Genomic DNA, 144,179 nt, shown 5'->3' on the forward strand with positions numbered 1-144,179 from the left:
TTTTACTGTTCCTGTCATTTTTACTTTTTGTGTAAACCTTCCAACATTAGATGTATATAAAACTAGATTGATGAGCTATTTAGATAAGTCCATAAAATAGAGATAAATACTAGTATATATCAATCATAGCTTTTCCTTTAGATAATGTGATATTTATACGCAAAATAATGTCTGCCTATATTCAATTTACAATTGTCGTATTCAAGACACTAAGCTACTACTTTGACAAACATAACTTGAATAAACTACGCAGCAATAATATAAATATTTAGTAAGCAAAATTTTAGCTATGTTGTGTAACCATAACGTTTTTAATTTCCGGTAAGAACGATTAACATAGTATCTTGTTGTGAAAAGTGGGTTATTTTCAGTAAGTTTGCGTCGAGTTTAAATGCTAGTCAGTAGATAATATTACAAAACGCACCATGTCAAATGCATTATTGTTCTCAAAATTTGAGTAGGTAAATTAGATTGTATTTCTCTCTCTGTAAACATGTTCTCTAGAACAATATGGGGTTTATGCAAATCCTTTTACACGAATGTATTTATTACAGAACACACGCATCATAAACAATTTGAATTAGTTATTAACAAAGTAATGTCAAATCCGTTCCTAAACAGTTGCAAAGGTTTGAATTTGGAAACATTTTCTGGATTGCCAGAAAAATAAAAACTCTAATTATGACAAGTAAAGTTTTCTTTTAAAGATCTGATATTCATGATATTAATTACTTTGTACAGTAATAAAAACTACCTATATATAAACGTCTTATGTAATTACTTTTTTATCTAGCACATTGTTCAAGACAATAAGATATGTGACGTCATCAGATTATATATCACACACTAGCTATCACAGTAATTCATTTGCGAAATTCCAACCATTTTTTTTTCCTGAAACGCGTATATTATTTTGTCTCCATCTTTGATGTATTTCCCAGACAAACTAATATTACCTGCGATGTAATGATATATACCTCACTAAAGATTTTACAGAAATTAATGTACTATAAACAAGACATATACATGATTGCGTGAAATAAGATAAGAATGTTTAATATATCCGCAAATGTTGATATCATAAAGCAGACACATATCATAGAAGTCAAAGAAGGCATGATATTCTAGGTTATACGCATAATCTTTTTGATTTAACCGCGTTTTCATTTGTGTGTTCCTTTCTTCTTGAAGGCAAAATTGAAACACAAAAAAAAGACAGAGCTTATATGTTTACAAGATTTAATTGTTTAATTAATTTATAAACATTTTTAAGGTACTCAAATTAATATGTTGTTGAAATTAGAATTTAAGTCGTTATCATAATTATATTTTTGATCATCAATTGAAATAAAATGAAATAAATAATAAGCATAAATGCAAACTTGTGTGTATTATTCTTGAAATTCTAAATATTGTCTATGTATGGCATTGGTTTATGCAAGCGTCTCACAGAGCTGAATCAAATTGGCCTGAATTGATAAGTTTTGTAATTGATTTTCCATACAACTGGAATTTTCTTCTTCACGGAAGTTGCATTTCTCATTTATAAAATCCTGTTTTATATGCATTCCTTTTCTTTGTAATCCTGGTCATTTTACAGAATCATTAAAACTTTAAGGTCTAAAATCTTTAAATCTTATTTTCAGGAGAATCAGTTGATTACATGGATTGTCCTTAAGATCATCGTCATTGTAATCCTTATAATATATCATCATCATCATCATCATCATCATCATATATCGTGTTTGATTATTCTAAACAACGACATTCTGAATAAATAAAAAAAGGAATTGTTTTCATAATATTGACCAAGTCTATGCAATTCATTTTTACAGCTACTTGTATGGCGTATTTTCATTAAACATATGCATGTTCTGTTAATTGCAAAGCAAAATTCTTTTTAGAGCTATACGTATCATGTCTTGCAATATAAAAAAAATGATTTAAATCTACACATTTGGTGTAAATATAATTTCATAAAAAAGTAACTGAAAATATGAAGAACTTTTATCCAATTATCTCCAGTTTGTAAAAGCATATTTTAAGCGTATTTAGCCCATCTATGACGGAGTGGACGACACCGAATGCAATTTGTATTAATATGCAATTTTCTTTACCTTATACTCGTAGCACGTTATGTATTCAATCACGGTATTGATTAGGACACACGACACTATTATATCTTTTATGTAATCTTGAGGTACATTTATAAATTACAATTAAAGCGATTTTATAAAAAATAAGATTTGAGGTAAATACTGATGCGTTACATAAATACTTTCTCAAGACATTATCGTTATTTTCACTTAGTTCAACAGCATAATTATGCTATAAATCTTATAAAAAGGAAAAGCATAGCTGAATTGGGTTTAGAAAAAAATGATACTGATATAATGATATTGTAATTGCCAAATTGCATATTATGCGCATATGCATATTTAATCTATTGTTTTACCTTTGTTAGGCTTCTGTATCGTTATTTATAAATAGATATTCTAACAGATCAGTTTCTACATTTTATTTATACTAAGGTTTCTAACAAATTCACAACAAAAATTAAAATTTACATAAACCATGTAAGTGGGGTATCGAGCAAAGTATAGATGTTGTAAAATATGCAAGGCATTTTCATCTATAATATTTTGCTTGTATAGAACATGAATACAAATCGAATAACATGCGTTGGCCACGTGCAATTGGTGCAATAGTTGTGGCCACTTGAAGACATTCATATATTCCATGGTTAACGTATGTTATCTTAATACCGCTTTCCGATTATAAATAAATTTTATAAAATATACAGGATAACTTGTTCTGATGATCACAAAGAGAATGGTAAAAAAATGGCTTCACTGGGACAATATTTCATGTAGGTTATTTTATATAATGAAAAAATTATCCGTTTTTTTGAACGATGTATCATATAAATATTTATTGGAATGTACTCTAAGATGAACGCAGTTATCGGAGCTGATGTCATTTTAATGGTTACATCGGCCAATGTGTATACAAATCTTAATAAAACACTTTTAATTTTAAGATATTGTATTACCTTCGGGAAATATTTGCAACTTTTCACATCTAACGTTTGTTAAAATGTATTGCTCGACAAGTCCCAAACGGAAATTTGTCAGATGTTTGTTTGACATTAAAGGTCTTAGAAATAGAGATGTGATTATCGTTGCATCTAAAGTAAGGCTGCACCTGTCAATGTTTTAATCCTGATGTATTATTTAAACCTTTACATAACTTTTCTGAGCAAAAAATAAATAAGAGCTTGTAAGTTTAGATTTTTGCATACTCAGCTTCTTTGTATTGAAGCAGTTAAGGAATATTTTTTGCAGCTCTTTCCAATTCGTAACGTAAACGGTACCGTAGAGAAAGAATAGGTACGAGTCTCTTTGGATATTTTAAACGTCAATGATTTAATGTGATATTATCTTTTGGCAAAACATAATATTAACAGACGTCAATAAGAAAAATATAAAACTAGATTTAATGGTCATTATGAACATCAAAAAGGGATTCAATAATTAAAATGAACATGCAGTTTTCGTTTAGTTATGAGTATTTACTCATGGTAGCGTTGAAAAGTAACAAATATAAGTTATGATAAGAGGTACGTTAACTTTATAAAATCTAAATTTCTAGACATGAAACATTTTAACATATGGGCATCTTAAACGTGTCATCAAAGGCAAGGGATATGAGAGGAATTTCTATGCAAGAAAAGGAGAGAGGAAAACATTTTCAAAGAAGTCCTCTGCCCAAGTATCACAAAAATGACGAGACACACAAAAACAAATTTAAAGATATTTTTTCAGATCGCAGTTAGAGTTACACCATTTATTTTCTTTGTCATATATCGGGTCTTGAATTTCTTTCAAATTTGCACGATAAATATTTTTGCAGAATATTTTACATCTTATCGGATATTAAATAATAGCTACATTGTGCAATAATTGAGCGCTGTAGGAAGCCTGTGATCACAAATTATCGTTCAAACCAAATTGCCAAGTATTACAAGAAAGAGAACAATCGTTGAATTTTATACCAAGTTATGAAATAATTTTGACAATATTGTGTCTATAATCCTGTTTTTAAGGAAACGTGAATGCCGAAACGATAAAATATTAAAGTCAAAATATGAAAATTAACACTGACTTAAGGACATAGCAATACCTATTTTATTACAAAAAGAATGATTACAACACTAACATACAAGTACATGTACCTGATATTTGGGCAGCGATTTAAGTGCCAATGATAGATAATTATCTCGTTTGGTCTCAGTTTGAATGATACGAACCTCAGCGTTAATAATATGTGAATTTAAAAATGTATGATTCTCAAAATACCTAGAACTCTAAAATATTTCAATTTCTTTTCTGAAATTTAGACTATTATCTTGCCTTTAATTTGTTCTTTTTGTATGTGTATAATTGTTATATTGATTCTCTGTTAAGTATTAAAAGTCTAATGATATAGCTTATCAATGTGTTTTTTTAAGTGAAAGTAAATAACTCGTCTGTTAAGATTGTAAGGATTCATTACAGTATATTTTTAAAGAATCAAATTCGGGAAACAAAGTGATCCCTCGGAAGCATTAAGTCATTTCTGTTTAACATTTTATGTGAATACAAGTGTCAATGTCTAATGTTCTTGAAAATACCCAATTCTATTCTTACGACCGTAGCATATCACTTTTATTTTTTCTTGTGAAAAAGCTTGATATATTTTTACTTTAATATTATAATACATTGAATTCTTTAAAGCCGATTATGCCTCTGTAACTATCTTTTTTTTTCTCAACAGCTTTTAAATTTTCATGTACTTTTATTGTATCTAAAACGTTACTCATTGGCCAGTAACCTGAACATTTTTTTTCTTCTGCTGCTTTAATAGAGTTATGGTGAATAAATATTTTGTATGGATGCAAAATACTATTTCTGTGCATTTTGCTATATGTACGAAAAGTGATTTCTCATTTATCGCTACTTTCTTATTAAGAATCTAATTTCTCTAAATCATAATTTAAGCATTACATAACTCATGTTTGCCTTTGCCTTTGAAGTAAAAAAATGATTATTTTTCTGAGACAGAACGTGCCTTTTAAAAAAGACACATTATACGAAACTGCATAAAAAATTGAAAGCAAGACAAAAATCTAAATTGAAGGAAACAAAATGAAACATTTGAAAGTCTTAGACTTTTTATTCAATATTCAAAGACTTATAATAATTTGCCGATTGGAAATAAAGTTCCAATAACGTTTAATGCTTGTTATTTTCGTGATGCCATATAAATAATGTTGCGTGCAATACTTTTTAAAACATGTCTGTACGTTGGTAGGTCATGCGCTTATGCTCTTTTTACTTATAAGCAAAACTATGATTGATAGTTTTCTTATAATCATCACAAAGCTGTGCCTCCTATGCCAAGTAATAAAAGTCGCTTCCTTCGCATTGTTTGCCTCTTGCCGACATTTGTTTATTACTGCAATGTGAGAAGCTATCCAGCTAGCGCATGGTAGCCCGGTGGTTCTACTTGTATACCCGCTTGTGCCTGAAACTTCCGGACAGAACTTTAATGACGCCGCGTTCCTGGGTATATGTGAAATATGTCCTGCTTTGTTTCTTGTCGATATACCAGTTGGTTGTTGGTGTTTTTTTTTTTTGTTTTTTGTTTTTTGGAGGGGGGGGGGGTGCTGTTTTTTGCCTAGACTTTGTTTTGATCTTGGTTCGGCAAATGTCTCCTTAACTAATTGATCTTTTCATCCATGTTTCTATCAACAGTAATGGTGAAAAGTGTTTGTATGACAAAAAAACAAAACAAATATATTTACAATATGGAGGTCCTTTGATTTTATAAAATATTTTGAGAATAGCATCTTCTATACATCAACTATGGAAACAGTAACGGAATAAAATGCATTATAATAATTATGCTGAATATATTTGTATAGATAAAAAATGACACTTGTACGCTATTGGATAGAAGTAGATTTGAATAAAGATTGTCATTTATATTTGTTTTTAATTTCATCTAAATACTACGATTCCAATTTTCTGAATACAGCATTTAATATATGTAGCTATTTATTTTATCAAAAACTACATATGTTGTATTTTTACATATTTGGTAATATTTCTTGGTTTTAAGGGAAATTAATAAACTAAAATAGCATATACCATTCATAGTTACAAAAGTTTATACAGCACTTTATCGACATTGCAGCTCAAGATATTGTGTTCTAATAAAGTGAAATATGTGTTTGAACTTCAAATGAGTATGCTATTACTCCCTTTGATACATTAAATGTCAGACCTAAAACTTTATTACTTGCAATTTGCTTTTTTGTTGATAAATCCCCTTGATGAAATCAGTGTGTTTCTAATTCTTAATGTCAATATTATTGGCATTACAAATCTAATTGAGGGTAAATCTCTTTTCTGATTTTTAAAGCATTTATATTATACGGTAGGATGCTTCTGTTTCATATGAAAACACAATGATAAGACACAAACATTGTGCGATCACAATGTACATACGTCAGTACATTGTTACGTACTCGCAGCTACATATCTACATATCATACTTACACAATATCTATAATCTTCACTTAAACTGTGGGAGATGTTGCAATGAATCTGTTCACATATTTATAGACTATCATTTCACCGTGTAACGTCAGTTAATATTTTAATGCAACGATTACTCATTAAAAAAATCATATCTTTATTTCTAAAAAAAATATGTTAAGACAGTGACCACAAGTCGGTAATTGCCAACAAAGTTTGTCTCCAAAACAAGCCATAACTATATATATTGTTCTATGTCATTTATTCAGCATCGAATCTAGTTAATGTTAAATCAGATTTTATACAAAACGTCAGTAACTCTAGTATTATGTAAATAACCACTTCTTGTCATGTTTAAGTTAAAGACAGTTATTCAAGAAAGAGAATGCGAAATCGGATAATTGTCTGAAATTTATGTAACCATCTTGCTGTCACTGTTTGTTTTTCATTTCAGATGCATTTATTCAGAACTATGAAACTGTGTCATGATAGCAATCTTACATAGGCTCTTGGTACTTACGTGTCTGTTTTTATCGATGATAAATGTGTATGGCATTGATAAGACACCGTTTAACTTTCGCTAAACAGTTCTAAATACAGAAAATTTTATTTACAGATAAATACAGTCAAAACTTTTCAGAATGTTTACATAATGAATCCATCTACAATACCTTTTTGTTACGAGCCAGGCGTAACGAGAAAGAAAATCCAGCAACAAACTTTTACAATAACAAATTTATTACAGAAAAATTATTAAAGAAAATTAAAAGAACAAATTATGTTTAAAATTCCTGAAGTCCAAATAAAAATGTAAATTTCAAATGTCTAGTCTGATCCTGGAATGATCCCTTTTTGAACAGCACAGTTAAATCCAAGTACAATCCAAGAACACTTTAGAATAAATTCCCACAATAAAATCCACAAGAATAATTTTAACTATTTTAAAATAATCCAAGCTCCAATAAATCACTTAATAATACTCCAAATATATTGATGACTTAAAAGGTAACTGATGACTTCAAAGATCACTGATGACTTAAAAGGTCACTGATGATTTAAAAGGTAATACAAAAGAAAAATGTCTCCTATATATATATCAAGCTAAGAAGTTTCTAGAATAGTCAGTAATCATAATCTAGCAACTTCAACAATAAAGATCATTCAAGAAATTTCTATCTAAATATAATGCATGAGTTTTCTACAACAGTTAAGAAAGTTCTAGTACATACATGTAGTTTATGTTCTCAAAATAGAACAATGATAATATTGGAAATACCAACTGGTCAGATATAAATTATATACATGTAATATGTTGCATACATAACACTTTAAATTAAAGTATTCAACATTCAGAAATTTGAATGGCATTAACAAGGTTAAGACTTCCTGCAAATAGGTTATATGTACGAAAATGGAAAACGAATACCAGTTGGAATCATAATTCTTATTCGGTAACACTTGCTTTGTCATTGACACAGTATATTTCTCGACAATTTCACAAAATGAGAGTTTTGAGGTAGGGTTCTATGATTTTTGCAATGACATGTAACCCGCACAAATATGATTTTTTACGTTTATAACTGAAATACTTAAATGCTATCCTAATTATGTAAAAACTTCCGAGTGCCAAATATTAGGTAATTCCTTCTTTGATTGGACATATCATAAGTGTATTTATTGCATCTGTGCACTCACTGTTTTTAGAATGACTATAAAATTTGTTTAGTGTGTATTTCGTACAATGTAATGGATTATTAACTCGGGCGGAAGTAGAAGCGAGCCGATACAAAATATATATCTTTTGTTTCTCTGATTTAAATTTCATTTCTGTAAAACATAGTATGTACGCCATCAGAATTAATTTTTGTCTCAATATAATGTTACATCCTCAACGAAAAGGTATTGAGGTGTCTTAAATATAGATCAGTTTTCACATTTAGCGCTGACATTGAAATGGACATACAAGGGAAAGAAACAGTATAATTTATACATGTTGAGCATTGTTAATTTTTATCTATTTTATTGCTAACAGTTTAAAGTACTTATTAATTAAAAACAAAACAGAAAAACACACATATGTTTGAAGTTCAATATGAAAAATGTTAAAAGTAATGATGAAATTGATATTGATACTGGTAATCATATTTGGAAGACGTGCATTTAGTATAGAACAGTTACTTCTATTTGTTTTACTTTATCATTGTTTTCAAAGCAGACTATATGTTTTACAAAAATATACTGTTACTCTATTATTTTCACGAATTGATTAGATATAGAAACGTTGACTAAAGTAACATTGTAATTAAATTGACTGTCTGTGCTTTGTCTACTATTACTGAACAATTCGGTTTACGATTACATAACTAGTCTTTGTAAAGCTTCTGAGGTATTGATCTGAGTTTCTCCAACTATTTCAAATCTTCCGGAACATTGATTGAAATGTTGTTGTTTTTTCTATGAAGCGTTTTGACTTGCTTATTTTAAAGTTCTGGTACATTTTATTTTAATTCATTGTGTATATTTATTCCAATTGCCACATACACTTCTTTAATAATTAAACTAGAATTGGTTGCAATCTTGTTATTTTTCCTTTACACTCGGTAGAGTTTATTGCAATTTGTAACAATTCTTTTAAATGCTTTGTAAACGTTTGTACAAATTACTACATTATAAAGCTTAGCTAAGTTGATTGTAATCACCACATTCTTTTGGAAACATTTCTTTCTTTATTAAAATTTTATTTCGATAAGGATTGAACAAGACTTTAGGCTCTGAAAGAAACGTTACATTCATTACAAATTGTTCACGAGGGCACGTAGTACTAATAAATTATTTACCTAATTAATGTTTGAGGAGCAGCACACCTCCACGTTGCTTCTTTAAATTATTTTCAATTAATAATCTATAAAAAAGATAAGAATATTTGCACTTGAATAATAAGAGTTACATGAGCTGAAGCCACTAAATAAATAATATCAACCAATCCTTGTTTAAAAATACCAAACTAAACATAAAAGCTATTAGCCCGTAAAAAGATAGGTCGCCTTTTGAGAAAATTTGACATTTAACAAAAATCAATTGTTGATTAGAATTGCTCGAGGTAAAATAAGACCAAAACGGTAAATTGCCAGATTTTTATCTGCTAATATTTTACAAAAATAACAGAGAAATTGGTCAATAAAATTCGATTGTGATATCAACAAGAAATTTAAATAATTTCAACTTTCGTTTAGCATATGTAATTGATAGCATTCGATTGTGAATCTAAAATTTAATGTGAAAGTTTTGGAATATTATTGTGATAAACGCTAATGAAAACGGAAATATTTGAGTATAAAAATGATATGAATAATTGTAAATCTTAAACTGAAATGGTGTTCGATTAAGCATAATCATGAACCACATCGTTATCACATATTGAAACAGTATGAATAATTCACAATAATAATTTCAAACATCTACAGTTGCGTTCCTTTGGCAGTGGGAATTAGGAATGATTGCAACATGCAATGAAAAGCTGTTTTTGTCCCTTATTCAAGGAAAAATTATTCGAAGACATATATAACAATATTATTCAGCCTAAAAACTGCTAAATTGAAGTACAATACATAAAACATACCAACGAAAATTTGGTGCAGAAACCAAAAAGTGAGTTATGGCGAGACATTTACCACGTAAGCAAAAAACTGATGTTGTGATTAGTGAAATTGTCGTTTCGGATATTTGTTGACTTAAAGAACGAGAATCAATGAACAAAATAAACAAAATAAAATTAAGCCAGAAAATCAGTGGTCAGTTAAGCTATTGAAGTTGAATTGAAGCGTAAAATGTCGACGTATACTAATATTAAAACAGAAATAATATGTTTTTATTAACCAATATTCAAGTCAGGTTCAGGTCTTTTTATATAATTACAACAGATAGAGTTGCCTTAGGCAAATTTTGTAATATTTCACTGGAAAAACGGATATGCACTTATGATCTATATATGAATAAGGGATTTGTAGTTTTAAATTTAAAAGCAGTTTGAACTCAACTTTGAAGACATTGTTTTTGTCGAATGTTATATAATTCTGTAAACAATCATATAAGGCTTGATATCCGACAAGTAAACAATCGATTGAATGTGCCGCCCTTCACATGCATTTCCATTCAAAATGTTATTTCATGCCATGAACATAGCCATTCTTATAAGCGTAATAAAAAATGTCAAACTATTCTGAATAATACGAATCGGACGTATTTTGCATAATTTAATATTACGGAGATATTTCCATGATAAAATCAACAAAATAATCAAAAACATTATGACAGTCACAAAGAATTGATAAAAACTACTAAATTGCAAAAAACAACTGTTTTATGAATATGCAAAATAAAATTGTTGTTATCGTGTAAAAGTCAAAATCGTGCAATGCTGTGATTCAATGAACAAACCATTGTATTACAGGTTTCAATAGTGCTCAAATTTTCAAAGCATGTGTGCATGCATAAAAGAAATGACATGATATTAAATGTAATTTTATTTATTAAAAAAAATACAACTGAGCTGGGGGGTTTTTCTACGTAAAGGAAAAGTTTCTGATTTTTACTGTTGGCTACATTTACTTAGATTCGAAGGAAATAAAGTTATGGACTAAATGCCTTACTGTTATTATAATATGTCACATACTTTCGTTAAAAGACGGATATACAAATACCTTTGCTGATTCAGAATTGTGGCAACCTTTATCAATATAAATATTCTAGCATGCTTTTGTTTTACTTAACAAAACCTCAAAAAATATAGGCCATTTCCACTTACACGTGTACCAAAAACGTACATAAGACATGGATTGGTGTTTATCTTTAGGGTATACATTTATTCGTGACTTAACATGTTCATTTATCTATAATTGTGCTGTCTCATGACAATATCAGACGTGAAACTGAAGACGAGACCAACGTTCACGGTTTGCAGCTTGGATAATTTTCAGAAGGAAGTCACGACGACGTTGCATCGAACATACAGAGGCGGAAAATGAAGCAAGGAAACGATCGATTAGACTTTAAAAAGTTATGGTAAGGGGTTGAGATAAACGGCAACATATTAGAAGGTGTATGATGTTGTTATAATCTAAACATAAAAATCAATTTCGAAATGAAGAATAAAAAAGTATCACACCTATTACTTCTCAAACAATATAAGAAGTGTACAAGTGTATTTTCAACCAAAAAGTAGTATAATGACATACAGTGCATTTAAAATTAAAAACAAAATAAACAAATCTTAATTGTAATGAAATATGAATGCCTACAATAAGCTACAAGACAAACCAAAATTGTGAGGCCTTTTTACACAAATAGCAGTTTCAAAGCCCATGGTTTCATAGCACCTAAGGATTTATCAGATGAAAAGGAACAAAGTGTCCTGAATGATGCCTTTGGTATGTAATAATGGAACATTTATTTATGACTCGACCGGGATTGAACAACGGTTTCTCGATCTGACACTTACTTTGCCGCAACAAAGGGCTAACCCAACAGTGAGTTAGAATAATATACATGTATGTATCAATTTATAAATAACCGCTACTTCGCTTCCTTTTTATTTTGACATATTTGCCAGCCATATTAATAAAATTATTTAACTAAACTAACCCTATTTATAAAGGTTTCCGAGCTGCGCCACCACACCATAAGCACCAATGTGATAGGAGAAAAAATGTTTAGGTCCCGTCTGGGATTCAACCCTTGTCTCTCATTTAACAGTCCGACACATTAACCATGTCGCTAAATAGCTAACCCAAGATTGAGACCGTTGCTATTTTGTCATTTTCTTACGAACCTACTCAGTAACTTGATCTGATGACAATGAGAATGTTCAAATGGACAATTCCTCTGATTTGAATGAGAAAGAGGTTGACTAGTAAGACAAATTAGAGCTGTCTGAACAGTGGACATTCAAGAAGTTGAAAGGTATAAGAATTGAACTGAAATAGAATATCTGGACCAAGTACAGAAAATTACAAGTATGTAAACAGAACATTAACGAATGTTTAGTTCACATGAAAGCTTTAATATTGAGTATATTAGACATGATATATATAAAGACGTTTTCTTTAAAGATCAAGATTATAAATGAGTCTTGAAAAACAGTCTGTTGTGTATATAGGTCCTATATTATCCAAATAAACAAAAATAAAACATGGTTTAAGTATACCTGTGTACCTAGTTGAATTGTTAGTGATTTGTTTAGTAGCAAAATTATCAGTCCAAAGTAAATACATAGCAAGTATATAATATGTCCGGCGGATTTCGGTGAAAAAACGATAAAATCCCATATTTTAACCGAAAGCTAAGGTAAATAAATAAATAAATAAATAAATAATAATGATTAATATTATTATTGTTATTATTGTATAAAATAAATAAATAAGATGTCCATTAATTCGGAAAGAATGTTCTTTAAATCATTTATTTACCCTGGTTTAGATATAATTATCATAATGTAAAATTGTCTTAGTATTATCAATAGCTTTGCTTGTGCTTATCCTTGGCTAGGAATAATGAGTTTAAGTATTGTATGTATGATAATAAACTCATTAATACGTTTTGTCGTGGACATTTAGTACCGTAAATATTCGCAATTATGCATACAAACGGTAAATGACATAATTGTCGTGCGTGCGATTTTTTTTTATCTTAAGTCTAAAAGGAGACGAAATTAAATATTCATGGTTCAACGATATCAGGAGGCTGACAATGAAGAAAATCTTACGCTTTAAACACCTAAAACACTTAAAGTTATTATATTCTTAAAAGGCTGGAATAATGATGCACTATTATATCCGTAAGTGAAAGGGAAATTAATGCCTTTTTAATTGTAACTAATGTTATTCTTTGTTTCACTTCATTTTATAATGTTTTTGAATGCAAATCCTCCTGAAAAAAGAAAAAACAACAACTTAATCGATGTTATTATTTTAAAGTCCAAGTGCCAACAGAAACTGAGGTTTTGATTTTACGTTGTTTGCTACTTGCTGCGGAAAGAAAAAAACAAAAGCTTACCTTATATATGTCACAGTGATGTATTGTTGTCGGTGAACTTATAACGCTTATTGTTAAAATACATGGGATTTTAAACATTTCACTTGCCTTAGGCGCAAAATTATTATATAAATCTTGTGCCAGTTATTTGACACTTTCTTGAAACATTTCTAGAACATTTTCTGATATTATGGAATTTAAAGGCTTTGTAAATGTATACATGTTCGGTTTAACATTGTCAAGGATTGTGGCGTTTTTGGTGAATTAAAAGTAACTGAATATTTTCCAACTTTTTTTTAACCTGAAATAAAATTTGATGGGCAATTGTTAAATCTCTTATTGTGTAACTGACATAACTAACTACATCAAAATTTGGTTATTCCACTAATATAAAAGGACAAAACAAAACTACAATGCATACAAGATATTTGTTTCAGATGTTATTATTGTTTTTCTTTCTTCCTTTTATAAACTAAATAAATGATATAGATATTAATCTTATTAATTACATGTATATGTAATGTGATATAATGACATAATATATATGATTTGTTTGTGATACAATGACATAATGTATATGATCTGTATGATTTATATGTTGCGATGTTTGTATATAATACTTGATTGATATATGAATTATGATTGAATTGTATTTGCAATGCATGTAAGGTATGATGGGGATGCCCTCGACCCCTTCAGGCCTATTACGAGGAAAATAAACGGGGTTACCCAGTTGGGGCCTCAAAAAAATAAAAAAATAAAAGAATTCAACTGAAGATTAGCACTCCTGATGGAGTAACCGTCTCATACGCTTGCGTTTAGCTGCGGCGTTACCTTTTATCATTTGGGCATCAGAATTGCTGTCACCGTTTCTTTTTATGTGAGAGCCGACTAAATGTTTTAACTCAAGCAGGAGAGGTGGGTTTGACCGCTTGTGTTTCTTTAAGTTTTACCTGATGTAATTCAAAAATCATCTTTCCTGTTTTGCCACCATATGTGTGCCGTGAAACAACAGAAATGTTGATAAATGTTGATGAAGGTTGATTTTTTTCAAACTTTTTTTCTAATGAGAAGCTTATATTTTTTTCCATAAAAATTATTTTATATTTCATTTTATAAATATATACTTAAAATACATTATTTGGTCATATTCATACAACTGCATTTGTAGACCTGTAATTACAATGTTTTTTTACGAATGTCAAAACAATTGAAACGCAAAGAAATACCGAAAAGAACATCAGAAACTGAATAATCCAAAAATTGAAATACATAGTACAAAGTACAACCCTATACCAACCTCAATCTTATTTCATGTATTTTTTTTTTTAATTCAAATCAAAGAATTATCAACTCAAATTATCGAATGTTTAACCTTCAATAACCCTTAATATAACAACTCTAATTTAACATGGCGGCTTCTCCCGCAAATCTACACCACGTGACCACAAGCAAGTAAAACCTGATATCCGATAAGCCGAGACAAAACGAATGAGCCAGTCAAAAATAAGGAACGTCCATGGAAGATGTTGATTAAAACTCACCATTACGAACTTAATTGACCCACCACGTCGGTTCAAATATTGGTTTAAAAACCCATCATGTTAATAAAATAAAAGCAGAAATGACAAAAAATTAAGACTTCAAATACATATCTGCTACAATTAAAAAGCGCCAAAAAGCATAACTAAAATTGTTGCCGATTCGGTTTGATTGAGTTTGATCATGGACAGAAATGGTGAGTACCGAACTCACCACTAACTTTGGAATTGAAAGAATGCTTATGATGTAAAATTTAAGTCTTTGAGGTCCGTATTTTATGTCCTAGTATGATCTTTATGATCACTTAATGAGCACAATACGTGTGTTGCAATACCAAAAATCCATTAATTATTAATTTTAAAATAACTAAAAAACGAGGTATAGGCCCAGGTAACATTCCTGCAGAATCACAAAAGACCTTAAATACAAAAGATTTGTTTATTTTCAAATGAATGCGTTAAGTACAACACCATTTAAAACTTAGGTGTACAAGCAAATCTTAACGTGTGAAGACTACTATTCTTGATTTGTACAACTTAATACTAGACTAACAGGATAAGAAATGTTCTATCTCATAATTCTTGTTGTAAAGATCTCCCATTTTGATACGTGACATATTTCCCTATTATCCCCTGATAATGTGTTTAACGAATGAAATTCATGAACATTTAGGGCTAAACATTGTAGTAAGATGGAGTAAAAAGGATGTTGAAAAACTCTTGGGGAGCCCCTAAGTTGTGGCATGTTCAAATCCCAAACTACTTAGAAAATAATTATAGACTATTTACTAAATGAGAACTTTCCATCATTACTCATGCAGAATTTTTTTCACCGTGAGATCAAAATACAGAACAGGCTTAATTGTGCTCAGTCTTTCCAGAACATTGCAATACCTTAATGCTCTCGCCATGCTTTTGCGCCCTACCTCTTAATCAATCATTACCAACAATTATATAACATTTATACATTTTTCAGTAATAATATTGAATAAATTCTGTGATGTATCCATTCAGAGAGAATTGCTTTTGAGGGAAACCTGTTGATTCATACAATATAGAATTACGGTCTGAATGCAAGTGTTGTATTGCTTTGAAAAGTGTACATCATATCTCTAATAATTGGTGTACAGCCAAATCCTTCCGTCTGATGAGGCCTTAGGCAGTTAATAAATTCCATCCCATAAATTTCAAATGTCTTCTGTCGACGATAATTGACTTGAACTTAATAGAAAATGTGTCAGTCTGATAAAACAAATGCAGAAAGTAGAGTGATATAAATGTATATAGGATTGTTATTTAACCTTTTGCAATAAGCGCTCAAAATTAGATAAGGAAAGACAGTAGTCCTTTATATTAAAACCATCTAATGCAATTCAAAAGTCACGATTATGTGTATAGGTCAATGAATATCCTAGTTGCTTATTTATATATGTAAAAATCCATTCGAACAATTGTAGCCTCAATAAAAACGTTACTAATCCCCTTAGAATATATGTTGTTGTGAAAAAAACAAATATGAACTTCCTGATGATTAAGTTCTTGGTCTGAAGAATGTTGAAAGATTTGCTTTATTGAGGTATTACATTTCATTTGCATGAAATAATAATAGAATATTGTGACTTTGCTAGGGAAAAAAATATGCAACAATAAAGCAACAAAGATAAGCTTAAAAAATTGTGTTCAACTGAAATGTGTCTTTGAACTAAAATGTGTTTGGTTTTTCTTTTAGATACATCAGATTTGGCTAGTTTAAGGATTAATCCCTCTCCCTTTTCACACAAAAATTCCTTGAAAGTTCTCTTTGGCCAAAATCATTCGCATTGTAGTACATATTTGACTAAAAGCACATCTTTCGTCTGACAATTACTGTTACGATATTTTTGATATAGCAATGGCAAGCCACTTTTTTCATTAGACAACGTTTCCCCGTACATTATTGTTCATTAGAAAATTAATACTTAATAAACAAACTTTTACATTACATTTTTTTTATATTCATATTCTAAATATCCAACCACTTGCGCTTAAATGTCAATTAAATGCTAGTTAAGCGTAAATATACCATTTTAGTCAAGCCATATGCTTTTCTAGAGGTATTTTTTTTTAAAGAAAAAGCTTTTTATTTACTGGAACGACGCGGTGATTGAACTGTGCTCTGGTGAATTCAATGTGGCTAACTGTCGTGATCCGGAGTAAAAACTACCAACACCACCACCACCACCAAATCTTTTTTTAAACTACTCTACCACAACAATGTCTTCCATGACGGTAAACCTTTCAGATGGCACAGAATAATGAAATATTGCGTCGTACTAGAACAACGGTTCTCACATTTTGTGATCGAAAGGATTATTGATAAATAATATTTATTATTTTTGTACCTAAATGAAGAGTCTATAAAACATTAGACGAGACAATAAATACTCTTAAAATACTATAGCTGATCAATTAATTTTATGAACCTAACATTTGACTTATCAAACAGAACGAGTACAGAACATTGCTAGAAATAGCAACAGCGGTTTGTGGCAATAAAACGTATTTGATGTGATCGCATACATAAAGTAACACTCATTTTTTTCTCCCATTATTTAATGCTTATTTAATTTTCTTATTATATGTATAATATATTAATACTGTAAAGGTATAACATACAGTGATTTAAAACTGTATTTCCCTAATTGCATTTTCACCAAGCACGATCACTAAAACCTTTTAACTATTTTATTTACTTGCACCTGCAACAATGTAGTATTATCACAGAATTTTGAAACAACATGACTGTGCTATTTTCACTTAATGATAAAATTTAAAGAAGCTGTCGAAAATATAGCGAAATGTTTCCTAAATTATGAATAAAACAGATATTCATTTGAATGTAGATTAAGCTTGCAACATATACATACGTAAAGGCGACGAAAATACTTCAAAGCATGCGACACGTCTGAACCAAGATTTTTATAAGACTCGATGAAATTGCTAAAACAAATTTAAAAGACAACTGATGAGGTAATCATAAATACAATGTTGCTGTTAAATGAAAATTTTAAACTTTAATATGATTTGCTTTTGCACAATAAGCAGGTTTGCTCTCTTTAAATTACACACAAAGCAATCTTCAATGACAAGAAGAATTTTATTTATGACCATTTTGATAATGAAGGTTCGGAAAATAAATTCAATTTTGTAGTACTGAATATAAAGCGGATGTTCAGCAGAAAAAAGTTTTAAGAATGATATTCGCGCTGGGAAGTAATGAATTATATTGATCGATGATTTTATTTCTCCGACATGTCAAGAGCGACGTTTTGTAAAATAAAAACAACAACATTAATTAATCTATTATCCGTTATAAAGAAAATTCATAGATCTTAAGTTAATACGCGAAAGATTCAAATTTCAGTGTGTAGTTTTTTTAAGTGATTGGTGCTTTTTGTGTTCAGGGGCGAAACTTCGTAAGAACGATTTCGAGAGTTGGAACTCAATGCATCCCCGAGAAATTATTTTTGATTTTGATTGTTAATGATGTGTGTTGGCTTGAATTCAATACAATAAATATGTTGGAGAGATAATTCTTAATTTCATGTAGACAAAAGTAAACTAAAGTAGACTCACTAGATATGCACGCTAATTAATTTATTCTACAAGGCGCTGTTCTGGTTCGTTTAAAATATTTGATGAATAAATTATAACTGTAAACAATCTCAAACTGACACTTTAAACCAAAAGTTAAAACGTTGTCCTGTTTTGTTTCATATTGGTACTGTCAGAATTTTTCATAAACCTGTGTGTCCCTGAAAATAAGTATAATTGTGGTTTAGTACAACCTTGCCTTGCCCTGTTAAAGCAAAAGTATCTGACTTCAAGACAATGCATTGTTTCTTACCAACACTTTTGAAACATGTATTTTAAGTCGGTTTCCACGATTAAAGTGAAATGTTATTCAACGTCGTTCCCTTATGTACAAACTACAAATTATTCAAGTATATACGTGTCTCACAGACAAATGAATCTGGTTCATTTAAAGATTACTTTGTAAAGACGACATCAATCAGTCTGGAATAACATAAGTAGCTATTTCGACGACACAGTTATCTATTACCACATTCATTGATAGGAATCAAATACGAATAAATTGTTATACTATTTACTTAAAATGGTCATTTAGTCCAGCAAAGTAAAGTTGTATTTGAAGCATTTTATTTTGCGTTATAATTCATTTTGGTCATTGATTTGAAATAAATATACTTTTGTTTTTGGACTAGGCTGATGGAGCAAGGAATGGAATGGCAAAGTGCCACGATTTGTCAATTAAATAGAACATTGGTAATTTAAAAGTTGTATTGTAATTCGCGCCAATATACAAATGTATTTCATTCAAACTGAATACAGTAACGATTTGACAGATTCCTAACTTCTTTATTGCAAGATGTTAAGACATAGATTGCCCAAGAAGATAATGTTATGAGTTTCCTTGCCGAAAAAAATATGTCAAACATATTTGATATTCCGTCAAACATTTTATGCCTTAAGTTCAACTCGTTTGACATTTATTCACTAGCTGAAAGACATGTATGTTATTCAAGATACACAGCTCCTTTTTGGTTCCAAAGTAAAATTAAAGGAAAGAAAGTCAGCACTTTATGTTTAAAAACACTAATTCTTTTTATCAATTTACGCATCATAAAATGCTAGACATTACTTTAGTTTCACAATCTCCCTCTCTCTCCTTGTGACACATATTAATAAAAGTGTATTTTAGTACAAGATTAAGATTAAATAAACTAAATACAAAAGTGTTTTTAGTACAAGATTAAGATTAAATAAACAAACTAAATATACAATATACTTGGAAGGAAAACATTTAGTACGCTGAATTGGTTATTTTAACATTATTGTATGTAAGTTAATGTCAACAAATACTACATCCATTTATGAAAAGTCTATGATACATTAAACACATTAAAAAAGGATGCTGTCTAAGACAATGTATTTTTTAATATCTTGATAATTTTGAGCCAGAAAAGATTAAACTATAAATTACATTCTGCACTTTTTCCTAACCTTCCTTGTTCATTTTACTTGGTTCAATGCTGTTCGTTCATGTGTATTGTTTCATTGGATAAAAAGATTTTAGGTTAACTTCCTTGAAGAACGAGATTATATTCTAGAAGTTATTTCATCCTCTCTCTAAAGATTGTACATTAATTTCCTGGAATACCTAGACATGAATGATTAGACATGAAATCAACTTTTCCATTTGAACTTTATAAAAAACCCATTATATTAAGCATTTTATTTTTGGAAACATCATTTATGAAATATATTCTTAAGATTTTGGTACACTGAGCATTAATAACTTTAAATACTTTAAGCACGTGGAAATACATTTCCTTTCAAAAGACAAGGGCTATTTAGTTTTAGGTTAATGCGCCATTTCTTCGAACGTCTGTTAAAAGTTGTTATTAAGAGTTACTAAGCATTGTCCGTGTTAATTATGTCATTAAAGGGAGATAAATAGTAAGGTCCTCCATGAATGACAATAAACTCAGATTATTCTCTCCTATAGCTAAATGGTTACAACTGATGCTAGCGCTAACGTCATCAGTGGTATACGTCATACATTTAGGAGCACGTGGACCAGTCTGTTTTTTTAAATGAACCAAAGTTGAAAGATACTTTTGGTTTTGTTTTTTCTGAACGTTTATTGATGTTTCTGAAATGCTTTTACATAACGTCGATTTAGCATTCAGAGTACCAGATAATTGATTACATCTATCGCTGACTTAATCATTGGTCTGAACTTTGTGGTGCCTTAGAAGTAGATACATACATTGGAACACTGAAACGTTAATGTTTCGAAAAGGAAGTCATGAATAATTTAAATTTTAAATTGTTGCTACTGAAGATAAACGTTTCATATGTCATTCAGAAGGAGCTCGTAAACATTAAGCTAAAACTGAGCTTAAAATACTTTGAAAACTTAACGATAATTCATTGACAGTTACGACACAATTTGCATTTCATCAGAATTTTTAATGCACAGTGATGTCATTAAGATTAATAATCTCTACAATTCACGGTCACAACATTTCTGTGACATTGCTCGGCGTAAGAAGGAAATAGAAGTGTGTAATAAATGTAAAATACATTTCAATTCTGATAATTGAGAAAATGGATTCTTTAAAGAACGCCCAAAAAATATTAAATTTAAAATGAAAATGCTACAAATTTGTATTTATTGAGCGTCTTCACGGACATAGTGGTTGGTGCCAGCCCAAAATCTCTCAGGCTTAAACAATGCCTTTGTCTTAACAATCACTCTGCCACTTTGTTTTATAAAATTAATTAAAGTGCGCTTCAATGAAACACATAAACTTTTTTTTTTGTAAACTACATCAACACATTTTAAAGGAAAACAAAGTTTTAAAGAATTTATGTATGAAAACGTTGCAAATGTTTTGTTTAGCTTTAAAAGAACAGTTTAAATAAACATTAATTACGTACAACAGACCAAAGTGCCATTTCAGCATAATCATAATCGCGCAATAAATCATTTATATTTACCGTATTATCACAATGTTTTCCTATGAAAAACATATCAAAAGCGCCCTGTATAACCATTTAAACTGTTTGTATCTTGAACATAACATCTTACCGTGCCATCTAATTATATTTTTATGTAAAGCTGTATAGTTCAGTATTTAGTTTTTCCGTCCAATGTTCAATGCCTTATCGAAAAATAAATAATAGCAAGCTGATGTACTTATGTGGCTATATTCCACGAAATTATATAAAAACAACATATCTCTTCCAATTTCAAAGAATTTTTGTTCATTTGCCATATCAATATATAATATTATGAATAAACTGACAGATTAAATGAGTTTTGAAACACTCGTGTAATCAAATCTTAAGTTCTTAGTTATTTTAGGTTAGTTCAATACTTTCTACTCAAACAAGGATATAAATTATAATGTATTGTAATTTTGCTTGGAAATAATGAAGAAAAAATAAATGAGCCGTGTCATGACAAAACCAACATAGTGGGTTTGCGACCAGCATGGATCCAGACCAGCCTGCGCATCCGCGCAGTCTGATCAGGATCCATGCTGTTCGCTAACAGTTTCTCTACTTGTAATAGGGTTTGTAAGCGAACAGCATGGATCCTGATCAGACTGCGTGGATGGGCAGGCTGGTCTGTATCCATGCTGGTGGCAAACGCACTATGTTGGTTTTGTTATGACACGGCTCAAATAATGTTAATTAAACCAAATTCTTAACCGGGGTTGCAAATGAAGGACATATATAAGCATTTAGGATTATTGAATATTTCGATTCAAAATTAAATGATGTTCCATAGTTTTTTATAAAGCATTGGGCACTTAAAGGAAAATAAATCGATTTGATTCAATCGTAATGGTATGGTGTTAATCAATGTCACACTTTTGTTGAGAACAACCAGTTGAATTATACTTTCTACACACCGATTCATCAAGCATGTAAAAATCCTTCATTAACAGTTTCATTAACATTAGGTCATTAAGTAGACCTCTAAATCAACTATTTCAATTTTATTAAGTTTGATTGTTAGAATTGTGGTCAGTAGTAAAATGAATGTGATTGACCATGTATAATTATGTGTTTTGCTAATAATTGATGCTGAAAATGAAAATGCCGCACGAGAAACATGTATAACTGTTTTGATTTTATTTTTTCATGCAATATGGAAGTCACCATTATGTGTACAAATTATAACGATTTTTTTTTAAACAAAAAGCGACATTTTGTAACAAAAGTATAATTATTATAATTTATAATACATGCATAGCCCTTCAGGTTTCAATATAAATCGTGTTTATTAAAATAGATATGTTGAGGAGATAATTTAAGATTTCAGGATTTCAGATGGACAAACATTTTTGTTCTGTCCTGGAAAAAAGTATTGGCCATAGTCTGCTAAATACATATCGAAGTATTGTCTTATGGAAACAACATCATGCATACTTAATACAACAAACGACATGCACGCTAATTCATTTTATCTACAAGATTCTGTTCTGTTTTTATATATAGAGGATATTTAAGTTTTTTTCTATAAATACTTGATTTATTTTCTTCGAGTGGTATGAAAATAAATAGTTCATGAGTGGCGGTAGCCACGAGTGAAATATGGTAATTTTCATGCCACAAGATGAAAATAAATCATGTAATTATAGAAAAAACTTGAATTTTCTGTTTATTATGTACATTTTTTCTCTTTTTTGCGATAAAATTTGAAAAACTTTCCCTTAAATTTTGTGTACTGGTAGAATTTAAAAGAAAGTAGTCCGGCAAGACACCAGTGAAAATACGGAAAATATGTTTCACTGCAGTGAAAAATAAATTTTTACATTGAAAATACGGAAAATGAAAATACGCATTTTATTTCATCAATATTTCTCAATATTTCATTTATAAGTATATAATAATAAAAATATTTAATGAATAAATTATAACTGAACAAATAATCTCAAATTGACAAACCAGAACAGTTTATAAACATACAAAATCAACAATGTCAAGGATACGTCTGTGGCATTAAGAAGACACACGTGGCGCATGTGTTTAAATGTCATAGATGCGCAATTAAATGGATTTAATTGTCAAAAAAAACTATAAAACAGAGGTTAAAAGAAACTGTATCAGAATTTAGTGTAAAACCTATGTAAATGCAGATCAACAAGTAATAAACATTTAAAGTATGCTGACGATTCTATGAAGTTATAAAAAGTTCAAATGCACCGGTATATGTATCAAAATCGATGTGTATCTGTGGTATCAGGTTTTACTTTTTAATCTCTAAGTAAATGATCAATCAATCATACAACAGCTCTTTGTGTAGTAGATTTTATCTTCGTTGCAATTTATATATCACCAGACGCCGTAATCCTATAGAAAACTCTATTGACTTCATCGATAAAAAGATCATGTAGAACATGGAATACTATTTACTTGAAATACAGTATTGTAACAAAGAGATCATATTTATTGTAGCATTTAAACTATTTGAAAAATATGCATTTCTTGACTCGTCATCTAAATAATTGTTCAAAAGCTTAGACATTCACATTGCGTCTTCGAATATCTGGAAAAAAGTGATCCCTCGTAAGCATAAAAACAGCAATTTACATAAAAATAGCAGACTCGGTTTTATTGAGTCTGTACATGTGGGATAATGGAAATGTGCAACGTCCCTCACTCCCCCTAGCATCGGCTTGAGCGGCACTCGAGTTACATATATTTTAGCTCAGAAAATCTGAGATATTTTGTCATGCATGTTATTTTGTCGAAATCAAAATGATCAAATATTTTTGCGTATGTATGACATATTCTCTTTGTCTGGTTCTCACGACGAGTTTAATAATTTCTTAGTTATGTCTCGACAGTTCATCTTTTTATCCTGCTTATCTGTACTTACCAGTATTTCCTTTAGTCTGTTGACAAATACTAATCTAAAATGATTTCTGAATCAGCACTGGCAGTCATATGATCATAGGACACGGCGATTGGTTGTCAAGGGGAAACAACATCTCGCCTGACGATAGAATCTGCGGCTTATTTATCCGATGCATTCTGAAAAGTAATAGTAAAAATGTGTTTTAGTTCATATTGTTGTATGCCTTTTTTTTCATAGACGTGTCTGTCTCGGACTATAAATAAGATAGTGGTTTAATAAGACCTTGCCTTAATACCTAAACATAATCTGGCTTCAATACAATCCGATATGTCTTACAAAAACTTTTCTTAACATATACAGTATTTAAAGTCGATGCTACATGTATCTTATATTACGTCGTTCCCTTATGTACAAAACACAAATTAATCAAGTATCTATGAGGCTCACAGACGAATGAATCTTGTTCATTTAAAGATTACTTTGTAAAGACGACATTAATCAGTCTTGAATAACATAAATATCTATATATACGCGACATATTAATTGTTTACCATATACATTGATGAAAATCAAATACGTATCTATGATGGAAATATTAGGTTTTTAGGTTAACTTCCTTAAGCAACGAGATTAAATTCTAGATGTCATTACACCCTCTTTCTAAAGATTATACAATAATTTCCTGGAAAGCTATGCATGAATGATTACACTTGAAATAAACTGTTCCATTTTTATCCATTTATACTATAAAAACCTTAAGTTTAATCTTTCCTATGAAATAAAGTCGCTAATTTTTTTCAAAATAATGATTTTTTTAATTAAGAAACAAATTCTGTATAAGAAAATAAGCCTTGATCAACCCTTAAAGAATCTTTTTTAAACCCATTTATTGATATTTATTATATAATTATTCAAACGTATTTGGTTTACATAGTTTTAATAACTTAAAACTACTTTCACTTAACCACATTGAAATACATTTGCTTTCAATGGAAAGAAGGAAATAGAAATGCGTAATATAAGTAAAATTAATTATAATTAAAATAATTGAGTTAATGGATTATTTAAAGAACACTTAACCCATTACCAGATTTACACACCTTTTAACGCCTTTAAAAAATGCCTTATTTAGGCCCAAACACTTGTTTTTGTTTGAGAATTGTCGCAAAGAAGTCTTTGGACTTTTGAAAGGCTACGAATGAGCTCAGGTTGTTTGATCATAAAGTATCGTGTAATCAACGCTGAAAAGCCTTTGACTATATCTCAATCAATTGAGAAGTTGCAGCACTTTGAAATCAATTTTAATAGAAAAAAATCAACGCAAACTAGTAATTTTCGGCAATTTTGAGATGTCCCTCGTTGCCATGGTAACAGGAAATCAAAAACTGAGCATGTTGTTACAAAGGCAGAGGTCCGGTCTACATTTGTGCCAAGTTTGATTAGTATTAAAGCAGTTCTTGTAGTTTTATAGCAATTTGAACTTGTAACGGGATACTTTTCAATGAAAACAGTCATTTTCACAAAACGCTCATGCAGAAATGGGTTAAAACAGCAACATCGAAAAATGCTGCAGATTCGGACTGGTTAACAGAAATTCGAATTGCAAGCTAGCGTCCAGGCCCAAAATCTCCGGCTTAATCACTGCCTTTGAAAGCCTTAATTTTTTATGTCTTTGAAATGTCATTCAGACATTTTTTTCTATATAATGATTTTTAGTGTGTTTCAATTAAAAAAACACATTGAATAATATTTTTGTAAACTACATCAAAGATATTTTAAGGAAATCAAAACTTAAAGCACTTTAGTTATGAAAAAAATACATTATGGTGAACAGTTTTTAAAAACATTTATTACGTATTAAAGGCCATTTCAGAAGAATCACGTATGCCTTTCATGTAAATTATTTATATATATTCAACGCGTAATCTCATTGTTCTGTTATTCACAAAAGCGTCATGAGTTCTAAGATTTAAGCTTTCTACTCAATCCAGGATGAAATTTATGTGTTGTCGCTTTGCTTGGAAATATGGAAGAAGAAATAGATATTGTTTATTAAAACAAATTCTTAGGCGGAGTTTCAAATGAAAGACGCATTTAATAATGTTTTACTTCAATGTATATTTCGATTCAAAATTAAATTATGCTTCATAGTACTAATAACACATTGAAAATTTAAAGACAGGAAGATCGGTTTGATTAAATCGTAATGGTCTGGTGTTAATCAATGTCACAGTTTTCCTTTAAATTGATAACCGACGGTTTAATTACAACTTCTATAAACCAATTCACCAGGCAGTATAACCATCAGAAGATTCTTGAATTGAACTTAAATCATTTGTGGCAATCTTGTTAAATTTCATAGAATTGCATGAAGTACATACAATAAGGAATTTCAAAGTACATGACGTGCTTTTGTTTTATAATAAATGCTCAAAATCAACATGAATCGCAATAACCTGCAAATTGAAAATCATGTTATGCAATTTGAATGTCACGAGTATGTGTACAGATCTAAAAGAAACTCATTTTTGCATAGTAATATATGTACAAAACTGCGTGAGTTTGTAGACTGGGTGAAAACGTCACAAACCATTACTGTAACAGTAAAATAATGCTGCGATAATCATATTTGAAATTTCTCGTGATTTCATTCCTGCTACCAAATGTTTTGCGAATTTTCCCTAGTACAGTAGAATCATTTCATATCATTCTGTTATTGCAGGGCCTAACGGAAAAAATAAAAAAATAATAAATACCTTGTATTTGCACGTAAACAAAAAGGATTCAATGATACAAGTGCAAGAGAGATATGTTGAAATCAAATAAAAGGTTATTTTGATTTTAAATTGCGTTTGATGTTTCTTTCTTTGATATATATTATTTCTTAAGTTTGAAGGTATATCCATTGCTTTTTGCCTATTTAAAAATTTTGAAAAGTTCGTTTCATCCAATGACATTGACAGTACGTCACCTTTTTAATTGTTTCCAGTATATATGAAGCAAACAGATAATTTAGTGTCATTTTTGGCTTGCTGTCAATGCACAAAGGTGATAATAATGATCTTTGAAAGTATATAATTTATCCTAGCATAGAGGGTGTAAGGTTCTGTGTAAATAAACAAAAATCACATTTGTTATGAAACTATCAATGGTAGTTTAGTTAATTTCAATAGTAAAAGCTACTTTAAAAGGCAACTGATGGAACATTATAAATGTACTTTTTCAGTTACGTGTTACTTTCAAATTAACAATGGATGCACTACTGTAAAAAGTGAGATTGCTTCATTTTTATCACACACAACGTAATTTAAACCACGAGAATGAATTTATGAGGATTTGGTAATGAAGAATTACAAAACAAAATCCAGTTTTGTAGTACTAAATACAAAGCGGATGCCTAACAGAAACATTTTACGATGCGATTCACGCTTGGAATTAATGAGTTTATATTGATTGATATTTCTTACGACAAAATTTCATGAAATACTTCTTGCAACAAAAAGGAGACAATTATAAAAATGCATTGCTCTTCAGTTTATGGAAAAAAACGGAAGAGTTAGAAGGTTTCCAATTCATGACAATATGTTTCGTTGCGCATGTGTTCAGGGGCAAAACATCCTTATGCTTAGAAAAGGCGATTTCTAGGAGATTTTGATGCATGTAGTCGTACAGAACGGACAACGTATCGCTGTTGATTGCCTTGACAGTTAACGTATATAGAAAACTTCATCACTGGACTGTTTTATGTACTTGTATATAATGATTCCAGAAGGTTCATTTCTAGGACGAGTCAAATTGGAAACTTTATACACACTTCATACAACCAATACATAAGCACGCTTTATTTATGTAATCAACCTGGGACTGTTTTATTCAAATGTATGGTTTTAAAACAAAATATCGAAATGACACTGTAGGACATAAATACTGATAAACAAATAAAACGTGAACATGTAAAATATCTTCTGTAACATGAGGAAAAAATGAATCCTAAGAAACCTGTATTTTTCAAATGTCAGAGGTAATATGTTTACTTACCAATAATTACCATTTTCTCCGAAATAAAATCGACTACCGATCTCAAATCATTTCTGAATCAACGGTGAGGGACAAATGACCATTACACTCACTGTTGTAGGTCAATTGTAACAAAGAAATAATGCCTCGCATGGGTATGGAACCGCCGGCTTCTGTTTCACAAAATATATAATGCGCTTATCTGGTAAAGTATGAAGACAGATGGTTTGCATCTAGCATAGTTTACACATACGCAAGTATCACAAGCTTAATAAGAATAAGAAGAATCTTTTAAAATAAAAAGGCGGCCGAAGTAAAACTGGTTTACTTGAATATGTTTGTTTTTAGCTTGGATAACAATGACATACTAATTTCTTTTAGGGTTAACAATCTTGAATAATGACGCATTTTATTTCAATAAGATGTTTGCGTTTCCAAACGCACTTGTCGTGTTTCTTTAAGTTAATTAATTTTCTAACACCAACATCTATGCAGTTTGTAGACAATTATTTTTATAAATACTTGATTAATTTGCAAAAATATTTGAAAATTATAAATTTTATATCAGTTGAACACATCAATAATCATATAATATATTAGAATCTTATTGAATCATAAACTTAGGGTAACTGATCGTTCTGATGTCATTCTCGTTATTTTGGGCAAAATTTAAAATTCAGATCTTGTGTAAAATAAACTCAGTAAGTTCTTTTCTTCCCTGTAAATTTTTACAGGAAATCGAATTGATTTTTGACCGGCTTTGTTATATTTTGGTTACTAATTGATGCAACCGTAATACAAACTAATTATAACTATGGTACTGCAAAATCAAATCTCTATGATATTTTAAATACAAACTATTTTTTAATAAGTCCCTTTGGTGGTGCTAAACAAGTCACTATGGTGATGCTAATTGCTTCCATTTGATAAAATTCAACAAGTTTTTATGATATTGTTAATGAAGTCTCTATTAAGGACAGATAACTGTAACAAAAATAAACCAAGAGTAACAATAACTAAACTGTCCTTACCTTTTAAGTTTTAAGTGTACTTAGGCCTACTTGTGAAGTTTTCTTTTTCTTTTATTCTTTATGCAATTGATGATATCTACAAATCATAAACATACAATAAGCTAGGTTTTATTTAGAAAACAAAACACTAACCCATTTACACGGTTATGATCTGTGAAATCTGATCCTTCTGTTTCCAGAATATTCTTAGAATGGTTTTTGACAAAATAACGATGATATCCTATGTCTGTCCACAATATCTGTAACGTTTCACTGATTAAAATTTTTAAATAATCCTTTGTTGCATGCTTAAATCGTCTGCATGTTCCAGTTTGACACATAATTATTTACATTGCAAGTACTTCCGTTGAAAACGGATGTTCACTTTTTGACTATTCAACAAAAATATATTTTATACACGAAAAGCACACCAGGGTGCGAACAACTAAATTTTACGGGTGTCAAAGTTCTCCAGAGAAGAAACTGATGTCCTGTCGGGGTTTAACTTCGAAAATAAGAATGAATCGAGAAAAAAATTTGCGGCCATTTTATTTCATTTTATTTAGAAAATAGACCACGTGACCAGATATTATACTGTTAAAAAATACTATTACCTATGTAACAGTACAAAATTCTTAGTCACGTGGTACACTTGCATTAACAGTAAAAATAACTCCCAGAGGCCTATGGGAAATTAGCATTACGAAAAAAGTGAGGGGTAATAAAATAAAATGCTACCTTTCATCATTTAAGATAGTTAGTCTGCCGGTTTGTTGTTGTTTTTTTTTTTTTTTTTTTTTTTTTTTTTTGCCCCGCCAGAATTTTGCCAATTCAACCCATTTTCTACACGCTTTAGAATAATAAAAATTATCTTCAATTTTTTAAATATTTCACAAATTTCAAAATGTTTGTGTTTATGGCAAACATGGGAAATAATTTTGTTACTTTACTATGGCTAATTTGCCATGTTAATTGTTCCGTGACAGACTTTTTTGAAATTAGAATGAAAAACATTTTGAATGATATGCTTACATATAAGTTTAGATGCAATTGTATTGTTTCATTGAAAACATTTTTTTTTGAAAATGTTGCCATATAAAGTAAAATAGTAATTAGAATTAATTAAAGAAAATCACAGAAAGCATGGCAAATGTTTTAACCTTGTCAATAGTCTCTGTCTGCTGTACTGGAGTAATTTTTTGCATCCTGGCATTTATGCATTCAGTATTATTGCTAGCTTATAACATCTATAATATGTCGTTACATTGTTTTTTTATTTCGCGGGTATTTTGAAAAGAATATATAGTTCGTTTTTTCTTACATAACGATGTCATTTTTTATTTTACAATCTTGTATTTAATCAATACATTCTAATCTTGCAAATGCCTATATAAAGTAATACAAATAATATAGACTTATTACTCTGAGCATATTAATACACTGATATTTTAACCAAAACAAAAATTATAAAGAAAATATAGAAGATCTAAGAGTCTTCTTAATTCGTTAGTCTGAAAATACACATTCTATGTTAACTCATTTACAAATATCATTCTTCCTAAGTCTATGATTAATTGTCACTGTTTAGAACATATCTTTACACTAACACATGATTAATTATGATGATAGTTCGCGAAACATATACTTTGTCCCGAAATTCATACATGACGCCAAGTCATCGCTGTTATATTGTTAATGTTATTCGAAACAGACGAGATTTAAATGATTTATTCAAATTAGATAAGTTATGGTTTCATCGTGTTTTACAACTACGAATAAGATGTACCTCTTTATTTGAAAGACTCATCTTTTTATTATCACTGATTTCCGGAATGCACGCTTACTTTTTCATACGCATTTTTGGGAAAAAACTGATAATTATGATATTCATATTTATAAATTATTGCTTTTTTCTCTATAAAAATGTTTTCTAGAACAGTCGGGCTCTTAATCTAATTATTTCATACAAGCGTAATTATTGCAGAACGCATACATCATAATTAATTTGAATCATTAAATAACAAAGTTATGTCAAATCCGTTCCTGTAAAGTTGCAAAGGTTTGAATTCTTGCTTGCCAGGCAAATATAAGCCTCTAATAATTGCAAGTTAAGTTTTCCTTTTAATATCTGATGCTTATGATATTGTATATTATAATAAAAGCTAGGCAACTCTTAATAAACGTCTTATGTAAATATCTTTTCTTGATCCTATATATCTTTCCAGGCATCACAAGAAGATATCTGACGTTGTCGAAATCATATATAGCACAAGAGATATAATTCATTTACCAAATACCAGACTATATTCTTTCCTTAAACGCGTATATTATTTTGTCTCCATCTTTGGTATATTTCCCAGACAAAATAAATATTATCTGCGATGTAATATAATATACCAAACCAAAGATTTTACAGAAATTCATTCAATTTACAGCAGACACAGATATGATTGCTTGAAATAAGATGAGAATATTTTAGATTTCCGAAAATGTTGATATCGCTTGGCAAAAACATTTCATAGTAATCTAAGAAGAAACCATGTTTTCATGTTTCTATGTTCCTTTGTCCTTGAAGGTAAAATTTAAAGGAAAAAAAAGCGAGACTAATACGTTTACAAGATTTAATTGTAAAATTAAATATTTTAAAGGTGCTCAAATTACAATGTTGAATTAAGAATTTAAGTCGTTATCATATATATTTGGTCAAATAAACTTAATAATAAGTATAAATAATCTCACGTATATCATAGATTTATGCAAGCGTCTCGAAAAGCTGAATCCAATTAGCCTGTCTTAATAAGTTTTTGTAATTGATTTTCCATACAACTGGAATTTTCAGTTTTACGGATAATTCATTTCTCATTTAATAAATCCTGTTTTATGTTCTTTCCTTTTCTTTGTAATCCTGATCTTATAACAAAATCATTGAAACTTTAATCTTATTTTCAGGAGAATGCAGTACATTACATGGATTATCCTTAAACATCATCGTCATTGTAATCATCATCATCATCACCATCATCTATCGAAATTAATGATTCTATTTAGCGACAGTCTGTATAAATGAAAAAAGAGGAATAGTTTTCATAATATTGACCAGTGCTAAAAAATCCATCTTTACAGCTACTTGTATGGCGTATTGCAATTTAAAATTCACCATAAAACATATGCATTCCGGTGTATTGCAAAACAAAATTCATCATATAAGATTTACGCGTATGATGTCTTGCAATATATAAAACATGATTTAAATCTACACATATGTTGTAAATATAATTTCCTAAAAAATAGTGACTAAAACACATATCTAAAGTTTGATTAGGCATATTTTAAGCGTAAATAGCTCATCTACGAATGCTTTGGAATGACTGATATATGACTGTTATAGCTTCTCTTAATAGATTGTTAACTGCTATATTACGCGCCGGCCTTTTCAAATGTGTAAAATTTGCATTGACGAAACATATTGACAGATGCTTTAAATGGTTGTTGATATATCATATTCGTCCCTTGATTATATTGAATAAAGTGACGATTAAAGAGATAGACCAGATGCTTCTAGGAATCCAAAATATTATCTAAGACGCGACAAATTTATTAAAGATTATATTATGTTGGGCACAGACGAGCGGACCGACACAAAATGCAAACTGTCTAAATATGCAATTGTCTTTACCTTAAACCACGTTATGTATTCCATCACGGCATTGTTTAGGAGTCAAGACATTGTAATATCTATTATTTCAATTAAAGCGAGTTTATAAAAATAAGAATGTAATTTGAAGTAACAATTGAAATAGTGATGCGTTTCGTAAATATTTTCTCAAAACAATATGTTATTTTCAGTTCAACAGCATAATTATTTTATACGAGGTATGGTCAAACAGTTCTTGGCCCGATATACTTCTAGTCACTACACTGATCACAAAACGTCGATCTTACAAAAAAAGGAATAGCTGAAAAAGATTAAGAAAATACTATCTATGTAATAATATTGTAATTGACTAATTGCATATTATGTGCCGTATTTCTAACTATTGTTTCTTCTTTGTGATGCTTCTGTGTAGTACTTATTTATAAATAGGTTTTCTAACAGCTCATGAATTGCAGTTTCTACATTTTATTTGTTTCTAACGTTTCTAACAACTTCACAAGAAAAATGAAAATATACAACACATACAATCGTGCAAGTAACATATCCACCGTGAATATCCAGTAACGCAGAAATTTAAAAATAACGCAAGATATTCGTGCAAAAGGTGTGAATTGTGCAATAAATGGAATGATTTCTAACGCGTCAGTAAACTGGCTAATGTATTATTTTAAGCTGTTATCTATTTTTGTCAGAGAAGTATTGTAAAGGTTTGAATAATGCATCAGGATAAAAGCATGGACAGGTGCAGCCTAACTTTTAAATGTTACGATAATCACATGAGATTTGTTTTCTATCCAATGACTTAAATGGAAAACTTACAAATTTCCGTTTCAGACTTGTTTTAATATCGAATAACACTTAAAGACAAAAGATGAATGTAAAAATGTCACATACTTCCCGAAGGTTATACAATATCTTACAACTAAAAGTCTTTTACTAAGATATTTATACACATAGGCCGATCTAGCTCCGCTAACTGCTTCCATCTTAGACTACATTCTAATAAATATTTATATGATACATCGTTCACAAGGACCGATGAAACTTGTCATTACGTGAAATAACGAACATGACATATTGTCTCAGTGCAGCCATTTTTACCATTACCTTTTGATAATCTGTTTATTTTAGAAAATTCATTTATAATCGGAAAGCGGTATTAAGATAATATACATATACCATGTAATATCCGAATGTCTTCAAGTGTGAACAACTATTAAACGGCACCAATTGCATGTGTTCAGCATTTTTATTCGATTTGAATTCATGTTTTATGCAAGCCAAATCTTAAAGATGAAAATGCCTCGTATATTTTACTAAATTTATCCTTCGCTCGATATGCTACTTGCATGATTTGATATGTTATAAATTTTCATTTTTCTTCTGAATTTGTTAAAAACGTCTAAAATAAATAAAATGTAGAAACTGGTCTGCTAAAAAAAATCTATTTACAAATAAAGAAGCTACACAAAGGTGAAAGAATAGTTAGATGAAATACAGCGCATAATATGCAATTTGTCAATTACAATGTTATTACATAGGATTTTGTTTTCTAAATCTAATTCAGCTATACTTTTTCATTTTGTTAGTTCTATAGCATAATTGAACGACCTGCGAATAACATTAATGTCTTGAGAAAAAAATACGAAATGCATCAATATTTCGATTTTACTTTTACTTACAATCTTATTTTTAATTGAGATAATATTTTTAAGTAAATCAAGATAACATATTGGATATATCTGTTTCTTGACCACTTAAAGAAAATAAATTGCATATTAAGACAGATTGGTGTCGGTCCGCTCCCCTTTTGCTTCATATTAAAAAATCTTTAGAAAATTAGTCGCGTCTTGGACACAATTTTGGAATTTAAGAAGCTATAACTTTAATCGTCACCTTTATTCAAGACAATCGAGGGACGAAATATGTTTTACATTGTGTATCAACAACCGTTTAAAGCATCTGTCAATATGTTTCGTCAATGTTTACGTTGTACAGTTGAAACAGTCGTAAATGCCGGCGCGTAATATAACAGTTATCAATCTACCAAGAATTAATTCTGAAGAAGCTTTTAAGGTCATATATCAGTCTTTCCCAAACTTTTACTTTTCATGAAATTATATTTACACCATACGTGTAGATTTCATTGATGTTTTTCAATTTTTAAGACATCAAGTACGTATAGCTCTAAAAAGAGAATTATGTTATGCAATATACCTGGCATGCATATGTTTAATGATGAATTGTAAATTGTAATACGCCATACAAGTAGCTTTAAAATAAATAATTTATTGCATTGGATAATGCATTTCTGAAGATTAGATTTTACACATTAAAGCTTTAAAATCAGAATTTCAAAGAAGAGGAAATAACATAAAACTGGATTAAATAAATGAAAAATATATCTTCCGTAAAATTGAAAATTCCAGTTGTATGGAAAATCAATAACAAAATTTTATCAAGACAGGCTAATTGGATCCAGCTCTGTGAGACGCTTGCATAAACCATTGTCATACATTAGGCAATATTTCGAATTTTAAGAACAATACACACAAGTTTGCATTTATGCAATTTCGTTTATTTCATTTATCTGATAATCAAAAAAAATATGATAACGACTTAAATTCTTAATTCAACAATATAATTTGAGTACCTTAAAATTGTTAAATTAAACAATTCAATCTTGTAAATTTTTAAAGTATTAGTTCTGTCTTTTTTTCTTTCAATTTTACCTTCAAGAAAAAAGGAACACACATGAAAATGCGGTTAGATCAAATAGATTATGTGTATGACCTAGAGTATCATTCCTTCTTTGACTTTTATGAAATTTCTACCCAACGTAATCTTCTTTTTTTTCTCTTTTTTTTTGAAATATTAAACATTCTCATCTTACTTACAGCAATCATTTCTGTGTCTGGTATAAGTTAAATTAAATTCTGTAAAATCTTTGGTGAGGCATATTATATTACATCGCAGATTCTATTATTTTGTCTAGGAAATACATCAAAGATAGATACAAATTAATAAAGGCGTTCAAGGAAAGAATGGTCTGGAATTTGGCTATAGCTATTGTGCGATATATAATTCCGATGACGTCACAGATCTTATTGTCTGATTACAATGCCTGGAAAAATATACCAGGTAAATAAAAGATATTGACATAAGATGTTTAAAAGTAGTTTTTATTACTGTACATAATATCATAAATATCATTTTTTTAAGGAACACTTTACTTGTCATTTATATTTTTTGGCAACCAAGAAAATGTTTTCCAATTTCAAACCTTTGCAACTGTGTAGGAACAGATTTGACATTACTTTGTTAATAACTAATTCAAATTGTTTTATGATGCATGTGTTTTGTAATAACTACGCTCGGGGAAAAGAATTTGCATGAAACCCCCGATTGTTCTAGAGAACATGTTTACAGAGAGAGTAAAAATACATTTTAATTTACCTACTCAATTTATGAGAACAATAAAGCATTGACATGGTGCGTTTTGTAAAATTTCCACTGACTAGCATTTAAACTCGACGCGAACTTACTGAAAATGAGCCACTTATCACAACTAAACACTATGTTAATCGTTCTTCCCGGAAATTAAAAACATGATGGTTCCACAACATGGCTACATTTTTGCTTTCTAAATATTTATATTATTAATGCGTAGTTCAATCAAGTTACATTTTGTCAAAATAATAGCTTAGTGTCTTGAATACGGCAACTGTATATTTAATAAAGGCAGACACTTGCGTATAAATAACACATCATCTAAAGGAAACGTTGTGATTGTTATATTTATCTTTATTTTATGGGCTTCTCCAAATAGCTCATCAATCTAGTTTTATGCATATCTTATGTTGGGAGTTTGACACAAAGTGATAATAACAGGAACGGCAACAGGATAAGCACATTCTTGAAAAATAGAGCGTCACTGTGATTATTGGAATGGAAATGACGAGAAAATAAAAGCCTTACAGAGCAATAAATAAAATGGAAATCTATACTTTCAGGACCCGTAATGAGTGTATTTAAGAATATAGATACATGTAAAGTCGCTTATGCATTTTATCGTTAGGTAGATTATGGATTTAAAATGAAAATATTTTTTTGCTTTTAAGAAATTATTATTCGTTAAATAAACACTTAAATGGTTCGTGTAAGCTTTTATTGTGATACATATTTTTATTTCACACATTATAATATGTATCAAATGAAACTTCCAGCGTTTGCACCACATTTATATTGAATTAACGATATTATGATATATAATAACTTTTTGACAGAAAAAAATGAAACTTGGATGTCAAACATATATTTACAAGTCAAATGACATTGTAAATCAAAATAAAAGATTTCGCAAATATATTTCGGACATAAATTCGACAATTTCTTACAAAATCTCACCATATTATGCCTTAACGTTTGAAGTATTCTGGCATGGGCTTAATGGATATTATTTTGAAAAAAATGGTTACTAAAAATTTACATTCAAGAATGATGGTTAATGTTATTATCCAACAAAAAAGTTCTTGTTGCAGCATTTTGTGAAATTTGAAAATTCAACAAATTTTCTGAAGATTAATTAGAGTGGAATAAGCTATTGAAATAATCATTTCATTCCTAAATCAACAAATAAACAGATGTTTCAGAATAAGGAACCAGTAAAAACTTTAAGGCCGTATTCAACTGTTGTTTTTTGTTGTGGATTTTTTGTGTTACTTTAATCTTAAACCTGATTAAGGTTTTTATTGTACACTTTCTTTGAAATAATAGTATCAAAATGTATAAAACAGTTTCTGTCTTGATGAATCTATTCAAAGACTTGATAACAAATTGTACTTTTATCAAACAAACTATGCTGATCAATCAAAGTTACGCAGTCTCAAAGGAACACACTAAGTTGGGCACTGAACAGGAACCAGACAAATCATTGAGCAAGGAGGATGAGGGGATCAAATGCAGATCAGGCATCGTGGCGGAGCAGGCTTCGTGGAATCGTAATGATGAAGAAAGACACCAAGAAAGATTAAATACCGTATTATAGCCACAAAAAATAACACACGTATTATATTTCTTTTCTGTTAAGTTTACTAAAATTATCAAGCTTGATCTTGATACGAAGCACTAGCTAATAACGCGGTTTTATAAATCATTTAAAATGTAATAAATACTCTCACAACGACAATCGACAATGAATTCAATAAGATAACTATATTTTGTCGATGATAGATTAAAGGAAACATATTTTTTCTTGACTGAAATATTTTGGTCAAAATGTACTTTCTCCTAAGTGAAATGATGCTTAAGCTATCCAACGTCTAGAATATGAAGAAAAGAAAGAACTTCAGGTTACTGGTTGGCTAGACATTAAGGTTTGTGTGTTTTTGTATGGTCAGCTTTATTTCATAACACTTTAAATAATTATTTTTTATCTAATATTTAGTTGTTGTTGTTGTTGTTTTGGTTGTTTATATTATAAGCTATCAGTGTATTTACATATTCATCAGAGTAATAAGTCTGTATTATTTGTTTAAATTTATTTAGACATTTGCAACATTAGACATTACAGAATGTATTGATATAATAGAAGATCGTTAATTTAAAGTGACAGGGTAATGTAAGAAGAAACGAACTATATATTATATTCTCAATATCTGCAAAATAAAAAATATATATATATATTTATATGTTACAAAATATTTTAAGCTAGCTATGATACTGAATACATAAATGCAAATAGCTTTTCCAGTGCAGTAGCGAAAGACTCTTGACAATGTTAAAACAATTGGTATACTTTCTGTGTTTTTCTTTTATCTATTTTAATTACTATTCTACTTTTAATGGCAACATTTACAAAAATTGAAAAAAAAACAATGGCACCTAACGTATGTACAAATATATCATTCAATACGTTATTTCATTTTAAAAAAGGTTTGCAATGAAAAATTAAACATTACAAATTTGCCATAGCAAAGTAACGAAAATATTTCCCATGTTTGCCATAAACTAATAAATTTTGAAATTTGCTAAATATTTATACAATTCAAAATAGTTTTCGTTATTCTAAAGCGCGTTAAAATATGGGTTGAATTTGTCAAAAATTTGGCGCGGCAAATAGAAATAAGACTAACTAAAATGATAAAGACAGCATTTACTCATTTCAATGTTTGATATTTTTGTAAACTTCTGCCAAAAATGATGTTTGTTTAAACTTCAACCATAAAAGTCAAAAAGATTAAAAATGTCACACATTAAAACAATCACAATATATTAAAGAGGACATAATACATTTACTAAATTATAATAAAAATTAATGTCTTGTTAATGCTATAAAATTATGATTTGTTTTACCAATTTATTTACGTTTTAGCTTTGTTTAATACAAATCATCATTGTATATTAATAATATCCTTATGTGGATTTATTCAATAAAAAGGATCCCTATTTATTAAGATAATGATGATTGGTTGTCGTCACATAGGAAGTAATCGTTATACTATGATAAAGCATTAACCCTAACATATTGGCATGTACTTTTAATAAATACAAATGGAATAAGGCAACCGGAAACACAAAGAGAATAATTAGGGCAATTTTGCAGATAGATGGTGTTTTTCTTTGTGTGATAAGGTTTTTAAAGAGCGATTTTCAGTCAATAACCTTAATTACACTGTTGTTTACTTGTATTTGGTCTAAATTGTATATTTCTAGTTATAGTCATGGGGATTTGTTTCGTATCATCATTGTAACATGTCCCTTATAGGGACATCTTTAACAGTATCATTAAAACTTGTTTACCATGATCAAAGGGACGTGATTTGCAACACCACAGTCACTGTTTATCATTACATTAGTGACTTGTTGAGCATCATAGGGACTCATTCAGCGTTATCATAGAGACTGTTTTAGCAATTTCAATGTCAAAGACTTGAAAAGCGTTATAATAAGGATATAGTTTGCATTCTGTTATGAAGATAATTAGTTTGCATTATCATAGGGACGCATAAGGGTGGGTCAATATGAAATGCAATATGAAGTACATTCTTTCTTATTTGGCTCGTGATTTTTGGGTTTGTGTAAACTATTTTATACTTCAAAGCGTTTGTGTTGAAATAATACCAAAACATCTTAAAACACAAGTAGCTGCAGCTAAAATATGGCTAGTAAATGCTCAGTTAGAAACTCTAGCATAACCAAGAAAATCTGGTATAAATGTATATAATGATATTTGATATTTATGGCAACTGTTTCGAGGTGGATGCATATAATTTGCACAAATCAATGAAAGGTTGAATGTAAGTCTAGTTAAAACGCCATCAAGCTTATCATTAAAAAAGGATCCCAGATTTTCACTTACCCAGATAGCCCATATCGTAGGTAAACTCATTTGTTTCTTCAGAACCACTTACAAGTTAAGCTAAAGACTGCCAAATGGATACCTTATGGCTTAACATCTTGCTAGAAGAAGGATCGAGTTAAATCCGCTCAGAAATTACCGAAAATATTTCCTCAATATGACAGTCGCCATTTTTATAATGTTGCGACTGGTGATGAAAGCTGGTTTTACTATTGCACGCTAGTTTGCAAGTGTAACAATAATATTTCGGCCACCAAAAATGTTCGTTGAACGTGCATTGTCAATCGATTGATCATGACAAGTGTCTTAGAAAGAAAACAAGTGACAATATCCACCATATTCACAAGACTTCTCTCCCCTGTTGATCTTTTTGTTCATCATGGGTCGGCCATTTGTCAGTTATTAAAAGGTATACAAAAGGAGTACTACGTTGAAGGATTTAAAATTGAATTAAACTTCTGTAACTTAATAATACTGTGAGGGGTTATTTCGTAGGGTTGAAACAGGAAAAAATGTAACACATTTGCTCTTTTCTTAAATTTATTGTTCATATTGCCGATCCTTATTAATACTTCCTGATCTCTTGTACTTCGATAATCGTCGATATTTCTTGTATAAGTACTTCGCAGGCATGTGTAACTTGCATCAACGTATAAAACTGGCAAGCAACCTTTATGCCAAAATATTGCTGATGCGCCAATTTTGATGCATTAATATCTGCTTAAGCTCTCGGGCTTATGAAATTCCTTGACCTGCGGGCTTGGTCTATAAATGCCTCCTCATGTAAAAGTTATCTTTGAGTTTCGTTTGTCCATTTCAAGCCTGATTGTATATCATTTTCATAAAAATAATCATGTATAGCTGTTGATATAACCAGTACAAATCGCAAATAGATTAAGAGTAACAGGGCAAAACAAAATTACGACTGATTTCAATTTTTAAGTAAACATAGGTTATGGTTTGCTGAAAGACAGAGATGATATCTATTAAATGAATCATAATGCTAACCCGGGGACAAACAAAAATGAGGAAAGAAAATTTAGATAGAGAGTAAAAAGTGTCCAAAAACACATCTTGTTTGTGCATCCATATCGTGAGTTTATTCTTTAGGATTTTGAAGTGAGGAGGGAAAAATATAACGTAAACAAGTCAAATTGCTTCTTAGTTAAAATAAGTCAATCAAAAGCAAAACCTTTAAATGTGTGTTTATGATAAATGTTGTAACATACGACACATCGAACCGAATTGTTTAGCTAGGATTGTAATCATGATCGATATTTACACCTGAAAATAAGTTAGGCACAACCCGGAAATTAAGACTGGTTCTGTTTGAAAGAACTGTCATGAGATGACGACTTAACTGAGCTAAGAAATAGTAATCTGAGAAGTAGCGATACCAATTAAGTAATAATAAACAAGTAAATTTATGAGTTTAGATTTTTCTTAACCAAATTATTGATACTTAAGCAAATGTTTTGTTTTTTACCAAAAATGTAAGTGTTTGTAATTATGGTGTTGGAGCGTTTACAAAAGATTTACTGGTGAAAATTTTTGATAAATGTTGACAATTACGTAACTTGAAATCACATTGAGTAGCAAAATTTTTAAAAACATGTATAACCGCCACGTGACCGGATGATAGCCTGAACCTTCCTCCTCGTACTACTAGTAACTTAAAAGCGTCTTATGCGATTTGTATGTAAATTTTGCCAGACTGCAGAGCTTTTTCGAGTTGTTGCATGTTGACTACAGATGGTTCGCACCATTGCCCAAATAAAATTAAACGTTTTAGTTGTGGTCATGTCAAAACTGAGACAAAATGCAGGTGTGCTTAACTTATGCCCAGGTTTATACATTTAAAAGTGGTACCATTTATGCTTATGTAATATAGAGAGAAATAAAGAATCGAATCCCTAAATAACGCTCAAAACGACAAAATTGATAATGTTGCAGATTCGGTTTGATTGAGTCTGTTAATGGAGGTAATGGAAAGTGCAAGTTACCGTCCACGCCCTCAACACCGGCTTAAGCAGTATTCAACATTTAACATGAACTGTTATAGTTTGGAATTTTGAAACATCCACAGATGTGTTCATATGGCGGTTATCATGGAACCTTCAACGTGACACGTTAGTTCCATTCCATAAACACGGCATATAGTCCTAAGGAAAAATCATACGTGTGCTCGAAACGATAAACAATGGGCGGAACTAAATAGAATGGATTTTTTGAAAAGGGATCAGAGGTTATGAAGTCTGCATATCACAGATAATACATCAAAATACAAATTTAGAAAGCAGGCCATATATCATAGCAGTGATTCACACTATTCAAGTGGAGGATTCCATGAACCATCCAATAAGAAATAGCCGAAAAGAAAGAACTTAAATACCACAAACACAACAATATTGTCGTGATGAACGATCTTTAAGGATCGGAAATATAACATCCCCATTTGGATGTACGGGACGACTTTTTACAGCCTCCACGCAACACACATCATTGGATATGCTTCCTTAAGTACATCTAATTGGTTTTGATAAACAGATTACTAGTATTGAACTAAAAATAAAAACAGTCTGATTATAGATATTGAGATTACTTTTGTTTAATGACTCGTTCTTTTCAATGTGTTGGAATTATTTAAATCATGATCCAATTCATCAAAATTCATTCAGTAAACTTGACAATCATGAAGAAAGGGATTGACATACGATTTGTTATTAGAATTGAAACATTGTATTGACATTCGCGACAAATATGTCCATTTAACAAAGTACGTTATGGTATACAATTTACTACTAATTTTAGATATAGAAGCAAAATTCAAATTCAATTCCAAAATAACTAAAATAAGTTGAATTAAATTAATTATTTGTGATGAGATTGAAATAAAAAAAGATGTACTTTTTGTCTAAATTACTTGCCTTTACAATCAATAAAACATAGACCATAATTAAGTTCATACTGAAGTAATTGGCTTTCTGTAGAGAGCTGCCATAAAAATGAACTCGTTGATTAAGGAAACGGTTCGTTTGGTACATCCAACCACCTCTGTAGTGTGTTATACGGTACGGTTTGTAAAACTGTAGCTATTAAATTTAAAAATACCAATTTTAGGCCAAAATAGAGAACAACAATAGTAATTATGTCAATATATTACATTTATCTTAATTCTGTCGATATATTACATTTATCTTGCATCAGGCCAAACAAAAATAAAATTTGCTAAGAAAAATTTGCTCAAAACATGAAAAGATAATATCCAGCGCTGAAATCAAAACATTTTCTTTCCCTTTTTTGGGGGGATTCAGATAATATATCTAAAATGTTTGCTTAGTGTTAGTGTGACAACTTATGCGCTGACTTACAACTGAACTTAAATGAATTCATATACAGCAAGTATATTCATATACTCTTCTTTTTGTATCTCAAGTGACTTCCAATTACTCCGAAAAACAAAAAAGCGTTAACAATTTATAATCACCAACTAAATTATAGATATTATAAATTTTGATATAATTTAAAACAAAAGCAATGAAGAGAGAAGATAAAGCATGCACCACAATTTTCGTGGTCATAAAAACAGTATTCGAAACCCTTGACTGGCTTTACTATAGTTCGTCTTTTATTTTACAACTTATTTTTACCACAATGGTTTTTTATTGACGAATAGTATTCACAAGAATGAACCCGTTCCCCCATTGATCACTGTGAAATTGATTGCTATATTAAAAGTGTTATGGCTTACTCAACCGCTATTTTAGACTTGATTTTACGGACGTGTCGTATTTGCAGTACCTCAGTGGTATTGTATATTTTAAGCAGTTGCATGTAAAGATGTGCAAAATATAACAAGACAATAAAATGACAATATTCATAATACATATGTATCGGTTCAGAACGTTTTACTATATGTAGGAGAAGATGTGTAAGCGGTCGTATATTTCAGTCTGTAGAGACGTTATTACTTTGGTCGGGGGTTCCTGTCTCGGTCAGACAGGTGAACATATTTTTACCCTGTGACACATACGTTAATCTTTGAATATCATTAAAGATCCTGTAACACATTTTCTATGGTTTTATATAATATCATAAATGTAATGCTCTATATTAAACTAATTAACACTATTAATTTCAAGCATGAAAAAAAATCTAAGATTTATAAATCGTAAGAAAAAGTAATTTTCAGTTCTGATGTGTTAGTTTCGTTTTGAAAATTCAAAAATCACTATAATCGTTCTTTAAAATTATTACCTGACGAAAACAACTACAGATTAGTTTATAGTTTCAAAGTAAGCATCAATGTATGTTTTCGGTAATTATGTCATTTGTTACAAGTCGACTTCTTGAACATTCCAAAGCAATCAAACCATCGATCAATACATTTCATTGATTCATAGCGTGAATCACACCATACAAGCAATTTGTTACGCATTTTTTTACATGCATGCTCTCAAATTGAATAGAATTTTCAAACCTTCAACATAAAATCATCATAAACAAGTTTTTTTTTCGCCGATGAACATTTCTTTATTTGATTGTACAGTGCAAGTCTGATTTTTGCAGTAGTAAATCCAAAATTATTTTTTTACGCAAGATCATTTACCTTCAAAACTTGCTTTACCAATGGCACACCATAGATCTACATAGGAATGTCATTTAAATTACCTTCATATTTTTAGACTTAATTGCATTAACATCGATGCTTGAAATCGCTATCTTACCATCTTTTGTTAAACATGAGACACATGCAATATATGAAGTTAATCTCTCGCCTCCATGAATTATTTGCGAGCTAAAAATTACGCCTTTCTTCTGTAATGAAAGAAGTTTCAAATTCATACAATGCCATAAGAAAATAATGCTTTACTAAATGATTATTTCTGTTAGATTTTTTGGAACTTTAATCAGTATGTGATACGCAAGAAAAACTATAATGTGCAAGTTTCCCAAACCTTAGTCAGTGTTTGATATGCAAGAAAAATATAAAACAATAGTTGTAACACAAATAAGTATACCCGGCTATATAGTTTAGAGTAACGTTAACGTTCTTTGAAAATGAAAATTATCATTTGTTCAGAAATATATTGTTAACCGCTAGCTATCCTCTGTTAGTACCCCATTAATATGCTCCTGAATTTCATTCATTATGCAGAAAATAATTTTGACAAATGACTAACAATTAAATTCATAAAATGATACAGTCAACTATCGTTATCTCGACATCGCTTTTCTCTATATATATCTCGGTAAAACTTTGAAAGTCCCGATTTATTTTCTTTCTTTATCTATATTGAAAAACATATTTGTTGATCTCGATATTTTTATTTCGATATTTTCAGTATCTCGAAGTAAAATTTCAGCCCCGACAGTAATTTTCACGCTATTATCCGTTCTTTATCTCCACTAATTACGTATTTTTCGTCTCTCCCCCGCAGATGTGTGAAAAACACAAACCAGACGATAACCACTTAATAGCATGTGTCATTATAATGATTATGTTTGTAACAAGACGAGCCTTGTTTATAAAGGTTTACCTAATTAACATATTGATTGACTTATGTCCAAAATGAGAGATTATTCCGCAATTTACTAAATGAGTGAATCTTCCGCTATTTATAAAATATTCGAACACTGTTACAGTATTAAATGTATGGTGACTTAAGATATGAATGAAAAAGTGTTCCGTAAAGAAACATAATTGTTGCAATATTGTTTAACAACATCCAAAAAATATCGAACAGCGGTAGAACTATCTCGAGAATGGTCCAATAACCAACCCGGGAGGATATCTGGATTGACCACGCTGAAAACGTGTTCACTATAGTGGTGTATTGCTGAGTAAACCTCACTATGTGTTTTTATCACAGACTCCCGTATTTCCGCTTGTAAACATCCGCTAATTTACATTTGTTAAATATCGACTTTTTAGGCTCAAGAAAACAAGACATGGAGATATCATACTTTTAATTTATTTGACTTAAGGTGTGACTTTGTAAATATCAGTTACTGCATTGTTCAAACCTTATACGTTTATCTCGACATTTTGTTATCTCGGTATTTTTGGACGGTCCCGATGACTTCGAGATAACGCGAGTCGACTGTAGTTTTATTTCCCTCAGCCTGTTTAAAAAGAATTATATTGACCAAATTTCTCTGTAACTTTTGATACTTCGTCAGTGATACAGCTGCAAATAACGATCATTGTGTTCATTGACTTTTGCAAACATTTCAAAGAAATAAAGATTTCAATTACTATTCATAACATGCATTTTAAGAAAAGAAAAAGAAAACAACAAAATTTATACTTTTTGGTAAATGGATAAAATGTATGATACCTCATTGTATTGTAATGTGCTGTATTATGTAATATATTATTATATCATATTTTTATAATGATAGTATATTTTTTATTATTATATCATTTTATATATAGGGGAAGACATCAAAGGCGTTTTAATGTAAACTTAAAACTGATATAATAGGTTTTGGTTTTGTTTTGCTTATAAATAAATTCTTTAAAATACTTATATGACATTAGTCTGATATTTGTAAAAAAAACAAGGTAAAACAAAACATCATATATGAGTATCATATGTTTGTACAAGCTAGAATTTCAGATAGACTAAGAAGGCAAAACATCGGCTTAAGGTCACCTTCGTTCCATAATCAATGCGTCTGTTTGTTCTTGTTAGAATAAAAAAGCAGTGGTTAATAAAAAATGTCGAAAGATCATATGAATGACGAAAGATCAAAGCAGATTGTGCTTTTAATAAGACACGTTGTGGCAATGATATTGGCATTTTAAATACGCCACAACTTGATTATAAAGTATTATGCTCCTGTATAGACGACAAATTGCAAGCGATTAAATTCCAAAATTGACATTTGCATTAAAAATCAAATGCAGAAACATACATATATCTAATGATCAACCACAACTTTTTTTATTTGAACATAATCTTTTGAACTTAGCTCTGTTTCGCTGAACTTACTCGCATTACTTTTTGTACACATGCAAATACATATTCAGCTTTATCCTTAAAACTTAGCCTCTACAAACATGATATGATAATGGCCCAAGTGAACCCATTGAAAGCATACGATTTCTAAATACAGGGTACATCATATGCCTAAAGGATTGATCATACATATCATGCAATGAAGTTTGGATCGGATTATCCGTCCCGAGGCTTATGGCTTATAGGCCAGATACGTATCAGATATGTTTTATTGCATATTTTCTCAAAACAAATCATATTTTAAATGGTTATCGTCAATAAATATATTTAATCGTTGAAAACAATGTCAGTAGCATTTTCACAGTAACGTATGAATTTACTACTTCATTTAAAACAGGTAAATGACAAATCCTAGGCACATAATTTCATTCAAAACTGCACTAAATAACGTCAGGTAAACGGAGTTCATTTATATAATGCGCTAAAAATGACAAATCATTATATTTCATGCGACTCATGATTGCAAACACATGCCAAATGAAATTTCCTGCATTTGTTAAGCTTACGAAATCACCAGTCTGCAAGAATTACATTTAATTCAGATGATAACTTTACTTATACAGTTTTGTATACATGTGTATATGTATACCATAGATGTACATATAAAATACTGTTGGTTGTATTGGGGATATTTTGTTTGTTTGGGTGTTTTTGTTGTTATTTTTTTAATGGGTGATATATACATGTACTACAATTCCGTCTTCCACTTTATGCAAGTGTTTAGATCTTAACTCATCAGACTGACAAAATTCATTCAAGTCCTTCATCTTGTGCAAATTGGAAAATTATTACAAATTGGATTCCTTCACTGTCACATTAATTGATATATACAAAGAATAATTCCACCGTTCTTTTAAATTTGAAACATGCGTGGATGTGTTCTTTTGAAATTGTGACATTGATTAAATCAACATGTTTATAATCTAATAAAATCAGATTACTTTGCCCTTCCCTTTTGCCTACCGTGGAACTTTTAAAATTGAAATGTTCAATTGAATACAGTTAGAGACTCAGCCGCATTCCACTTTACTTCATATAGACGTGTTTTGATGGCTTTTCGACCCCTCCCCCTTTTGTGAGGCCTCATCAGTGAAAAATTATCCTATTTAGGCCCCAAACACTGTTTTTCGTTTAGAAAATGTTAATAAAAAAGTGATCACTTTTCCGGTGCCATTCTCTATCAAAAAGGTACATCAGGGGGTTGCCAGAAGGGGGATGTGCCCCTTTTTGTTTGGAAGGTTTGAAGGGGTGGTAGTCCCCCTCATTGTCAAGAAAATTTTGGATTTGTGAGAGGCTAAAATGACCCCAGGTCGATCATAAGGTAATGTGTTAACAACGCTGAAAAGCCTTTGACTCTATCTCAATCCATTAAGAAGTTGCAGCACTTTGAAATCAATGTTTGCTAAACAAAAATCAACGCAAAATAGTATATAGTAGATATATATTTTCAAATACCAATATTCGATATTCCAGGTTATTGAACATTAAATGTTGTTAAAATACATCGAAATGCTTAGTGATTAAGTGAGCAAGCAGGCATTTTAGTTTGTTCAACTGACTGTCCAAAATAGTAAAATAATTCAAACCTTTCATACAGCTGTATACATATAGGCAGATAAGCAATAACATGTTAACAAAAAAGTAAGACGTTGTGATACGTGTGAAATACTAAATACTTACCTGCAAACGACATCAATAGCAAAATTGAAACCAAAGTTTCATATGTGAAAATATTCAAACAAATTTAGTCTCTAAGTCAGCAGTAAAACACAAAAAGGAACATTAGATTGCTGCCAAAATCACGAAATTTCCCGATAGCAAAAATAACCTGACATACGGTATGTGAATGATAACTAAAAAATAAATCCTTGAATATGAATAAGACATTTTAAAAAGTTTAAATAATGAATTGTTTGAATAGGCATTCAAACAAAATGTTCAAAACAATGCAATTAATGTAATTAAAGGATACACACTTAAATATATTTTTTTAAACCTTAAAAGCTTGAATTATTTAATTTTCCGTATCACATTGAACTTTGAAATTTTAAACTTCTTGCAGCAATGGAAAAGCTAAAAAAGAAACTTTAATTCACAGAATTAAGTAAAACAAGTCAAAAGGAAAAAAAATTCTCTTGCGATCATAGAATGTCTTCTCGTAGGAAATGGATGAAGAATCGTAAGAAGGAAAATTATGTCATTAATTCAATAAAACCTTGGTGTTCAAGGAAGTTTATTTAAAATTGTTATGTCGTCCAATGATTACATTGACATAAATAAGTAACAAGAAACTAACATTTAAATGACAAAAACTAACATTTTAATGAAGGATTAACTAGATCAAGGAAGGTTTTGAAAGGCATGCTTATGTATTTATATTGCAAAAACGATATCATAGAGAATCTGTAAAAATAAAGTCATCTTTTTGTAATTATGTCACTAAATTAGTCCAATTCTTTAATATTGTATCGTGAGTACAACCTTAAGTACAAAGATATTTCAAAATTCAAATTCAAACAATGAATCAAGTGTGTGTGTTTATTTGTTCGTGTAGTATACATATTATATAATTAAACCTCGGAGTTTCGCAAGTCTTATATAAAATGTAAACTGATAGAAATCTGTAATTCATATTGATATTAGGATACGACTTTACTTGACAATTTACATAAACATATATTACATAAATGAATAACGTCTTTTTATGAGAAATATGAAGTACATTCACTTAGGCACCTTGTCAATTTGAGCTTTCTGTGCAGTGAAGCTTCATTGAAATTGTTATAGATTTGTCATAAGAACGTTACCGGCTATCAAACTGTAAAAGATAAAATGACAGTTAAACATCTTGCAGGGGAAATTATACGACTTTTTTGACATATATACTAATCTCTGAATTATTTCTCAAGCAATAAATAATAAAAAAGGAAACTATTTTGTGTCTAAAATGTAAATATTTTGATATATTGTCAGTAAGACAAGGTAGACTAAATGTCGAATTTTAATGAGGCTTATCAATAATGTAAAATTATTGCTCTTGTTCCGTTCATATACTTCTTATAAATATAAGTCGTATTGACCAATGCAAGGCTTGCGTTCGGATGAATAATATCAATATCGCCATTTATCTTCAGAGACAGCTTTCTGAAAAAGAAAATACATCTCAGATTTCTCTGAGACAATTGTTCCGAAGGCACTTTTTGATATATTCACGACAATAATTGATATAAGTCAACAACTGATTCATTAAAGAGCCACTAGACAAACACGACAACATCAGAAAATGAAATGAAACAAAAAGGTCACTGTTTTACTTAGTCTGCTAAGTCTAAAAAGGCATTATTTAAGGTAACACTTATTCAGGTGTTCCTGGTTTGTTCTTCTGGTGAGACTCTCTGTCAATTGATATCAAATGTTAAGTCTAATGGTCATTTCTCTCTAACCCACTGATGATTTAAATATTTTATGGTATTACAGGTCGGTTAATTGCAAAAAAAATGATTATAACTTGTAAGTTATCAAGGAAACTTGGTTATATGGATTAGCTGCCGAGACAGCAAAAAACAAACAAACATTAATAAAACGAACTGGAAATCAAAACAATCCATAGACACATTAGCAGCTAGTTAAGCTGAATTAAACATTTAAGCAAGGATATGGTGTTTAAAGATCAATTTGTATAAACAACGTGTTCTAACAGCAGTGCAACTAGTTTAAACACTTTCTTAGCATTCCACGAAAATCGGTGAATAAAATACAAGTTACGAAGTGTGTGTGCCTTAAATGAAAATATTCTACCAATAAAGCAAAACTGGTTACAATATAATAAGTTCACATAGCTATAAATGAAGAAAATCGTACTCTCCTGCTATGTTTACAAAAACAAATATTAAAGGTATGTAAAGTCAAAAATGACGTTATTTTGAGTCGTTTATAATTAACTTGCATCATAATCGGAAATGCCTTTATATAATATTGCGGTTTCAAAACGTGGTCCATGAATTCACATCCAATATAAAGAAGAGTAAATCTTCCTTTTTTGAAGGGAACATGGAGATCTATTTTTATCCTCCTCAAATGTTAACATGACATGGAAAGCTGTTCCTCATGTATATATCCTCCTCAACACAATTTACATAATGATTTTCAACTGCCACATGGCACTTGACACCTGTTGTGATGTTTAAAAATACGGAGAAAGAGTGATCCCCCGAAAGTATTTATCACAAAAAGTTATCACAGTAAGTTTAATTATTTGTATGGTGTCTACGAACATTAATTATAGCCTAACAGCGTCTATAACACATATCTCTGCTGTATATCAGCCTATTGATATTCGTCATACGTGTTAAAATCAATAAATCCCATGCCTATAACATAAACACATTTAACTATACATTTGTATTTTGGTTAAAATGCTATGCACCTGCTCACCTTGGTAAGGGTGTCCTCGGAGAAACAGTGGCCCTTATCAAATTTAAAGTACTACATATTAGATACTGAAGAAATCATTAAAATGTCATTTTAATTTTTCGTTGGCTAGGTTTTTAAGAATGATTGTAACAAAATTCAAAATTTGTGAAAATATCAACATATTCTTGTTATTACATGTATTTAAAAGATATATATTGAGAAGTAAAAAATAATATCAGATGATTGTTTTTAAACTAGGTTGTTTTTAAACTAGGTAATAATTAAATTTATGTGATCAATAAATAAATCAAGATGTTGATTGGTGTCACGTTTGGCAGCTTTTCTGGAAGAAAAATGTTGCACTTTTATGTATGTATCCAATTGTCATAAAGGGAAGGTTTAATTGCACTAATGGAAATTACTTATGACATTAAACAAAATTAAACTTTTATAACCTTTGCAGTTATAGCTGCGTTGCATGATTAATTAAAAGATATATAGAACAGTGAATATCATTATTAAGAATATTGATACCGTCAACTTTAGATGTTTAGATGTATTGGTTGTAGATGATAACTGTTTTATGTGTCCTGTCTCATTTTAATTTATTTGTTAAGCTTATTGTCTGCTTAACTATTCAAAATTGATGTTTTTTTTATTGTTTACTCTCCAACTATCATTATCGTTTAAAGAGCGGTAATAATTCGCATGATTATCATATAATTATGTGATTTACCATATAATAATAAAAATATGTAAAAGGCTAAAACACTTAATTCATGTTATTCAGTATTTTTGTTTCACATCATAAATTAATATCAATCAAAGACGGGCGATTTCAGGGGAAAACTTGTAATAAGGCGTACAGCTCATTTGATTAGAAATATCGCTACAGGGAAAATGATGGAAAAGAAACATTTTATGTATCACAATATTTAATGTAAACTGTAAGGTACTGACTTATGCACCTGTATCACGTTTTAAAAGAATCAAAAGTTTAGAATAACATGAATTAGTAATAAAATGTCTGCAGATGTCCGTGTACGTTGGTAGTGATTGATCCTCTAATTTTGCATCATGGTGCTATTCTTTGAATGTAATCCGCGCTTGAAGAAGAATTTATCTTGACAATTGCCATACTAATTCGACTAAATAAATCAATGGAAACTTGTTTTAGATTGTTTTCTCCCAGGACATTAACGGCGGATAAACATCTTGTAAATGTCTTTATATAACTTGTTTATGCTAAAGAATAATTATGATAAATGGATTTTTGTTAAATGTCAAATTTTCCCAAAAGGCGATCTGTCTTTTCAAGTCCTAAAAGCTTTAAAAGTTTTGAAAGACTTAAATATTTATACAAGTGTCGATCTAACCATTATAAAAAACCAGCAGTCTTTAGAATCATCTAACACTCAAACTGATATCTTAAATTGAAGGCCTTTCTGATCAATCTGAAAGTATTATTCACAGATGCTAAAAGAATGAAGACGTAATACAAGGTTGTACACATTTGTTTCCTAACAACCCACTCCAGATGCGAAAATATGACTTTACTCCAAACTATACTGGACCGTTATGATATATTTTTAGCTGCTTTCAAAATTGTTTTTACGGCGCACAACACAACATGACATATAGCAAATATATTTATAAATTGCAAACATATACATCAGAAATGAATTACCAACACTAAAACTATCTATAACATATATTGAAAGACTCATAATGATGAGGTTTTGTAACAAGTGTTCGCAAACATGTATACACTAAAAATAAATCACCATAACTAAATAAACGTTAAACAAGAGGGTCATGATGGCCCTGAGGTCGCTCACCTGTATTTAAGCCCACGGAGCGAGGCTAGTTTAAACCCCAGGGCTTTTATTTGAACAAACTTAGAAGACACTCATTAGGAGATGTTTCAATATGTTAAGTTTTTACTACACACATATAATGAAAAACAATGACCCCCCCTTTGGCAGGGCCAATTTTAACCCAAGGGCTTTTATTTGAACAAACTTGGTAGACACATCACAAAAAGATGTTTCCTGCAATCTAACCTCTAGCTCATTGGGTTTTTTAAAAGAAGATTTTTAAGTTTTTACTATACACATATAGTTTAAAACAATGACACCTCTGGGGCGGGGCCAGTTTTAGCCCCAGGGCTGTTATTTGAACAAACTTTGTAGACACTTACTAGAAGATGTTTCATACTTAATATCTAAACTCTAGCTATTTGGGTTTTTTCAAAGAAATTTTTTAAGTTTATGCCATACACATATAAGGAAAATCAATGACCCCCAGGGCGGGGCCAATTTTGACCCCAGGGCTTTTATTTGAACAAACTTTGTAGACACTCACTAGACGATGTTTCATGCTTAATATCTAAACTCTAGCTATTTGGGTTTTTCAAAGAAGATTTTTTAAGTTTTTGCTATACACATATAAGGAAAATTAATGACCCCCGGGGCCGGGCCAATTTTGACCCCAGGGCTTTTACTTGAACAAACTTTGTAGACACCCATTAGCACATGTTTCATGCTAAATATCTTAGCTCTAGCTCTTTGGTTCTTTAAAAGAAGATTTTTAAGTTTTTACTATATGCATATAGGGAAAATCAATGAACCCCTGGGGCGGGGCCAATTTTGACCCCAGGGCTTTTATTTGAACAAAATTGGTAGACACTTATTAGAAGATGTTTCATGCTAAATATCTTAGCTCTAGCTCTATGGGTTCTTTAAAAGAAGATTTTTTAAGTTTTTACTATATGCATATAGGGAAAATCAATGACCCCCTGGGGGGGCCAATTTTGACCCCAGGGCTTTTATTTGAACAAACTTGGTAGACACTTATTAGAAGATGTTTCATGCCAAATATCTTAGCTCTAGCTCTATGGGTTCGTTAAAAGAAGATTTTTTAAGTTTTTACTATATGCATATAGGGAAAATCAATGACCCCCGGGATGGGGCCAATTTTGACCCCAGGGCTTTATTTGAACAAACTTTGTAGACATCCATTAGAACATGTTTCATGCTAAATATCTTAGCTTTAGCTCTTTGGGTTCTTTAAAAGAAGATTTTTTAAGTTTTTACTATATGCATATAGGGAAAATCAATGACCCCCTGGGGCCGGGCCAATTTTGACACCAGGCCTTTTATTTGAACAAACTTGGCAGACACTTATTAGAAGATGTTTCATGCTAAATATCTTAGCTCTAGCTCTATTGGTTCTTTAAAAGAATATTTTTTAAGTTTTTACTATATGCATATAGGGAAAATCAACATTTGACCCTCTGGGGCGGGGCCAATTTTGACCCCAGGGCTTTTATTTGAACAAACTTGGTAGACACTTGCCAGATGATATTTCATGCTAAATATCTTAGCTCTAGCTCCATGGGTTCTTTAAAAGAAGAATTTTTAAGTTTTTACTATATGTATATAGGGAAAATCAATGACCCCCTCGGGCCGGGCCAATTTTGACCCCAGGGCTTTTATTTGAACAAACTTGGTAAACACTTACTAGAAGATGTTTCATGCCAAATATCTAAGCTCTATCTCTTTGGGTTTTTTAAAAGAAAATTTTAAAGTTTTTTTCTTTCGGTTGCCATGGCAACCAGAGTTCTGCATGGAATTAAATTCTTTGAACAATTTTTAAAGGTGACCACCAAAGGAACATTCCTGTGAAGTTTGGATGAAATTGGCTTAGTGGTTTATGAGGAGATGTCATTTAAAGTAAAAGTTTACGGACGGACGGACGACGGACGGACGACGGACGGACGCCGGACGAAAAGCGATCACAAAAGCTCACACTGTCACTTTGTGACAGGTGAGCTAAAAATGAATCATCACAATAAAAGTGTATCATGGTATGTCTTCATTTTATCAAAATGATCATGACAACTAACGGTTTCAAAATATTGAGAGAAAAAAATCAATATATTGAGTTATAATGTATTTTTAAAAGATTATCTTTGCATTTACATTTTCATCTTTAAGAATTGGATTTATAAAATATACAAAACGCATTCAATTGTATTACACAGTTAACTTCTATAGAAATGGTATACCATGTGATGTTATTTGTGTAAAGGTGAGACATTATGAAACAATACTGCAGTAAGGTTAGACATTATGAAACAATATTGATCATAAGGGGGGAAAGTAGTTTAAGTGGCGAGAGCCAAACATTACCTTATTATGACATACTATTATTAGCTTCTATCAACTATGAAACATGTTTTCAGCTTTCTACACAGTAATAGAAACCATAATATTTGACAAAATAAAAAAACCTACAATGTAACAATCAATGTATTAAAAAGTCGACATATTAGAAACAAACATGAAATACTAAATGAGCATGCCGGATAAATTACAACAAAATATAAACAATTGCTGTCCATTGTGTACTTTTCGAAATAAACGGTATGTATTGTTCAAATGTAATTCTTTTTTTATTTCAAAGAAGTGTAATTTATACATCTACTTGCACATTGTCGATTCTTTTGAATTCCAAAATCATTTGAGACAAAATGATTATGTTCGTTAAGAAAATATTGAGCTTAAGGATGATGAAAGACAAGTTTGGAACATTGATACTATTGTTGGAAACGCATGTAATTGTCAATTTTAATTTGACTTTATTGTCAAATCACATATTGTATTATCTAGCTTTCTTTCATAAAAGGATTTCAGAGAGAGACACGAAATATTCAATGTTTGGATGATAATTTGGCAAGACGATTTTAGAATCTAAATCAATTAGTTAAAAGTACATTTGCTCTACATTATTTCCACTGTTCGTTAATCAAAATGACTTAAAGGGAACAGCCTCTAAATGATAGCATAAATCTAAAATAGATATCTAATTTGGTTAAGTACACATTTCTTTTAAAAAACTATATAAAGTTTTCGTTTAATAATTTACGTACTGAAAACCTTCTCAGATAATAGTTCAATTACATAGTAGATAATGTTTTTTGTCATTTGCATTTATTTTGTGTAAACACAATTTACAAATCTGTTTAAAAATTATCCAAATATCAACATACTAGGGCAAATTTTCTATAGATGTCGTTATGTCAGATATAATTGTGCTAATCCTTATAAATATATCAATTAAATATCAATCTTAAGTTTGATAGTTACGCTCCCATATTGTATGTTTATAATGGTAAAAGAATCCCATAAGAGAGCCCAAAACAGCATAATTGTAAAAAGTGCAGGTTCCGTTTGTATGATTGAAGCTTCTCGTAGACGGTAGTCCTAAATGCGACCCCCTTGCACCGGTATTTTGACAGAATTCCACATTTAAACATGAAATGGCGGGATTTGGAATTGAAAAATATCCGCAGATGTTATATAAAGTCACTTTGTACCTCAGAATATTATTTTCTTTCTGTATATATGTTATACATGTGATTATAAGTTTTGAAATACATGATGAAAAACATCATTTGCTTAAATATCAACAATTTGTGAAGTTATTACAATATATACTACAACAAAGTGGCATACAAAATACTACACTAGTTTATTCGTATTAAAACCCAAAAAATGTATGTGGCTTAATAAAAAGACAACAACAAGACAGCTACGAACAAGATTTCAAAAATAACATCTAGGGCAAATTTTTTTATTCGACAGTCCCTGTTGTGAAACATACCGTTGTTAATTTAAATGTTTTACACTATCAAAGTCATCTGAAACCCGAAAAATAATTCAAGAGCCACCTTTTAAATGTTCACAGTGTGTCAGTAAACGGTGTGAATGGTGAAAAGTGATCATATTTATATAAATGTATATAGTATGTGTATAAAGGAACGACGATCGAATGACAAGATTACAATACAGCGTACATGATATATTCTGTGGTGTCCTTCTCCATTTTTGAAACTTAGTAAGTCAACAACATTTTGGACTAAATTTGTTCCACAATTTTATTGAATGATATAGTGTCTATAACTTTAAAACCTAACAATTACTACAATCGCGGTTTAATCCATTATCCTCTGAGTATTTTAAAAATATTTTTATATGTTTCGTCACTGTTTAAATTGTGCGGGTTAAACTGCCCTTGTGATGGGTGTAGTGCATGAATAATCCTTCATCTTTAAGATCAAATGTTGTTGTTTTTTTTTCATATAAATTTCTTGCTTTCTAAAGTTATGTAGTGTAAATTTTTTCATGATGGCTCTATATATATATATAATTATGATGATGATGCGGTGGCGGTGGTGGTAAAGATAATGATAATTTAACTGACGGTGATATTATTATTACCATTATTATTATAAAACATACAAATACATATAATATATGGGTATTATGATAATAATGCATCCAGATAAGATCAGACCTAAGCTTTTAAACTTTAATTGAAATTTAAACTGTAATTATTGTTAAGGAATCAAGATTTTGAAGAACAGCAAAGTTGAAAAAAAGGATTTGATAAATAAGAAATAATTATATGTTCCGTAAAATTGAAAGTTTCAGTGAGTGAGGGAACATCTCAAATTTATATCTTCGTCAAGAATACATACAATAAAGGAATATACACCGTTGAAACATATCTTGATATAATTAAATCAATTTACTTATAATTAACTTATAATTTTGAAACATAATAAATATTATACATGTATATAAGGCTTTATCAAACTATGAGGAAGAAACAAATATGATTTTAACGACTTTAAAGGATCAATTGAATTATTTTGTGAAACTGATTTTATTTAAACTATATTTAACATAACGAAATAACATTTATATAGGGTAATTTCATGTTTTTGAAAGTAAACCATGTATGCTTATAATATAAGATTGAACACGATCATCAAAAAACTTCATTGGTGACAGTAAAACATATTAATGTCACTTCTGGGAAATTATTGAGCCTTGTTTGAAAAGAAGTCATTTACTTGTGGCTTATTTATCCCGTTCAATTTCCATCCACATGGACTGAACATATTTGTTAATGTTTCTAAAGTGTTTATCGAACACTATTGCCTTTGTTAATATGTGGTGATTGACGGTAGCTTATATATACCAATAAAGTCGATGAACAGGAATAATTTTTTTATTATGTTTTGTGCAAATCTAAACATTTTAACGGAAATGGAATTATATGTGTGCAAACTGAATCATACTGTACACGATAAATAATTGTATATGTTTATTAGCAATTTCCATCATCTGGGAAATACGGATATGTATGACGATAGAGATGCTTATGGAAAATATCAATTATCAAAATAAAACCAAAGAAAAACACGTGTGTAGATTATAATAGTTCAATGTATAAGCTAGCATAACAATTATCTATTTTATTTGATGTTTCAATGTTAATTTAATAACTGCAGACATTATTATATTTTAAAATATTAAGAATTTCTAATTAATAATCTATGAACTATTGTCTGTGAATTATTGTGAAGTTATTTGTTTAGTATATAATGCCGAAAGCATAACAGATAATGATGGGATGTCGTCTGGAAAATATATCGTATATTGCCGCAAGATAGTTTATGTTGTTTATGACAAAAATATCCCGGTATCGGGGGTTAACAAATGTCTGTGATATATATATATATCTTTCATAAATCATTCGGATATTGTCACATATTTAATAATAATGTCTGGAACATATGTCAGAAAAAGAAAAGATTAGATAAGTTGTTCAATTAGAAGTACATAATACTTCAGAGAAAAACGATGCATGTAACAGTAATTAAACACAAAACACACGCGTCCTCGCACACACACACATACAGACACACACAGAGACATATAAGATATCCTTATAGAGGCCAACATTATTTCAAGCATTTACACAGAGATTCTAACCTCTAAGTCTGAATGGATGCTAACTTGGGGAATTTAAGCAGATACAAATCTGATTCAGTGGTGTGAAACAAATGTTTCAATTTTTGGACCACATCTAAATTGTGGACATAAATATGATATAACGCAAGCTTCAGTATGCTCATATACGTCCACCATTTTTCCTAAATGAGACAGGCTACAAAATATTAAAATTTTGTTGGATCAAGAGAATTTGTTCTGCCATTTGTATCCTTATTTTATTACATAATTTTATAACTCAAAATGTAAACTGATTTCTCACAATCGCCAGACACAAATGTTTCTGCAATGCAGCAATTGAAAGCTCCGCGCAAAAATAATGCGCTCATTACAGATACCTTACCAAATCATTTCTACGCACATGTCATGTTCTATTCAGATAAACTACTATTGTACATTTATCCAAATGTTTTGTAAATCATTTTGGCATAATTATACTTATCGTATGCACTATCTATTAGAGAGAGGGGCTAGATATCAATTTTTCAAAAAATATGCTTTCCCTGATGCCCACCTGGTAAGGAAAGTATTCCATTGAATACAAACAAGACTTGTAAATGTAATGTGACATGACAGTAGTGCAACAGTGTTTCTACTACAGTCAGTAATATAAGATGATAAAAATATAAAATCATGTGCATTTTCTTTTTCATCTATAATCCTCCTCATTTTCTACAAATATCAACAACTAATCTTGGTAAGAAATATAAAAATCCATATGTAAAAAAGCCAAAACGAAAACTTTAATGGACTTAACTTCTCAAAATGTCCTTTGCATTTCGCGACAAATGGTTTATCATGATATAACAAGAAAAGCATCAAAGGGCGTCCAAGCAAGAAATGTAGCAAAAGACGATAAACTAGTAGAAATCTGATAACTAGATATTCTTATAAAGTGTTCAGTGGTTAATTTGTTATTACCAGAATTGTATATCATAGATAAATGGGAGGACAAAAGACATTGTTCATCTTGAACTTTGGTAGGTTTACTAGAGATGCATACTTTGGAGCATACAAAACAACAGTCAAAATGAACAAAGTCTGCTTTTTTCATTCATTATTAAAATTGTTACAAATATAAAAATAGTAACAAAGGGGACTAATATAGTAATATAACATGCATTTGTTCATATCAAATTAAAAAAAAATGGTTTCTTTTATTACCTGGGATTTAAAATTTCAAGTTCCAGATAAATACTGAAAGTAGAACACACACTGAAATGAAAAAAAAACAAATTGGGATGAATTTCAAAAAGACATAATTTAGGATGTTTTGTTTGTTATACAAATTATATGGTGATACATTAAGACATAATTTAGGATTTTTTGTTCGTTATACAAATTATATGGTGATACATTATTTATCGATATAATGGAAGACTGTTACCTGAATTTGAGACAGGTATGAGGCATTTCACTAAGATCATGTTCGTGCGAGACAAAGATATAAAAGCTATTGGAAATATTCCACATATTTTAAGAAGAAAAAAACAAATAAACTTATGGCTAAATGTTTACACAATTGAAGTGAAGAAATGAATAAAATGTATTATACTACATTGTATTGTAATGTGCTGTATTATATAATATAATACTATATCATATCATTTATAATTTTTATATTATATTTTTTTTTAATTTTATTACTATATAATATTATATATAGGGGTGGACATCAAAGGCGTTTTAATGTAAACTAACCAATTTGTACAATCTGACTGTGCTGTATGATAAGCCACAAAAAAGTAAAATAAAACTGATATAATAGATTTCTAATGTTTTGTCTTATGAATAAATTCTTTAAAATATTTAATATATGACATTAGTCTGATAATGTTTAATATCAAGGTAAAACAAAACATTATATATAGGTATCATATGCTTGTTAAAGCTAGAAATTCAGGTAGACTAAGAAGGCAAAAAAAAGCGGCTAAACGTCACCTTCGTTTCACAAGCAATGCGTCTTTTTGTCCTTGTTAGAACAAAAAAGCAGTCGAAAGATCAGATAATTGTTGAAAGATCAGAGAAGATATTTGGTTTTAATAAGACACGTAGTGGCAATGATATTGGCATTTTTAATACACCACTATTATGCTCCTTTATAGACAACAAATTGCAAGCGATAAACTTTCAAAATCGGCAAATGCATTATATATCAAAGGGAGAAACATACATATATCTAATGATCTACAACAACTCTTTTTTATTTTAACATCATTTATGAATTTAGCTCTGTTTCGCTGCAATTATTCGCATTACTCTTGTACACATGCAAATAAATATTTAAATATATTCTTTAAACTTAGCCCCTTCAAGAATGATATGATAAAAGCCCAAATGCACTTATTCAAAGCTTACAACTTCCAAATACAGGGTACATCGTATGCCTAAAAGATTGATGATATCTATCATGTAATGCAGTTTGGATCGGATAATCCGTCTCGAGGCTTGCCAAATGGGCGGTTGGTTAACCACAACGGATGGTTCGAGCTAAATCGCAAATACGTGTCAGATATGTTTTATTGCATATTCTCCCAAAACAAAGCATATTTTAAATGGTTATCTCCAATAAAAATATGTTATCATAGAAAACAATGTCGTTACTATTTTACAGTGGCGTATGAATTTTCAACTTCATTCATATCAGTTAAATGATGTCATCTAAGGCATGTAATTCCATTCAAAACTTCGCTGAGATCAGTAACTTTCCCGGGCGTACTAAACAAAAGTGAATTCTTAAAAATCAAAAAAAAGTCTTAAAAGTTGAAAACAGTTATAAAAATCAGAACCCTAACTGTTGTTGGGTATCGCCGTGAGTTTCGACTAAAAAATAAACAGAGAAAATATAATTTGCTGACAAAAAATGTTGTTGTTCGGCGATTTAATTTTGTATCGGTATTTTTGTTGCAAGTGTAAGACAGCTAGTACTATTCTAGGTATGTGCCGTGCGCGTTGATTTCTTTCTTCTATTTTTTCTTCTTTTTGTATCTTATCGTACAATCCTATAATATTCCGAATACTGTTTACAATTGAAGTTATACAAGCGCGAAAATTCAAATGCCTTTCGAGGGTAATTTTATAAAAATCAGATTGGCCCGATGTCTAAAAATATGCATTTATCGAGGTATGTTCGTGCAGATTGTATTTTATTTATAATTTTATCTATAATACAATAAACCGTTTGTGTTATTTATAGAAAAAGTCCATTTCAAGTTGTTTTTTTTAATTCCTTATCAATTACAAATTATTTATCAATTTAGTGATTAACCTGTCTGTGCTCTGTCTTGTGCCCTGTTCTGTTTTTTTTTTTTTTTTTTTTTTTTTTTTTTTTTTTTTTGGTGGGGGGGGAAGGTCCGCCTGGACTCCTTGCCACTGGTAATTGTTGCTGGGTCGTATGGGGGTTGCTTTCATTGAACGCCGCCTTTCCTTGTTGATTTTGTTTATCATATTTTGTTATTTATTATCACAGATACACAATCAAAATAATGATGCTGGGTATTTTCCTGTCCTTCACATAAAATCGCAAAGAGACCGATATTATGCGTCTGTATGAAGCACATACCAATGTCCGACGTTGTTTGTTAGTATTTCTCACTATGCCAGTGTCTATGGCTACAGCTGAACAATCATTCAGCACAATGAAGAGATTTATATATCTAAGACAGACCATGAATACAAAACGGCTGTATGGGCTTGGCCTAATGAGATTTCATGTTGATGATTATTCTGCTTATGAAGTTTTGTTAACATGTGTATATGTATATCATACATGTGCATATAATTCCTATTCAAGAAAACAAAACTTTTCTTTATTTTCGTTACAAATAATGTTGATATTCAAATTGCACGAGTAATTTTCAATTGATATGTCTTTCTTTGTGTGTTTATTGCAAACTGCAATTTAACCAGATTCTTTACTGTCTAATTGATGTATAGAAAGTATAATTTTACGCACTTTCTACTTGCGGACCGACCATAGGTTGCTTTTCATGGAATTCCATGATACCCGCCGTGCATGCATAAATGCATTTTCCTAAAATTTGTTTTCCACTTCATGTTGAACGTTGATATTTGCTGGTGCTAGAGGGCGTGAAAGATGTATATTATATCTGTTTCCTATATTGTATAACATTATTATAAATGAATGAATTAGACTTACGTAGAGAGATAGAAATGCAAGGCAAGACTTTCTTCATGTTATTATTTTACAAGAATTCCTAGAATTTACTAGAATTTATTTTTGATATACTGACCAGTTTTGCCATGTTGTCTTATCCTTACCTATGCCGCCTTAATCATTATCCGCTGTATATTGTTTCTTACAAAATCTTATAACGTTAAACAATTTCGTTTTTTTTTTACTTCAAAGCAACTTAATTTCACGCAATTAAGCCTAGTCTTAAAATTGTTCTCCTATACAAAAGGAAAAAATGTTCCTCTTTCAATCATAATTTTTATAATGTCTCGCTGTTTCCGGAAATGAATGCAGAATTCTTAGAAGGAAGATTATGTAGTAAATAAATAAAATCTTGGGGTTTAGGGAAATATGATAAACAAGATCAATCAATGAACGCAATGAAGTTAATTTAAAGCTGTTGTTGTCGCCTAATGATTTCATTGACATGAATAAATGACAAGGAACTTAAGAAAAGATAAATTATAACAATCAATACTCGAAAAGACTGCTTATGTCTTCATTATATTTAAATTAATGTTTATTTTGCCATTAAAGTATTGCAACAACTATACCATAGAAAAATCTGAAACAAAATCTCCTTTAATGAATATGTGATATCTTTCCAAGGTTACAATGACATTTCAAAATCAAACGTAGTTGTTTGTTTGTCCGTGCACTTTTTACTTTATATAATTAAACCTCTAAGTTTCGTCTGTCTATGAAGTGCACACACAGAAATCTGTAATTGATATTGATATTATACGGCTTTTCTTGACAATTTCAATTAATATCTATCAACAACAAATGCAACAATGAATTTATTCGAGTTGTTGAAAAACATGACTTCAGTACATTGGAATTTAATAAACATTTAAGGCCGTAATTATGTGTTCATAGTATTTTTATAACGAAATAATGTTTAATATGCAAATGTGTCCGAGTTTCAAACAAAAGCGCGGAGGAAGGTAATCTAGAACTGGTGTTACTCTCCAGGGACGATGGTTAGGAAATTACCCGCCTATATGACTGAAATACTGTTAAGAAAAGGCGTAAATGAAACAAACAAACAAACAAAAAATCAAACAAAAGCGTTCGAAGATATTGTTTTATTATATACGAGTATATTAATCTTATATCTCTGGAGACTAACATAATGATTAGTAAATCAAAACCCCTTTTGCTACAAATGTAAATACAGTTTTCACATTTATATTAGTGCTGAGAAATGAATAATATTCTTATTGGAAATGCCCCGAGGCAAAATTCTGTATATATTTGTAATTCACTCGGGTTTTACACAGATATAGGAGGATTGATCAAAAAATTCTTAGCCCGATATACTTCTAGCCACTGCACTGACATTTATACACAATACGTCGAAACCGATATCTTATTGAAGATTACTGTCCAAGATAAACGGATAAACGCAGTTGTACACACTTGATCAGTAGAGGGGTGTGTCATTTATACTAAATGGAGAACGTTAAAATCAGAGCCGTCATGAAGTACCTCTGTAAGAAAGTGATGTCCCCCAAGGAACTCTATGAAGACTTCGTGGATGCATTTGGAAAGGAGTCCCCTTCTTTAGCACTGTGTAAAAATTGGGCTGCTGAATTTAAGAGGGGCAAAGAGAGCATTGGAAATGATGCCGAAGCTGTACACGATCTGGTTATGTGCAACAGAAGGCGAGACCTGACTTTATCTACCGGATCGTAACTCAGGATGAAACATAGGTCCATCACTTCGATCCAGATTAAAAAAACACAGCATGCAGTGGAAGCACTCTGGCTCACCCCCACCGTAGAAATTCAAGAGGGTGCACTCAGCAGGGAAGATGTTGGCTTCAATTATTTGGGATAGTCAAGGGATTAATAGAATCTATCATTGTTTTAGATAGAGGATAGGGAAATCCCAACCCGAGGGTGATCGGTTTATTCGGGAACGAGCTCTTGCAGTTTCCCGAGGGTTTGAATTTCCCTATCCTCTATCTAACCTAATGATTGATTATTTGTCTCACTCACCCATACACACAAAAAGCAAAATATAAATATCAGTGAAACTACTTCCTATGCGCATTATAACCGAGTTTGAAAGGCGGGGCGGGGCTTAGGCACCTGACTTTCTATGGTTGACGAAAAGCATTTGACTGTCCGCTGATCCAGTTTTTGTGTCGAAATACTCAATGAAACTAAACTCGGATGAAATTCGTCATCTAAAAGGTTATCATGATATAATACTAAGTGATATAAGTGAAAAATGCCATATATTAATGTTTATAAGGAATTCTGTCTATATTTCAATGGTTGACAAAAAAGCGTTTTACCGATTGCGAAGATTTTTTCTACTGAATCAGTTACTTTGGCAAATTTTTCAATAAAAATAAAGTAAAATGAGATTCGTCATCAAGAAGCATCGTTATCATTGCAGAAAACATAGATGTTTTCCAGGCAGTGTCCTAATATTCGATTTTACGAAGAATGTCGCAAAATTTTAATATGTGCTATTTTTAGTAACAGATACCTAGGTAACTAGTAGGACTCATTGAAGCGTGAAAGTTATTATCAATTTATTTTGATTTCAAAATTCAATTGGACAATATAAAAGATTAGCTCAGATATTTGATACCCGATTTGGCCCTCCTCACGTTTAATTTTTATCAAAATAGGAGTATGTGTAGGAATACGTAAAGAAGTGCTGCACGTGGAGTGTGAGATAAGCCCTGGAGTGTGAGATAAGCCCATGTGAGATAAGATTTTCCAACACCACCATTTTGGTAACATTTACGGATTTTTCTATCTGGTTAGTGATTTAATCATAATTACCTATCTTGAGCAAGGACTACCCAGCAACTGCATAACGTACTATGCAGACAAATTGAGACGTCTACGTCAATATATTGCGCGTAAAAGGAGAGGCAAACTGACTAATTGCGTTCTGATCCTGCACGACAATGCGCCAGATCACAAATTCAAAATTGCGATGATTGCTTAAACTTGCTGCGGCTTTGAAATTCTTCCCCATCCCCCATATTCTCAGGACTTGGCCCCCTCTGACTTATACCTGTTTCCGAAACTTAAAACTAAGCTTCGTGTTAGACGTTTTGGAAGAAAGAAAGGTGCCATTGAGGCGGTCAATGAGTTCTTTGAGGACCGAAATAGAGTTTTATTTTGAAGGGTTAAACAAGTTGGAGCACAGATAGGGAAAATGCCTTGATGTAGAGGGTGATTATATTGAAAAGTAGGACCATACCTTGGGTTCTCTGACTACCCGAAGTACATCGGGCCAAGAACTTTTTTTATCAATCCTCGTATATACAACGGATAGGAAACTCCAAAAATAGGCGATAGTCATATTCAGATCCACAATCCTTTTCGCGCTTCGGTGATAAATGGGGTTTACCGCTAGGCTCCGATTTTTGGGTTTGACTAGTCGATATTCCTGATGTAATTTCCTGCAATTCTTTCATGTCGGTGAATGCTGAATCGCGGGATCATTGATGCCAGCACTATAGTGTTAAAAATTGAGTACCGCACAAGCTAATGGTAGGGGCGGGAAGGATGTTGCACTTTTTCATTATTTCTCATGTACAGACTCAATCAAACCAAGTCTGCAATATTCAAGTAATTTTGTTGTGATTAATTCCTCCTACTTTGTTTCCAGATTTTTATTCTTCACACCAGCAGGTGTCAAGTGCGGTGTGACAGCTATAAAAAAAATACACAAATCAATACTTCCCTTGCTGACTATAAAATACATTGAACTTTGTTTGCCTTCAAATTTGTGTCCCTGCATATGTTATTTATGAGGCTGTCAACGGAAAAAAACAGTGACCTCTATGAAATCTAAGTAATACTAAAATACTGAAGAAACTTTTAAATGTCATTTGATTTTTTTATGACAGAATGATTGAGGCAATTTTGACATTTCTTTTTCACAATTTATTTTATGACTAAATCACTATACTGAGTATATTATCACTATATCCTTAATGTGTTTGTTGATATATATTAATATATATTTATCCAATTAACAAGCGAGGAATCGTTTCTAAAAGAGATTTTCTTAATGGTATTTAAATCTTGTTATGTTATTTTAAAAATGATTTAAAGAGATTTAAATGAAATAACCATTTCCATTTGAAACAATTTTTATGTCTGAAAAAAATAACATGTCATTGATTGTATTGTATAATGATGTGCATTTATATAAAAGTTTCCTGCAATAATCTAACGATCGTGTTATAAAACCCATGAGCGAAATGTTGATTTGTGTCGGTATTGCATGCTTTACTGGAAATAAAATTGGTTCACTTCTTTTATTGTAATTTAATTTTCATTAAGGAAAGTTCTAATTGTACTCTCAGGATTACGTTTAACATCAGACTGAAATGAATATTTAATACTTATTACAATTATAGCAGCGTTGTATGATTAACTAAAACATATTTAGAGGGAATTTGTTTGTTTTATGGGATATGCTTGTTAGAAAATAGCACATTTTACGAACGTGTTTTATATATTTACCAAATACATCAAAGAACACAATTTATTTTTCATTGAATATCTATTAAAAATCCTCGGAATACATGAACGAGACTCACGTAAAGATGTTGGTATCATACGTTCGACAAATACGAGAGTACCAAGTAGACGAAAGAAATTCAAGAAAAGTTGCCATTGCGGCGTAAAGTATTTTAGCAAAGCAGGTGTTTTTGAATTGATAAATACTTATATTCTAAGAATTTATATATATTATATATAAACATACAAAAATATTTCAAATTACAAACACACTTTCAGTCGTCTTCCCAATCTAACTAAGTAAATGAATATGATTGCCTGGTGGTTGATTTAAGCTTTTTACATATTCTTTTGTGCATTCAATTTTAGGCTGGCCTGGTCGAGAGCCTACCATTAAGTCTATAGGGTTATCTACCTCGCGCCCTAACATTCACAAATTAGGTGAACAGCCAGTACTACTATGTTTGGTAGCACGATAAGCTGAATATAGCAGAAACAAAATGAGTCAACATTTGAAGAACTGTTCTATTATTTCTTTCAATGATGCCATCCGATTTTGGATTATACGGACACGTTCGGGTTTTGTCTACATCTAAAAGTTTACAAATTTCTGAAAATGAGATTCGAATTATCTTACTTGGTCAGTACGAATCTGTGTTATTGGGAAACCATACTGAAGGAACACCTGTGTAATCAAAGTATCGGGTACTGTATATGCTGTATGATAGGGGAAAGCATTTTGTCAATTTGATTAAATAGCAACCACAAACAATAACATATTCATTACTTTGGTTAGTTAGATAAGGTTATCTATATGCACACAGTTGTTGAAATTCTTCAAAAGTTGATTGTCAACTAATTTTATTTACTGTAAATAAATAAACTTTTCTAAGAAGTTTTGATTTATAATTTATATCTAGGTTTTTTGTGTAACTAGAAAAGGGTTATTGGAAAAAGGTCTATCCGCCAACCATCTACCATCCAAAAGATTTATAACACAATAATCCAATCACGAGACAAGGGTTTTAATTTGTCAAAAAATGCTTAAAGCCGTGTTGTATGTTCAATCAAAATATATAGAGAGAGAATTTGTTTTAAAGCGGAAAACCTAATCAGATGACTGTTCTTAAAATTGAAATTAACTGAATACTAAAATAATACAGACCAAATAAAATACATTTAAATGACAAAATCTTTTGCGAAATAATTTGCGAATTTAACCGCGTAAGAGGTGTATTATTGATGTTTAATAATGTTTTAAGACATTGATGGCGAACAATTAAACTTTCAATTCAACATAAGGGAAGAAAACATTATTTTAATTGCTTTGGATACATTATTTATTCTGTTATGTGTAAACAAAGTAAAACAGCTTTTCAATCGTGTTCCTTTCTGCTTCCTTCTTTATATTTTCTCCCAACATGAAATGATTTTTTTCTCAAATAATCAGTTCCTTCTCATTTAATGACAGACTGTTCATACTTTGTCAACTAACAATTTTCATTTAGATAGTTAAATGTTATCAAATCTTGATAAACCGTCTTGTTTCAAGTACAGAAAATAAACAAACACCTATACTTGTGACATGCTTACTTTTAGGATATAGAACAAGCGTGATATCTGTTTGTCCTACAGATGATAAAAGTCAAATATATTTCCATGTGTATATGGAAAATACTTATAAAATAAAATAAACTTAATAAACTAGAATATCATTAATTTATTAAAATCCTTACACTGGCATATGATGTATTGGCTGGTTATGATAATATTAGTTTGCAACCTGTTATCTGTGACATTCCTCTTCTTTGTGTTAAGTATTTATTATCTCCTCCGTTTAAAAATAATAGTACGAAAAAGTGTAGATTTAAAGCTTGAATAATTATTGTTTTTGCTTATCGTTGCGTAATTAAAAAAAACATAAGTATAAAACCACAGGCAGGTGCAACTTTACCGTTTGATGTATCCATAATTACTTGGGACTACTTTTAGTTTTTACTTCCAGGATATTAACGGCGGACAAACATCCTGTAACTTTGTGTATGGAACTTGTTTATGTCGACAAATTCTCTTCAACAAAAGATTTCAGTTAAAGGTCAAATTTCCCCCGAAGACAATCCGTCACATCAAGCGCTAAAATTTTTAAGTTTTAGACTCAAACATTTATACCAGGAACGATCTATCTTGTAAAGTAACTGCAGCCTCGGGAATCATCTAACTGTCAGACTGATTATCAAATAGAAGGGCTTTCTCATCAATCTCAAACTTTATTAACGAATACAAAAAAGAACAATCATCGCAGTAAAGACTTTCTACAATGTTCTGCATATTAGATGTTTCTCTTATTTTCTTAAGTACATATTTATTGTTTATGAACTATTATAAAACAACATAAAGTCTCTCGTTTGTAATCGTAGTGAAAACCTTCTCATGGTTTAATTACATAGTAGAGACGATTTCTTTTTTGTCATTTGCATTCATTTTGTGCAAGCACAATCTACAAATCCGTTAAAACAGTATCCAAATATCAACAAAATGGGGCTAATAGGAAATATTCTATTAATTTCTTTATGTCAAACATAATTGTGCTTATCCTTATAAATAAATAAATATATCCATGAAATAACAATCTTGGATGTGTGAGTTACGCTACCATATTGTATGTTTATAATTGTAAGAAAATCCCTAAAGAACGCCCAAAACGGCAAAATTGAAAAGGTTGCATGTTTCGTTTGATTGGGGCTAGTCGGTAGCGCTAAATGCGATCACCTTGCACAGGTTTTAGCAGAATTCAACATTTAAACATGAAATGGCTGAATTTCGAATTGAGAAATATCCACAGTGGTTATATAAAGTCGTTTGTGCCTCAATGTATTTTTTTTTCTTTTCGTATAAATAATATACTTGTAATTTTGTAATATATCATTTGTTTATCAACAATTTGTGAAATAATTGCAATTTAGAAAGCAACATATTGCCAGAGTGGCATACGCAATACTACATCAGTATATTCGTACTAATTGTCAATATCCAAGAAAGTATAATATGGGTTAACTATAAGGCAATAACAAGACAGCTACAAACAAGATTTCAAAACATTTTCAAAAAACATTTAAGGCTCGTTTTGGCATTTAAAATAAAATTTGAATCAAACTTAAAGCACACATTTAAATTTTTTTCATTGGTCATTTTAAAATTAAAAGAAAATCTCATTGAATATTCTAAAATAAATGTAAAGGATAGTTTTAAGTAAAATGTTCAGAAAAGTTCTTCAGCTTTCCAGTTAAATTGGTCATATATTCAAATTCTTTTTTATCATATTTCTTGCATTCTTAGATGTTCTAGTGAACGGTTTATTTTACAAAAGAACTTAATGAGTTTATTTTACTCAAGATCTTTGTTTCAATTTTTGTCCATAGGTATCCTTAGTTGATACTGTTCAATAAGTGTGTTATATATAATATGATTGTTGGGTTGTTCAATTGATAAAATGTTTATATTTGTCACATATTCTTGCAAATTAATAAGATATTTATAAAAATAATTGTCTACCTACTGCGAAATGGTGGTGATAGAAATTGAGTTCACTTACCGAAACATGACAGGTTCGTTTAGAAACACATACATCTTTTTAAGTGATCTATCTTTCGAGATAAATCAGCTAACATTTCTTTATGACTTCGAATGAAAAAATGGGGCGTCCTTGGCCGAGTAGTTAAGGTCGTTGACTTTAAACCACTTGCCCCTCACCGCTGTGGTACGTACGCTCTAACTTTACAATAAGTTGTCTAAAGTAATCAACTCCTACATTCGTGAATGGAGGGTCATCTAGTGGCGTCTGCTCGGGTAAGAAACTGAACATCTCTTGAGTCATCAGTGTTGTCGTCTGCATATAATGCAATTCTTTACAATATTTATTTACAACACTTGGTTTCTGACGACGTATCTAGAATTTTCCACGGGATCCGACTTGTACATTTTTTTTCCGGATTGGCCATGTTATTCCTATATATGTCGTATTATCAATCATCATATATCATTGGATTCAATGTCGCGATACTGCTGTCTTTTTTGACCGGCTTAGAGTTTTGTAAAATGTTGGTTTCACTGGGAAATTCTGTATTTTGCACATACAATATTATGTTATTTTCCGCTGTCTGGATTTCCTATAATGTCAAGTTGCCATCTTCCATTTTTAACTTTTTATCATTTGGTTTAGATATCGCTTTCTGCAGAAATTCTTGTATCTTTAGCAACCATGCGACTGCTCTCCAGCTGTAATAGCGATATATAATGCTTTCTAAGCATTCAGTCGTAAATGTTGTATTTCTTGCTCTTGTTATCATTTTCCTTTATCTTCCGGGGTTATAAGATTTTTGTCCTTTTTTTTAAAGGTCTTGCTGAAGAAACATAGGTCCATTTAGCCATGAATGAATTTTTCAGTATCGTGTGCACTTATTCCTCTTGAAGCAGAAAACAAAATATGGATCCACACTTTCATAAAACATAATTTGACAAACGGAGAAATGAAAATAAATTCAATCGGATTTATGTCCGGGGAAACAAAAGAATACTGAGGTCCGTTTTGCAATGGACACATATTCGTTCCCATTCCATTACAAACAATCAACTATATTGGTCGTGTTCCAAAACGTTATTGTGATCTTTTTCGCACTCTGGTGCGCCTTTCTGTGAAGTCTTAGTAAATACTAGACTCAACAATACACAACACAGAGATACAATTACTGGGTGTAAAACGCATGGTCAAGGGCCCAACAAAGACGTTCTTTTACGTGGTTATACATCAAAGCAACATGAATTGCAGGACGTCTGGTATCTTACATCATGCTATATATTTCTTAATGTCTGGGTAGATAACCATGTATTTGTCGCATTTTTCAAGCTAATTTTTAACAAAGTTACGTTCTGGGGATGATTGATAAATGTGCCCGACCTGACAGTACATGTGGTTACAAGTAAAACAGCAGCATATAAATTTCGTCAAACGTGAACAGATCCTTTACTGGCTAAAACAAAGAACGCATTTAAATTATTTGGGTACAATTCATATCCATGCTCCATCCTATTGGTAAGGGTGTCGTCGATAAAATCAGTGGACCTTATCAAATTTTGAGAAGCATATGAAAACACCAAAGACATCAATAAATTGTCATTTACTTTTTTCATGACGCAAGACTTAGAAGGATTGTAACAAATTGGCATTTAAAACAAGTTATTTTGTAAAAATATCACCTGATTCTTTTGTAAATGCTGATGTACATTATACATTAAGTAATGGATGTCTCAAAAGGAATCTACGTAATCATTAAACAATAATTGTTAGAGATATTTAAATGAAGTAACGAAAATTTTCAATTGAAACCATTTTGTGTTATTGAATGAATTTTAATGTTTGTTTTAATAATTATACATAAATAAAAGTTTCCTGCAATTATTTAAACGAAGGTGTTAAAAATGTTTAAACAAAAAACCTTGATACGTAATAAATATGTTGATTTGTGTCAGTTTTGCCTGATTTACTGGGAAAAATTGCTGCACTGTCATTTGTTCATTTAATTATCATTAAGGGAAGGTCTAATTTACTTGCAGGATTACCTATAACATTAAAACGAAATGAGACTCACGTAAAGATGATGTTGTCACACGTTCAACAAATACGCGAGTATTAAGTAGACGACAGAAAAAAAGCTACCATTGCGACGTTAAGTTTTTTAGCAAAGCAGTTGTTTTTTAATTGAGAAATAAAGCACAAAAACCTAAATGCAAAAAAATGTTAAATGAAATGTGAAACTTTCGAATTAAAAATACATAGTTATATGCACGCCTATAAAAAAAAGTGCGTCAAAGCGTCGACTTCCTACAGTGAGTGATATACTGTAAGTGATTTTGATTTCATTCCACGGATAAAACACAAGATTTTACTGTCTATCATAAAAAATCACTATTGTAATAAACATTTCACCGAAGTTTTGTTTTAGGAATATATCATTTATCTATATCAGTAACAGCATGTGCCATTTAAATTATTAATATTTTCAAAATGAACATGACGAATGTTTAATTCATATTATATTTTAAAGGTGTTTAGAGCTCTTTCAAACAAATCTTTTACCACTGCCGTCTGTATCATAATGTGTAAATTCAAAAGACTGGTCCAAATTGGCAAGAGTTCCTTTAAATGCGTATCTATTTTATACAACGAATTATGACCCATAATACAACAAAGTGAAAATCATTTAACAATTTTATGCAAGCCGTTAGCTCCTGTCTTATTCATTTGCACAAACCTCTTGAAACTACGTACAGTAGTATTCAAGTGTAAAACAAACACTTCGCAGATGTGTTCATATGTAGGTGGTTACGGATGTTTCAATTCGACACCATGGTAGCATTCAATGTATGCTTTCCTACCTTAAAGAAGTATTTATCTTTACAATTGTCAGACAAAGTATTTTCAAAAATAAGAAATTGCAATTGCTACAATTTTAGATTTTCGCATAAAAGTATCTTTTAAGTCTTAAAGTTAAAGACGGAAACAGGATTACGTACGTTTTCATGCGACAAATCGCCGAAAGAGAACGTAAAATATTTTTGTAGGGATGTATCTATAATTCATGGACAGGTGCATCTCGACCAAACAGTTTGTCCGATCATTCGAGATTATTTCAGGAATTATTTTCAGGACATGAACAGCGGAATGTGTTCTTTATTGAAGAATTCTTATCATCAATGGATTTTGCCAAAGGTCAATTTTTTCCCGAAAGCAATCTGGCTTATCAAGTGCTAAACGCTTTAAGTTCTTTACTAAATACCTATACAAAGAACGATCAAACCTGTGAAATAACTGAGTCTCAAAAATTATATAACTGTCAGACTGATGTTTAATTAATTAAATTTAATTAGGTTATAAGTTAATTAATTAATTAATTAATTAATTAAACTCAGGGGTTGTCTCATCAATCACTTCTTTTGTAAACAACGGAAATTGGTAGTTTTAAAGACGCAATCTAATATTGAGAAATACATGTATACAAATACTGAAGAAATCCTTAAAGAATCAATTCATTTTTTCGTGACAGGTAATTTTTAAGAATTTTTGTAGCAAAATTGATGTTGTTATTATTTTGAAAAAATCAAATTTTCATCATATTCTATTGTGTATGTTGATATACATTCTACAATTATCCATTGTCTGGAAGTGATGAATTGTTTCCAAAAGGAAATGTTTTGATGTTTTTTTAATATAAATAACAATTTAAAAAGATTTATATGGAAGAAAATCTATCTGAAACTACTTCAATTACTGAAAGCATTTAGTTCTTTAATTAATATAAGCATTTTAATCAAGGCTTCCTGCAATTAATAAAACGATGGTTTTTAAAAACCGTAATGAAAATGTTGATTCATGTCATTTTTGTCTGCTTAACTTGATGACAATTGCTTCACTTTTTATTCTATTCTTAATATTTAATTTAATTTTTCGTAAAGCGAATGTCTAATTGTACTGGCAGGATTACTCATGGGTAATATTAAACGAAATGAAACTTTAGTAATATTTGCATTCATGGCTGCGTGTCATGATTAATTAAAAGATATTTCGAGAACTGAACAATATAATCAGATGATTGATCAAAAACTAAATGAATATGTGTTCAATAAATAAATACTGATCAAACAAAATGATCATAATGCCTTAATTATTTTCGAATTTAACATTGTTAGAAGTGTATCAGTATTGTTCCTCTCCTATTTTCTTCTTATTAATGTCTACCAATAAGAAAGGATTTTTTGTATAATCATAATGATATAATCAGTTTCTTCTTATTTTATGATGAACTGCCGTTATTAGTAAATTGTTATCCTTTTTTTTGTAAAATTGTCTGCTTGAAGCACAGTAAAATAATTTTGATCATAGCTATATTAACAGAAGAATAATCGATAATTGTGACAGGGATAAAAACAAGCGTGATATCCATTTGTCTTACAAATCATTAAAATCAAAATATTTCCGTTTTAAATATGGAAAAAAATTCGTAAAATAAACTTATTAACTAGAATGTCATTATAAAATGGTTGATACTTGCATAGGATGTATTGTGGTGATAATTTGCAAACTGTTACCTGTGACTTTTCTCTTTTTACGACGTTTGAAGTAATTACTCTTTTCGTTTTAAAATGATAGTACGACAAAATGTAGATTTAAAACTTGAATTATAGTTTTTGCATATTTTTGTGGAAACAGGATAACGTACGTCATCGTGTGACTTATTGAAGAAATAGAACGTAACAAATGTGTTTCCTTTAGAGAGTGAAAGTCGTTTTTTAAAAAAAAGATTATTAAAAAACCATAGACAGGTGCAACTTTACCGTTTAATGTATCAATAATTAATTGAGACTACTTTAAGTTAAACTGTTAACTTCCAGGATATTAACGGCGGACAAACAACCAGAACATTTATGTGTAGAACTTGTTCATGTCGCAAAATTCTTACAACAAAAGTTTTTGTCAAAGGTCAAATATTCCCCGAAGGCAATCCGTCTCATCATGTGCTAAAAGGTCTAAGTTTTAGATTATAACATTCATACAAGGACAGATCTATCTAGTCAAATGATTACAGTCTCGGAAATCATCTAATTCTCAGACTGACTATCAAATAGAAGGGCTTTCTTATCAAGCTCAAATATTAACGAAAGCAAAAAGAAAGAACTAACATCACAATAAAGATTTTCTTCAAGGTTATACATGATAGCTGTTTCCTAACCATTAAGTGTTCAGGTACATACATGTATCACCTCATTCCCATCTATACTGCCCCATAATGAGATGGTTTTTAAAACAATGATAGCAAACATGCTCACCAAAAAGAATTATCCATCAAATCTAAATACATGAAAAATATAATATTCCTTCTGAAGGTGAAACGCTCATAATGATATGTTTTAGAAACAATTAATCGCACAGATGTATACACAAACGTGAAGGACAAAAACTAAATAAATGTTAATATGGATGTAACTTCGGAAAAGGATAATGTGGTTTATACAATTTTATTTATCTAACTTAGGTTTTAAAGTTTTGAAAAATCTATATATAGTGTAACATGTCGAGTCATAATGCATTTTTAAGATCATTATCTTCATAAACTGAATACTAGTATACAAAATACATTCAATTGGATTACAATGGGAACTTCTTTGAATTTTTTTTTTATGTTATTCGTGTTAAGGTGAGCAATTGCGAAACCAAACTGACTCAAGAGGTTGTTAAATCTTCATTATTAAATGATTTTATTACCCAGAGCCCGATATGTAATTAATATGGCATATCAACTACGAAACATGTTTTCAACTACCTACACAGTTACAGAAACCAAAATACGTGACAAAATAGAAAAATGCAATATAACAGTCAATGTATTAAAATATTAACAAATAAGAAACAAACAAGAAATGCTCAAAATGGAGCGCTTGAATTACAAATGCTGTCTAACGTGTACTTTCGATTAATACGGATTGTGTTAGGTTTTTTGTGTTTTATTTAATTTACATCATTTGTTCTTTAAAGGTAGTGGAATTTATACCTTTCTTACACGTTGTGAAAGTTTTTTAATTCAGAAAAAAACACGTGAGACGTGTACTTTCGATTTAAACGGATTTTGTTAGTTTTTTTGTGTTTTATTTTAATTTATATCATTTGTTCATTAAAAGTAGCGCAATTTTTACATTTCTTACACGTTGTGAATATTTTTTTATTCAGAAACAAACACTTGAGACAAAATCAGTTCATATCTAGTTTAGACCATTGATACGTTGGTTGACAACGCAAGTAATTGTCAATTTTCTTTGTATTCTATTGTTAAAGCACAAATTGGATTACCCAGATTTCTTTCTTAAAATGATTCCGTAGACAGACACGAACTCTTCCATGTCTGGATTATAATTTACCAAGATACTTGATGCATCTAAGTATATTAGTTAAAAGTACATTTCAAGAACATTATTTTCACTGTATATTTTAAAGCGACAAGCCTGTTAGTTAAAGTACACTTCAATACTTTATTTTCAAAAAAAGTTAATATCAAAATAACTTTAAAGCGAGAAGCCTCTTAATGATAAGATACATTTAGAATAGATACAATGTTTCTAATATGGATCTGTTTCAATTGTTATAAATTCTGTGTAAACTACATAACAACATATAATTCCTCGTTTTTAAATTTACGCAGTGTTAACTGTCTCTGATAACGGTCTAATTTAGTGGATTACAAAAGCTGTTTGGAATATGTTAATTACTTTCTTTTTCACTTCTCAATATTTTATTTTCAAACTTTTTTTTAATTTTAAAGGTTAATTTGACATTTTATATAATATTTGAATCATACTCAAAGCTAACATTCGAAAATAAATTATTATTCATACGACCGGTTTTATGTATTTTAATCAGTATGACGGTTAAACTGTTTACATTAGCTATATAAAATTGCTGCAAGACAGAACGATGTCAATAAGAAAAAGAAAATAATTGAAATGTACATTGTATCAACATGACAAACATGCTTTACATACACAATGACTGTTTTTATTATATATCTATTTGTTATAACTCGATTGTATATAAATCTATTTGAAAATAAATATTGTTTAAACCAACATGACAAACAAAATTCAACATTGTCTTCAGTATATATTTAATCCTTTACATTTCCTGTTTTACTTCAATGTCAGAATTTTTGTAGAAATTTAGAAGTTAAAAGTGACATTATACCCATTCAAGGGTATATAGTGAGTAAACGGGTGAAGATCAAAATAAGTTTTCATTGTGCCATAAATCCTTTCAATTTAATTATTAAGTTCGCATTAACAATTTATAACACACAAGTCCAAATGAAATTTCTGTAAAGATCCATTAGAATTTCCCTATAATGCTTAGTTCATAAAAAGAGTGGGACAGTCTTTTTAAATTTTACGCAGAATTATAATTTTATCTTAAACATTTTACAATATCAACTATTGGTCAAATACCATTTGAACAGCCAATCTTTTGAAATATAAAGGCAATTCAGCTTAACTTGACTATGAAAATATGAGCGTAATGTCACTTTAAGCATAGTAATTGCCACCAGCAACAAAGAACACACAGCGAAAAAACACCGACAACGTAAAGGCAAAATCATAAGTCACTACAAGATTGTTTTTGTATTCAGTTTAATTAGTAATTAGCACTATCAAAATGGCCTTACCTTTAGAAACATACATTTATCTTGTACCAAAACACATCGTACATATAGATATTTGAAAAATAAGACGTTAATATATGTATGTGCACAAAGATTGTTGCTTTGCAAATCAAGAATGGGTATCTTTTTTAGTTGTAAGTTGAAATAGCAATTAGCGTTAACGATATTGATGTTTTTCTGACTTTTTTACTGACACAAAAACAGTTACTGCCAATATGGCTTTATTAACTTGTTAGTTGAAATATGTGTATGTTAGAGCCCCACATGTTTCACACAGAACACAAGTAAAAGTAATGACTCTAACATTTTTAAAATATCCTGACGTGTGTTTACATTCAAGAAACTACCATTACTTTGTATCGAACAATTTGAATAAGTGCATTCATACATTCGACCCCCTGCTATAGCAGTACAAGAGAAATTGCTGTTGATTTTTAACATTTATTTAGAAGTGTTAATGCCGATTCATGTTCTTCGCAATAATAACCATAAAAACGGTTGTTCCTGTGAGAAATTTATATATTATTTTAATCAATGTGTAATTATTGATACGTTATCAGGAACGACAATGATTTAATGAGACAAACGAAATGGATCGGAGATGCAGTCAGCCAATTTTTTCGTTCGCCGTTTTAATTAAACATCTGGTATATATCAGTGTATAAGGGAAAAAGGATCGACTGAAACAAATACAATGTAGAGGATAACTTCTGTGTCGGCTTTCTCCATTTTTGCAATTTAGTAAGTCAACAACATTTTGGACTAAATTTGTACCACAGTCCTATTTAGAAAACCACTTTGTCTGTTACTTTTAAACCTAACACGTTGTATCCATCTAAAATGGAACTATTTCGTATTTGGACAAAGTGCATCGGTATAAGAGCTGTTGCAGTGCACTGTCATAAAGCATGTGACTCTGATCAATATATCTATTTGTTGAATTTTAGAAACTAGCAAACTAATTCCGTTTTCAAGAATATATCTTTTATAGTGTTGTAGTATTCTTTGGAGATGATTTTTATAATAATGTGCTGACATATTTCTGGTTTAAAAAACTTAAATAGCCGCATTTAATAAAGTAAAGCGAGGTAAAACGTGTGCTGTTTTATTTAGTTTAGATTTGGTGACGGGTCTGGTGCTTTTGGTTTAAACATAGTATTTAAGCTCGATTGCCAAACAAGTTCTTTCAACTTCATTCATCACTTTCGAGTTCGCTTCCTGGAACCAAGAAGCAATAGTCTCATATGAAGAAACATGTTCGTGACTCGAGTAGGGCTCGAACATATGATCTCTTGGTTGAGAGGCAGACACTTCAACCAATAGACCATCGCTCCCCCTGGACGGGTCTGGTGACTTTAATGTCTTATATACTACGGTTATGCTCGAATTTGATGTTTTATCGTTAGTCATTTGCTTATTATCATTATTATTATTATTATTATTATTATTATTATTATTATTATTATTATTATTATTATTATTATTATTATTATTTTGAAATGAAAAAACATATTATAAATAGGTATGATGATAATAATGCATTCGGATAAGATCAGATTATAAACTTTAAAGACATAATTGTACTGTAAGAAAATCAGGATTATAAGAACAGCAAACTTGAAAACACAATGGATTTCATAAATGAGAAATATATCTTCCGTAAAATTGAAAACTCCAGTTGTATGGAAATTCAATTTGAAAAATGCTGCAGATCAATCAGGAAAGGCTAATTGGATTGAGCTTTCTGAGGTGAGGGAACGTCTCAAATTTAAATCTTCGCCAATAATTGGCGTGAGGGAACATCTCAAATGAAAACCTTTGTCAATAATACATATAGTAAAGATATAAAAACACTGTTGATAGACAACAAGATAAATTTCATTCCTAAAATAGATGAAAAAACATTTATAAGATATCAAAATGAAGGCTTGTTAAAATCAAAATATGATTTTAACAACTTTGAAAGGTCATCTGAATTATTTTGTTAAACTCGTAAATTAAACATATTACTACGAAAGAACTTTTGAATCGAATAACTTATGTTTTCAAAAGAAAACTCCGGTAATCTAATAATATAAGACTGAAAACGGTCATAGAATTAACGATCGACTTTTAAATCGATTTAATTTTTGACAGTAAAACGTGTACATGTTACTTCTCGGGAAATAATGTGTCGTATTTGAAAAAGAATCATTTATGTGTGCCTTTTTTCCCTGTTTTAAGTGATTTCCATCGACATTGACTGAAAAAATGTATGGGTGTTTTTAAAGTGTTAAATCATACATTATACTCTTCTAAACATATGGTGATCGACGTTAGCATACAAATACCAATAAAGTCCATCGACAGAAATAGTTACGTCTTTTATTATGTTTTACTGGGTTATCTAAAGTATTTACACGAGAATTTAGTTGTATATTCAAACTTAATTATAATGGTAACGATAAATACAATGACTTACTTGCACATCTGGAAAACATCCATCATCATACATTATTTTATATGTCAATTGAGCCTTTGTTATTTGGATAAGTTTGAAAATAGAAATGTTTCTGGAAAAGATCAGTTATCCGGAAAACAATTCAATGTAAAAAGCAAGCATAACAATTTCCTTTGAATTGTATTACATGTCTTAGTGTAAATGCTTTTATTTTAGACCTAATTATATTCTAAAAAATGAAAAAGAGAAAAAAGAAATGAACAATTTATCGAATATTGTCTGTGTCTAGTTTATATATTTATTGTGAAGTTTTTGGTTTAGTATATAATGCCGATAGCATATCAATTAATATTAATACCCCTCACTTTTTTCGTAATGCTAATTTCCCATAGGCCTCTGAGAGTTATTCTTACTGTTAATGCAAGTGTACCACGTGACTACGAATTTTGTACTGTTACATAGGTAACAGTATTTTTAACAGTATAAAATCTGGTCACGTGGTCTATTTTCTAAATAAAATGAAATAAAATGGCCGCCATTTTTCTCTCGATTCATTCTTATTTTTGACGAAGTAACTATTACTCTGATAAAATTTAGTTCTTTGCAACCTAGAGTCCCTTTCGCGTATTAAATATCTTTTTGTTGAATAGTCAACAGGAAACATCCGTTTCCAACGGAAGTAATTGTAATATAAATAATTTTGTGTCAAACTGGAACATGCAGACAATTAAAGCATGCAACAAAGGATAATTTAACAATTTTAACCAGTGAAACGTTACAGATAGAGTTTGTGGACATACATCTGTAGGATATCATTGTTATTTTCTAAATGCACTTTGTCAAAAACCATGCGAAGAATATTATGGATGCAGAAGCATCAGATTTCACAGATCATAACCTTATAAATGAGTGAGTGTTTTGCTTTCTGAATAAAACACATCTTATTTTATGTTTATGACTGGTAGATATCATCACTTGCTTAAAGAATAAAAGAAAAACAGCTTCTCAAGTAGGCCTACAGTGCACTTAAAACTTGCAAGGTAAGGACAGTTTAGTTATTGCTTCTCTTGGCTTATCTTGTTACAGTTAGATTTAGTTGTCAAATTCAGATCATCACAGTATTTGTTCGGGGTAATAAAATAAATAACAGTATAACAGTAGGGTAACAGTATTTTACTCGGGATGATATTTTTACTGTTACCCACAAACCCATGTGTTATTTATATAATGTGATGTCGTCTGGGAAATGTATCGAATATTTGCGCGAGATAATATGTGTTGTTTATGACATAAAAAATATCCTGCTATTGTGGGTAAACAATTTTCTATAAAATATATCTGTCATAAATCATTCGGATTATGCCACAGTTATAATAATGTCTGGAACATATTTAACAAAAAGAATAAATTATAAGTTGTTTATTTAGAAGTATATTATACGTCAGAGAAAATCGATACATGTAGCAGTTTAAAAACACACACACATACACACACGCACACGCATTCACTTAAAGATATATTTATTGCGGTCAACATTATTTTTAAGCTTTTACACTGAAAATTCAATCTTTAAGAATTGTTTTTCAGTCTGAAAGGATCTTAAATAGGGACATTCAGCTACATTAAAATGTGATTAAGTGGCGTGAAAGGTAAACGTTTGTGTAAGGGAAGTTATCGTATGCACAGAGTACCATGGTAATGAATGCTACTAGCAAAAAAAAGTAATGATCAGTAATGAAGGTGTCTTATGTCTCTTTTCCATATCTTAAATTTTTAACTTTACAAAAATGGCAGGAAAAGTACATTGACACACACAAAATTGTTCTCAAGTTAATCTCAAAGTGTCTCGCATTTGCATGGTAACATTTTTTAACTGGAAATGGCGGTGAGGAAACTCGTCCTTGACCTCAATCACGATACATCAGTGTCGGTTCCAGTTTAGGTGCAACATCCAACATCGACTTTATTGAAACTTAAATGTGCCACTTTTGCGGTGAATACAGATTTTTTTATTTGTTTAACTTTTTTATTTTTTTAACTCTTTTAATGTGTTCTATTCTTACAACAAATGTTTTTGTCACATAGTTAATTGTTGGTAATTTATATTATATCATATATTAAAAAAGATATTGATATACATGTAGGTGTACATATTTGTCAACTAAGGCGATAGCGTTTTTTTTTATTAAATATCGACTTTCTGAGGCTACGGAATAATTAAATTCAATTTCCTAAATTGTAACATTCTCAGTAGACATTTCTAAAAAAAACTGAATCATACAACAAAATAAAAATGAAAAAAACCTTAACGCAATCACCTGTTTCTATAACAGATGGAATGTAAAGCGGAAAACAAAATATGGATGCACACTTTTATAAAAGATAATCAAACAAACGGATGCAATTTATTGGAACTTGCAATCAGTAGCAAATAAGATAATTTTTTCTCATAGAAAATATATATCGAACATTGGTAGGAATTTTATCCATTGCATTGTACATGTGACATTGTCATCCGTGAAGAAAAGCTATTGTTCAATTGAATAAGGCTTTTTTAGAAATTTGAAGAACATATACATCGGCACCTTTTCATTGTTACATTTCTGTGCACTATAGCTTCGTGTAAAATGTTATAGATCTGTAACAAAAAGGTTACCAGCTGTCCAATTTCCAAAAGTAAAGTGACATCTTAATAATTGCAGATGAACTTCTATGCTTTTTGATAAATGTAATAATCTTTGATTTCCTTTCTTCGGAAAAAATGCATACAGGGTATTTGTATCTAGAATTTATTTTTTTTACTGTCTGTCATACAACATTGAAGGTTGAATGTCAAGGAGGCTTATCAATAATGTACGGGTTATTGCTCTTGTTCTGTGCATAAAAATCTTATAACTATGAGTCGTATTGACTTAGATAAGGCTAACACACTGATGCATAATATTTGTATCGCCATATATCATCAGAGACAGTTTTCTAAAACATCCATCTGAGATTTTTTACGAAAAATTGATTTGAAAGAATGCAAAAGAGTTCTTGCTGGCTAACACTTAAAACACAACATTGCTTCAAAATACCATCTCATGTAACTCATCCAAGTTTCTCTTCGGCGCATTTCGAGTGGCTTAAAATTACTTAGGAAAACAAAATTAATATAAAGCGCTTACAATTTATAATCAGCAAAACAATTAAGATTTAGTACATTTTGATATAACTTGTTATGTAAAACAAATGCAGTGAAGAGGAAAAAGAAAATAATGTCATGTTCCATAATCTCGTGGCCTAAAAAGTTGCTTTCTTTTAAAATTCATTCAAAGCAGCAATTTAACTTGCAATCTGCGCACTTTTAAATATTTCTACTAAGAAATTAAAACAACTATCATACAGCTAAACGAATAAGTTTGTTTACGATACGATTTTCATTATGTTTTGATTTGGAAAATTCTGTGGTTATATCTACCTAGCTTGCTCTGTGGAAGAAGACCTCAGGTGCCCTTCTGTGCATTATTTCAGGCACAAACGGGTACCTGAGTAGAACCACCGATGTTCCGTAGGCTAGCTGGATAGCTTCCTCACATGAAAGAATCCAAAGTCCCTGTTTGGATTCGAACCCGTAAGAGGTGAGGGACAAGTGGTTTGAAGTTTACGTCCTTAATCACTCGGCCACGGACGCCCCATGATTTTGAAGCAATTCAACAAAATTGTAGATTCATCTCCCAATAAATCAATTAACAATAAAATATTTCTAACCTATGTCATGTAGCTTTTATATCAATATCTTTGACTCGCATGAACATGATGTTAGTGAATTTTCTCATACCCTATTATAACTGTCTAAAATGCAGGTAACAGGCTTGCATTGATAAATTATATTTCAATATATCAACATGTCATGCAAATTTATTCAGGATTTTAAATGTACAATCATTTTTGTTAACGCGTATCACAAAATAATCCTGAATTTGGTTTTTAGGAAGTTTATCCCAAATTTTTCCACATTCCAGAGTGTGTTCTTCTTTCAGAATTTATCTATTTATCTGAGACTTAAAATATATAGCCACTGTATCTGAAGTCCAAAGTATCAAAAGAAACCATTTTTCTTAATTTGATAGACAAAATGCCTGTAATATTACAATATTAATCTCTTTTGTTACTATTTTATATGCGTATTTGTTACAACTATAATAACAAAACAGACTTTGTTCAATTTGACTACTGTTGTGAATGTTCAAAAGAAAATACATTTAATATTTTTATTTTTAGCAAGCAGACCAAAGTCCATGATGAAAAATGTCTTTCGTCCGCCAATTCATGTATGATATACATGTACAATTTTGGTGAAATCCAATTAACCATTGAAAAAGTTTAAAAGAATATTCCAGTTTATCGTCACTTGCTGCATTTCTTGCTTGGACGCCACTTGGTGCATCAATGACTTTCTCTTTTACATGATATACCATTTTGCGCGAAACATGCAACGGACATTTTGAAAAATGAAGTCAATTTTGACTTACATGTGAATCGTATTATTTCCTGCAATGATTAGTTGTTGAAGTTCATCGTCAATTGCTGCATTTCTTGCTTGGACGCCATTTGGTGCTTTGCATCAATGACATTCTTCTTTAACATGATATACCATTTGGCGCGAAACATGCAACGGACATTTTGAAAAATGCAGTCGATTTTGACTTACATGTGAATCGTATTTTTCCTGCAATGATTAGTTGATGATATATGTAGGAAGGGAGTAGCATTTAAGGTGAAAAAGAAAATGTACATACTTTGATATTTTTTTATCATCCATCTAATATCACTGACTACAGAAGTGACACAACCAGAACAATGTTGCACTATCAAGTCACATTACATTTTTACAAGCCTTTAAAGTCTTGTTTGTGTTTGAATTATTTGCCTTTCCAGGTAGACAACAGTAAAAGCATTTTTTTATTTAATATCTGGCCCTTCTGTCATGGGCAGTGCAAACGATATGTTTAATTATTAAAATTTAAATGATTTACTAAACATAAACATACGGATTAATGTACACTACTCTTTAATCTAAATCGAAAATGACTTGCGCACAGAAATGATTTGGTATGGTATATGTAATGAGCGCGGAGCTTCTCAACTGCTGCATTGCAGCAACATTTGTACTTGTAGATACACAGTTTTCACATGAATGAATGAGTATACTTATTGTTATCTATAAACTTGATAAAATGTTTGTTATATTAAAAGTGTTATTGTGCAATGTATAACCCGGATGCTATTTTAGACTTGATTTTTACGGACAAGTCATATTTGCAGTTCCTCATTGGTATAATATGTTTTAAACAGCAGCATGCAAAGATATGCAAAACATAACATGGCAATAGAATTTTATTTTTACAGTACATATGTCACGGTAAAAAAAAGTGTTCACTATATCGGGGAGAAGATGTGTAAGCTGCCGTACAGCTCAGTCAGTAGAGCTGCGGAACAGTATTACGGGTGTCTGGTTCTAGTCCCGGTCAGGCTGCACATTTTTCTCACCCTTTGACACATACGTACATCTTTGAATATGTGTACAGTAGGACATTATACTCATAGAGACAATATATGATTACTTACATAACATAGCATTTGCCTGTCCTTGTGAGACTCTTAAACTCATGATTAATTGTTTTATATGAAAGGGGAAAAGTAAACAATTTATCATAAAGCTTTCAAAAATAGTTATGTTTTTAAACATCTCTTTCAAGAAAAACTGCGTTGTTGTTCAGACTTTGTAACAAATTGTTTCATAATGAAAGTACACAAATGTTTAGCTGGATCAATAACTACTTATACCCAATGTTACTTATTTACCGAGACAAAACGTTTATGAATATAAGGACATGTTATGAAACGCTCCAATAACGTCTTGCCGCCTTGCAGACTTTGTCATAGATGGACAAGGGATGGTAACAATTCTATTTGACATATATATGTATATTACATTTAATTTATCTTACCTATTATTCAATAGTTCTGTTATACTGAGTTACAATATTCATTGCAAATATGAAAATGGACCTTTTCCATTCATTGATTGTTCAGCTGCTCACAAACAGTATCACAAAGATTACAACGAGTTCTTTTGTGCAAACTAGGTCAATCAGTGACTATACGAGTATATTTTCTCAGTGTAGCAATTGGATAACAAGTTAGCCAATTTACATAAAACTGTGAACACTGGAAAGGCCCGTACTTATATGGCTAAAAGTAGCCTTCGTTAAAAAAGCAACTTATCTGTTGTCCTTATTTCAAACATTATAGAACTATCAAATAGTAGCAGTTATTAATAAATGTCAAAAGATCATAGAAGACGAGATATCAGAGAGTTGTGCTTTTTTAAGAATTAAATCTTTATAGATAAAATTAATAAGTCACGTAGTGGCAATGATATTGGCATTTTGAATACACCATGTTTTGATTATAAAGTATATTCGCCCATAAATAGACTAATTGCAAGCGATAAACTTAAAAATTGAGAAATACAATATATATCAAAGGAATAAAGATACATTTATCTAATGGTCTAAAAAAGCTGTTTGTTTCATTAAAACATCATCTTTTGAACTGAACTCTATTTTCTGCACTTTTTGCATTATTGTCTTTTTGTACACCTGTTAATACAATTTTATCCCTTAACCATTGGCACTTAAAAATATTAAATCATAGCCAAAGTGCGCTTATTCAAAGCTTATTTGAAAACAAGTTAGGTGATATATCATGTGTTGAAGTTTGGATCGGATTATCCGCCCAGTAGTTTGACAAATTGCCGCCCTAACCATTTTCTTTCTCATCTTACAAAAGCCTTATCACATACCTACTTAACAGTAATTAACATCGTTTCTTTTCTTTCTATTACTTCCAAGAAACTTAATTTTACGGAATTTATTAAACTAAGCTTTTGAATTCTTCTATACAAAAGGAGAAGTATTTCCTCTTGCGATCATATAATGTCTTGCTGTCTCAGGAAATGGATGAAGAATCGTTAGAAGAAAGATTATGTCATTTATTCAATAATTTGATGTTCAAGGAAGTTAATATAAAGTTGTTATGTCTTCTAATGATTACATTGACATGAAAGTGTAACAAGGAACTAACATTCCAAGGACATTAAACTAAAATTGCAAAGAAGGATTAACTAGATCAAAGATATGCTTTTGTACTCACAATATTTGATTTTTTTTATTTTTAAAGTTATATTGCAAAAATGATATTAAAGTAAATCTGTAAAGTTAAGATCATCCTTTATGAATATGTCACATTATTGGTGTAATTCTGTAAAAATGTAATCGTGAATACAACCTACAACAATCTGTAATACGTATTGATATCATTATTCCGCTTTAATTGACAATTTTCATAACCATATATTAAATAATCGAAAACGTCTTTTTATAAGAAATATGAAGGATATATACAAAGGCATCTTTGAGCTTTTTGTGAAGTGTAGTTTCATGGAAAATTTCATAAATATGTCACAAGAAAGTTTTCAGCCGTCGGGATGTCAAATGTAAAATGACAGTTAAAAATATTGCAAAGGGCATCGTACGTATTTTTTGGCTCATAAAGTAATCCCTGAATCATTACTCAAGAAAAAAAGATATATCTTTACAGGAAATATTTTGTGCGTAGAATGTATGTTTTGATATATTGTCTGTTATTAAAGCCAGATTGAAGATTGAATTTAAATGAGACTTATCAATTATGTATTGCTTTTTTGTCTTGAAAATATTGGCCGTATTGACCAAGACAAGGCTGGCGGTCGGATGAATAATATTTATATCGCCATTGATTTTCAGATTTAAAGGGCGCCTCCGTGACCGAGTGGTTAAGGTCGCTGACTTGAGATCACAGGTCCCTCACCACTGTAGGTTCAATCCTCACTCGGGTCGAAATCTTTCATGTGAGGAGGCCATCCAGCTGGCTTACGGAATGTCGGGTGGTTCTACCCAGGTGCCCGCTTGTGCCTTATATAATGCCCGGACAGGCACCTGGGGACGCTCTAGGATGGCCCAACTTGAGTGAACGGTCTTTCCGGCGGCGACCCCAAAAAGACGCATTTAAAAAATAGATACAGCTTTTAAAATCCATCATCCCAGATTTCCCTCAGAAAATTATTTCGACAATATATTCAATAAGTAATTCCTTGAAGGGCCACCAGATCAACACGACTAAGTCGAAGAAATGTATTCCTATTTCGTCAATTATATGCGGCTGTTCAGTAAAAACATTTGCATCGTTTATGTAATTCAGGTCTCGCAAGTTTTATCTTCAGAACATTTTCATGACAATTGATCCCGGACATTGCGTCAATTGGTCATTTTTCTCTAACCCGCTGATGATGTAGAAGCCATATTGGATAAGAAGTCAGTCACTTGAAAATTTGTTAATAAGTGCAGGTAAGTTATCCTGTGAACCTGTTTAAGTGGATTGACCACCGTGGATGGAATTGTGTTCAAATCGTTGAATAACACAAATTAAGATCAACAAAGCAAAGGCAGGTTCACAGGACGCAGCACCCCGACACATCTAAGTAGGGCACCCAGATGGCACCAAATCAAAACTGGGAAATCATTAAGGGAAGGTCTAAGGGAATGTAACATGAAAAAATGACACATTTATGAAATTTTACTGTCGTCTAAATATAGCCTTATGCTATTAAAATACATGCAAAGATTTGATCATTTTGTAAATGATATATATTTTATGTTGTACTTCACTGAAATGAACTCGTCAGCATTAAATTTATTTTCGTTGCAAACTGATTCAATATAAACATTCTGAATGTAACATGTAAATCTACATAATAGCATTCGAATCCATATCAGTTTTAAAATGTATTAGAGTTCGATCATTAAAATTGTCAGAAGAATTAATCAAAATACGTACTCTCCCCTTTTCTTCAAAATTTCCATAAAACATAAAAAGTATATTTATTTTATCCATATTTACAACCATCAATGCACTGTTGTCTCATTTTTCGTGTTTTTTGTGTAGTTTTAAGAATTTATGCCTTTTAAATAGTCAACGTTATTTCTTAGATAAAATTTTCTGAGGAATTTTTATTATATTTAGGTTTAAAGAATATCCAGAGAAGATTAATTTAAAGAAATCTTTACCATCTAAAAAGTTTATAAAATAAAAATTCAATCAAATGACGAGGCAATGGTTTTTATTTTTCAACGAGTGTTTTTATCAAAAGACCCATGTTAGGTAAAACAACTTGAAATATATGCCAATAAGCAAGCTAACATATTTTCTTTCGGCAGTTCAAATAGCCTTTTAGTATTGATTTGCATGCGATTTATGAAAAATGCATTGAGTCTACCATTCCCATTCTTTATGTAACGGTTAATTATGAATGGGGCACCGAAAGAGGTAAATTCAATCAACTGAACTAATGTCACTAAAAGGTTTAAAAAAACCTATCTGAACCTAACTAAAGATAAAGCCATTATCATAAAAGGCATTTTGAAAAGCCGATGTTGAAGTTACTTTTTTATAATAATAAAAGTAAAAACAGCAGCTCATATAATTGCTTTTAACTGTAATTATGGTTCGAATGAAATTAGTCATCTGTAAATGCCTAGAGCTTAAATTACCTGTTCTTTTTATTTGTCATACTTTATTTGTTGACTTGAGCACAACGGGCTTATGGTGAGCTTTGTGATTCCCCACCGCCATTGATTGTCGTCTAGCGTCGTCAACAATAACCTTAAATAAGATTTCCTCTGAAACCAATGATTGCACAGTAAACAAACTTTACAGGAATAGCTAAGGGTGGTCCCTTTCAATAGTTTCAAATATGGTTTCGGTCTGTTCCATAAGTAGGTCATAGGGCCAAAAAAAGGAGTTTCAAAATTGAAAATTAAAAAAAGTACAGGTACCAGAGCTTTGATATGTGTTACATGATATTATCTGTAGGTCCTCTGCCAGTTGTTCAAATTATAATTCTAGGGTCAAAATGGCACGGGGGTGATATGTTTTTCTTAAATGTATATAGTAAAACTTTAAAACGCGTCTTGTCTGAAGGAACAATACTTTGAGCTTAGATATATTGGTATATTGATATATTACTTATAGGTCCTCTATCAAAATTGTTTAAGTTTTGTCCCTCGTATCTACATTTGCCCCGCGATGGGGGTCATAGCTTTCCTGATATGTATATATAGTTAAGACTTAAAATCTTCTCCTCTGAATTGTCAAAGTCATGAAACATTGTGAAGTAGACCTCTACCAAGATTTTTCAAATTATAGCCCTAGAAACAAATTTGAATTAGCCCCGGGGGTCATAGGTTGTCCTTATAGGTATATAGTAAAAACTTTAAAACAAAATCTTGTCTAAAGGTACCAGGCTTAGCGCTTAGAGTTTTGGTATATGATATCATGTATAGGTCCTCTGCCAAAGTCTTCTTTTTCAAATACAGTAAAAACCCGCTTTACGACCACCCCGTTTTCGAGACCAACCCGCTAATACGAACGTTTTTCAAAGACCCGATTTTTTTATTCTTTATTTTAATGGTCGCTAACCCCGATTTTGAGACCACCCCGTTATTCCGTAATACGACCAGTAAATTCAGTCCCATTTCGTAAATTCTGTACATTTAGAAACCCATAAATACGACCGCGGGCACTTTCTCACCTTGATATTGACATACATGTATATTGCTGAAATCTTTTTGACACGTGATGTAAACAACGGTCTTCCTAGTTTTACGACATTTAACGACATCCAATTTACGGCAGAGGTCAAGGTTACTCTGTATCGAAACCCGGAAATGATCAATAATATTGTCGATAATTTCTTTTTTTCACACCTTTAATCTCATAACTGGAGGATTAAAACAACAAAATATTGAACAGAAAACTTTCAATAAGTTTCTTAGAGGTGTTGCTGCTATCATTATCTCTTTCGTTCCATAATTTTAAACAAACATAAACATGATACGATTAGGTTTTTGAAGATTTTATCGGCGATGAAAACTGTAAATATAATTAAAAGTTAATTGTTCGGTGTGCTTTGAGGTAAAATGGTGATTTAATTGAGTAAGTCATGTTATTCTTTTAACTCGAATGTAAAAAAATATGTTTGTGGTGAAAGACATTCATAATACATTTTGTATCTCTAAAGAAGTTTAGAAATTTTATAATGTTAAAAAGTAAAAGAAAATAAATGAAAATAAAAAAAATAATAGTGTATGCTTAATATCTTCTCATTTGAAATAGGTTAGCCCAGGATTAAACATGTGTACAGTACATGGTATCCCTTAATATATTGCCTGGTTTTCTGTTTGACCAAACTCATTAATGAGACCAACCCGCTATTAAGACCAGATTTGTAAAGTCCCTTCATTGGTCTCATTAGCGAGTTTTTACTGTATATATAAAGATATATATACCTCTACCAAGATTGTTCAAGTTTTGCCCCTATTGTCCAAAATGGCCCCGCCCTGAGTGATGATAGGTTTTCCTTAAATGTATATGTAGTAGACTAGTAAAATCTTCTTATCTGAATTGTCAATGGCTAGAGGTAAGATATTTGGCATGAAATATTTTGTAGTGGACCTGTTCAAAGATTGTTCAATTTTTAGCCCTGAGGGAATCTTTAATTTTCTTTTTGTACAATATATTAAAAACTTTAAAAAATATTCTTGTCTGACGGTACAAGGCTTAAAGCTTACATAATTAGTATACTAGTATAATTTCATCTATACATCCTCTACCAAAGTTGTTCAAACTTTGCATGTTATGTAAAAATTGGCCCTTACACAAATACCGTGCTGTCTTCAGGTGAACTGGTTGAAGCCAATAACCCCCTTGTTTATAAACCTGACACTTTAAAGTGTAATTCTATTACTTATAATTAATTATTTCCATGAATAAACAATGAAAGCAATTAGCACATGAAGAGAAACATGTCAATATGCATTTGAAAATATTTTTCCTCATATTTTTCTTGATGAGTAAAATTTGGCCCATTACAGATCTACAACGAAGGGACTATGTTTAAACTTTTATGCATGACATTGTTATAGTTAGCTGCAAGCTAGTTTCATTGACCGGCACCAGCTTTAAACGAAAAAACTTTTGTACCACATATATTAGCAGTAAAATGTTAAACAAAAACATTTGCATGTGTGTTAATATGTAGGTGGTAAATGATCTTTTTATTCGCCATGATGCCATTCTATGGGGGTAGTTTCCGCTTACAGATATATGTATCTTGACAATTGTCCAACAAATATACATTATTTCTGGCACAAAGTAAAGTGTAAAATAAGTAATTATATACTTGAATTTTAGTTTTTTTGCACACCTAAATGTCGAAAAAGTGATGTCGGAAACAGGTGCGAAAATCGCCGGAATAGAACGTAAAATTTTGTTTCATTTACAGAAGAAATGTGTTTTCAGGTTTGAAGTTAATAATAGTATAAAACGATTGACAGGTGGAGCTTTACCTTACAACGTATCGATAATTACTTCCGATTGCTTTAAGATTTTATTCCCAGAACATAAACAGCGGATAAACATCTTGTACATTTCCGTTCGGAACTTGTTTTATGTAAAATAATTCTTATCAACAATGGATTTTGCCAAATATAAAAGTTTCCCCGAAGGCAATGTGTCTGAAAAAGTGCTAAAAGCTTTAAGTTTTAGATTATTTTGAAAAATACTTATAAAAGGACCGATCTTTCTTGTTAAATAACTGCAGCCTCAGGAATAATCTAACTCTCATGCTGATAATCAAAGCGAAGCGATTTCTCATCAATCTGATTTATTTTTACGAAAGCAAAAAGGATGGGGAAAAACTCAATAAAGACTATATTCAGGGTTAAACATGGCTGTAAAAAACAATCCAAATGGGTTCAGGTATATTACTTTATTTATTATATTTTACTGTACCATAATGAAATGGTATTAAGGGGAAAGATGATGGTAAGAAACGAACGCAGTACATTATTAAAATATGTCGTCTTTTTCGGAAAAAAGTGTGTCATATTTTAAAAAAGAATAATTTAGTTGTGACTTTTGTCCCTGTTTAAATTGATTTCCGCCGACATGGACTGAAAATATTTGTGGTTGTTTTAAAGGTGATAAAAGGTAAAAAGGTCTTGTTTATTATAGTGTCATCCCTACTGACAGGGCCAGCCATTTCTGACTTATGACACACTTTTTGATTACATAACATGTACCTCCCAACTCCTACCACTATGCCAGGCGCCAGGAGGATAGGAATCGGTAGCCATTCATTTTAAATACCTGGCGGCCCATGAAGCGGCCTTTCGGAACAAGTCCTACGAGAAACATTCATCCTTCAATTAACGCTCCTCGTGGGGCTTGAACCTTCGACCTCCCGATCCGAAGGCGGACGACTTTACCTACAAAGTGTTTATCAAACACTATCCCCCTATAAACATAATATGGTCGACGGTAGCTTACAGATACTAATTAAGTCCATCGACAGGAATAGTTTTTTATTATGTTTTACTAGTTTATTTTAAACGAAAATTGAGTTATGTGTTCAAACTTATTCATAATGTACATAATAAATACACTGACTTAGTTGCACATCTGGAAAAAATCATAAATCATACATGTTTGTATATGTCAATTGAGCCTTTGCCATTTGTTTAAATTTGAAAATAAAATTGCTTCTGGAAAAGATCAGTTATCCGAATAAAGTCAAACAAAAACTTGTGTAAATCAAAAAAATTCAATGTATAAGCTAGCATTTCAATTTCCTTTCAATTATATTTGATGTTTTAGTATAAATGTATTTATTGTAGACATTATTATATTCTAAAATATGAAAAAGAGAAAAACCATATGAATAATTTATCGAATATTGTCTGTGTCTAGGTTATAAAGAAATAATGGCGAACTTATACGTTTAGTATATAATGCCGATAGTATAACAGATAATGATGTGATGATCTGGGAAATGTATCAAATATTGGCGCAAGATTAAATATGTTGTTTATGACAAAAATATCCCGGTATCGGGAGTTAACAATTTTCTATGAAAAATTATCTGTCATAAATCATCCGGATAATGTCACAGATATTATAATTATAAAGAATAGATATAAATTGTTTATTTAATAGTCCATTATACGTAAATGAGAAACGATACATGTCACAGTTAAAAAACACACATACATACACACACGCACAAGCACTCACTTAAAGATATACTTATAGAGTCCAACATTATTTTAAGCATTTTCACTGATACCTCAACCTTTAAGAATTGACTTTCAATCTGATTGATCGTAAAGCGGAACATTCAGCCAAATAAAAATGTGATTTACTGGCGTAAAAGGTAAACGTTTGTGTAAAAGCACATGGCTGAAGGGAAGTTATCGTAAGCACAGAGTGTCATGGTAATGTATACTACTAGAATAAAAAGTAATGATCAAATTGAGGTGTCTTAAACGAAAGACCGATGAAGACATTTGATCTTCATGAATTTCCGTTTTCATATTTATGAATTATTGACTTCAACTTCACAAAGTCACTATTTCAACTTCACGAATTCACGATTTCGACTTCACGAATTCGCGAGTTCAACTTCATGAATTAACGAATTCAACTTCATGAATTCACGATTTCAACTTCATGAACTTAACGAAGTCAATTTTATGAATTCACGATTTCTACTTCACGAGTTCACGATTTCAACTTTATGATTCGTGAAGTTAAAATCGTGAAATCGTGAAGAAGAAAACGTGAAATCACGAATTTGAATTCATGAAGTTGAAATCATCAATTCTATATGACATGTATGTTATATTATGTTATTTATAATTAAATATTTCTGTTATACTATGTTACAATATTCATTGAAAATATGAAAATACTTTTATGGTTTAAAGTCCTTGTTTGAAACCTTACAGAACTAATAAAATAAAGCAGCTGTTAATAAATGTCGATAGAATGTTAGAGAACATATGTGACACATTGTGTGTGGCAATAATATTGGCATTTTGAATACGCCATTTTTTCATTATAAATCAGTTTTGATCGTTTATAGATTTGTGATAAACTTCAAATTTGAAAAATCCAAGATATATCAACGGAACAAACATCCATATAGCTAATGATCTAAAACAGCTTAAATTTAATAAGAACATCATCTTTAAAACCTAGCTCTGATTTGCTGCGCTTTGCATTATTGTCATTTTGTACACATGCAAATACATATTCACTATGTCCGTAAAACGTGGCCCATAAAACAATATTATGATGGCACAAGTGTACTCATTCAAAGTCACAAATTCCAAATATCTTAGGGCACATTTTATGCCTAAAATATTGATTATATATATATCATGTGTTGCGGTAGGATCAAATATCCGTCCCGAGGCTTGCCATATTGGCAGTTACCCACAACGAATATTCCGGGCTAAATCGTAAATATATTGCAAATATGTTTTCTTGCATACACACCCATAATTTATCATATTTATAAAAATGAACTTCAATAAATAAAATTTATAATTAAAAACAATGTCTATACTATATTTAAAGTAGCGTATGAATTTACAACGTCATAATTAACATGTAAATGACGTTATTCTAGGCACGTAATTTCATTCAAAACTGCGCTGAATTACATCATTTATACGCAATTCATTCGTAAAATGCCCTAAAATGACGTCATTATAGTAAAGCGATTCATGGTGGCAAACTGACAAAATCACCAGCCTGCAAGAATAGTAGAATTTTCATTCAGGTGATTATTATATTAATAAAGTTTTGTACACATGTGTATATGTATATCATGAATTTTCATACACAATGCATTTTTAGGGGTGTAAAATGAGTGTTAAATACAAAGATTCCTTTTTCCATTTTGTGCAAGTTTTTTATCTTTACTCATAAGACAAAATTCTGTTCCTTTGTCTTGTGCAAATTGCAATCTCCAATTTTAGCAGATTGAATTCGTTTATTGTCAAATTAATTTATTTAAAGAAAGTATAATTTTCACCGTTCTTTTAAATTGGAAAAATGTGTGGTTGAAGTATCTTGAAAAATGTGACATTGATTAAAAAATGGCCATTATCTAATAAAAATTAATTGATTTTTCTTTCTGAACCGGTTTACATACAGTGGAACATTAAAAATTGAAATAAACATTTGAATGAGACGACTCTGTCTAAACTACTTTATTACCACTGCAGGACAGAATCTCAATCAAGATTTACAAATTTATATTCGGTACAATTGATTTAAGACGTTGTAATTGTCTTGACGGCAGTTTATAAAATTTCAAATAAATCCTGCTTGGCATCGTGTAATATATCATTTCAGTTATATTATGACATTTATCCGAACATCATCCTATGCCGTTCTTTGTTCTCTTATGTGAATGGTAACTGAACTAAAATCGTTATATTTGAAACATCATGTTAAAGGTTTGATTTATTTTAATGTTAATATAGGCATTTAAACAAAATGTTCAAACCAATGAGTTTATCTATACCTTGGGAGACACACTTGAATAACTCTTACTATTAAAAAAGATCGTTTGTAATATTTTTCTTTCGCAAGAATAGAAACTCGGGATAACAAATTGTATGAAACGTGCATGTGAAATGTTGATTTTTGTGTATGATGGGCTTTTATTACGTTTGTTATAGGAAAACACTGCGCAAAAAAGTGGATAATTAATTGATGAGTTATTAAGGCTATAAAGATTGCAATGCAGGCATTATAAATTATGAAAGGGATATTTAATGAGCGTAGATTGGATTCAAAAATTATTGATCTAGTTGAATTAGATATTATCATGCGAGCATCTTGCAAGCGTAATATTGATTTATTGATGAAGGTTTATAAATTTAATATTGAATTTACAAAACTGTAATATTTTTTTATCAAGTATGCGAAATAACAATGATTTACAGTTCGAAAGAGTCATTTGTCATTGGTATGGCATGAACGCCATGTTTAAATATAACGAATTTTACGTCACGTCTTATGTTTTTGCACTTTCTTAATATTGTTTTATTAAATGGCTTTATCAAGTTTTATGTCATAAACAGTTCAATGTCCTACATTTTTTGTGCTTAGCATAACTGTGTTCTCATTTTATTATAGTCTATAAGTTGTTTACATATAATTTATCTGTTAGTCATTTTAACGATTTAAAAGCGGGAGAAGTCTCATGCAGAATATAGTGACTGCTACAGGACCTATAAAATTTATTGAAATGGTTTCTTAATTCTTTACAACTATTTACTTGTATCCACATGTCGTCATTATAGTCAAGGAAGCTAAATAATTACACATGAAGTATTTAATCTAATCATATATAGAAAGTGCCTGACTTTCATATGTTTTAGTGTGAATATTTCAAAGAAACATATGATCATATTAAGCATAATTTCAAGAAAATTTCACTTTGACTCTTTTTTCTCAATGAGCTTAGATTATTATGCGTTTATCCTTTTAAATAATGTTTTTCCTATATAAAATACTCTTATTCGTAAAACAACCAACACCAAAACTTATTCTTAAAGTGTATTAAAATCTGTATAAAGTGTGATCCATCAAAAATAATAATAGCAATACAATTTTATAAAATTTAGTCTGAGGGATAATGAAAAATGCAACACTCATAAACTTTGGCTTCCTGTTCAAATCCCATTTGAAATAAATTGTGTCGTCGTTTGGAGCGCACGTATTTTCTACTTGCGGACCGACCGAACGTCGTTGTTTACGGAATTTCACAATAACCGCCGTATAAGTAAATTTTCTTACATTCACAATAATTATGTTAAATGTTGTAATTTTGTAATTTGCTGGTGCTAGATGGCGTGAAAGGTAGCTTGAACACTTGCCAGTACCGTCCATGAACAGGCTTCATAAAACCATCCTGCAACTGTTTTTTCAACTTAACCGTTTTGGGCGTTTTATTAAGGTTATTCATCCCACTGTATTAATACACATTTTTCTGTCTCACCATTAAATGCACACTGAATTGTTAGGCGCCGTTATCATTAACGATTGGCTTTAGTGTCTAACAAAACCTAATCGCATGCTTACTTGACAGTTAACAAAATTGTTTCCTTTTTACTTTTTACGGAATAAATCAAGCCTAGTCTTGAAATTTTCTTTGGTACAAAAGAAAAGGTTTTTTCCTCTTTACACCATATGTCTCGCTGTTCCGGGAAATGAATGCAGAATCCTAAGACGGAAGATTATGTAGTAAAAACAATTAATTTTTTGTGTTTAAGGAAGTTAATCTCAAGTTGTTGTTTCGACCAATGATTTCATTGACATAAATGAGTGACAAGGAAATAACATTTAAACTATGTACTCCTAATAGTACAACATGTGTTTTATTTGTCAGTTAAAATTAATGCAAAAACGAGAAAATTTGAAAACAAAATCCTCTTTTATGAACATGTGATATATATCAAAGTCTCTTAATTGGTCTAATTCTGTAATTATGTTTTTGTGAATTAAACCTTGATTATGATGAAATTTCAATGTTCAAACAATAAATAAAACGTATTTGTTCGTGTACTTTACATATTACAAATAAATTAAATTTCAGAGTTTCGCCTGTCTTATATGAAGTGTATTCTGACAGATATCAGTAATTCATACGATTTTCCTTAACAGTTTCAATAAACATCATTGATCAACAAAAGCTTCAACATTAAATTTGGTTGTGTTCTTAAAATCAGTACATGGAAATTTGAGTAATTAAGTTAATGTGTTCATCAAGAAACGTTGCTTTATATGCAAATGTATCAAACAAGTCAGCCAATTCTAAGTTTCATACCAAAGCGTTCGAAAATATTTTGTAATTTTATATATACATGTATCTTATTACGCTGTAAACTTCCATAAGAAAGCTACACATGTAAATACAGCTTCCCTGTTTATATTAGTGCTGAAAACTGAATAATATTTTCAGCCAAATTATTTATTTCGCCACTACACTTGTTTACACCAGAGTTTGATGTATTAGAAATTTTCTGTTGTAATTCCTCGCAATTCGTTCATGTCGGCAAATGTATACTTATCTCTAATAAATATTCCAGCCTATCAGTCTTTTCTCAAAATACGGTAATCATGTATTATAAACGGAACTAATGTGTTTTCTTGATGTATAAACAATGCATCACATCTCTCAGAGAGAAATAGAACCTCTGCCTCGAAACCGCTGGAATACTTACCTTTTGAGAAAGAATTCAACTTTGTATGATCTTAAAATGTGAAACTTTTTTAAGCGAAAATGAATTATAGGGTTTCGGATTCTTTCCAAGTTATCTGCCTTTTAATGTGCCCTCTTTTTTTTGTTCTTTTATGTCTTATCACGGGGAGATAACTATATAACATAATTTTTTTCAAGTTGCTGTGAATTATGCTTTCTGGAAAATTAAGATATTTTAAGAATTTGTACAATCAATAGCAAATAAAGTGAAGGTTTACTCATAAAAATAGATATGAATCATTATTTCTTAAACTCGATAAATTATTTCTTAACCATTGTGTGTATTGTACGTGTGCTATAATAATACACGAAGAAAGTTTATGATATAATTGAGTAAGGGCTATTTCATAAGAACTGTGAAGGATAAATACATAGACATCTTGTCATTGAAGGCTTTTTGTTCAGTGAAGCTTCATGGTAAATGTCATATATCTATCAGCTGTCAGGTTTTAAAGAGTAAAATGACAGTTAAACATCTTGCAAAGGACATTGTACGTCTTCTCTTGATATGTAAGCTCTGAATTATTTCTCAATAAAACAAATATATTAAAGGAAATGTTTCTGTGCCTATAATGTAAATACTTTGATATATTGACAGTCATACAAACCATATTGAAGATTACATTTAAATGAGACTTATCAATTATGTTAGATTAACATTTATTGCTCTTTTTCTGTTCTTATACGTCTTTAAAATATTGGTCGTATTGACTAAGACAAGGCTGGCGGTCAGATGCAAAATATTTATACCGCATTTGGTCTCCAGAGACAGCCTTTTTTTAAAAAAAACAATCATCTCAGATTTCTCTCAGAAAAGTCTTTCGGCAATATATTTGATTATTAATTTCTTGAAGGGCCACCAGATCAACAGGAAAAAGTCGAAAATGTGTCTGTCGTCAATTATGTGCAGATGTTCAGTAAAAAACAGAGCATTGGTTAAGTAAATTAAGGTTTCGCTAGTTTGATCTTCAGAATTTCGCCATAACAATTGATCGCAGACATTGAGTCTATTGGTCATTTTTCTCTCACCTGCTGATGATGGCAAAGTCATATTGGATAAATATACAGTCACTTGAAGAAAAAGTAATAGATACAGATTATTTATTCTTTGAACATGTTTAAGTGGATTGACCGCCTGAATTGCATTGTGTTAAGATCGGTGAATAAAAAAAGAATAAAGATCACAAGGCAAAGGCAACGTTCACAGGCCGCAGCCCCCGATACACCTAAGTAGGGCACCAAGAAGGCACTAAATCAAAACCTGGAATGGACATCACCCAGAAAAGACAAACACAATAGAGAACCGGCTTGTCAAAGCTGTCAATAGACCTATAAGCACCAGGTCAAGCTGAATTTGACCTTCCAAAAAGGAAATGCTGTTTGATGAATAATTTTGAAACAACGATTGCATACGACGGTAATGATGGTTGCTTCAATTTAAACTCTTTCTTGGCATTCCACGACAAACGGCGAATAAAGTACAAGTTAAATAGTGTATGCGTCCTAAATGATTAAACAGAATATTCAACTGATGAAGCAAAGCGAGTTATACTATACAATGTTAAATATGGCTTTTATTTATATAATTGTACTTTTTTCTATTTTAACAAATGAATTTTACAATGTATTGCTTGTTTAATTAAATCGATGAAAAAGTCATCTGAATTGAATTATTGAACTTAATCATGACTGTAGCTGGACAACTTCAAAATCTTTAAATATAATTAAAAAGGAATGTAGCACAATTGACATTTCTTTTGACAAGTTATTTTGTGAAACTATCAACATATCCTATATATTCTTCACTTCACTGCACCAGTTTTTTATGGTTTTACTTTTCTCTTGTTCACCGTTGAATTCTTGTTTCGTAATACTATTATAAGGTAATTTCACAAGTCTTTTCCAATAACGGATCATGCACAACTCCAACGTCTGTAATTATAAATGCCAGGGCAAGTCTTGGAGAAAATCAATGAACTCCCAAGAAATAATGAATGGCCCTGTTTTGTGCGTTATCTGCCGAATAAAAGTTTCCATAACCCCAAACAAAAGCACAATAGTCCAAAATGGGTATCACGCAGAAATTGTATAATTTCTGAAATATTTTAAATGTACATTTTTTGAAATAATGTATCTTTGATAACATTTCAACAAGAGCACGACCAGCACTCTTTGATAAGGCTTCACAGTTATATGTAAAGTCATGTTCATCGTGGGGAATGTCACCTTGGTATTTATATCTGACTTCTGTCTCTGACGAGTTAGCACCTAATCTAAATATGTGATCACATTGTTCGCTTTTTTGTGGTATTGCATCACCTTTGACTTTTCACAATTAATCAACACCCTCCACCGCTTGCACCAGTTATGCATTGTATTTAGCATTATCTGCAGATTTTCGGAGTTGTTACTGATGAGAACTTTATCATCAGCATAAAGTAGCATAAATATTGATGATGTTTCATTTCTTTTTAATTCCAAGGTGAAGGTCATTAATTTTCTGAACAAGGTCATTGAAGCATTATTTATTATGTTATATATTGTAATAGGATTCAAACAGCTTTTTGTTCTATTACATTTCTGTTGTTTTTTTTTCTTTTTAGATATGAAATTGTAATCAACTTTTGTTTACAACTCTAATGCGTAAACATCTGTTTGACCATATATAGCAAACAAAATTGTGTCATATCTATGTTAACAGAAAACAAACAATGTCCATAAGTATGACATCATTACTTATAGAATAGGACAATCGTGGTATCAATTTGTGCTACATGTACAAACATCAAATAAATTTCCGTCTAAATATTGAAAAAAATAAAATCAAATAATTGAATTTATTTTACAGTCATCACTGTTGAATTAAACCTACATAATCAAGAATGTCAATATTTAAGTCTTATTACAGGCATATTTCAGATAGAATGTACGTATTTACAGGTGATGATTACATTAGTTTTGCAGACTGTTATTTGTGCCTTCTTTCTTCTGGATTTTCTTGCCAGGCTTTCAAAAATATATTAGCAGTTCCAAAGTGTTTATTTGAATTATAATAATTTGATAATGAAGATTGCAACATAACTTTTCTGAAAAATTAATTGTTTAATTTTTATGTTTGATAAAATCTTACAAAATAGATAATATATGCCGTATGCACGCATTTGTTTAAAACTCTTCAGAAATAAAAAATGACACATTTATAAGATTTTTACTGTCTACTAAATATAGCTTTATACTTTTGAAAATATATGCAAAGATTAGATCATGTTGTTAAATGAAGTATGGATGGCTGAACTGAAATAAACTCGTTAGCATTAAATTTATTTTCGTTTAAAACTGATCACAACATAAACATTCTGAATGTTACATGTAAACCTTTAAAATAGCATTCGGATCCATATCGTTTTAAAATATATTAGAATTCGGATATTCATGTAAAAATGGGAAGGTAACGTTATCATCGCATTTTATAAAAATACTCTCCCAATTCTTCAAAGTTTCCCTGAAACAGAATTTTTTTAATTCATTTTATCCATATTTACGACCGGGTAATGCAGTATTTTATGTGTAGTTTTAGGTTGTCAACTTTATTTTCTGAATACAATTTTCTGAGAAGTTTTGATTTCATTTAGCTTTAAAGAAAATCCAGAAAAGGAATATTTGCAATAAATCTAGACCATCCAAAAAGTTTATAACATGATAATTCAATCAAATCACGTATACAAGCATTTAAATTTTTCAACGAGTGTCTTTATCAAAAAGACCCATGTTAAAGAAAACAACTTGATATATAAACCAATGAGCAAAGCTAACATAATTTCTTCCGACAGTTCAAGCAGCCTATAGTATTTGAAAATTTAATGAAAAATGCACTTACAATTCGCGTAAGTTAAGTCACGGTTAGTAATGAATTGGACACAGCCATGGGTAAATGCAATCAACTGAGCCAATAAAAGTTTGTACCTGAACCTAATTAAAGATAGAGCTTTTTTGATACAATGCATTTTGAAAAACCGATGTTAGAGTTACTATTGAAAATAATCAAAGGAAAGACAGTAGCTCATTTTACTTTTTACTTACATTATTGTTTCGAATAAATTAGTCATCTCCCTTGAGCTAGAATTACTTGTTATAATTATTTGTCATACATTATTAGCTCCCTTGAGCACAATGTCGTCGTGCGTCCTGAACAATTACTTAAAAAACATCACCTCTGAAACCGATTACTCCACAGTAACCAAACTTAACAGGAATTATTGTGGGGCGGTCCCCTTTAACAGTTGTTAAAATGGTTACGGTCTGTTGCATAAGTGGGTCCAGGGGCCGGAAAATAGGGAAGTTTCCCAAAAAATGGCAAATTTAAAAAAATATCCTCTTTGTTATTTGGGTATATTGGTATCAATCCTTTAAGTCCTCTAATTAAAGTTGTTTCAAAAACGTCATAAACTATAAAGAAAACCCTGAAACTATAAAGACTTTGAAATTTTAGTTTTTTCCAGCGTTCGAAAAAGGGTGATTGCGGAAAGGGATGCAAAATCGTCGGAATGGGGACCGTAAAAAAATGTTTCGTTTAAGAGAAAAAAATCTTAAAGGTTTGAAGTAAACCATAATAAAAAACCATTGACATGTGCAGCTTAAAACCGTACAACGTATCGTAATTTTTTTTGAGATTTTGTTCCCAGAACATAAACAGCGGATAACATCTTGTAAATTTCAGTTCAGTTTAATGGTGAAAGAATTTTCTTCCATTTTCCCCTTAAAGGCCAATAAACAAATGACTAAAAGCTTTAAGTTTCAGACTTATACAAGGGAACGATCTATCTAGTTAAAGCCTATGGAATAATCTAATTCTCATGCTGATTATCAAAGCGAATGGTTTTCTCATCAATCTGTATTCTTTTTACAAAAGCAAAACGGATGAGAAAAACTCAATAAAGACTATTTACAGGGTTAAACATGGCTGTTCCATAAAATAAAATCCAAATGGGTTCAGGTATATTACTTTATTTCATCTATTTTACTGTACCATAATGAAATGGTATTAAGGGGAAATATGGTGGTTAGAAACGAACGCAGTATATTATTAAAATATGTCGTCTTTTTCGGAAAATAATGTGTCATATTTTAAAAAAAAGAATAATTAATTTGTGCCTTTTGTCCCTGTTTGAATTGATTTTCCTCGAATGGAACTTTAAAAAATTTTGTTGGGTTGTTTTAAAGGTGATAAAAAGGGTAAAAAGGTTTGTTTATTAAGTGTCACCCCACTGAAAGGGCCCCCATTTCTTGACTTATGAGGGACACTTTTTGCTTAAATAGCATTGCTACCTTCCAACACCTCCTACCCACTATGCCAGGTGCCAGACGGTTAGAAATTTGGTAACCATTTCGTTTTAACTTACCTCGCGGCTCACGGGGAAGCGGCCCTTTAAAACGAGTTCCCACGAGAAAAATTCGTCCTTCAATTAACGTCCTCGATAGGGCTCGAACCTTTCTACCTCCCCGATCCGAAAGGTTTTAATCAAACCACTATCCCCTTTTAACATAAAATTTGGTCGACGGTTAGCTTGCAGATACAATAAAGTCCATTCGACAGGAATAGTTACGTTTCTTTTTAGTTTTTAACTAAAAGGTTATTTTTAAACAAAAATTGGAGTTACGGTGTTCAAAACTTAAATTTAATTGTACGCTCAATAAATACACTGACTTAGTTGCCCAACATCTGGAAATATTCTAAAATCTACATTATTGGGTATAATGTCAATTGAGCCCTTTGCCTTCGGGAATTTCAGTTTGAAAAAAATTGCTTCTGGAAAAGTCAGTTACCGAATAAAGTTCATAAATCAAAAACAATTTTCAATGTATAAGCTAGGCACAACAATTTCCCTTTTCAATTTATTTATGTTTTAGTTTTTAAAATGTATTTATTGTAACATTATTATATTTCTAAAATTGAAAAAGAGAAAAACCCCAAATTGGGAATAATTTTGGCGAAATATTTGTCTTGTCTGTTTATAAATTGAATTGTTGTAAAAGTTAACGTTTAGTATATAATGCCGATAGTATAACAGATAATGATGTGATGTCGTCTGGGAAATGTATCAAATATTGGCGCAAGAAAATATATGTTGTTTATGACAAAATATCCCGGTATCAGGGGTAAACAATTTTCTATAAAATATATCTGTCATAAATCATCCAGATAATATCAGAGATATGATTATAATGTCTGGAACATATTTCACATAAAGAATAAGTTTATGAGTTGTTTATTTAGTTGTTTATTTAGAAGTACATTATACGTAAGAGAAACTACATGTTTCAGTTAAAAACACACATACACACACACACATTCACGCGCAAGTACACACTAAAAGATAAACTTATAGCGTCCAACATTATTTTAAGCTTTCCACTGAGAATTCAACCTCTACGAATTGACTTTCAGTCTAAATGAATCCTAAAATGGGGTATTCAGCTGCATGAAAATGTGGTTTAGTGGCTTGAAAGGTAAACGTTTGTGTGGAAGCAAATTTCTGAAGGAAAATTATGGTATGCACAGGGTGCCATACTTATGATGCTTCCAGGAAGAAAACAGTAATGATCATATTTAGGTGTCTTATACGAAAGACCGACGTGGACATTTCACCTTCATGAATTCCCGATTTCATCTACATGAATTCCTGATTTCAAACTTCACGAAGTTTCCATTTCAACATCACGAATTCAAGATTTCAGCTTAATAAATTCACAATATCAACTTCATGAATTAACGACTTCAACTTCATGAATTCATCATTAAAACTAGCCCTGTTTTGATGCACTTTGAATTATTGTTGTTTTGTTGTTGTTTTTTGTACACATGCAACTAAATTTACATATTTGCTTACGTCCATAAAACGTGGTCCCTACAAAAATAATATGATTATGATATATAGGTGCACTCATTCAAAACTCGCGATTTCTGAATATCATAGGACATATTATATGCCTAACAGTTTGATAATATTTACCATGTGTTGCAACTTGGATCGAATATCCGTCCCGAGGCTTGCCACATGGGCAATTACCCACAACGAATATTCCGAGCTAAATCGTAAAAAATATGGCAGATATTTTTTCTTGCATACACTAATAATCTATCATGTTAAAAATAGTTTACTTCAATAAATATATTTTATAATGGAAAACAATGTCTATACTATTTTATACCTTTTACAGTAATGTATGAATTTACAACGTCATATTTAACATGTAAATGGCGTTATCCTAGGCACTTTATTTCATTCAAACTACGCTGAATGACGTCATTTAGGCGCAATTCATTCATAAAAAGACGTCATTAAAGTCTAGCGACTCATGGTGGCAAACACATGCCGGATTGCTTTAGATTACAAATCACCATTCTGCAAGAATAGTAGAGCTCTATTCAGCATGATAATTCTACTAATAAACTTTTCTATATTATTATATGTGTACATGTATATCATACATTTTGTTACGAGCCAGGCGTAACGAGAAAGAAAAGCCAGCAACAAACTTGTAACAATAACAAATTATTACAGAAAAATTATTAAAGAAAATAAATAACAAATTATGTTAAAATACCTGAAGTCCCAAATGAAAATGAAAAAATTACAAATGTCTGTCTGCATCCTGGAATGATCCTTTTTTAATAGCACAGTTAAAATCAAGTTAAATCCAAGAACACTTTAGAATAAATTCCCACAAAAAATCCACGAGAATAATTTATTTTAAAATCCAAGCTCCAATAATCCCACTTAATATCCAAGTTGAATAATACTCCAAATATATTGATTTCTTAAAAGGTAACTGATGACTTAATAGATCACTGGATGACTTAAAAGGTAACTGATGACTTAAAGATAAGAGTAATGAAAAATGTCTCCTTATTTATATTAACTAAGAAGTTTCTAGAATAGTCTTCCATTTACTACAGTAATCATAATCTAGCAACTTCAACAATAAAGATCATTCCAGAAATTTCTATCTAAATATAATGCATGAGTTTTCCACAACAGTTAAGAACGTTCTAGTACATACATGTAGTTAATGTTCCAAAAATAGAACAATGATAATATTGGAAATACCAACTGGTCATATATAAATTATATACATGTAATTAGTTGCATACATATAACATTTCCCTTCTTCAAGAAAAAGAAATATGAATGAAATGAATATTTCTTTTACATAAATCCAAACAATATAACTTACAAATAACATAGGAGAAATGTTAAACAATTTTGTACATTCATTCTTATATATGTGTATTACAAACAATAGCAAACAACAACAAAAAAAAATCAATCATATCATATACATGTTTAATTTAAAATACTGCAAATAACAGTTTTAGACACGTGAAAAGTGCATCAGGGATCAAATTGTCTTTCCCTTTAATATGTCTAATGTCAAGACTATATTCTTGCCAAAAATAAGCTCCACCTCAACAACCTTTGATTTTTGTTTTTAAGTTTATGCAAGAAAGTGAGGGGATTGTGATCACTAAAGACAACAACAGGCAACTTTGAAGAAGTTAGATAAACTTCAAAATGCTGAATAGCAAGAATAAGAGCAAGGCACTCTTTCTCTATAGTAGAGTAATTTTTCTGATGTTCATTAAACTTTTTAGAAAAGTAACAAACAGGATGGTCAACACCATTGTTGTCTTCTTGGATCAATACACTTCCAGCACCTATGTCACTAGCATCTACAGCTAACTTAAAGTTTTTATTAAAATCTGGTGCCAAGAGAACTGGTGCACTCTTAAGTATGGCTTTAAGGCTGTCAAATGCCATTTGACACTTGTCATTCCAAATGAATTTGTTTCTTTTCTTTAGCAAATTTGTCAATGGTTCTGCAATAACCGAAAATTATTACAAAATTTACGATAATACCCTGCCATACCAAGAAAATCGCATCAGTTGTCTTTTACAAGTTGGCACAGGAAATTCAGAGATAGCTTTGACCTTAGCTTCTATTGGTTTTACTTTACCCTGTCCCACTACATGTCCTAAAAATGTTAAAATTGCATGACACAAATTCACTTTTTGCAAGATTAACAGTTAATTTAGCATCACTAAGTCGGTCGAAGAATGCTCTTATAGTTGTGAGATGTTCCTCTCCATTCATCAGAGTAGATGATTGCGTCATCAATATATGCGTCACATCCGTGTAGCCAGATATTACCATGTTTATAAGTCTCTGAAAAGTTGCTGGTGAGTTTTTCATACCAAATGGCATGACTTTATATTGATACAAGCCGTCTGGTGTTACAAAGGCTGATATTTCTTTAGCCCTATCAGTAAGTGGAACTTGCCAGAATCCTTTTAGAAGATCAAACTTTGTTACATACTTTGCTTTTCCAATTTTGTCAATGCAGTCATCAATTCTTGGTATAGGAAATGAATCAGTTTTTGTTACAGAGTTCACTTTTACGATAATCTGTACACATTCTATATGTTCCATTTGATTTCGGTACAAGAATACATGGAGAGCTGTAATTGCTTTGACTTGGTTCAAATAAAGTCATTATCCAATAAATACTGAACTTCTTGTCTTAGGTACTTTTGTTTTACAGGATTTGTTCTATATGGATGCTGTTTTTATTGGTTCAGAGTCTTCAAGAATGACGTCATGATGTATTTTATCAGTCCGTGTGGGAATATCAGGAAAATAAATGTTCATATTCATAAATAAGCTGTTTCAGTTCATCTCGTTTTGACGGTTCTAAGTGAGCAAGTTTTTCATCCAGATTTTTTCAGAATATCAGAGTTTTCAAGCTTTGCTGAAACAGGATCAGACTTTTCAAAATTTCACAACTATTAGATTCATTGAACATTGATTTTGTGGAACAGAGTTTTACAAAAGATATAGGTTTACTAATTTTGCTATCTCTGTCAAAATATTCTTTTAACATATTTATATGACACATTTGCTTTTGCTTTCGCCTCCCAGGAGTATTAATATATATATTAACGGGTCACTGACTTTCTTTTCAATACTATAAGGACCAAAGTATCTTGCTGTAATGGTTTTCAGGTATAGGTAAAAGAGCAAGTACTCTATCACCAGGGTTAAAACTTCTTTCCTGAGCATTCTCATCATACCTTGATTTCATTTTAGCTTTGTGTTGATTTTAAATTAAGCCTAGCTAACTCACATGCATTGGTCAACCCTATTTCGAAAATCTGATACATATTGAAGCAAATTTAAAGATATGTCATCTTCAGACAGGAATTTCTCTTTTAGAAGTTTTAAGGGTCCTCGGACAGTGTGACCAAATACTAATTCAAAAGGGCTGAAGCCAAGAGATTCCTGAACAGATTCTCTTACAGCAAATAACAATAAATGGATGCCTTCATCCCAGTTTTTTTCAGTGTCAAAACAATATGACCTAATCATATTTTTTCAGAGTCTGGTGAAATCTTTCTAATGCACCTTGACTTTCAGGGTGATAGGCTGAAGACCTATATTGAGTAATTCCTAACTCGTGCATGACCTGCTGGAAATACCAGACATAAAGTTTGACCCTTGATCAGACTGTACTGATTTAGGTAAACCAACAAAAGTGAAAAATTTCACAAGAGCCTTAATAATAGTTTTTGGCTTTAATATTCCTTAAAGGAATAGCTTCAGGGAAGCGCGTAGAAGCACATATAATAGTTAATAAGTACTGAGAACCTGATTTAGTTTTTGGTAATGGACCTACACAGTCAATAATAACTCTACTAAAAGGTTCATCAAATGCAGGAATAGGCTGTAAATGAGCTTTAGGTATTGTCTGATTAGGTTTTCCAACCATCTGACAAGTATGACAAGATTTACAGTACCTAGATACATCTGCTTTAAGGCCAGGCCAATAAAAATGATTGAGAATTTTTATGGTAGGTTTTATTTACACCTAAATGACCTGCCATGGGTATTTCATGAGCCAAGTTTAAAATTTCCTGGCGATATGATTTAGGGACCACAATTTGATGATTAACTGTCCACTCCTCTTCAGCAGGGACATCGGGCGGTCGCCATTTTCTCATTAAAATCCCATTCTTTTCATAATAACAAACAGGGACTTGTAAAGCTTCATCTTCACTAAAGGCCTTTTGAAAAAGGACTGAAATCTCAGGATCATTTTGTTGTTCCTGGATAAGCTGTGACCTTGACAGCGTGTCATGACCTTGATCTTTAGATCTTGGTGTAGAAAAGTCAGATATTGAAAAATCTGTCTGAGTTTCAGGCAGAGTAGGAGTGAGAGAAAAATTCATTCATTATCAAAGACTGACCTATAAAAGTATCAGCTAAGTCAATATCTGAACAATAATTATCTTCTTGAATGGCCTTCTTAGCCATAGCTCGAGTAACTGCACATGAAGAGTAAAGGTCAGGAATTTCCTGCTCAATGGGGTCAGGTATCTGATCCACACAAGGAGTGTCAGTTACAAGTGGATTAACCACTAACTTATCTCCAGCTAAGTCATTACTAGCAATAAATGAACACCTTTAAAGGGTAAGAAAGATCTTATACCTACAGCCACCGGCCCAGTTACCAAATCTGAGGACAAATAAATATTATGGAGAGGGACATTAGAAAAACCACATTCTACACCCTGAATAAGGACACTAGATCCAGAAGAAGTCTTCTCAGAAAAAGGCAGTGTATCTGCTAAAATAAGAGATTGAGAAGCTCCTGTGTCTCTTAAAAATTTTAATAGGTAGGTGGGAAGTACGTGTGCACGAGTCCGAAGGAATGCGTTTAAATTTTTGATAGATTTGTTGTTTTTTGACTTAAATTGATTGTTCATAAGATGGGTTAGATGAAGTGGTAGACTGTGGGTTGTCATCGTTGTTGTTGTCTCCTTTTAAGGTAAGAATCCAAATAAGATGTCAGTTTCTTGATTTGTATGTGAGAGATATAGGGACTATTGACTTATTGTTATCAGTGATTTGGTTGGAGTATGACTGTATAGATAGAGATTTATAGAATGGATGGAATTAAATGTGAAGGGGGCTTTTTTTTATAATGATTTGTGGTTAGAATAATCATAGTAGAGGGAGTTTTTAAGTTTATGTTTTATTAGGAGATTAAAATAAGGTGATTTGGTGGGGTTTGGTCGTAGTTTAACTCTTCAACTAACATGAGCTGTCTAAGCTTTTCATGATTTTTATTTATTTTCTTAGATAGACACCACCGATCAAAAAGTTGTTCTTTTTCTCTTGCAAATTCGACATGGGTTTGACCAATTTCTTTCTTAGAATTTCTGAATTTTTGCCTGTAGGCCTCTGGTACTAACTCGTAACCTTTCAGAATTAATTCTTTTACATTATCATAATTAGAGCTTTGTTCGACAGTAAGTTGTGTATAGATTTCACGAGCTTTACCAATTAAGACGCTCTGTAAAAGTAATGTCCAGTGCTCTCTTGGCCATTTTAAATTTTCAGCAACCTTTTCAAAATGAAGAAAATACTTATCAACTTCTTTTTCTTGGAAAGGTGGAACAAGCCTAATATTTTTAGTGACATCAAATTTTGAATTTATTCTATGTTCAAACTGATTTGCTCTCTCTTTGATTTCTAATTCTCTTCATTTTTAACTGAAATTCTCTCTCTTCTCTTTCTTTTTCAAACTGCCTTTCCTTTCTTTTTCTTCCCTTTCTTTTTCTAACTGTCTTTCTTCCCTTTTTTTTCTAACTGTAACTGCCTTTCTTCCTTTCTTTTTCTAATTTCATTTTTTTCTAGTTCAAATTTAAATTGAAGTTCAAGCTCTTTTATCTTAATTTCTGGGTTTGTTTCAACAATCAGAGAAAGTGCATCTTGTCCAAAATATCTTCATCCACAAAAATAATGAATCAGAAGATTTTTTAATTTCTTGTTTACGCATTGAAGATTTTAATTTCTGATAAATTATACTTTTTTGGCAAGATCAAGCAAATCAGTTTTCTTAGCCAAATCTAATTCCTCCTGGGAAGGTTCAGCTACAAACTTTTCTAAATTAAAAGACATGACTGCTTGTTTGCTGGTTTTAAACTCAGAAAGTGATGTGTTTCAAAAAATTTCAAAATGAAAGGTACACTTAATAGAACAAACTATGTTATCAACTCAGATGAGTAAATACGGTTATAATAAAATGTAAAATAAACGGTAATAATTTCTAATAATGTAGCCAAAAAAAGAAATATTCAATCCCGGACGAGCCCCCAATTTCTGTTACGAGCCAGGCGTAACGAGAAAGAAAAGCCAGCAAACAAACTTGTAACAATAAAAATTTATTACAGAAAATTATTAAAGAAAAATAAAATAAACAAATTATGTTAACAAAATACCTGAAGTCCAAATGAAAATGAAAAATTACAAATGTCTAGTCTGATCCTGGAATGATCCTTTTTAATAGCACAGTTAATCCAAGTTAAATCTAAGACACTTTTAGAATAAATTCCCACAAAAAAATCCACGAGAATAATTAATTTTAAAGATCCAAGCTCCAATAATTCACTTAATATCAGTTGAATATACTCCAATATATTGTTTCTTAAAGGTAACTGATTGACTAATAGATTCTGATTGATTAAAAGGTAATCGTGACTTTAAAGATAGAGGTTGAAAAATGTCTCCTTTTTATATTAACTTAAGGAAGTTTCTAGCATAGTCTTTCCATTTACTACAGTAATCATGATCTAGACTTCAACAATAGATCATTCAGAAATTTCTATTCATATAATGCCATGAGTTTTCCACACGTTAAAGAACGTTTTAGTAATACATGTAGTTATGTTCAAAAATAGCAATGATATATTGAACTATCAACTGGTCATATATAAATTATATTACTGTATTGTTGCATACATATAACAATTAACATACACAATGCTTTATTTGGGTGTAAAAAATAAGGATGATAAATACATGATTCCTTTTTCCATTTTATGCAAGTGTTTTGATCTTAACTCATAAGACTGGCAAAATTCTGTTCCTTTATCTTGTGCAAATTGCAATCTCCAATTTTAGCAGATTGAATTCATTTATTGTCAAATTAATTGATTTAAAGAAAGTATAATTTTCACCGTTCTTTTAAAATTGCTGAAATGTGTGGTTGAGTTCCCTCGAAAAATGTGACAATAATTAAAAAATGTAATCTAATGAAATTTAATTGATTTGCCTTTTCTAATTTGAAATGAATATTTGAATAAAAGTGATGTAAGAGACTCAGTTTAAACTACTTTATTACCCATGCAGCACTGAATATTAATCACGATTAACAAATTTATATTTTGTACTCATGATTTAAGACGTTGTAATTGTCTTGGTGGCAATTTATAAAATTTCAAATAAATCCGGCTAAGCATCATGTAATATATTATTTCATTTATATTATGTCATTTGTCCGAACATCATCCTCTGTTGTTCTTTTTACACTTATATGAATGGTAACTGAAATAGAATTGTTGAATTTGAGACATCATGTTGAAGGTTTGATGTATTTTTTAACCTTAAATGTTGATATAGGCATTCCAACAAAATGTTTAAACCAACGTCTTCTATAAACTTAGAAAGACACACTTGAATTTCTCTTCATATTAAAAAATATCGTTATATATTTTTTTTCCGCAAGAATAGAAACTCGAGATAACAAATTGTATGAAACGTGCATGTGAAATGTTGATTTTTGTGTATGATAGGCCTTTATTACGTTTGTTATAGAAAACACTGCGCCAAACAATGGATAATAAATTGATGAGTTACTAAGGCTATAAATATTGCAATGCAGGCATTATACATTATGAAGGGGATATTTAATGAGCGTAGATTTGATTCAAAAATTATTGAACTAGTTGAATGAGATATTATCATGCGAGCATCTTGCAAGCGTAATATTGATTTATTGATCAAGGTTAATAAATTGAGTATTGAATTTACAAAACTGTAATATTCTTTTATCAAGTATGCTAAATAACAATGATTTACAGTTCGAAAGAGTCATTTGTCATTGGTATGGCATGAACGCCATGTTTAAATATTACGAAATTTACGTCACGTTTAATGTTTTTTTGCAACTATTTTAATATTTGTTTTATTAAATGGCTTTATCAAATTTTATGTCATAAACAGTTCAATGTCCTACATCTTTTGTGCTTAGCATGACTGTCTTCTTATTTTACTATTATAATAGTTTATAAGTTGTTTGCATATAATTAATCTGTTAGTCATTTTAACGATTTAAAAGCGTGAGAAAGTATCGTGCAGAAAATATTGACTGCTACAGGACCTAAAGAATTTATTGAAATCGTTTCCAAATTCTTAATAAATATTTTTGTGTATCCACATGTCGTTATTATGTTAAAAGAAGCTAAATAATTACACGTGAACTATTTATTCTAATCATATAAAGAATGTTTCTGACTGTCAAATATTTTATTGTTAAGAAATATATGATCATATTCAGCAATAATATTCGAGAAACATTTCACTTTGACTCTCTTTTTTTTCTCAAAGATCTAAGATAATTATGCGTTAGTCCTCTCAAATAATGCAATTCCTTTCGTAAAACAACCAACACCAAAACTTATTCTTATAGTATATAAAAATCTGGATAAAGTGTGATCCATCAAAAGCAATAATAGCAATAAAATTTCATGAAATTAATTCTGAGGGATAATGAAAAATGCATCACTCATAAACCTTTGACTCCCTTTTCAAAAATCCCATTTAATCAATTGTATCCTTGTTTGGAGCGCATGTATTTTCTACTTGCGAACCGACCGAGCGTCGTTGTTTCACAGAATTTCACGATAACCGCCGTATAAGTAAATTTTCTTACATTTCACAATAATTATGTTGAATGTTTGTACTGTTGTAATTTGCTGGTGCTAGATGGCGTGAAAGGTAGCTTGAACACTTGCCAGTACCGTTCGTCCATGAACAGGCTTCATAAAACATCCTGCAACTGTTTTTTTTTCAACTTAACCGTTTTGGGCATTTTATTGAGGTTATTCATCCTACTGTAATTAATACACATTTTTCTGTCTCACCATTGAATGCACGCTGAAACTTACTAGACGCCGTTATCATTAACCATTGCCTTTTGTGTCTAACAAAACCTAATCGCATGCCTACTTGGACAGTTAACAAAATTGTTTCCTTTTTACTTTTTACGGAATAAATTAAGCCTAGTCCTTGAAATTTTCTTTTGTAAAAACAAAAGGGTTTTTTCCTCTTTACATCATATGTCTCGCTGGTTCCGGGAAATGAATGCGGAATCCAAAGACGGAAGATTATGTAGTAAATACAATTTAAATCTTTGTGTTTTAAGGAAGTTAATCTCAAGTTGTTGTTTCGTCCAATGATTTTTCATTGACATAGATCAGTGACAAGGAAATAACATTTAAAACTGTGTACTCCTAATAGTACAACATGTGTTTTATTTGTCAGTTAAAATTAATGCAAAAACGAGAAAATTTGAAAACAAAATCTCTTTTATGAACATGTGATATATATCAAAGTCTCTTAATTGGTCTAATTCTGTAATTATGTTTTTGTGAATTAAACCTTGATTATGATGAAATTTCAATTTCAAACAATAAATAAAACGCATTTGTTTCGTGTACTTTACATATTACAAATAAATTAAATTTCAGAGTTTCGCCTGTCTTATATGAAGTGTATTCTGACAGATATCAGTAATTCATACGATTTTCCTTAACAGTTTCAATAAACATCATTGATCAACAAAAGCTTCAACATTAAATTTGGTTGTGTTCTTAAAATCAGTACATGGAAATTTGAGTAACTAAGTTAATGTGTTCATCAAGAAATGTTGCTTTATATGCAAATGTATCAAACAAGTCAGCCAATTCTAAGTTTCATACCAAAGCGTTCGAAAATATTTTGTAATTTTATATATACATGTATCTTATTACGCTGTAAACTTCCATAAGAAAGCTACACATGTAAATACAGCTTCCATGTTTATATTAGTGCTGAAAACTGAATAATATTTTCAGCCAAATTATTTATTTCGCCACTACAACTTGTTTACACCAGAGTTTGATGTATTAGAAATTTTCTGTTGTAATTCCTCGCAATTCGTTCATGTCGGCAAATGTATACTTATCTCTAATAAATATTCCAGCCTATCAGTCTTTTCTCAAAAATACGGCAATCATGTATTATAAACGGAACTATTTGTGTTTTCTTGATGTATAAACAATGCATCACATCTCTCAGAGATAAATAGAACCTCTGCCTCGAAACCGCTGGAATACTTACCTTTCGAGAAAGAATTCAACTTTGTATGATCTTAAAATGTGAAACTTTTTTAAGCGAAAATGAATTATAGGGTTTCGGATTCTTTCCAAGTTATCTGCCTTTTAATTTGCCCTCTTTTTTTGTTCTTTTATGTCTTATCACGGGGAGATAACTATATAACATAATTTTTTTCAAGTTGCTGTGAATTATGCTTTCTGGAAAATTAAGATATTTTAAGAATTTGTACAATCAATTGCAAATAAAGTGAAGGTTTACTCATAAAAATAGATATGAATCATTATTTCGTAAACTCGATAAATTATTTCTTAACCATTGTGTGTGTTGTACGTGTGCTATAATAATACACGAAGAAAGTTTATAATATAATTGAGTAAGGCCTATTTTATAAGAACTGTGAAGGATAAATACATAGACATCTTGTCATTGAAGGCTTTTTGTTCAGTGAAGCTTCATGGAAAATGTCATATATCTATCAGCTGTCAGGTTTTCAAGAGTAAAATGACAGTAAAACATCTTGCAAAGGACATTGTACGTCTTCTCTTGATATGTAAGCTCTGAATTATTTCTCAATAAAACAAATATATTAAAGGAAATGTTTCTGTGCCTATAATGTAAATACTTTGATATATTGTCAGTCATACAACCATATTGAAGATTACATTTAAATGAGACTTATCAATTATGTAAGATTAACATTTATTGCTCTTTTTCTGTTCTTATACGTCTTTAAAATATGGGTCGTATTGACTTAGACAAGGCTGGCGGTCAGATGCATAATATTTATATCGCATTTGATCTCCAGAGACAGCTTTTTTTAAAAAAACAATCATCTTAGATTTCTCTCAGAAAAGTCTTTCGGCAATATATTTGATTATTAATTTCTTGAAGGGCCACCAGATCAACAGGAAAAAGTCGAAAATGTGTCTGTCGTCAATTATGTGCAGATGTTCAGTAAAAAACAGAGCATTGGTTAAGTAAATTTAGGTTTCGCTAGTTTGATCTTCAGAATTTCGCCATAACAATTGATCCCAGATATTGAGTCTATTGGTCATTTATTTCTCACCTGCTGATGATGTCAAAGTCATATTGGATAAATAGACAGTCGCTTGAAGAAAAAGTAATAAATACAGGTTAGTTGTCCCCTGACCCTGTTTAAGTGGATTAACCGCCGTAATTGCATTGTGTTTAGATCGGTGAATAACAAAAGAATAAAGATCAACAAGGCAAAGGCAACGTTCACAGCCCGCAGCCCCCAGTACACCCAAGAAGGGCACCAAAAAGGCACTAAATCAAAACCTGGAATAAACATCACCCAGAAAAGACAAACACAATAGAGAACCGGCTTGTCAAAGCTGTCTATAGACCTATAAGCACCAGGTCAAGCTGAATATGACCTTCCAAAAAGAAAATGCTGTTTGATGAATAATTTTGAAACAACGATTGCATACGACGGTAATGATGGTTGCTTCAATTTAAACTCTTTCTTGGCATTCCACGACAAACGGCGAATAAAGTACAAGTTAAATAGTGTATGCGTCCTAAATGATTAAACAGAATATTCAACCGATGAAGCAAAGCGAGTTATACTATACAATGTTAAATAAGGCTTTTATTTATATAATTGTACTTTTTTCAATTTAACAAATGAATTTTACAATGTATTGCTTGTTTAATTAAATCGATGAAAAAGACATCTGAATTGTATTATTGAACTTAATCATGACTGTAGCTGGACAACTTCAAAATCTTTAAATATAATTAAAAAGGAATGTAGCACAATTGACATTTCTTTTGACAAATTATTTTGTGAAACTATCAACATATCCTATATATTCTTCACTTCACTGCACCAGTTTTTTATGGTTTTACTTTTCTCATGTTCACCGTTGAATTCCTGTTTCGTAATACTATTATAAGGTAATTTCACAAGTCTTTTCCAATAACGGATCATGCACAACTCCAACGTCTGTAATTATAAATGCCAGGGCAAGTTTTGGAGAAAATCAATGAACTCCCATGAAATAGTGAAGGCCCGGTTTTGTGCGTTATCTGCCGATTAAAAGTTTCCATAACCCCCCAAAAAAGCACAATAGTCCAAAATGGGTATCACGCAGAAATTGTATAATTTCTGAAATATTTTAAATGTACATTTTTTGAAATAATGTATCTTTGATAACATTTCAACAAGAGCACGACCAGCACTCTTTGATAAGGCTTCACAGTTATATGTAAAGTCATGTTCATCGTGGGGAATGTCACCTAGGTATTTATATCTGACTTCTGTCTCTGACGAGTTAGCACCTAATCTAAATATGTGATCACCTTGTTCGCTTTTGTGGTATTGCATAACCTTTGACTTTTCACAATTAATCAACATCCTCCACCGCTTGCACCAGTTATGCATTGTATTTAGCATAATCTGCAGATTTTCGGAGTTGTTACTGATGAGAACTTTATCATCAGCATAAAGTAGCATAAATATTGATGATGTTTCATTCATTTTAATTCCAAGGTGAAGGTCATTAATTTTCTGAACAAGGTCATTGATGCATTATTTATTATGTTATATTGTAATAGGATTCAAACAGCTTTTTATTCTATTACATTTCTGTTTTTTTTTTCTTTTTAGATATGAAATTGTAATCAACTTTTGTTTACAACTCTAATGCGTAAACATCTGTTTGAGCATATATAGCAAACAAAATTGTGTCATATCTATGTTAACAGAAAACAAGCAATGTCCATAAGTGTGACACCATTACTTGTAGTGTAGAACAATCGATTTGTCCTACATGTACAAACATGAAAGAAATTTCCGTCTAAATATGGAAAAATATAAATCAAATAATTGAATTTGCAATCATCACTGTTGAATGAAACCTGCATAATCAAGAATGTCAATATTTAAGGCTTATTACAGGCATATTTCAGAAAGAATGTATGTATTTACTGGTGATGATTACATAAGTTGGCAGACTGTTATCTTCTGGATTTTCTTGTAAGGCTTTAAAAAGATATTAACAGTTCATAAGTGTTTATTTGAATAGTAATGATTTGATCATGAAGATTGCAACATCACTTTTCAGATAGATAAATAAATAGTTCTTTAATATTTAATTTTTGATAAAATAGTGATTACAAAAAAAGGCAGTAATTTATGCTATTAGTGCACACCTCGCATAATCTTATTTACTTACTGCTCAGGAAAAATATGACACATTTAATGAAGATTTCTACATGTCTCAGACGCTACAAATAAGTTTATACATGTGTTATAATTATGTCTTAGTGAAGCGGAGCTACTGCTGGTGACGTTCGACAGCTTCTCTTTGGACAAATAAGCAAATATTATATCTAAGTGAGCTACGTAGTCTCGTATATAAAGTGAAAGAGAGTATGGATGGCTAGAACTGCAAATAAAGTAACGAACACTCGCGTAGCATATGTAAAGTTAGATAGTGTTTTACAGTTGCGTCTAAGCATGTCAGCTATGGTAGTACATCTGAAATCATGGAAACTTTGAGCTGCTGTACACGGATGAGTGTAATGGGCGATAGTACTAACTTTAGAATAGCTATTACATATCTCAGTCGCATCCATATCTGCAGTTTTAAAAAAATATATTAAATTCTGATATTTATGTAAAAAACATTATCATAGCATTAATCAAAATACTCACCTCATTCTTCAAAGTTTCCCTGTAACAGAAATCTTTAATTTTATTTTTATATTTACGACCGTTAATGCAGTATTGTCTCATTTTATATGTAGTTTTAGGTATTTATGCCTTTAAGATTGTCAACTTTATTTTCTGAATACAATTTTTGAGAAGTTTTGATTTTATTTAGCTTTAAAGAATATTCAGAAAGGATTATTTGAACTAAATCTAGACCATCCAAAAACTTAATAACATAATAATTCAATCAAATCACGAGACATATATTTAAATTTTTCAACGAGTGTCTTTATCAAAAGACCCATGTTAACGAAAACTACTTGAGATATATGCCAGAGCAAGCTAATATAGCTAATATATTTTCTTCCGACAGTTCAAGCAGCCTATAGTATTTGAGATTGAATGAAAAATGCACTGAGTTTACAATTCGCGCAAGTTAAGTCACGGTTAGTCATGAATGGGGCACAGCCATTGGTAAATGCAATCAACAGAGCAAATATCAATAAAAACTCGTACCTGAACCTAATTAAAGACAGGGCTATTTTTATCCAAGGCATTTTGGAAAATGATGTATGAGTTACTCTTGTTAATAATCAAAGTAAAGACAGTATTACTTTAATAATTATTCGAAAAAAACTGGTCATCGCTAATACCCTTGAGCTAAAATAACTTGTTCTGTTTATTTGTCATACATTATTAGCTCACTTGAGCACAACGTACTCAAGGTGAGCTATTGTGAATCCCCCCCCCCCCTAATTGTCCGTCGTCCGACGTCATGCGTCCTGAACAATTACTTTTAACAACACCTCCATTGAAACCAATAACTGCATAGTAACTAAACTAATTATTGAAGGGTTGTCCCCTTTAACAGTTGTTAAAATGGTTCCGATCTGTTGCATAAGTAGATCACAGGGCCAAAATAGGTGTTTCAACAATGTAAATTTAATATATCCTTTTGTCTGAAAGTACAAGGCCTAGGGCTTTGTTAAGTGGTATATGATATTATCTGTAGGTCTTCTACGAAAGTTGTTCAAAAAGTCATAGGTCATAGGTTGTCTTTTTAGGTATATGGAATAAACTTTTTTTTAAATCTTGTCTGAAGGTACGAAGCTTAGAGCTTAGATATTTGGTTATACAATATCATTAATAGGTACTCTACCCAAGTTTATTTTTCAAATTTCGCCCCTCGTGTCAAATATGGGTCATACATGTTCCTAATATGTATACAGTAAAAACATAAATCCTCTTGTCGAAAGGTACAAGGCTTAAAATTTACACAATTTGGTATATGATACTTTCTAAAGGTGCTTTATCAAAGTTGTTCAAGTTTTGCCCCAAATGTCCAAACTGGCTCCGCCCTGGTGTGGCAAATGCAGTAAAATATTTTCCTCTTAATAGTCAAAGGTTAGAGGCTAGATATTTAGCATGAAAAATTTTGTTGTTGACCTCTTCCAAGATTGTTCAAATTAAAGCCCTGAGGCTAAACCCAGGGAAATTATTAATTTTCATTTTGTTCATAAAATAAAAACATTAAAAATATTCTTGTTTAAAGGTACAAGAGTTAAAGCTTCGATAATTGGTATATAATATCATCCATAAATCCTCTCGAAAATTGTTCAAAAATGCCCCTAATCTCATAATTGGCCCTTACACAGATAACAGTTCCTCTTCAGTGAACGCGTTGATGCCAATGGCCACCTTGTTTATAAACCTTACACATAAACGTTTTATACTATTATTTTTAATTAATTATTTCCATTTATAGACAATGAGGACAATTAGCGTAAAAGGAGAAACATTTCTGTATGCATTTGAAAAAGTTCTTTTTCTTATATTTTTCTTGAGGAGTAAAATTTGGCCCATTACAGATCTACAACTAAGGGCATATGATTGAACTTTTTATGCATGACACTTTAATAGTTAGCTGCAAACTACTTTCATTCACTGGCACCAGCTTTAAAGGAAAAAAAACTTTTTGAACTAGATATAGATCTAGTAGCAGTAAAATGATAAACGAAAAACTTATGTCTAAATGTAGGTGGTAATGGATCTTTTTATTCACCATGGTGTCATTTAACGTTTCCACTTAAAGATAAATGTATCTTGACAATTTCAGACAAGTATTCACGTTTTTTGACAAGAGTGAAGTGGAAACTATATAAGTGGAAATTATAAGCTTGAATATTAGTTTTTCAGGTCGAAAAAGTGATTGCGGAAACGGATGCAAAAGCCGTCGGAATAGAACGTAAAAATATGTTTTGTTTGGAGAAGAAAAGTATCTAAAGGTTTGAAGTAAACAATAATATAAAACCATTGACATGTGCAGCTTAACCGTACAACGTATCGATAATTACTTGAGATTTTATTCCCAGAACATAAACAGCGGATAAACATCTTGTAATTTTCAGTTCAGTTTAATGTGAAAGAATTCTAATCAAAAATGGATCAAATTTTCCCCAAAGGCAATAAAAAATGCTAAAAGCTTTAAGTTTTAGACTTATACGAGGGTTGTCCAAAAAAATCGTGCACTGCAGTTATTGGCGTGAGAGTTATTGATAGAAAAACATGAATGATATATCACTTGAAGGGAAGATCTGTCTCAAATAATAAAATAAAAGAAAAAAAAACGTGTAACCGGCATGTCGTGAAAACGAATCGTCATACAGTAACCTTGGTAACGTTATACCAGCGCACGACAAAAAAAATGGGTTAGTTCATTACTTTGATGCATTTCGGTATTCTTAAAACACTACATATAAACGGTAAAATTCAGGGAAAAGTATGTGTACGTATTCCTAACGCCATTAGAAAATATGACGTCATTTGCCCTATTGTAACGGTCGTAAACAAACATTTTATGTGGTCGTCAATACTGTGATTACGTGAAAATGTCAGTTGCTAAACGTCTGGAAATGCGGATGATCATTAAATTTTGTGCAAATATTGGTTAAACACAAACATATACCTACAAAGAACTTCCTAGGGCAAGCATGTTAAGTTCAGGGTCACGAAGGCTGGTTTTTAAATGGCATAAAAGCTCTGTAGAAGCGCGAGAGCCGGTAGACGATGATAACCGGTCAGGTAGACGTCCGTGCGTAATGCCGGCGCATGTGAGGAGGGTTGTCCAATATGTTCGTGCACTGGTGGACTATGTTACATGTACGTTGCATAAGATCAAAAGAAACTACAAAATGTTTTGCATCAAGCATTCCTCTATTGACAGTTAAATAAATTATAACATAAAAAGCAAATGCCACTTTACCAGCAATAAACAATTAATAAAATAACAGTAATGAACTGACTGTCGTGCGCCGGTATAACGTTACTATGGTAACTAAATGAAAATTCTTTTCCACGACACGCCGGTTGCTCGGCTTTTTCTTTTGTTTTCTTATTTGAGACAGATTTCCCCTTCAAGTGATATATAATTCATGTTTTTTCTATCAATAACTCTCACGACAATAACTGCAGTGCAAGACTTTTTTGGAAAACCCTCGTACAAGGGACCGATCTCTCTAGTTAAAGCCTCGGGAATAATCTAGCTCTCATACTGATTATCAAAGCAAAGGTCTTTCTCATCAATCTGTATTCTTTTTACGAAAGCAAAAGATTAGAAACAAAATTCAAAGTAAGACTATTTACAGGGTTAAACATGGCTTTTCATAAAATAAATATATAACCGAACATTGAGTTATGTGTTTAAATTTAATCATGGAAAATACAATGACTTACTTGCACAACTAGAAATATTCATTAATCATACATTATTGTATACATGTATGCCAATTGAGCCTTTGTCATTTGGATAAGTTTGAAAATAGAATTTCTTCTGGAAAAGATCAGTTATCTGAATAAAGTCATACAAAAACGTGTGTAAATCAATGTCTTTCAATGTATAAGCTCGCATTACAATTTCCTTTGAAAATTATGAAAGTCTTAATGTATTTATTGTAGTCAAATATGAAAAAGATAAAACAAAACTTATATTTATTGTATCGCATACTGTCTGTTTCTAGTTTATAAATGAATTATTGTGAAGTTATTGGTTACGTATATAATGCCAATACTATAACATATAAGGATGTGATGTCGTCTGGGAAATGTATCGAATATTTGCCCAACATAATATATGTTGTTTATGACAAAAATATCCCGGTATCGGGATAAACAATTTTTTATAGATTGTATCTTTCATAAATCATTCGTATCTTGTCACAGGTTTGATTATAATGTCTGGAACATATGTGAGATAAAGTGAAGTTTATATATATTTTGTTTCTTCAGAAGGACGTTAATGTAATGTGTAAGACAAAAAACGACACATATAAATGTAATGAAACACACACACGCACAAACACTCGCGCTCTCATACATAGTTAAAAATATCCTTATAGCAACCAACATAATATCAAGCTTTTCTACAGATACGCCAACATATAAAGATAAACTATGCTCAAATACTGATAATTGATACATAGTCTTTTTGTTAATATGAGATAAACATGTTTTGACTTCACACAAAGTTAATATGTCATGTTCTTAAGTCTACACACATAGGTCATCGCAATATGAATATATAGTGTCGTTAAAAAAACTGGCAGTTTTTTTAAAGAAAAGACCAACTTTATTTGTCCGGTATTAGAGAACGTGACTTCCTATATAGTTTGTTATTCATTTTTTATTTAAATTACACATATTCAGTACGAATTTCATAGGTTTTAATAAATTTCTTCGATTAAATCTTTTTACTCAAAGGTGAGCATAGTATAGCTTTAATAAACTGAGTCTAAATGGAAACTTACAAGGGGCATTTAACTACATACAAATGTGAATTAGTCGTGAGAAACGCTCGTGTCATAGCGCGTGATTGATAGGGTGTGACTGTGTGCACATGGTGCCTTGGTAATGGATGCGATCAATTGCACATGTAATGTAAAGCGGAAAACAAAATATTAATGCACAGTTTCATGATGATGTTGCAGTGAATGTAAGATCCACTGCTTACCATGAAGTTATAGAAAATTTAACATAAGCTGGAAAACATGTGTTACAGAAGATCAATCCCTGGTCAATTGTCATTTCGATTAATATTAAGTAGTTTGACATTGTCACAGTGTAAATGATATGTTCATTTTAAACATAAACATATACATAATGATTTTAAAAGGAAATACCAAGAGACAGACTTTAATGGACTTTATAAGGGTAAGGGTGTAATAACTATACAATGAACATGTGAATTTATGATATTTCTCCTTGTTTGGTTACTCATACCTGTCTGTATATTTTCAAAGTGCTAAAAAGAATAAAAAAGACTGAAGGGAAATTAATCCCAAAGTTGAAAATAAAGTTCCTTTTTTTAAATGAGTGTGTAAAATCTGACGTCATTGACACTGCAAGAACGTAAGATATATCTTAAAATGCCGAAATAGTTTTGTCTCGTAAGGACAGACAAACAGTTGAATGGTCATATAATGAAAACAAGACTGTGCGCCATTGGTATGTACTAATATTGAGATATTTGAAGGGGCAATATCTTATAATAAAGATTTCCAAGGTCTTATATTTTCTGTTTGGAAGCTTGACAACCTTTTGAGTGAATGTGCAAGAATATGTAGAGAGAGATTCGATTTATCTTATTTTCCCTCCACCTAAACCCATGATAACGTTCCTAGAAATAGCTAAAAAAATTAGAAGGTATTCATTCGGTTTATACAGAATTTATTTAAGTTCGATTGTGTAGGAAGCTATAAGCTTATATACACACTATCGAATCCGTTCCTCGAACCAACCAGTACTAAACAATAAGTGTAAAGTTTAAACTTATGCGGTTAGTGATCATTAGATTCTTAGTCCGACGCGTTACCAAGTCAGCCATGCCGCCACATTATTATTTATTAAAGTTCAGTCAAAGAAGTAACCAAGTTTTAATAGAAATATTGTATTGTGACCAAGAATATAAATGAAAGATATAGGTCAATTGTAAATATAAGATTTATTTGAATATATGCTCGAGATTTGATATTTACAAGTAAAGAGAAGAAAACAAACGGAATTAAATACATTTTGTATATTGATAATAGCATATCAATTATGTTGGAAAAAACTTAACTTCATACATACATTTATTTAGCGAGAGATTTTAATGCACAAGCTTAAGGTATGTTACATTATATACCTAACAATGACATTTACAATATCACTCAGAAGTAAATAATTGTACAATTTGAAATAGCTTTGAAATAAAGATGGGTTTAAACAACAAAGACTTTGAGCGATATAATATACGTGTATATTACAAGTCCCTTTTTGAAATTTTGAACATGCAGTACGTATAGTTCAATCTTCCAATATAATACATACTTTTAATGGGAGATTGTAAAATGACAATCTTTGTGATTTTACATATTTAACGATTAATGATGCTAGCGTTGTGGATTATCTTACTGTTGCTTTTGTATTGATTCGTTCATTATTTATCTTAATGTTGATAGAGATGTTTTGTCTGATCATCTAGTGACATATGTAGACACTGTATTTATGTGAAAATATATAATTCTGGTAATACATAAAGATCTTCATATAATAAAATTATTTGTCACACACCCGTACCGATTTTGCGACTTCGTTAATATGGTATTGCACGGCCGTGCATATATTTTGATGTGACGTCATTAGCGTTATACAAACATAGTGTAAAGACGCGCTTAAAGTTAGCGTTATTCTATAGGCGCGTCAATGAAAAATGAATCTTTTTTCACTTTCAACGGTCTTCATTTTGGGTATGTGAAAAATAGAATATTAAATTCGTGTAAGTTCATTACTGAATTTATTGCACTCGTTAAATAAAGTAATATTATGCTCGCCAGAGGCTCGAAAAATATAATGTAATTCAACTCGTGCAAAAAATTCAGTATTGAACTTACACTCATTCAATATCCTCTATTTCTCATATAATTTGTTATGTTAAAATATTCTCAAATATTATTTACGAAAGGTCAAATATTTTAATACAATAGACAAGTGTTCAGCAGCTTTAAGACAGAATAATTCCACTGTAGGTTATACGTTTACCTTATGAAGTTACGAGTTAAGAACAATAATAGATAAGTTAGTCTGGTCGTGTATTGAATATTTATACGCTGACTTTTTGTAATAAAAATGCCTCGGAAGGCGTATTGTCTCATTACTTGTTTACTTGTTTTTATCAGAATTGACTTATGGAAATATATTTATGATTATATTTACTTCTTTGTATTCAAGTTCACGCGATTTTGTAAACATGCTCAATGTTTATGCGATTTTGTATATAAATATAATGTTAACGCGGTTTTGTACAATTGTTAAATGTTTACGCGGTTTTGTATAAATGTTTTTGTTTTGAAGTCACTGAGCTTTTCACTGTAACATCGGGGAGAAGACAAGGGGATGTTACAAGCACAATGATATTCAATTTATATATAATGAGTTGTTTCGCTTTCAGTCAATGATGCATTTTTGTGACAAATCAGTTGCGTGATATGAAATTAATTCTTTTCACAGATGAGGTTAAAACAATGATTTACTTACAATTACAATTTAATACCATGTCAGAACTTTGCAGCAATACGGCCATGCTATTATACAGTCAAGAACCAAAATAGTCATGGACGTATAATTGGTCATGTAATGAAATATGTTACAAATATACGGGGTTCATTTTTTGCACCCAAACTTATTTAGTCTGGAGCGTAAAAAACGGAAATGCAAGCAAAGAAATCTATATTTGCTATAAAATCTTGTTTTAATTCTGAAAGAGATCTGTTTTCTATAGATGAGCATTACATTTGTGTAAAATTATCAAATCATTTGGTTGAATAGTTTTTGAAATAAGATAGATCTACAAAGTACTAAAATATTTTCAGAATAGTATTTAGATAAACCATATATATCCAGGTTTTCTTTAACAAAAATGCATCGCTTTTGCAACAATAAGAAATACATAGTTTATATATTTTCCGTAACATTGTATAGTCATTATTTATCAATTTGTACCGTTTTTTTATCGCTATTTTAACGATACTGTGGAATTGTTCTAACTGATAATATTATTGGGTTTCTTTTTAATAAATTCATCATAAGGGTTCCCTTTTTAATTTAAAATGGCCCAAAAGCTGTTTGTGTTTACAAAATCATTACCCTCAGAATACCTGTTGGAAATTAAAGTTACCTTTTTCCTTCACATTGTACCAATATTCATTGGTATTTTACCCAATTCTCTCTATATTTTTTTAGACATTTAAATGTGTTCGATTGTTACATAATTAAAAAGATTTTTTTCTCAATAGTTTGAGTGACGTATTTCAAAATATTGACGTTTATATGTGATTGACGAAAAATATTTCGGATACAATATAAAACTATCTCAATTTCAAAAAGACTGCCCAATTCCTTTTTTAAACAAGAGCCATGTCAACATGGCCATACCCCGCCGAATGTGTTTGCTCATTGGAAGAATGTATATGTAGTAGAGCAGAATAATTCCATTTTAAGAGGTCTTTTAATAATGAAAACTGATGGCTATAGTGATTACAGATTTGAAACCTATGTGAATACTGATGGCTGAAAATAACAAAGGGCAATAACTGAAAAATAATGCAGGGTAGGTTATAATTCTTGTGTGCTGCATCACTCCTCAGTAAAATCTATCCACCTATGAAGTTTCAAGTTGATACCTCAAATACTTTTTGAGAAAAAAATTGAATTGAAAAATTAAGTATGAAAAATAACAAAGGGCAATAACTCAAAAATATAAAAGGTAGAGTTATCATTCTTGTGCACTGCACACCTCCTGAGTGAGATCTATGCACCTATGAAGTTTCATAATGATATCTCAAAGGCCTTTTGAGTTATGCTCTGGACAATAATTAATTTTGAAAAATAAAAAAGGGCAATAACTAAACAATAATGCAGGGTAGAGTTATCGTTCTTGTGCACTGCACTCTTCCTCAATGAGATTCATCCACCTATGAAGTTTCAAGTTGATACCTCAAATACATTTTGAGATAATCTCCGGACAAAATAGTATGAAAAAGAACAAAGGGCAATAACTCAAAAATTGTACGGGGAAGAGTTATCATTCTTGTGCACAGCATTCCTCCTCAATAAAATCTATCCACCTATGACATTTTATGTTGACATCTCAAACACTTTTGAGTTATGCTCCACTCGGGTGAAAAATTAGGTATGAAAAATAACAAAGGGCAATAACTCAAAAATTATGAAAGGTAGAGTTATCATTCTTGTGCACTGCACACCTTCTGAGTGAGATCTATGCACCTATGAAGTTTCATTTTGATATCTCAAAGGCTTTTTGAGTTATGCTCTTGACAAAAATTAATTTTGAAAAATAACAAAGGGCAATAACTCAAAAATAATGCAAGGTGGAGTTATCATTCTTGTGCAATGCATTCCTCCTCAATGAGATCCATCCACCTATGAAGTTTCATGTTGATACCTCAAATACTTTTTGAGATAAGCTCTGGACAAAATAGCATGAAAAAGAACAAAGGGCAATAACTCAAAAATTGTATAGGGAAGAGTTATTATTCTTGCGCACAACATTCCTCCTCAATAAGATCTATCCAACTATGACATTTCATGTTGATATCTCAAAAACTTTTTGAGTTTTGCTCCACTCAGGTGAAAAATTAAGTATGAAAAATAACAAAGGGCAATAACTCAAAAGTTATGAAAGGTAGAGTTATCATTATTGTGCACTGCACACCTCCTGAGTGAGATCTATGCAACTTAGAAGTTTCATGTTGATATCTCATAGGCTTTTGGAGTTATGCTCTGGACAAAAATCTATTTTGAAAAATAACAAAGGGCAATAACTCAAAAATTATGCAGGGTAGAGTTATCGTTCTTGTGCACTGCACTCCTCCTCAATGAGGTCTATCCACCTAGGAAGTTTCAAGTTGATAACTCAACTACTTTTAGAGATATGCTCCGGACAAAAATGTCGGACGGAAGGACGGAAGGTCGGACGGACGGACGAAGACTATTTCTATATCCCCGCCGTCTTTTCGGCGGGGGATAATAATAAACACTACCGATACATTCTAAAGTCTATTGACAGAAATTTCCATGAGATATCTTTTTATTGTTAACTTGAAATGTAAAATTCAACATGTTATGTATCTGTGCTGCGTGATTCGTAAATTGTTTTACGTTCTTCTTAAAAAGGTGTATTTAAATATTATTACCGCAGAAGCAATTACAGGTCAAGATCATACGCAAAAAGTAGATGGATGGGCAGATATTGTAATGATTTTTTTAACAATATGGGGACATTTAATTCAAATTAAGTCATGAAATCACAAACTAGTTGACAAGTATCCTTTTTTTAAAATATTCCTATTTACAGGAACAGACTGTTATAAAGTTATGAAAAATTTAATCTTAAAATATTAAAATACCAAAACAGATACAAAAAAAGAGTTAAGTTTGAATTTGAATCTGACCTCAGTAATGTGATGAAACAGAAACTTAAGCGTTGTGTATATATCTACTGATATAATCCTTGGATATAAGCTCTAAGCAAGTATTTCTGTTACCTTTTACAGTTAACCATTGCGTTTGCTATGTTTGTGTTCTTGTCACTGAACTTGCTGAAAAAACTCTCGAATGCAAATGAGGTAAGCTTTTTTCGTTTGTGTTTTATGTCAATTCACAGTATAAGTTCGGAATAATGTTAGAGCCATCGTTGTTTTACTTTATAATCTGGAGGGCGACAATGCGACCGTGCGATGACGATAATGCGATAATGTAATGGCGACAGTGTGATAATGCGATGACGACAATACAATAATGCGACAATGTGATGTGTGATGGTGACAATGCTATAATGCGATGGGACAGTGCGATAACGCAATGACGACAGTGCAATAAAGCGATGGCGAAAATACGATAGTGCGACAAAACTATAGTGCTGTCGCCATCGTCCTGGTGTAATCGCGTTGTCGCACTGTCGTCGTCAAGTTATCGCAATGTCGCATTGTCGTCATCTCATTGCCGACTATCGTCTTCCGCTACACATGCGCACATCCTATATCTGATTGGGCGTTTCTACAGTTCATTCGAATAAGCTGATCGTATAGAATATAGGAAACTAATTTCACATTTGTCAATAGATTTTTCATTCTTGATAAATATTTTCTTTATTTTTTTGTAAACTTAAAACGTCTAAATAAAATAATAAATAAATAAAAAGTTTTTTTTATATCAAGAGATAGGGGAAATACTTTTATAAAAATGTTACAAATTGTGTGAAGCTTTAAGAAAAGTTGACAGATTTCAGATAAAAAGGATGTTATGTTGACATTCAAAAGACGCAAAACATAATTAGATTGGTCAGTAGTACATAGAGGAAATTCGTGTTTTGTGTTGGGTTTTTTCCTTATAAATACAGGATTCATTTTTATCGAATCAAAATAATATTTTTTGGGGTTGCAGTATTATTATATACACTTTTCTCTTTTTCACATTACAATTTGAAAGACTTTCCCTTACATTTTGCATATTTGCTGAAGAAATTGCAATAAAAACCATCTAAGCAGTACCTTTTATATTTTAGTTGCTCAGCACTGGTTTAATTGGTTTGCGAGATGTAGAATCTGTTATATTTACAAATATTACAATATACTTAAGAAATTCACACCAAAATAACATATTTCTCTAGATTATTTATTGGTCATCAACCCCCCCCCCCCCATTTTTTATGAGGGCTCAAATAGTGAAATAAAATACCTGATTTAATCCCGAAACACTTGCATACGTTTGATAATTGTTGATCACTTTTCTCGGCGCCACCCCTATCGATAAGATACATTGGGTGCCAGAGAGGGGGGTGGGGCGTGCCTCTATTATATTCTATACTGTCAGCTTATTTGTCAGCAGTTTAGAACTGCACAAATAGATACACGATGTGTGCATTTGTACCGGAAAGCGAAAGTCGATTATGCGATACCGCGATGGCGCCAATACGATAGTGCGTTAACGGGATAAAAATAGTGCGGTATCATGATGGGGACAGTACGATACCGCAATGGCGACAACGCGATATCATTATCGCACTATCGCATTGTTGCCATCGCATTAACGCACTATTGTCATCACGTTATTGCATTGTCGCCATCACACTATCTCATTGTCGCACTATCGCATTGTCGTCATTGCACTATATTATTGTCGGCATCGCACTTTAGGACTGTCCAACTGTCGCCCTCTAGATTACAAAGTATAACCAAGATGACCCTAACGGTATTCCGTATATAAGTCATATGGCGACATTCCTGTTTTACTGGTAGATGAAGACCTCAGGTTCCCCCATGTGCATTATTTCAGACAAGAATAAGCACCTGAAAAAAGCCACCTTTTATATTTAGTTGCTCAGCAGTGATTTAATTGGTTTGCGAGATGTAAAATCTGTTATATTTACAGATATTACAATATACATAAGTTGTATCTTTCTCACAATGTCATGTAAAAATCCAAAGTCAAAGACTAGATTTCAAGTTTTCAACCCATTTCATTCATAAAAAAAAAAAAAAAAAACACATTTAAATTATAGAATTATACAGTGTATTTAATGAAATACTTAACATTTGCGGTCAATATATTCTGATACATCATTATCTGATCACTAGGAGACCAGAAATGTCGCTTGCAAAGGAACCCCTTCGAATGAAGTGGTTGCTAATGACAAGTTCACTATAATATAAAGTATTTATTTTCAAGTCAAACATGGTAAAATAAAAAATTTGCATTTTTAAAATAAGGTGTTTTCTTTTTATTATTTCTATGTTTTTGGAGGTAGTCTGTAACTTACTACTTGAAGCGCAAGGTAATATATCTATTTATCTTCAACAATGCATCTTCGCATATGCCATTTCGTTTCATAAAGGTTTCCGTTATTACTCTTTAAGGTTCAAGTACAGTTGACATCGATGGGACCAATTATTACAAGTAAGGAAAGGTTTCGCATTCTCTGGTACAACCCAACTGTACATTTAACTGTTAGTCATAAGGATGCGTTGCATTGTGGGTTTGAAAAGTGCAAATACAATAACTGTGATATGACTGTAAATACATCAGATGCAGATATCAGTCAGGCTATCATTTTTGATGGTCGTAGAATGCCAAAGAATGTTAGCTTCACTCGTCCAAATGGCCAGATATGGATTTTCGCAGCTCACGAATCTCCTATTTCATACGGCGACACAGGGACATGGTGGTATAGAAATAAAGAATACTCCTTCAACTGGACGATGACTTATGACAAAGATAATTCTGACATATATTTGCCATACGGAGAAATACTGAAACACAAATCAGAAGTAATACGGGATTACAAATCAATTTCTCAAAAGAAAAACAAAACACTCTTAATAATAGTTTCTCATTGTAATGTCAGGTCTAAACGTCAGGAATATGTAAATAAGTTAAAGAAATATGTTGACGTTGAAGTATTAGGAAACTGTGGGAAAAAGTGGACATGTGGTACTCACTACAAACACGACGAAGACTGCTTCAAACTTTTAAATACCACTTTTAAGTTTTACTTAGCCTTCGAAAATGCGTTTTGTCACCAGTATATAACAGAGAAGTTTTACGATAATTTCAATTATGATCTAATTATGTTGGTACGTGGTGGAAGCCCTGGCGAAACTAAACAAATATTTCCCGAGGGAACATTTTTATCAACCGATAAATTCGAATCCGTTGAAGATCTTGCACACTTTCTTAAACATATCAGTGTTGAAACGTATACCGCCTTTTTAAAGCGGAAAAGTCAATATTACTCAGCTGGGTATTTGTATGTATATCAAAGAGCTATGTGCAACTTATGTGAAAGGATGAATCATCAGAGCAAATATGCAAAAACAGTCACAGATATAAAGGAATGGGCATTTGGCCCTAAACCTTGCATTGATCCAAATGACGTGACAGATGTGCGATGAATGAACGTTAAACAGCAGTTTAAATTTTTATACTTAAGTGTGTGTTTATGATTATTTTATATGTCGACAATAAGGAAGCACCCATACCGTATAAGTACTTATTTCTGCGGGCTTAATATTCTGCGATTTTTGTTAAAATAAGGGGTTTTAAATTTCTGCGTATCTTATTTCTGCGGTGTTATCATTCTCGCATTGATGTTTTTTATTTCTGCCGTTTAATTTAGATATTTGTACAAAATTAACCGATACAAACAGACAATATTTCAAGATGTGTTGATGTAACATGTACATTACTTCCGGTAAACATGCAGACGACTTCTAATGTGTTTTACCGTAATAATCATGTATCGGTATATAAACATTAATAAACAAAGATTAACAACGTGCAATGACAACAATTAATTGTAATACTGCATGTGTATAAATATGAAGTGTGAAAAATAAACAATCATGGTAAAATCGCACGTAGAAACAAAATATTGAACAAATACAAAAGGGTATGTTTATTGCACCCATCAAACTATAATAGTTTAATTTTACAAAAAAAAAACAATCAAGCTAAGAGTGAGCGAAAATCATACAAACATTTATTTAAACAAAAAGAACAAGTAAAGTAACCTTTTTCTAATATTTTATCCATGACGGATACATAAAGAAAACTTCCCATCTACAAAACCGATAACGGTACATGGTAATGTAATTATACAATACCGGTAGTTGACATAACATAGACATAGTGAAAGGCTTAATTTTCTGTGGTTTTTAAATCTGCGGTGTCCTAAAGAACCGCAGAAATAAAGTTCCCGCAGAAAAAAGTACTTATACGGTATGTGTGAAAAGATAATTGTTCAAAGCAAGTATACAACAACTTTTACATGAAATAATTGAGCATTTGATTCTTATACATGTATTATTCAAAATTGCATGTAAGTTCACAAAGAACTATGTTTAATGTCAATTGAATATGTTTTTTATGTATTCATTTTCTGGCAACCTTCATTTTTTTTAAGAAATAATGAATATACACGTGATTGAAGAGTAAGTCACAAAATTGAAAGCTAAATTTAATGTTGCTGAAAAACATCTTTGCGTAAATGTTGCAATTTTTCAAAATTTGTAGAGAACTTTCTGCTTAGAACAATCTCATCTTAAACACATCTGCGGATGTTCAATATTTTTCCAGCTCATGCAAAATGTTGATTTCTTCTTAGACCGGTGCTAGCAGACGTGAAAGGTGTCTTGTATGTTCATGATTAGATCAATCAAGCCGTTCTGCAACATTTCCGATTGTGTCGTTGTGGGCGTTCTTTGGGGATTTCATTTTCTCTTGTTCATTTCCCAGATTTTGGTAGGTGAAACAAGTCAGTATAATCTTCTTAACTCTACAAATCTTCAAATTATACCTACAAGAACTTCTCTTTACGCTTATTCTTTTGTTCCTGCAACATTAAAATAATGGAATAAGTTACCACTCAATGTGAGAAATGCAAACTCATTAAACAACTGTAAGTCTCTCCTATATCAGGGAAGTTGCAAAAGCAATTCTTTATTCTATTACGGTGACAGAAAATATCAAGTACTTCACACGCGACTCCGGAGAAATTGCAGCTCTCTCAATCAACATTTATTTTTAAAGAATATTGTTCAATCGCCCCTTTGTCATTCTGGTGAAATTGAGTCAACCTACCACTATTTTTATGAATGTCAAAAGTTTGATAACATAAGACGTATTCTGTTTAATACAGTATCAAATATTATAGCTCCTTCATTAGAGATCAGAACGGAATCCAAATCAATTGAAGCAAATGAGATTATATTTTTCGCAGTCCATAGATATATCAAACTAAGTAAGAGGTTCGAAACATGATTTATTGAAACATCTTGTACTCATTATCACAGTCGTTTTTTTACCATTAATTTGTATTCTCCAGAACCAGCAAGTCAGTTCATAATGTGCTAGGATAACGTTATAATTATAACGTATTTCCCCCAATTTATTATATATGTCTGAATATGTATGTATGTATGAGAAAATCTTCTACGTGGCATAACATTGTTCGATGTTTGGAAAAAAAGCATATTCTTTAAAAACGCATTATTTAAGAAGCTGCGTTTACTGTTTCCAACATTGTTTAGGTCGTAAGCTCTTCATAGGAAGTGTGGAGGACTCCCATTTGTACAGACCATAAACATGTGAAAAGGCACCGCTTTGTAGGGGTGCACTCGGTAACAAGGGAAAATATTCAGACATAATGCATAAATTTTGAAAAACATAATATAAGGATAATCATTTTTTTTTTGGAACTGCGCCATTAAAACATATATACTAAGTTTAAAGTTATATCTTATATAGAGAGAAATAGAGTTATTTGCGAGAATTTGAATAATCTGTATCTAATGATAATGTCTGCAATGGCAATAAAATATGCGCATTTCATATCATCCTTATTATTGTGATATTATGACAATTTTCTGCGTTTGAATAGTTTATACAATGTGCTGTCTGATTATTATTTCCGGTAATTTACTTTATATTTAATATTTAGTCAAAAGGCAAGTAAGATATGCTTGAAGTCTTGTATAGGCTGTGAAATATATGTGGAGGGCGGTGTAAACAAGCTCCATGTGGTGAAGCTATTTGTGAAAAAAAGTGATTACAATTTTATTTTTCAGCATTTTATATTAAACAAATGTCTTAAAAATATTTGATTTGTATACCTGTATTTGCCTGTTTAATTTGGCTCAAAATCAATCTGTCAATCAAAATAATAACTAACAATTTTGCGGAACAGTGTGAACGATTGTGCGTTATCAACAACCAAAAAACGATTTCAGTTTCAATTTCAGTTATTTTATTTCATATGACATAATGATTAAAGATTAAAGTCACCAAATTAATTAATTAATTAGTAGATTTATAGCAGAATGTTGTGTGATATTTACATTATATATTTACTACTTCTTTTAAATTTCGTTGCAAATTCATAATGGCGGTAACCGGTAGTAATCAGTTAATATTGTCAGGACCCATGAACCAACGGTGATAATTGCTCATTGATATTTGAATAAGTTCATGAAATATCACTATAAGTGTAACATCTTTCACACCCTTAGATCATGAATTTAGTTTGCAACTCAAACATTATTAAATCTGATAGATGGAGTAAATAGTATACTGTTTAACGAGTAACAAGTAAACAACTCCAAAAAAGTAGCCGTTTAAAAGAACAATAAATGTTATAAAGCATAAGAGGCAAACTGCTGTAATTTTGACTTCCATTCAAGATATTAAATCACTATAACTGTCATTACTGTACAAATTGCAAAGATTGTACAGCTCTACTGCTAATAAGTACTTGTTCGGAAAGTGTAACAGAACACCAATGATAACAAGAAAAGAAATAACCGCCTACAGGGACTTTAATCACTTGGTTTGTATATGTCTCAATGTAATATGTCCCGTATCATTTGTGCAAAACCAAATTTTTTATAATAAATCGAATTTGTGTTTAAAAGGTGACATCATGTTTATTTAACGCCATTGAAATACGCGTTTAGATAAACAAAATGAAAACGTTTATAAAACATAGGCATTGGGGTAGGGACTTTTATTTAAAAAAACTTACGACACGAAAACGTTCAATGTAAATCAGCTTAAGAGACAGTTTCATAAATAGAATCCCAGCCTTGCAAATGCCTGAATAATATGCTGGCTACAGAACATCAAACACCTAAAATTAGCATGTACACTAATATTTACTAGAATTGGGAAAATCAGAACCACTAGAAAGAGCAGCATTCTTAAGGGGTGAAGGTCCTGTTTATTAATGATAACACATGAATGGCAGTTTTAAACAGACAGTCATGTGTAAATTTTTGTTGTTTTTTAACCATTTGCTTTATGTGTATACAGATGTTTAAGTACATCATCGACACTTCTAGCATTTCTGACATTACTTACTTCAGGTTTTCAGCAAAGTAATTACACTAAATTTGCTGAAGGTGATGTACCAGAACAATCGCCTTGACGAAAATGAAAATTGGCAAAATAAAATACACAAGGGGCCAATGCAAATTTTGACCCAAAGGCTTTATGTTTAAATAATCTTGAAACAGATTCACCAGAAAATATTTCAAGTCGAATATCTAAGCTCTAGCTTTCTCCTTTTCAATAACATTTTTTAGTTTTGTTTAATGTGTACAAAGAACCCCAAGGTTAAACTCATTTTGTCCATAGGACCATTAATTGAACAATATTTGTAGAGGTCCACAATGATTCAAGCTAAATATCTTAGTTCTAGCCTTTGAAGCTTCTGAGACTAATAATCATGATATTATACTATTATATAATGAAAATCTTTGCCCGGGGGAGGGGTAATTTTGACCGTAGGCCTAAATTTTGTACAACTCTGATAGAGGACCTATAGATAATATCATATACCAGATATCAAAGCTGGGGGCTTAGATGTTGTTTTGAAAAAACATTTTCACGACCCACACCTCACGACAACGGACGACGGACGGAGGGATAACGTTGTGCTCAGGTGAGATTAAAAAAATAGGATTTGTTAAATACAAAACTGATAATAGCGATCATATTGTTGTTTTGTTTTTTCACATTTCATGATCCGAAAAACAACGTAAGTAACCTATTATCTGTGTTATCTATTTAAAATACATATCAAAACAATCACAAATGGCAACCCATTTAATCGTTGGCGGTCATGTTAAGATTTCATTAAATAAATATGCATCAATTTATTTGAAAATTATCAACTTTATATCAATTAAATGTATCAATCACTTATTTGACATAAATATCTGAGGGTACATGATAAATTCGATTTTTCATGTGTTTTTCGATTTTTCAAAAGTTTACAAGATTGAAAACGTTATTGGTGGCCTCCTTACTTCTAAAAGATTAAATATTTTAAAAGCAGTGTAAAATAATTTATGGGAGGAAACATGGTTAAACAGAAATTAAATATCTGTGACACGTAACCATAAAATGAGAGAATTTAAAAATCGGAGAAATTTAAGATAAAAAGTTCGTTTCCGGAACACCTTTATATTAATTAAAATATTATTAATTATCTCATTTCTATAATAATTTACATGCGCGCTTGTACCGTCATCCTAATTCACTTAGGGGATGTATTAACTGTTTAAATTAAAAAATTTTTCCCTCGAAAGACGAGACGCTATTTCCGGGTTGCAACTAAAAACTTTCGAAAGGTAACGTCAATGTCAAAGGTCTCCTTTTCCCTTTCCGTTGATTTTGCAACCATTTTAAAAAACAAGTTTTAAACACTTTGCTATTTTTGTGCTTTTTTTTCCAGGAAAAGGTAATGTCGGCCTTATTTGATTTTAATTCTTACTTTGTAGTGATTAGTCCCCACATTTGCTAATTTGCTCAACCATAACGTTCCCTCCTAAAGTTAGGGTCACTTGAGGGTCATTCTTTGTGTTAAAGAAGTTGTTGGTCATTGTGACATGTAGATGTGTTGGTTTTATATTATTAATAAGGATTTGGATTGAGGAATTGGTATTTGTATGCTTTTATTCATCTTGTTTCTTAAAAGTTCTAATGTCAACTAAATGAAGACCTATAGTAATTAAATACAGTTGTGGATTTGATAAAAGTTATTTTGATAAATTTGTATTGTTCTTGAGTGTTAAAGAATTCAAGATGGCAGCATATGTTCTTATCTTATAGTTATTCCTAGAAATCACTGTTTCTATTTGTATTGCACTGATATTGTAAATTACAGTTTAACAGCATAATTACGCACAGTGAGACAGGTGTGAGTGACAGAGGTGCATGTATATTTTACAGAGTCTGATCCACAATTGGTATGTTATATTTATATGTCATTGTTTATATATTTTTGGAGCTATATGTGTATATTTTTAAGTTGAGCACATATGTATGTTGTTTTATAAGTAAATGATTAAGTGGTCACTAGATGCAGGTACAATATGATGTAATACATTTAAAGATGTATTTTAATGTGTACATGAATTTATTTACTCATGAGAATAAAATGAATGGTCTATCATATCCATATAGACTGATCTGTTGATAGAATATTAGATTAAGTATATTTAAGGTACTTGTAGTGTATACAAATGTATAAAACTAAATATTTCATGATAGTATGGGATGTTTGTATTTATTACTTTAAGGGCTTGGTAGATGTAATGTAGATGTGATGTTACTGTGATTGTAACAGTGAGATGTAAACTTGATTTTGATGCGATATGATTTTTATGTTGTAGTAAGTATGATATATGATGTTTGATGTGGAGAAGTACTTTGTAACCTGTTAACTATAAATAGTGTCCACTACAAATTAAATTGAAGAACCAGTATTACCCTCAGTTTTGTTCTTTTATATATACAAGGCAAAAAGACATCGGGGTCACAAATGGCGCCCAACGGAGTTTAATAAGTGGACATTTAAAATTTTATATTTGTTTCCTGTGTGAACACTTTTCACTGAACATTTTTAATATTTTTAATTGAAATTAAACAGTGAAGTGCAGGAAGTTCTACCAACAGTGTATTATATTATACAAGTATTTTCATATAGTTTGTTTATAAAACAGACAGTTCTTCATTCAGTAAATCATTTTAAAATATTTACGTGATGTGTTAAATTTGAATACTCATCAGTTAACTTATACAGACATTATTTGAGAATATTATTCGCTACAAGAATTCATCACTTCCCAGTGTAGATCATAAGTATTGTTCACTTTATGAAGTTATCATTATTAACATTGACTAGTGACAGAAGATTATATACATTGATTTTATGTTGTGATTTTTTGTATTGCAGGTTTAGATTTCAAATGGTATCTGTATCTGTTAAGTAGTGTATTAGTGCTCTAGTGACCAAAGTCAAGAACTTTCAGTACATCAGATTTGTGAGTAAAACATATGTCAATGAAATGAATATATTGTAACATTCATTAATTGCAGTTTCAACTGGTAAATCTTTTATGTAAATTCTCAGATAGATTCTTTTGTGTAAATTTTTATTTGAATCTTTAAAATCTTGTTTGAAATATATAACCAGATTGCCACAGACTGCAATTTCTGATATTTTTCAGGAGTGATATTTTTTTCAGGAGTGATATTGTATAGATTAAGGAAGAAAGAATTCACTTTAATTGCATGTGCCCCATAATTACCCCTTTATTAACTGGTGAGGGAACTTAATTCATTGTCTACATATTAATTAAGAAGCATCACCTTCCAGATAAGATAATGCTGCTATTTTGAATTCATTAAAAGAGTAAATATTCTGTTTGCAAATTCAAATATTAAAGTCTGATTTTGTTGACAGTCATATTCTATTGATAAAGTAATAGTCAATATTTATTTGCTTGGCCTTAAATATCCCTGGTAGAAACTTTACACATAATGAGGTGATTGTATAAACATTGAAATTGTTTTGACTGATCAGCTGTCTATATTGTACCTGGAGTTTGAACCAAGTTGATTGTCAAAACACTGATATTGTGTTGAGTGACCAGATATTCATTGCATTTGTAACTTGAAACAATTTATATATATATGTGTTCTACAATAATATTTTGATTTCCTGATTGACCCATTGA

The 144,179-nt window shown here is 30.9% G+C and overlaps 1 protein-coding gene across 1 annotated transcript; it reads left to right on the forward strand.

The window, feature by feature from the left end:
- The first annotated feature begins 133,151 nt into the window (after positions 1–133,151).
- On the forward strand, positions 133,152–137,272 carry LOC132722299 (glycoprotein 3-alpha-L-fucosyltransferase A-like). The gene is made up of 2 exons (XM_060706769.1): positions 133,152–133,229; positions 135,519–137,272. Exons 1-2 carry the CDS (start codon positions 133,176–133,178, stop codon positions 136,551–136,553), a joined length of 1,089 nt encoding a protein of 362 aa, XP_060562752.1. The 5' UTR covers positions 133,152–133,175; the 3' UTR covers positions 136,554–137,272.
- Positions 137,273–144,179: the final 6,907 nt, after the last annotated feature.

This window comes from Ruditapes philippinarum, unplaced genomic scaffold (assembly GCF_026571515.1).
Source record: "Ruditapes philippinarum isolate M1 unplaced genomic scaffold, ASM2657151v2 ctg1545_1_1_1_1, whole genome shotgun sequence".
In the NCBI taxonomy this organism is placed as follows: domain Eukaryota; kingdom Metazoa; phylum Mollusca; class Bivalvia; order Venerida; family Veneridae; genus Ruditapes; species Ruditapes philippinarum.

What these genes read in the sequence shown, in the direction of transcription:
- LOC132722299 (XM_060706769.1), top strand. Translation starts at nt 133,176, where the DNA reads ATGTTTGTGTTCTTGTCACTGAACTTGCTGAAAAAACTCTCGAATGCA. An exon ending in AACTCTCGAATGCAAATGAG is followed by an intron (nt 133,230 to 135,518) that starts GTAAGCTTTTTT and finishes TTACTCTTTAAG; the next exon opens with GTTCAAGTACAGTTGACATC.